This window comes from Choloepus didactylus, chromosome 1 (genome assembly GCF_015220235.1).
Source record: "Choloepus didactylus isolate mChoDid1 chromosome 1, mChoDid1.pri, whole genome shotgun sequence".
NCBI lineage: Eukaryota > Metazoa > Chordata > Mammalia > Pilosa > Megalonychidae > Choloepus > Choloepus didactylus.
The window spans coordinates 22,938,503-23,082,385 of record NC_051307.1 but is presented as its reverse complement, the minus strand read 5'-3'; the positions used below and the strand labels follow the sequence as shown (position 1 = coordinate 23,082,385).

The 143,883-nt window shown below is 38.1% G+C and overlaps 1 protein-coding gene across 3 annotated transcripts; it reads right to left on the bottom strand.

The window, feature by feature from the left end:
- Positions 1–64,107: 64,107 nt before the first annotated feature.
- On the bottom strand, positions 64,108–112,536 carry ADAMTS5 (ADAM metallopeptidase with thrombospondin type 1 motif 5). 3 transcript variants are annotated; one of them, XM_037832942.1, is made up of 9 exons: positions 110,889–112,536; positions 99,752–99,884; positions 86,705–86,872; positions 78,329–78,612; positions 76,759–76,942; positions 75,882–76,057; positions 74,099–74,274; positions 73,825–73,913; positions 67,534–67,690 (listed from the first exon to the last, which is right to left on the bottom strand). In XM_037832942.1, exons 1-9 carry the CDS (start codon positions 111,990–111,992, stop codon positions 67,668–67,670), a joined length of 2,337 nt encoding a protein of 778 aa, XP_037688870.1. In that variant the 5' UTR covers positions 111,993–112,536; the 3' UTR covers positions 67,534–67,667. The 3 variants fall into 3 exon arrangements, with proteins under 3 accessions (XP_037688864.1, XP_037688870.1, XP_037688877.1); XM_037832949.1 differs by lacking the exon at positions 67,534–67,690 and adding an exon at positions 67,976–68,395; XM_037832936.1 differs by lacking the exon at positions 73,825–73,913 and having other exon boundaries at positions 64,108–67,690.
- Positions 112,537–143,883: the final 31,347 nt, after the last annotated feature.

The following is a 143,883-nucleotide window of genomic DNA, read 5'->3' as shown; positions in this document are numbered from 1 at the left end:
CTTGCCATAGGCAAAGAGAATTTTGTGGACTGAATTGAGGCCCCCAAAAGATATGCTGAATTCCTAATTACCCATACCTCAGAATGTGACTTTATTTGGGAACAGGATCATTACAGATCAAATTCGGCAAGTTAAAATGAGACCATGTTGAATTAGGGTGGGCCCTTAATTTGCTGTGACTGGTGCCCTTATAACAAGAGCATATGTGGAGCCAGAGGGGAGAATGCTAAGTGATAACTGGGAATGCCATGGTTTGCTGGCAAGCTATAAGTAGTTGGAGAGGCATGGCGAGGATTTTTCTGTAGGCTATGAAGAAAGCATGGCCTGGCTGACACCTTGATTTCAGACTTCTGGCCTCCAAAAATAAATTTCTGTTGTTTCAAGCCACTCTGTAGTATTTTGAAGTGGCAGCCTAGGAAACTAAGATAGAGATTCCTGTGGATGAAAGAGAATTAAGCAGAGTCTTTGATAGCTGCTTGGGATGGAGTAAAGTTTGGAGTTTGGAGGAACTCCAAACTTTTCCCACCAAATTTTTCTTATGTATTATTCCTGAATTCTGGGTCAGTGAAGGAGACTGGAGGACTGGGATGGAATTGCTTAAAAGCAACACTCTTTTTAGAGGAAGGAGCCTATAATAAATACATCACAGATTTTCCCTGAGAGACAAGTAAAGCCAGAGGTGAATTGGCTATAAATAAAGCTGCAACCCTGTCCTCATCTACATCAATTTTTGTGAGATTGAAGTGATCAGCTTGCTACTTAATCTGCCTTATGGAAAAAGGGATATACCCTGAATCAAGGAAATTAAATTGACTTCATTCTTTACTTTCTTTTAAACACAAAGTCTGGCATATTGAAAAAAAAATCAGAGTGTGTGAAGAAACCACAAATGCTCTTTAATCAAGAAAAAAAACAACCAATGGAATCAGACTCACAGATGATCTAGATATTGGGGTTGCTAGACATCACTTTTAAAACCACAATTTTAATAAATATATTAAAGTAGCTAGAGGAATATATATATATATATATATATATATATATATATATATATGCAAAATGAATGAAGAAAGAGAAGTTTCTTCAAAGGAAATGGGATCCAATAAAAGAACCAAATGGATATTGCAGAGCTAATCAATAATATATCTGAAGTTAGAAACTCAGTAGATAGAATTAACAGAAGCCTAGTCACGTACAAAGAGAGAACTAGAAAAGTATAAGCTCGGAGAATATAAATTATCATAACTTACACACCAAAAGGAGAAAGAATGATAAAAAAGGAAAACAGAATACAGTGTAAGTATCACGTGAGACATACTCAAACAGTGTAACATATGAGTAATTAGAACTCAGAAGGAGAAGAAAAAGAGAATAGGTGAGAAGCAATATTTGAAGAGATAATGTTTAAGAATGTCCTAATAACAAATGTAAGATATCAACCCATATATTCATGAAAAACAGGAGACACAAACAAGAAAAATACAAGGAAAACCAGACTTCCACTCATCATAAAACCAAAATTAAAAAGAAAAATCTTAAGTGCCAGAGAAAAAAGACATGCTACTTTCAGGATTTGTATCTCTCTTCTTCTGACAGCAATTGAAGATGGGACAAATAAGAAACAAATAGCAAAAAGGCACAAATAGAAAAAAAAAAAACAATTAACTTTATGAGTAGTTACATTAGTGCAAATATACTAAATATTCCAGTTAAAAGACAAATATAGTCAGATTAAAATAACAGTAAAAAAGAACCACCTATATACTGTTTACCTGAGTCACAGCTTAAATGAAGAAGCCTGGAATATAGATAGGTTGAAAATAAAAAAAAAAAAAGAAAAGATTTGGAAAAGATACACAAACTCTAACCATATGTATGTATCATGAATTTCTTATTCCAATTTACGGCAGTTTGAAGATCCATGTACATCAGAAAAATGTTTTCTTAAATCTAGTCCATTCATTGGGTGTAAAGCCATTTAAGTAGGATCTTTTGATCAGACTGCTTTAGTTAAGGTGTGACCCACCTCATTCAGGTTGGGTCTTAAACCTATTACTGGAGTCTTTTATAAACAGAGTGAATACAGAGAGAAAAAAGAAAAACACAGAAGCAGGAAGCCGAAGGCAGTGAAACCCAGATGACAACTGAGAGACCAGCGGAAACCACCATGTGCCTTTCCAGGTTGCAGAGGAGCCAATGGATCACTGGCAGCCAGTGTTCAAGAAAAATGCATCACCTTGATGATGCCTTGATTTGGACATTGTCTCAGTCCCAAACTGTAAGCAAAAAAATTCCCGCTGTTTAAGCCAACCCACTTCATTTTATCTGCTTTAAGCAGCCTAGGAAAATAAAACAGGTTTTTGTACTGGGAGTGGGGTGCTGCTATTACAAATACCAAAAATGTGGAAATGGCTTTGGAATTAATGGGTAGAGACTGGTAGAATTGTGAAGTGCTTGATGGAAAAGGTAGAAATACAGAAGCTAAAGGTACTTTTGATGAAGACTTAGATAGAAATGATGAATGTGTGGATGGAGACTAGAATAAAGAAGATCTTTGTTTTAAAGTGGCAGAGAACTTGGCAAAATTGAGTCCTGATGTCAGATGGAAGGCAGCATTTGAAAGTAATGAGCTTGGATTTTTAGCTGAGATTTTCAAGCTGAGTGTTAAAATGCAGCCTGGTTTCTCCTTGTAGCTTAAAGTAAAATATAAGAGGAAAGGGATAAGCAGAGAATCAGCTCCTTCCTAGGCACAAAGAAACCAGAAATTGATAGTTTGGAAAAGTCTGAGCTTCTAGAATGCAAGTCCCCAGAGAACAGTGCTCCATGTGTCCCCAGAGAACAGTGCTCCATGTGAGAGCTTGACTGAACATGGACCCAGGTAGTCATTTCAGTGGAAGTCAGAATTGGAAATGCAGTTATCCAGGAACCACTGCCGGCCTGGACTAAAAGGGACAAGTTGAGGGAAAAATCACTTTGAGAGCAGGATCATGGAAGCTGAAGTCTGGACTGAAGATGTCTTCTTGGGCCAAGACAGCGGACCCACCCAGGTGTGTGGAAAGGGTGAGTATAAGCCTTGGCCCTTGTTCAGGGCTGGCTTTCTGCCACATTGTTCAGGAAGAGTGCTACCATCCCAGTTTCCTCAGGTGCCTGGGGGATTACAGAAAGTCTGGCCACCACCCTATGCCTGATGAGGGTGGAACCTAGAGCTTGACCTCCAAACTTATTGCTTGAAGAGGATGGAGCCTTTGCCCTAATGTTAGGAGAGAGCGTGGCCACTTCTAAGCACTTGGAAGGGGTGGGGCTGCCACTTCATCTGGCCCGGAGGACAAAACATCATTCCATAGAAGACTCTCAGGCCCTGAAATCTAATGGAGTATGCTCTGCGGGGTTTCAGAAATGTTTGGGACCTGTGATTCCTGTTTTCCTTCTAATTTCTCTCTATGTGAATGGAAATGCTTACCCTATGCCTTTCCCTCCTTTGATATTGGAAGCAGATAACTTACTCTCTAGGTTTCATAGGTCCCCAGACAGAGGGGAATTGTGCCCCAGGACAAACTACACCTAAAACTGATTTTGATGAGACTTTGTAGTTAGCATTGCTACTAAAATGACTTAAGGCTTTTGGGATGTTGTGATGGAATGAATGTATTTTACATATAGAAAGGACATATCTTTTGGGGGTCCAGAGGGTGGAGCATGGTGGTTTGAAAGTATATGTACCCCAGAAAAACATGTTCTTAAATCTAATCCATTCCTCTGGATGTGTAACCCTTGTAAGTAGGATCTTTTGATGAGATACTTCAGTTAAGGTCCAACCCACTTCATTCAGGTTGGGTCTTAATACTATTCCTGGAGTCCTTTATAAATGGAATGAATACAGAAAGAAAAAAAGGAAAGCCATGAAACTAAGAAGTTGAAGGCAATGAAACCTGAAAGAGAAATGAGAGACAGAAGACATCACTATATCACTATATTCTTTGCCGTGTGATAGAAGAGCCAAGGATCACCGGCAGCTGGTCTTCAGGAAAAAGTCATAGCCTTGATGATGCCCTGAATTGGACATTTTCTTACCCTCAGAATACAAGCTAATAAATTCCCATTGTTTAAGCCAATCCATTTAATGGTATCTCCTTTAAGCAGCCTAGGAAAATAAACAATGGCATACCATCTGAAATTCTCAATGGTGTCTTTAGAAAGCAGAAGTTTTAATTTATCAACATTTTGTTTCATGTTTAGTACTTTTCTGAGTCTCATTTAAGAAATCTTGCTGAATCCTTAGATTATAAAGATTTTGTCCTGGTTTTTCTAGATGTTTTATAATTTTAGATTTTACATTTAGAGTCACAATGTGTTCTAGTTTGCTAATGCTGTTGGAATGCAAAACACCAGAAATGGATTGGCTTTTATAAAAAGGGGTTTATTTGGTTACAAAGTGACAGTCTTAAGGCCATAAAGTGTCCATCAACAATCAGGTACCTTCACTGGAAGATGGCCAATGGTGTCTGGAAAACCTCTGTTAGCTGGGAAGGCACGTGGCTGGTGTCTTCTCCAAGTTCTGGTTTCAAAATGGCTTTTTCCCAGGATATTCCTCTCTAGGCTTCAGTTCCTCAAAAATGTCACTCTTAGTTGCTCTTGGGGCATTTGTCCTCTCTTAGCTTCTCTGAAGCGAAAGTCTGCTTTCAACAGCCAACTTCAAACTGTCTCTCATCTGCAGCTACTCTCTCATCTTCTGTGCATTCTTCAAAGTGTCCCTCTTGGCTGTAGCTCCTCTTCAAAATGTCACTCTCAGCTGCACTGAGTTCCTTCTGGTTGCCAGCTTATTTATATAGCTCCAGTGATTTAATTTAGACCCACCTGGAATGGGTGGGCTAACACCTCCATGGAAATTATCCAATCAGAGTCATCACCCACAGTTGGGTGGGGTGCATATCCACAGAAACACTCAAAGAATTACAATCTAATAAACACTGATACATCTGCCCACATAAAATTACATCAAAGATAATGGTGTTTTGGGAGACATAATACGTTCAACCTGGCACAAAACGCATTTCAAATTAACATTTGTTTGTATGAAGTAAAGAGGCTTCAAATTTTATTTTTTTCTCATATGGATTCACAATTTATCTGGCACTGTTCCAGTTGTCAACTTTTCCATTAAACAAGCACCACAAAACTTAGTGGCTTAAGCACACATTTTATTTTGCTCATGAATATTTGGGTCAGGAATTTTGGAAGAGCTTTGCAAGTTTGTTGACCTATGATCTATGTGTTGGGGGCATGTGGGCTAGAAGATCTATTTTCAAGATGGCTTCTTCATGCATATGTCTGGTTCTCAGGCTCTCTGGCCAATCTGTCTCCATATGGTGTCTCATCATCTAAGACTTCTCTGTGTCTCTTGGGATTCTCATAGAATGGTAATGCCAGGTTAGATGAATTTATTATATAGCACCTAATTGCTTCAAGAGACCAACTTAGGAGACACCAGCCCACTTAAAAGTCAGGTCCAGATCTGCCATAATGTCTCTTTCCACATAATCTATTGGTAAAACCAGTCACAGGAAAACCCAGATTCAAGGAAAGGGGAAACTGACCACATTTCAGTAGAAAGCATGACAAATAATTTGTGGTCATTTTTAATCCACCAACAGCATAATATTGAAAAGTTAATTGTTTCTTCCATTGAACTGCACATTTATTATAATTTAAACAAACATTTACATGTGAATTTCTGTACTCTGTATTGTGTTCTTCTAAAGCTGAAATATACACTTACTAGATGTCCCAGTTAATCTGCTCCTCAGTATTTACACAAGATAAATGAAAAAATGAACACAAAAGCCTTTCCATGAATGTTAATAGCAGCTTTATTCATAATTATCCAAAACTGGAAATCATCCAGATGTTCTTTAACCAGTGAATGGATAAAGAAACTGTGGCGTACACATGAAATGGAATACTATTTAGCAATTTAAATGAATGAGCATGGATAAATGTTTGCGCATGGATAAATCTTAAATGCATTTTGTTAAGTGAAAGAAGCCAAATCCAAATGGCTACATATTGCTTAATTCCATTTATGAGGTATTATAGAAAAGGTAAGATTATAGATGTGCGAAGCAGATCTGTGGTTGCTAGGGTAAGGAGTAAAGGGAGATGTTGACAACAAAGAAGCAGCATAAGGGAATTTTTAGGGTGATGGAACTGTTCTGTATCAATAATATAGAGATGTATATACTTTTCAAAATGCATGGAATTGTACACCGCAATGAGTGAGTGGATAATTTAAAGCTAAATACAGAAAGAATATCACATAGTAGTGCATTGTAGTAAGTTTGTATCTCATAAAGGTTTAGGTAAGTAATTCTGAAACTACTGTATGTTTAGCTATGGCAGAAAAAAATGTGTAAATTTTTATATAAAATGAGAGCCAGGTTTCTTTTTTATTCTAAAAAAAGAAACAAATAAGTAAAAGGGGAGGAAGGCTGCAGTGAATGCTGTGGTTTTGGATTGGAATTGGAGATATTTGTATGAAGTGGTGTTTTTAACATATAAAGAGAGACATAAATACAGAAATAAATATAATGTATGTATGCATGGGTTAGTAGAGATACAGAAATAAATATAATGTATGTATGCATGGGTTGGTATAGATACACATATCTTCATGCTCTGCATGCTGATCAGGTCCAAAAGCAATGACAACTCAGTACAATAACACTCAGAGCCCCGAACTTGATTTCTAAATACTATTCTCCAAAAAAAGAAAGCAGGGCTCCTCGGTGAAGTGGTTGCTTCTTGAGCTGTAGCAGGGAAAATACAAGATGTGTTTGTAATATCTTATGGTTCCAGAAATTAAGGTAGTTATCAATACAACAGCATGGATTAATTAGAGAAACATAATTTTGAGCAAAGGAAAGTATATTGTAGAATATATGCAGTATCATTCCATTTGTAAAAATTTTAGAAACATTTAGAAGTAAACATATTGTTAAAGGATGCAAACATTTGTGGTGATAAAAGAAAATCAAGGACATGATAAACATGCAATTCAGAATGGTAATTTCCTTGTTTGCTAGAAACAAAACATTGTTGAACTTTCAGCAGCTTGATAATTTCCACAATGAGGAAGACTTTTCCTTTCTTTACGTCACATATGTCTTTCTACTGTTATAATTATTTCCATCTGTTTAGGGTTCAGTAGATATAGTGATTGCATCCTCTGGTTAGCAGCCAAGCTTAAAATTAAAGATTGATTTCAGCTTTCTTTCTCCAGGGTAAATGACCCATGTCTTGAAGATCATATTCTCTAATTATATAACCATATTTGCACTGTTCTTCTGTATTTTGTTTTGTTTTGTTTTGAGTTTTCCTTATTGTTTGGATTGAAGAATTTGTTCAGTATAATGTGGAGTTGGCTACTCCTGAGTGTAATGAGTTGGCCTCTTAATTCCTACAGTCTATATCCTCCCTTAATGACATGCTAGCAAACACACACACATACACACACACACACACAATCCAAATACAGTTAAAATAAACCCTTTAGTAAGGAAGCTCTCTATTCTGTAATTCCTCAGAAATATCCAAGCCTTTTATGTTTGAGGTTTCTCTCCTCTCTCTCTCAATCTCACTCTTTCTCTCTCTCTCCCCTCTCTCTCTAACTCTCTTCTCTCTTCAGCTCCTCAAATATTTCAGAGTAGTATTTCTATGTAGATAGTTCTTTTTCCATTCCAGATAGCTTTTAGTCATAGAAACATTTTTCTATAAAATAATGCAAAAGAATACTATAAAAAGAGTATGGAAATATAATTACACTTTTTCAGAGCATGTGTGAAATCATTTCAATATTTTCATGTAATTCTATACAATAAACAGAATGTAAATTAATACACACTGAGAGCAAAATGAAAATAATTACTACACTAGAAAGTACTAAAACAAGCAAATATTTTTTTATTTTTCTCTAGGTTACATAAAACATCTTGGCAAATGGTATTAGATCCTGGTATCTTGGTTTTAGATTTCTACTTATATCACCTATTTGAATAAGTATTCAAATAATATTTATTACAAAACCAATATTTATTTATCCAAAGTAAATGTAAACATGTTTTTATTAAAAAAAATATATTGTAACTAAATGCAATTTGGTATCCTAGAACAGAAAAAGGATTAGAAGCAAAACTGGTGAAATCTGAATAAGTCAAATCTGTAGTTTAAATAACCAATGTGTAAATGTTAATTTATTAGTTCTGATAATTGTATCATGGTTTATAAGGTGTTAACATTAGAGGAATCTGGGTGAAGAGTATATGGAAAGTCTGTATTGTCTTTGCAACTTTCCTGTAAAGCTAAAATCAATCCAATGTAAAAACTGTACTTACAAATAATGTATGTTATTTTTAAGCAAAATTTTTATTCCATCTAATGTGTGTGTGTGTGTATATATACACACATTGCATGAGAGCCTTCAAATCTTATTTCTAGGTGAAATATTTTAAATTATAGGTTTATATTAAGGGTGGGATTCATATAGAGATTTTTCTATCATAAACTTATTTGACATAGTATAAGACAAGAATATACACTTTTAGTTTTGAACTAAAGCTTTAAAACTGTATTTCCTGAAAATTGGGTAATATTTAATTTTTGTAATTTTCATGATTTGAAATCATATAACACAAATATTTCTTAGTTAAGCAATGTGGAGCATACACTTGCCTAAGTTTGATGGAAAACATTTATTTAGATGAGTTCAGCTAAATATTTAGGATAAAAATCCTTAAATATAAACTTAAATGTAAACAATGAACAGTGCAGATAACTGTTTACATTCTTAAGGATTTTAACATTTAAATTACAAAAGCAGCATCAAATTTCAGTGTGATTTGTTGAAGTTCAATGAGTAAGTCAGACTTCAATGAATTTGAGTAAAAACAAACTAATTTCTGAGGCTGCGTCTCCCAATTGGTGAAAGAGAATCAAACAAATACATAATTCTTAAATATGCTATGAAGTTAAGTCAGTATGTTGTTTAAGCACAAAATGAAGATTCTGTTTATGTATAAACAACAAATTAAACTGTTTTGAACCATTTTGTAAACCAGAACAGAAATAGTACTTCATCACTGATGCAGTATACCTTTTCTATTGTTGGAAGTAATGGTAGACTAACAAAGTAAAGAAAGGGCAATCAGATTTGCCTAGTTTGAATGTGTGTGTGTGTTTAATTTATAGTACAGTGAATTTAAAGCCAGTAGGGCTGTTTTAGTTCGCCAGAGCTGTTTAGAAAAATACCACAAAATGAGTTGGCTTCAACAGCAGGAATTTATTGGTTTACAGTTTTGAGGCTAGAAGAAGTAAAAAAAATCAAGATTTCAGCAAAGCTTGCTTTCTCTCAGAGCCTTGAATGCTCTGGCACTGCCTGCTGGCAATCCTTGGGGTTCCTTGGCTTGTATATCTGCTTCCCATCCGTGGCAATGTTTTCAGATAACAAAATTTTTCAGATAAAAAATATCCTCAAAAAGTCCTATTCACAGTGGGTTCACACACCCATAGGGGTGCAAATTAAGTTTATGTGTTTGTTGGATACATAATTCAACCCACCACAAGGACACTGAAAAGTTGCAGAGTAAAGTTTTCCCTATGTTGGGGAACATCTACATTGAATCCCAAACAAAACTCACCTGGAGTCTATTTGAGTGAAATGTGTAGCAATTTATTGACTGGCTTTCATTTCTGTCAATGTACAAACTGCCTGAAGTGGGCAACACAAAATTTCCAGAGGACGAGGCTGTTAAAATGAATTTGTGATTCCTCACACCTGTCATATATGGGAAATAATCCCAAAGGTTGGAGAAACACAGTGCGCAGTTTGGATTTTTGTACTCTTGGACGGAAGGCATTAATTTATGTAATTGATTGATTAGAGATTTGTATTGCTCTTTTATGCCCATTACTCCTTTTTCACAGAGAAGCAGTTTCCCTCGGCGTTCGTGGGTCCATGTGTGAAGCACTGGGCTCTTTTCTCAGATGGTAATATTGTGAACTCCAAAGTGCATGACCACAGTGACTTTGTTTCCAGCCAGACACCCTGACCTTCCTTGGTAAGGTCCTGCTAAATTAGCTTTTAAATTGAACCCAGGGGGTTTCGTAGACCCAAGAAATTTTTGACTCTGGTCCTGCTTGGTTGCAAATCTTCTTGCCTGTTATCTCAGCATGTTTGGCACAGTTCTTTTCTCTACTGATCCTGCCTTTGCTATCATTTTCTTCTGCATATTTAACCACCTCTCCATCATGATTGCCGATGACTTAGCTAACACCCGTGGAATCTTGGAAGGCTCAAGAACAGCCAATTCTTCCACGCGGCTCCCATCAGATAGCAGGTGCAGCAACCATAGCCTCCTTGTTTGATACATCCAGCAAGATTTAAGATAATTTGTAAAAGTCAACATAACATAATGTAGAGAGATTTGGAATGAAATCAAAGCCAAAAACAGGTTAGTAGCAAACAGCCGAAAGAATAAACACAACTAAGTATCTGAGATGATCTAATTGCCATACTAGGGCACAGAGTTTGACTTCTTGGGAGCAAAGATATTTAAGGCTAATTTTGGTTTTGTAGTCATATTAATTTTAGTGATACAAATTCACTTGCAACAACTTGTTCTTCAGTAGTCAAATGTAAAGTAGATATTTGGATAAGGAGCATTCAATTTCAAGTGGACAACTACTATGGTTTAGAACACACTCTAATATTATGTTTGAAGAGATGATATTTTTACTGACTCGGTTTAAAATTACATTGTCAATTCATAACATATTTCTATGTCAACTGAATTAGTATTTTTAAGTTTCTTATTTTCCAGTGATCTAATTAATTACAGGAATTGGACATTGGTCATCTAGATGGATGGGTAGGTAATGTGCCAGACAGATTCTTTAATAAAGATATGTATCAGTCTATTTCCGGTGCTGGAGTCACAGTCAGTGATGATTTTGATTCCAACCTTAAAGCAGAGATGAGCTTTGTTGTCAGTCAATTTCAGAAATAGAATTTTTAAAATACCAGGTGTGTGTGTGGGGGGGGGCGTACAATTCTGTTATTTTGTAGTGAAGTTTTAAAAGCAGATTTCTCATCTCACCTGGAGTTCAACTGACCTTATCAAGATATGAGTAGCAGAGGACTTTTATAAGAGCCAATATGTTCCTTAGATTGGGAGAAATTGTGAGAACTGAGTTTGATTTGGGTCCCATCACTTTCAAATTGTGAGGCACTAGAAAAGGAATTCACTATTATCTACAATATTTTGTATCAAAGGCAATGACATAATTCCTCTACGTGTCCACAGTTGTCCACTGGTTTTTCAATTTTACTAAAAGGGAAAAAGTGGGCATAATTCATAGGCAAAATTTGCATGAACATGAGTGCTGAGGTGTGTGCTGGGGAAAGAGGATAAAAGAAGTTGGGTTAACAGAGCCCTTTGATTCAAAAATCTTCACAGCACTTATGGTATAACAGAACATAAGTAGACAGAGTCCCCATTCAATACATAAATTAATTATGTATTAATTAATGTGAAAATTAATGTGAAAAATTAAGGGCTCAAATTTAATAAGCTAGAGTTCAATTAAAACACACACATACACATACGTGCATGTTCAAGCACACACAAACACACACACTGAATTTCCAGTTTTTCAATTCTGATGTTATGTAATAACCAGACCACCCAAAAGATGGCACCATAAAACAGATAGCCAGTGTGTGATTCTTCAGTGATTTAATGAGAGAAAAAAGAAGAGATGGAAGATAAGCTTCTTTTATGTCTAAATGCTTAAATTGTCTTCTTGACACCCAGAATAACATACCTGCATGTTTTAAGCAATATAGATGCTAAACAATGGCATCTATTTTCAGTTCAAAATAAAACATTTGTTAAGATTTGGGGTAAATTGAGAAAGTCATGAGGGCATATTGGGCAGATGGCTCTGAGCAAAGATATGGCAATGGCAATATTTGTGGTATAGTAAAAACCGGTGTGGTTTGAGCAAGGGGTTTAAGTAAAGGAGTTACACAGGATGAAATTTTATAGGTGTGATGAATCCAGAGTAAGAAGCCAGTCTCAGAACTGATATGATGACTTAGAGAAAAATGGCGAGACAAGGTGACAGGATGAAGGCTGTGGGTCAGGAGGATGGTGTTAGCGGTGATGCCCACAGCACCTAGATAAGATGGTACTCCCCGTAATTAGCTGGTATCAGGAAAATCTGGCCTGTATGGGATACTGTGTAAATATAGCAATTGATTACCTGAAGCATTCAATGATGGGACAGAGTCAGAGACTAGATAAATGGAGAGAAAAGGAAATGATGATGTGGTACTGGAAGAACTTCAGGGCCTCTACAGAAATAGGTGATGGAAATAATTTTAGGGTGAAAATAATTGAATCACTCAAATTTTGCTTAAGGTAAGGGCACAGTCACTGGACGTTTATATATAAAGAACTGAAATTGGATTAGAAGTGAGGACAGTAGTTATAGATTAGAGGAGAATAATAAGTGGTGATAATTAGTGCCCTAAAACAGTAATCTTAGAGAGCAAGAGAGAATCATCTTGCTGAGGAAAATATAGAGAGAGGGATGGGCAAAGGGCAGGTGACTGAGATCTGTTCAAGTTAGAAGTCCTCAAAGAACAGTGTCAAGTCTCTTTTGTGACCAGCATACCAAGTTCTTTACAGTATGCTTGTGGCATTTTGTTGTTGTTGTTGTTGTTTTTGTTACAAATGCCTATAAACCATGTTTATGTGTTTAAGACTTTCATCCCATTTGACTTCCTCCTAAAAAAATATTTGCTGTAATAGCCCAATCATGCCCTGATTTCTCATATAGCTTTCTATTATTTTTGTCTGAATTCATTTACTCAGGGGAGGTTGTAAAAAATGCTGAATTTATCTACTTGGCCATAATGATATGGCTTAATTCATGCTTACTTTTTTTAATAAAGCTAATTCTGTCAGATTGGCTTAACTTACAGGAATTAATATGTCAACATGTTATATATTAATAAAGATAATCAATGTATTAAGTGTTTTCCAACATATCCAATACTTTATATTCAGTTTTTTTTTTTCAATGTTTCATGAGAATTTATAGGTCAACAGAGTCAATAGAAACTTTGCACGACTCTAGAAATTTGTTTGCTGTGTTGTAATAAATTTGCTTTAATCCAGGGTTGGCATCTCTCGGAACGTCCTGAAACTCTACAATGTCTGGGTTTTAAAATGTTTCCTGTGTTTATAAAGAGAATGCCTATCCAGACCTTCTCTGTTATTTGGGTTTGTACCAAAGATATTGAATGGATAATTTCTGAAAGCATTTTGTTTTCACTGAGTCAATAAACATTTCTTGAAGTTTCCACATAGGTGTTCTATTAAGCATGGAGGAATACAAAGATGAACCAGATGCAGTTTCCATACTCAAAGAACAACACTTGCCTTCTAGAAAGAAAGACATACGAAGGAGTGATGGATAAATCCTGTCTTGAAGATATGAAGAGTGTTTACCTTGGTAATGCAAAGGAAGAGCAACTCTTCTAGGCCTGGAGGGTGGGGCTTGGGAGTTGATCAGGTGAAATCAGAGCAGGGCAGGGCATTCCAGGCTGAGAAGCAGCTCGTGCCAAGTCCAGGGGATGAGGCAATGGTGCTGGGGGGCACTGTAAGTAGCTCAATATGCTTGTTGCACAAAGTGGTGAAAGATGGAGCTGGAGAGATAAGCAGGAGCCAGATCATGAAAGACCTTGCCTCTCTGATTGTTTGTTTTGTTACAGTTCATTTTGTTCCAGAGGAGATTTCAAGTGCCTTGAATACCATACTAAGATGTTTGGAGCTCTTCCTAAAATGTTGGCAAGCCTGAGGAGCAGAGTGACATGAGCAGATTTGCAGTTTACAAAGATTAAGCTGTCTTCTTAAGGAGAATGGATTGTAAGGAACAAAGACTGAGACACAGAGGCCAGTTAGTAAGCTGCTGCAGTTAGTCCAGTGGAGAAATGTATCCTGCAGAATCAAATTAAGGTAGAGGTTTTGGGGATGGGAAGAAGTAAAAGGATCCAAGAGGTGTGAAATAAGCACAATCAACATGGTTTGCCAATAAATATTTTCTCAATGAATGAATTGTGACTAATTAGGTGTGTGGGGTGAAGAAGAGGGAGAAATCAAGGACGAAGTACAAGTTCAGACTTGGGAAACTAGGTGGGTGACCAAAAAGCCTCATTGTTAGATAGTGAGTACATTCTTTCTGTGTTCTTGGTGTGTATGGGAGCTCCAACTGTTATATGTGGATTAATTTTAGCTGTACTGTAAACCCCTTGAGAACAAGCTAATGTCTTCCTTTTTTTCTGATAATTTTCACCAGCACCCAAGAACTGTACTGACCACACAAAGTGTGACCAGTTACCTCCATTTAATTGGTTACAATTCAATAAATCCAGTATATGGTATTATCCATCACTGAGAATGATTGACAGGTCTTAATTGAACATCAGTTGGGGTTCTTCAGTTGCACACAACAGAGACTGATTCTGACTCATGTAAGCCAAAGAGAATTGTAGGAAGTCATTGGGAGTTCTTGAACTTGTCCTAAAGTCTGGAGGATTAGGCTTGGAAATAGGCAGGGAGCAAAGCAGAAGCAGCAACCCAGCAAAAACCACAGGACATGTCCTGTAAGGACATGAAGGATCTAGACAAGAAGGCACTGCGGAAATGGATAAACCACAACTTTCAGTCTCTTTGTCCCTCAGCAAAAGATTCAAATTCCAGGGAGCTCTGAATTACTGCCTGTCTTGGCTATCATCCCCACTGGTTGGCTAGGAGAGGATTGGGTCCCTAATTATAATTCTACCAGAAGGGAAAGGGTAATTCCTCCAAAATTTGGAAATCATGTTACTCTTAGTAAGTGGAAAGGGCTGCTCACCAGCCAAATAATTACAAATGGCCACTACAAGCTGAGTTTAACTTTTACTGTTTTCTGTTAAAAAGATTCTTAAGAAGTGAAATGAGGCTTTATGAAGTGCAGGCATAAGAAATTCATTTTCTGGCTAAAAGGAAACTGGATGTTTTTCAGTTTAGTTCCTATCATTGACAAAAATATAATCTATACTTTTGGATCTAGAAAGTAAAATGGACTTTTTTTTTTAATAGCAGTGCCCAGGCACTGAACTGATGAGACACAATAGGAAATTCTAGACTTGGAAGGAAATATATACATTCTGCAGGAGAAAATTGAATAGGTGGGAGTGGAACGGGAAAGAAAACATGTGAGAAAAGGAAGGCACACACAAGAAAAATGTAGCATTATTTGGATAAGCTTCAGAACAACATTCAAAGCAAACCTCTAACTCTTGAGTGTCCAGAGGGAACACCCGCCTCTAATTACAGGACTAAGTTATGCAAGAAGCCACTTCAGGGCTGTGGGGACTGATTCAGTCGTCCTGATGGTGGCTTTTAAGATGTGGCTGTGGTTGTTTGTTTGGTGGTAGAAGAGAGTTTAAATTTACTTCCACTAGCCTTGGCAGATGTTGATATTTCTTCCATCTCTAATCTCGCTCCAGAGTTGGGGGTATACCTGTGCCCACTATGGCTTTGTTTGGGATGCCAGAGGGTCCTGGTGCTATGAAGTCAAATCACTATGAAGGGTGCTTGTGTGAATGTGGGAAACAGACTCTAATCCTGTCTGAAGTTTTGCATGGAGTTCACCGTGGAGGTTTCCCACCTATCTCTTTTAAGACTTTAAAGGAAGCACTTTTATGATTGATTCTGAAAACTGTGGAAGGATTTTAAGATGTTCTCTATTTGAAACCACAGTTTTTTGATGATATTTCTGTTTTCTTTCACGTGAAATCCATTTTTTTCTTATGTAGCAACAGATTCTCTGTTTCTGTCAATGAAGATCTCAACCTTGAGGAGGCTTATGGTCTTTGGTAGGGTAAAAGAGAAATGAAACTAACCAACTCTCATTTTCTTTGAGAAAAGTGTTTGTATTATTGTGAGTATTAGACATATTATAGGCTGATTTAAAATCTATACAGTTAATGTTTATAACGTAAACTAGAACTTCTCAGTCTGTCTTTTCCCAGGCTAGAGAGATGCCCTAGAAAATAAAATAATGAAGTATGGTTCATTTATTTACATTTCAGATTTTTTCTTTTCTCTATTTAGAAAAGATGATTACAGATAAGGAAAGAGTAATTCCTCAAAATGTGGAAATTGCATAGTGGAGCTGCTTAAAGAGTAATTGTTAACTGTTTTAATTTGTCACACTGAAAAAGACCCCGCATATTCTTTCTGCTTCAGAGACATTTTCCTGTTTTTACTGCTATGGGAATTAAGACTCTGTCAGGGATAATACTGAGCACATTAAATATTGGTTTGTTAGTTGAACTAGATGATCTCTTAAATTCCTTCCAAAAATGAGTTTCTATTTTACTACTGTGGTTAAGGATGTGACCTGAACTGTCTGGGTTTGAATCCTAGCTCTGAATCATAGAATCAATTGCCATCCATAAGTGGCTAACAAATGACCTTTTGCAGAACTATATCTATCTATACTACTTGTGCTGGTTTGAATCTATTATGTCACCCACAAAAGTCGTGTTCTTTAATGCAATCCTGTGGAAGCAGACTTTTTAGTCTTTTGATTAGTGTGGGATCTTTTTTTTTTTTTTTATTAAATTCAGTTTTATTGAAATACATTCACACATCAAACAATCATCCATGATATACAATCCACTGTCCACAGTATAACATAGTTATGCGTTCATCACCACAGTCTATCTCTGAACATTTTCCTTACATCAGAAAGAACCAGAACAAGAATAAAAAATAAAAGTGAAAAAAAACACCCAAATCATCCCCCATCCCACCCCATTTGTCCTTTAGTTTTTATCCCCATTCCTCCATTCATCCATACACTAGATAAAGGGGGTGTGATCCACAAGGTCTTCACAATCACACTGTCACCTAGTGTGGGATCTTTTGATCAGTTTGTTTCCATGGAGATGTGACCCACCCAACTGTAGGTGAGACCTTTTGATTACCTCATTTCCAGGAGGTGTGACCCTGCCCATTCTGGGTGGGTCTTAATTAGATCACTAGGGTCTTTTAAGAGAGCTCATGGACAGAAGGAGCTCAGAGAACCTGAGAGATCTTTTGGAGAGAAGCCAAGAGCCAACACAGACAGAGACACTTGGAGATGCTGGGAGATGCAGACAGAAGGACGTTTGGAGAGGCTAAGCTAAGAGATGAAGCCCAGAGTTTGCCTCCAGAGAAGCTAAGAGAGGACTCCCAGATGCTAAGAGAGAAACATCCCAGGAGAACAAGCAGAGATCTGAGAAAAGTTGAGACAGAAGCATAGAGACATTTCGGAGAAAGCCATTTTGAAACCAGAACCAGGGAGCAAAGGACCAGCAGATGTCATCCATGTGCCTTCCCAGCTGATAGAGGTGCTCTGGATGCCATCAGCCTTTCTTCAGTGAAGGTATCCTCTTGTTGATGCCTTAGTTTGGACACCTTTATGGCCTTAGAACTGTAGATTTTTAACCTAATAAATCCCCTTTATAAAAGCCAATCCCCTTTATAAAAGCCAGTTATTTCTGATATTTTGCATAACAGCAGCTTTAGCAAACCAAAACACTGCTTAATGCAGAAAAACCTCAAAGTTTCATTTTTTGCAGTTACTTTTTTTCTTCATAGTTCTGGAAAGTGTTACAAGAGTGTATGTGTGCATACATGCATGTATATGTGTGCAGATATAAATATATGTGTATATATAAATATGTAGACATGCCTATATGTATATATTTAACGTGTATTATGTATGTTTCACTAACAAAGAGCTGATAGCTCTAATGAAGATACTTTATTGATGATGACACTATCAAGTCATCCTAGGAGGAAAACCTTCTCAGTCGATATTCATAATGCTGTCATCCCAACCCATTTCACATGTAATCCAGTTATAGCAAGTAAACCATTTTGCTCTTTTGTCTAACACTTTTGACAAATTTGTCTACATTTTGTGGTACATATGAAATTAGTAAGCAAGTGCAGACTGAACAGAATTCAAGATTGATCCTTCTTTGTTTCATATAAGCTTTCATTTATATTTGGGAGGGTATGAGAGAGGTGAGTGTTGAGATATTATCTTTTAAATGGAAACCAAGACTAAATTCTGATTTGGAGACTATGGGATGACATGTTGGTGATGAAAGATTGGTCATTCTTCTCAGTGACACTTTTCTAATAAACTATGTTAAAATATCCTTAGTCATCTATGTCTCCCTTTCAGTCTGTTATTTGCTGAGGCTGATGACAAAGGTGTGTGATAACTTGGAGATATTCCTTGAACGGAATTGAATTAATTCAGCCTCACTATTGGCAATAATAATGTGTTGCTCTCTGTATTTGGGGGATTATTTTAGGAGAGTTTTGAAATGGAAGTTAGTGAGCCTGAGGCCATTTTGAGCTGTCTACCAAAAGCAAAAATTTTATTTTCTGAGAAATGCCTATAAAATTATACTGTCTTCTTGATTATTATTCTTGATAACTTTTCCTGGAAATTAAGTGTCCATGATTTTATAATAGAAGAAAAAATTCCCAGTTAAGAAAAATAGTCTAATCCAATTTTATCCCTGTATGCAATAGATGGTATTTGCATTATTTCTTTTTTTTTCCAGGGTGGTGTGGGGGAGGTGAAAGAAGGAATTATAATAATTAACCATAAGAAAGTTTTAAAATCTAGTCCCATTTTTAGAATTTATAGTTCATATGTTGCTGTATCTTGATTTGTGTGGCATAGAACCTATGGCATTGATTTGGAATCTGAGAATTTTACACCAGCGTTTTTACTCAGATGCAATATACAAAACTATTTAAAACTCTCTAAATTCTTCTCATGGGTTCAACATCTATTCATGCCACACTGAGAACATCATTAATATGTGGCAGCACACATCTGTAAAGTGGGTGGCAAGGTCAGGTTGAAGTCATGGAACATTCCATGGAGGCCAAAATTCTAAATAGAAGCTGCTCAACTGAGAATGCTCTTCAAAATGTGATGATTATTTTGGCTTCTGAAGTAGTCTCATTGACAATCCACCATTAAGAACCTTTCAACAAGTAAAATGTTTAAAAAACTTCTATCAGTCAAAGTTTGCCAGAGAAAGGAGCTAATAGGATATGTGCATACATGTGTGTTTGTGTCTGTGTATATGTGCATGTATATTAACAAATTTGTGGGGACTGGCAAGTCCAAATTCTATAGGGCAGGCTAGAGGCTGGAAGTTCCATGGAGGGTGATGCTGAAGTCTGGAATTCAATTTTTTTAGGCTGAAAACAGCCTTCTGATCCCTGGAACCCTCAGTTCTTGCTGTTAAGCCCTTCAATTGAATGGATGAGGTCCATTCACATTAGGGAGGGTAATCTCCTTTACTTAAGGTCAATTGATTGTAGATGCTAATCCCATCTACAAAATACCTCTACAATAACTACTAGGCCATTGTTTGATCACATAACTAGACACCATAACGCAGCCAGGTTGACACATAAAATTAATCATTGTACTTGTTTTCTAGAAGAAGAGTAAGAATTTAATTAACTGTAAGCATTAGATAAAGGTATTCATTAAATTCTGAGTGTTTTTCAGAAAGTGTCATCATTCTTTGTTTCTAGCTGTTGAGCACATGAAATGTCACTGGTGAGACGGAAGAACTGAAATTTAAGTTTTATTTCATTTTAATTAATTTAAAATTTAAAACTGAATATACTGAATATAAAATATCTTATTGATATTTTCATACTGATGATATGTTAAAATGGTCATATTTTGGATACTTTGGATTAAATATATTAATAATAATTTTGCCTGCTATATACTGTGACTACCAGAATTTTAAAATTGCATATGTGACTTGCATTATATTTCTATTACACAGCCCACTTCTGCCTCAAGCTTGTTAGTGGCTTAAAGATAACTAATTTAATTAGATATTCAATCCCTCCTCATGTTTTTCCCTTAGAATAATGTTAAATAATCTGTCTTCATTAATTGATTTATTAGCTGGTTTCAGAAGAAAGGGCTTGGATTCTTCCATGTTATTTTTCAGTTCCTCAGAAAACATCTTGGCTTTTCTGAGAAAAAATTCACCATTATCACAGTCAGGGTCACCTAATGTCTCACAGTGTCTTTCTCTCCTTCTTTTTTCTTTCTTTCTTTCTTTTTTCTTTTTTTTTTTTGACATTCCATGAAGAGTGGTGTTGAAGTCTAGAATCCAAATTTTTTAGGCTGGATCTGATCTTTGGAGCCCTCAGTTCTTGCTGATTTCCCCGTCTAATTTCCCAGGCCGACCCATGCCTAAAGTCATGGGCATGAAATTAAAAATTATTTTTCTGCTTGTCTGTTTGATTCAATAATACCATTGGGATCTCTTAGTTCTGTCTACTTCAGAACAGTATGTTGGCTTCTCTAGATTTCAGAACACTGTAGCCTCAGACCTCTGTTCTCTCTCCTTGTCATTTCCCAGATGATTTGTTGATTCTGATCTAAATTACTTCCCACAACTTTCCTCAGGATGCTGCTTCCTAAGTAATATCTTCCCAATTCTACATTCTGAATCTTAGACACCAGTACAAGGCATGCTCATGTTTTACACATTTCTATAAGGAAATGCTATAAGGAAGACATGGTTTCTTACCTCATATGGCCCACAGATGGGGGACACAAAAAATAAACAGTAAGAACATAAATGTATAAATTAGATAATTACAAATTTTAAGATAAGGATGAGTATTTTGGATGGGGTAGTTGGAGAAAACCACTCTAATGAGATCTTAAGACAAGAAGCCAGTCTTATTCAGAAGTAGGTGCTCCAGAGAGAGGAAACTTCAAGTGCAAAAGCTCTGAGGTAAGAGTTGTGATGTTCTACGGGCTATGTAATAAATGCTAACCATTCTCCGACTATGTCCCCTTGGATTCTTCTGTCTTGTTCATTAATGCCACCCCCCAGTGTGCTGTCTCTTTCAACAGCCAGCACCTGTATTTGTCAGACTGCTGGATCCTGTCCTGCCTGAAAGCACTGAGGGAAATTGCCTTGGAGTTCACTTCTCCCCAGGATTAGCTTAGCCAGTGTTGAATGAAATAAAAATACTCCAGTCCCTAATCAGGGCAATCCTCAAGTGAAACCTACATGGATTGCATTATCTCTGAATTATTGAGTCAAAGTTACCTTCTGTAGGACTTGGCTTGCTATCATGCCCTTGGCTTGTTCTTCTTCCATTCCATTCCCACCTCCTCATTCCTTAACTTATTATTTCCTAGGACCACTTCACTGTTATGCTGTGGTTGGCTGATTACCAACCACAAGAGTTCCATTTTATAGATGTTTAGTTTTCATCCAAGAGTGATTTCAAGGGGAGTTTATGCATGAAAGGAAGGGTCAAAGCTAAAAATATAAACCTTCATATAACAGGATATACATGGTGATTAATGCAATTTGTATTAGTCAGAGTTCCTAGGAGAAAGCAATAAACACCAAAAGGGGTCATTTTAAGAAGAAGAGAGTATAGAAATGATTTTAGGTACCTCACAGAACTGCCAGGAAGGCTGGGATCTAGGCCCAAGCAATCTTTTGCAATCTCTATTTTAAATTCAAATTTGTGTCAAACAATAATTTGTGATAGCATACTTTCCAAATTCCACCTGTTCATCAAATATGATGCTTTAAAGTGGAACTAGTAATAGAAGTTTTAATTTTGGAATCATTAGATACCCCCTGATAGTCAGAATCATCATATGGCTTCAATGTGGATGGTGGCATTAAAGAATAAAATCTTTTTGCAAACAAATCCTAAAAACAGAGTAATAGAATTCAAACTTTTCCATATTCCTCAAATCAAACAAGTGTGTTTTGTTTGTTTCAGTTTTTAGGTTATATTCTTTAGAATGAATTTTTACTTCTGGATATTTGGGATTTATCTTATTTTATGTGCTAGGATTCACATCTTTGCATTGAATTCAAAAGGAAATACACAGAAAAGACAAGAAATCATTAGACCATCAACACAAAGATCAGATATTGAATTTAAACTACTTAGCTCTCTTTTCTGAATTATTTTGCCATGGAAGTAAACTTGCAAAATTTAAACAATAGAGTCCCTGGCATATAATATAAAAAGGTAAATTTTTGATGTTCCTCTTTGGAAACGTCAAACAGTGCCTTGTCTTCAAATGGGAATTTAAAAGGGTCCCTTTCCATTCACTGTTATGTATAATCAGTGCCTCAAATCTCACTTTGATCCCTTTATCTGCTGTCATTCTTCAGATCTCTTCTACTTTTACCCTAAATTAGAGGGGCACAGCACAGAGACAGATTTGTGGGCAGGACAATTCCACGTTCTCTCCTGAGGTCTAGAAACCCTATGTACTTTCTGAGTCCTTGAAGCTGAAAGAAGTGTTGGCTTTTGTCAGTGTTTGTGGTGGAAGGGGAAGCAAGGCGAGAGGTTGGGCATGGAACCATGCTTGCCATAGAAGGGCAAACTGAAATGACATGGAAATATGAAGTATTGTAAGGACATGAATGTGGACTTGGCCCCTTTGAATCAAGAGATGAAAGAATGCCTTTAACAGCCCTGGCAGATAATTTGCCTTCTAGTCATGAATTATTGATCTCTTCCCATAAATATGCAACAGGGCAGGTGACCACAGATTTTCTAATTAGTTTTGGCATCATCTGCTTCTGGTCATCTCTCAGTGCATGTATTCTTTCTCATAGGTAAATAAACTAACTCCAGCTGATCTGGAATGTCAACTCTTCCAGTAAACTTGCCCTTTAATTCTGATTTGGTTGCATACAAACCAAGCACTGTCTCCAACATAACAGTCTAAATTCTCGTTTTGTAGCTTCATAATAGACATGAGAGCTTCTCACATTATTTCAGTGCTTGTTTTTTTAATCATTTAAACAAGCAGTTAGTCAGCACCTATCTTGAATCAGATAAGACTCAGTATTTGAAAACATTTATTAAAACATACACGCTACTATTTGATATAGAAATTATCATTTGCACAGTGACTTGAAGTTTTATAAGTGTGTATCTTGAGACATTTAGAACATACTGGATATTAGTGTTATCTGGGGTCATGATCTGTACCTGATCATCTCACAGATCTTTGGCACCGAATTCAGAACAGTAAATGGTTATAGGTTTAGTCAAGTTGAGAAACTGATTTAGAGGATGAAGATATGACCATTTTCAAAATGTTTCCACTTTGAAGACTTTATTTTTGGTTTGGTTGCTTCTTTTTCTCTCATTTTCTGATTGTTATTAAGTTATTGATCTTAGTTCAAAACTACTACTTCAGCATTTTTGAAATAGTAGTAGGAAAGAGAAATAGACATTAAGTGAAAAAAAGATTTTTAAAAAATGAAAGAACAGAGTGTGGAACCAAAACAAACAAACAAACAAAACAAACAAACCAAAAACAAACCAAAACACAAAACTAAGGAGTGAAAATAGCTGACCTGGGGACTTTTTAGGTGTAAGGAGGACTAGAGCCATTTGGTTTGATGTTTTGGGTAGGACTTTAGGGTTGTGAACTTCTGGACTCACCTGGATAGATCTAGCTAATGCTTGAATTTAGGTCATTGTGATTTCATGATTACTTTATGACTTTTGGCACTTACCTTCGGCAATAGATTTTTCAACATTTTGACCCCAGTCCAGAGGACCAATAGTCATGGAATAAATTTACATGGATAGAACAAAGGGTTAAATTCTTCAATAAATTCTCACAGATATTCAGGTATCATATTCAGTTTAGGGAAAATATATATGTTATTTGTTGCAGGAAACAGGAATAAACATTCACTCTCACAACTTCCCCCATTCTTTCTGTTTTTCTCTTGTCTCTCTGTTTCTCAATATTTTTATTCATGACTTGATTTTGTTGGTATATTCCATTTTTCATTCATTCATTAAATGTGACTGGAAGTGAAATTCTATTAGAGGTTTAGCGCAAACATGACTGGTTTGCCTCAGTGTAAGGTCATCCACCAAAGGTGGAAAAAATTTCAAAAAATTCTATTTGCTGGAAAATTTGCTAACAAGTTTTGGGTTTCTCAAAGGTTTGCTCATGGGATTTGAGAGTGGGGGATTGGGTAGAGAGAAGACAGAATATAAAAAACATAACACTGGCAACACACTTATTGGAGTGCATTAGGAAAACAAATTATGACAGAACTATGAGAACAGGCTTTGTACTTTGTAAAGGGGAACATTTTAGATATGCTGATTATAAAGATTGGAACTAATAGCAATGCCCCAAAGCAAAGTTTCTGTTTCAGGTCTGCATATGCAATTTTTATTCTCCATTCATAAAGAAATCTTAGTTTGCAAACAGGATGTATACCAGACCCCTCAAGGATCTAAGAATTTCATCCACATAGAGGATTAATGTAAACACATTCCTTCTTTTAGTGTAAGAAAAGGTTATGCTAAAATGAAACAAATGACATTTATCATAGCTTGTTTTTTAAAATTAAAAAAATGTATGAATGAAGAATTAGATTTTAAATTAAAAACATATTTTACAGTGTTTTTCCTTTTTTCAGGCATATTTATGTTTTTCTTCCATTTGTCCATGCCATCATGAATTTAAGTAAGTTCTTGATTTGTTCTTGGTTTATTTTACTTTTGATTTTAAAAGGCAGGGGATGGATTTCAGTCTCTAAATCTGGAAGAATGTCTTTGGAGTGATGCCTTCCCACCTTCCTGGAGGAAGTGGCAATTAAATCATCCCTTACAGAAAGGGCACAATTTCAGTAATGAAAGGATAGGTGGATACTTCCATAGCAAGGTCTGGGATCCTTGAATGCCAGGAAATGGGTTAGGATCAGTCATTTTACATGTGTAAAGAGAGAGAGAGCCAGTGGTGCAGGACATAGGCTAAGTGAGAGATAAGGAAGGACAGAGGCTTGTTGAAGTCCCGCAATGCCAGGATTTGGAGTTTTGTTTTAACAACTAGCACTTGGTAGACACTGACAGTTTTAAGTAGAGCTCCATGAAGAGAGAACTGGTAAGCTAGAAAGGAGGAATGAAAAAAGGGCCAAACAATTATGGAACTCTTACTCTGTGCTCAATTCTGTATAGACTTTCCTTTATTATGCAAATAGAAAAACTAAAGTCAGAAATATTGGAAACTTACTAAGATCTATACAGCAAACATTAGGACTCAGGTTTGTTTAATGAGCAAAGCCTAACCTTCAAAAGCTACAAGATAAAGATGATTCCAGAAGGGAGATCTGGAATAAGGCAGAGGAACTGGGGGTAGGGAGACTGGATGGGAGCCTCTCACCTGTATCCCGGTGGAACTTAGAGACTACATCTAATGTTACAGAATTTGAGCAAAAAACAGAAATTTAGTTTTATTTATTTTTTTCTGGGTTAGAATACTAGGCACGTTTAATAGTATGCCTCACCTTGTCTTTCTATCAAACCATGCATATTGATACAAAGATGGGATGTATAAAGAGAAATAAAACAAAATAGAATTACCATGGCTAAGATATTTAAAACGGAGTTGAGGATTATTTTGGAGGTTATTCTTCAGCAGATCTCAGCCAGATATCACAAACTGCCTGTGCCGGTTTGAATGTATTGTGTCCCCCAAATGCCATTATCTTTGTGGTCTTGTGGGACAGACGTTTTGGTACTGATTAGATTTGCTTGGAATGTGCTCCACCCAGCTGTGGGTGGTGACTTCGGTGGGATACTCCTATGGAGGTGTGACCCCACCCATTCAGGGTGGGCCTTGATCAGTGGAGCCATATAAAACATGCTGACTCAAAGAGACCGGATGGAGTGCAGCTGGGAGTGATGTTTTGAAGAGGCGCAAGCTTGCTAGAGAGGAATGTCCTGGGAGAAAGCCGTTTTGAGGCCGGAGCTTTGGAGCAGACGCCAGCTGCCTTCCCAGCTAACAACGGTTTTCCGGACGCCATTGGCCATTCTCCGGTGAAGGTACCCGATTGCTGAGGTGTTACCTTGGACGCTTTGTGGCCTTAAGACTGTAACTGTGTAGTGAAATAAACCCCCGTTTTATAAAAGCCTATCCATCTCTGGTGTTTTGTATTCTGCAGCATTAGCAAACTAAAACACTGCCAAAGAATGGAAAGCCTCAGACAACAATGCTCCTCAAAACCCTAAGGGCATCTGGATGCCACCAACAAACCACGAGATAAAGAACTCAGGGAACTATTAATCTAAAGGACATTTGGAATATCCCAAATACCTACCAACCCCAAATGACTTCTTTTTTTTAAAAAAAAACACTTGCCTGGAAATGCCAGATGGGAAAAGATGCAATTGCTACTTGACCCTGTGTTCCTCAAATAGCAATTCTAAGACCCCAAATAATTGCCTTTGTTGCCTTGCAGCTTAGTTTATTATTTCTTGATTGACAGATGCAAGAGCATTATAAATTAAATTCAAGAGAAGAACAAAGGCAGGGTTTTCTCTAATTGCATCTCTCTTGTGACAAATTTGAAAAGCACATTCTTGGGCTACATAACTGTAGGTACCAACCTCTGAATGCAGGCAAGAAAGAAGATACTGAAGCAAAGAGGCACACGTGTTTACCTGCTCATTACAGGTACCAAATTTTAGGTGGCAGGAACCACCCTCATCTGAAAATAGCTATCCACTTCTGAGATGTTAGTGTACTAAAACCTGAACTAATTAAACCTAGAGTACATTTCTTTCCTTCATTTCTTCTACATGCATCCATTTCTCTTTTGACATTAGTTCAGAGATAAATTCAGTATGCAAAAGTCAGTAAATAGAGGGCGATAGAGGGAGCTAGAGATGAGAAAATATTTCTAGAAGCACACTGAAGAACTGAAGAACTACAAACTGTATCTGATTCTAGTACTGTAAAGGCAACCTACTGTTAGAGTTAAACACCTAACTTTAGTTCAACAGGTGCCCTTTAGATAAATCTCTGCCATGTTCCATAAGAAGAGCTAGAGATTATTTCCCGCCATTCTGCTTTGAGCTTCAGAGAGGAAATCTCCTCAATTCAAAGGGACCATGAGGAAGCCTGTTGCCCTGTTTATTGCAAACATTATGTCTGGATAGATATTTTTCTCTTATCAAAGATAAGTTACTAAAAACCAAGCAAAACCAAAGCACATGGCCTATAAGAAGAAAATGTAGAATAAAGGAAGAGAACATTGCCACAAATATGCATGGAAATGTAACCAAGAGTTAAGAAATAAGAAATCATTATGATTACTGAATCATTATATAGATGCTTTTCTTACTTTCTCATATCCTGTAAGATAGCCAGAGGGAAATACCTGAAATTACTGAACTGTAATCCAGCCTTCTCGATCTTTGATAACGATTGCATGATTATATAATCTGTATCTTGTGACTGTAAAAACTTTGCAACTGGTCCCACTTGTCCTCCCTTATTCTGTTTTTCCACTTTAGAGTCTTATGATCACAAAAGCCAGACCCTAATGTTTATTAATGAAGGAACTTCAGTCAGCCCAGAATTAACCCACCCCAATTCCTAAACTAACTTGCTAGATGAAGCTAGATCTAACCAAAATTGGCCTGTCTGACATAAGCAATAGCTTAAACTTTAAGTGACCTGTAACTCATTATAATACTAAAAATCATCATATTAAGGCCACCATTTTTTACAGACTTTCCATGACTAAGAGCTTGTCAATCTGCACATGCTCAATAATTAGATCATCTCAAGCCTTGTTATATTGAGCCATTGTATACATTATCTAAAAGCCTACTCATATTTCAATACTATAAATCTAGCAGAGTTACTGCAGTTCAGAGACAGATTTTTAGGCAGATAGGCCATCTGCTCTCCTGCTTTATGCTTAGCAACAAACTTTCTCTCTTTGGAACAGCACTATCACAGGAATTGGTAATTTGAGAGCATCAGGCAGGGAAACCCCCCACTTTTGATCAGTATCAATTTGATGACTCTAGTGGGACAAGGTCCCTAAAAAGTAAGGATCCCAATGACCTGAAGTTCTGGAGCCTTGGGACAGGTAAACAAAGTAACTGGGCCTTTTGTGGCCACTAGGCTTAATCTAGAGGATTGGCAACTGTGTTTCTTCTGCTCTGTCAGCATTTCAGTCCCTCAGTGCCTTAAAGCTTCAAAGAGAGAGGCAGTTTCCAGTTCCAGGTCCAGACCTCTGACCAGGTGAGTGGGTCACCAAGGTAAAATTGGATCAGGAAGTTAGTACAGAGGTTCAAGTTCCCTGGACCTGAGTTTTGAGGGCCTGGGTCCTGCTTTCAGAATGATCTCCCTTTGCTCAGACCTCTAGACCTTTCTCTTTTCTCAGTACCATTCTGTGTAGGGTTGAAAGCACTGACCTGAGTTTGTTGAGTATGCTCCTGTAAAAAAAGTAGTCCAAGAATTTTATCTAATGAAATACTATACAGGGTTCAAGGCCCCGACCTGAGTTTGTCCATTGAGTATACTCCTGAATAATAAGTCCTCCAACAATTGTTTGGTATTTATTGAAATTAAGTGTTTGATTCTTGTTTAATTGTTAATTGGTATTTTACTTAAATAAAATATTGTTAAGTGTCTTTTTAAATTGTTAGTTGGTGTGCTACTGCATTTATACTGTTCACATGTTCTTAATTAGTTACTGACTACTGAAATTCTTTAAAATTGGAAATCAATAGCATTTCTGAATGTAGCCCTTTGGGCTGAATTTTGAAAAATTGGAAAGATTTTAGTTATGAATTTATGAAAAAACAAAAGCAATAGTTTATTTCTGTAACACAATCTAGCTTCAATATGAGTTAGAATCAGGAGAGGAGTCAGGGCAAGATGGCAGAGTGGTGAGGTATAGGTTTTAGTTACTCCTCCAGGACAGTAAGTAGAAAGCTAGGAGCTACAAGGACCAGACACTGCAGAGCAATTTGACTTTGGGCACACTTCACTCAACACTCACAAACCCATGGAACAGCTGAGATCAGTAAAATCTGTAAGTTTTCATGGCCAGGGGACCCATGCCCCTCCCTGCCAGGCTCAGTCCCATGGGAGGAGGGGCAGTCTGTGCTGGGAATGAGGAAAGAGAACTGCAGTTGCAGCTGTGATTGATCTCAGACTGCTGATCAAAACTCCAAACATAGATAGGCTGAGACCAGACACCAGAGAATCCAGGAACAGTCAACCCAGTGGGGACGAGATAGGGCTAGTAAAAACAGCAAAAACAAAACAAAACAAAAAACACAAAAATAAAAACAGAGACTTTTTGGAGTTCTGGTGAACATAAAATAGAGATGGGCAGGGCTCAAACAGAATCAGGCTCATATGCAAATCCAAAGGGCAAGGTCCCTTGTCTGAAGAGTTGGTTTCTCTGCTTTCTTGATTGGTCCTTAATGGTCCTGCTCTTCTTGTCTCTTAGCATTTCAATAGCCCATTGGATCTGCAAGGAGGGCTGTTGTCTTTTTTTTTTTTTTCTCTTTTTCTAAAACAATTACTTTAAGAAGCCCATTACAGAAAACTTCAAAGACTTGCAATTTGGGCCCAGGCAAGAGCAGAGCTAAGATAGCTCTGATAGAAAAAGCAATAAGTCTAGTGACTGAGAAAATTCACTAAACATCACAACTCCCCAAGAAAAGGGGTGTGTTGCCTTACAGCCATCTTCCTGGAGGGCTGGGAGTGCTCCTGCCCTGTGCCAGTGCCACATCCCAGAGCTGCCCCAAACAACCCAGTGTGATGAGAAGTGTTTCCAACAACACATGCACATACCACATCGGGTGTGGACAATAGCCTTTCCCACACCCTCAGCTAACTGTCCTGGAGCTGGAAAGGTGGAGCTGTGTGAAAAGGGGGAGATTTACATGACCCATTCAGCCATCCTTTCAGCAGACTAGGAATGCACCTACAGAGCCCTGCAGCCCAGAACTTCCCTTGGGGGATGGTGCTCACCTGTGATGTAGCACAGTCTTCCCTCAGCAGAGAACCTAGGTGGGCATGGCTTGGAAGGGGGACCCACTTGCAAGTCCCAGGGACCATATACCAATACCAAGGACTTGTAGGTCAGCAGCAGAGATAAACTGTGGTGAGACTGAACTGAAGGATTAGACTATTGCAACAGGTTTAAGTCTCCAGGAATACTTGGGAGATTTGATTATTAAAGGTGCCCTCCCTCCCTAATTGCTCAGACACCCACCCCACATTCAGGGTGGGCAGCACCAACTACATAAGCAAACTTGGTGCACCAGTTGGACCCCACAAGACTCATATCCCCACTCAACACAAAGACAAAGTTGGGGAGAACTGGCTTGAGGAGAATAGGTGGCTCACAGATACCACCTACTGGTTAAAGTGTACTTCATCAAGCTGTAGATCTGACAAATTGGAGGTAAGTGTTTGAATCAGCCTACGTATCCTAAAAGAACCCTATCAAGTTAAGCAAATGCCAAGAGGCCAAAAACAACAGAAAATTTTAAAGCATATGAAAAAAAACAGATGATATGGATAACACAAACCCAAACACCCAATCAATAGATCAGAGGAGACACAGTACTTGGAGCAATTAAAGAACTAAAGACAAACAATGAGAGCATGGCACAGGATATAAAGGACATGAAGAAGACCCTAGAAGAGCATAAAGAAGAAATTGCAAGAGTAAATAAAAAAACTAGACCATCTTATGGAAATAAAAGAAACTGTTGACCACATTAGAAAGTTTCTGGATACTCATAGTACAAGACTAGAGGAAGCTGAACAGCAAATCAGTGACCTCAAGGATGACAGAATGGAAAAATGAAAGAATAAAAGAATGGGGAAAAAAATTTAAAAAATTGAAACGGACCTCAGGGATATGATAGATAATATAAAACATCCAAATATAAGACTCATTGGTGTCCCAGAAGGGGAAGAGAAGGGTAAAGGTCTAGGAAGAGGATTCAAAGAAACTGTAGGGGAAAACTTCCCAAATCTTCTAAATACCATAAATACACAAATCATAAATGCCCAGAGAACTCCAAATAGAATAAATCCAAATAAACCCACTCCAAGACATATTCTGATCAGATTGTCAAATGCTGAATAGAAGGAGCAAGTTCTGAAAGCAGCAAGAGAAAAGCAATTCACCACTTACAAAGGAAACAGCATAAGACTAAGTAGTGACTACTCAGCAGCCACCATAGAGGAAAGAAGGCTGTGACATGACATATTTAAAATTCTGAGAGAGAAAAATTGCCAACCAAGAATTCTTTTTTTTTTTTTAAATTCAATTTTATTGAGATGTATTCACATACCAAATAAATGCCCAGGGCCGGATGTCTTCACAGGGGAATTCTATCAAACTTTCCAAAAAGAACTGACACCAATCTTACTCAAACTCTTTCAAAACATTGAAGAAAATGGAACACTACCTAACACATTTTATGAAGCTAACATCAATCTAATACCAAAACCAGGCAAAGATGCTGCAAAAAAGGAAAACTACAGGCCAGTCTCCCTAATGAATATAGATGCAACAATTCTCAACAAAATGCTTGCATACTGAATCCAAACACACATTAAAGACATCATACACCATGACAAAGTGGGGTTAATTCAAGGCATGCAAGGATGGTTCAATATAAGAAAATCAATCAGTGTATTACAGCACATTAATAAATCAAAAGAGAGCAATCAAATGATCATCTCAATAGATGCTGAAAAAGCATTTGACAAAATCCAACATCCCTTTTTGATAAAAACACTTCAAAAGGTATGAATTGAAGGAAACTCCCTCAATATGATAAAGAGCATATATGAAAAACCCACAGCCAGCATAGTACTCAATGGTGAGAGACTGAAAGCCTTCCCTCTAAGATCAGGAATGAGACAAGGATGCCCACTATCACCACTGTTCTTCAACATTGTGCTGGAAGTGCTATCCAGGGCAATCCGGCAAGACAAAGAAATAAAAGGCATCCAAATTGGAAAGGAAGAAGTAAAACTGTCATAATTTGCATATGATATGATCTTATATCTGGAAAACCCTGGGAATCCACAAAGACTTTTCCAATTGTCTGGGCTACATCTTTAAGCTAAATAAATCTAGTAATTGTAAGGAATTAAAAGAAGAGCATAGGAACTGTCAATAATACTAAGGCCACCTTATGGGTCTTAAATCCCACCATCCTCATTTAGAACTGTTAAAACCAGTTTCAACAGACCAAGTCTAATTCTTTCTGTCTCAGCTATCCTTGCCCTCAGGGCTGCTTAATCCTTAGCCATATATGAATGAAGAGGCTAAGACAGCCATGGAGGAGGAGTTAGACACAGAAAGATGGGGAGATGTGGACTTGGTTTAGAATTCTTTCTACTCAGCCTGGACATTAGAAATGGTAGGTACAGGGGAAATGTTGCAGAAGAGGCCATGTTCTATGAGACTTCTCCAATTTAAAATTATTTTTTCTAAAGATTCCCTTGCAATGGTAACCACAATAAATAATTATTAAAACATAAATAGCCTTGGGATAGGGATACTTGAATAAGATGAATAAGATATAATTGCCAAATTTCAATAAGTAAAGGAAAATGTTCTTGAGAGCTATGTTCTTGAGAGTTTTCCTGGATTTCTGCTTGGGACAAATTAAACAACTGTATACTGTATGCTTTTAAAGTTGTTCATAATTTTAGGATATTTTGAAAAGAGATTTTTTTAACCTCCCAAAGGAAAAAAAAGAGAGTCAAATATATCCATAAAAAATGCAGTGACAAAGTCTAATCCAATTCCTGTTTTTATGATGACTTTTTGAATGAAACAAATACAATTTATTCTACTTAGGTATGTTCTCACTAAATTTATGCAAGTCTACTGATTAAAGAAGCTAGCAATATATCTATTAGACCTTTAAAATGGTAAAAAAAATAATTTTGTGTTTAATGAAATTGTTATTATTTTGAGAAACTTTATTTTTAAAATAATTATATTTTGTATGATGTATATAGACAGTATCAAAGATCTTTTTGTTAGGTTAAAGTTTGTGGGTATGTTAAGTATAAAGGATGTGCTTTGTTAAAGAAAGGGGTGTAGGTTTGTCCTTGAGAATGTGTAGGGCAAAGCCTGGGTGAATATGGAAAGTTGTGGAAGTTGTAACCAAGAGTTAAGAATTAACCAATAATTATGATTACCATATCATTATATAGATGATTTTCCTACTTTCTTGAATATCTTGTAAAATAGCCAGTGGGAAATACCTGATATTTCTGAACTATAACTCAGCTGCCTCGATCTTTGGTAATGCCCATATAATTATATAACCTTAATCTTGTGATTGTAAAATCCTTGTGACCAGCCCCATCTGTACCCCCATAATCCTGTTTTTCAACTTTAGAGTCTTATGATCACAAAGACAGCTCCTAATGTTTATTAATGAAGGAACTAGTGTCAGCCCAGAACTAACCCATCCCAATTCCTGAACTATCTTTCTAGATGAAGCTGGATCTAACCAAAATTGGACCACCTGACATGTGCAGTAGCTTAAACTTCAACCTATAAATGACCTATACTCATTATAATACTCAAAATCACAACCATCATCATATTAAGGCTACCATTTTCTTACACACATTCTATAACTGAGCATGTAATCAGTCTGTGCATGATCAGTAATTAGATCATCTCTAACTTTATCGCAAGTCACTGTACCCATTATCTTAGCCTGCTCATCTTTTGATACTATAAAACTGTATCTGTGTTACTGCAGGTCAGAGAGATTTTTAGGTTGATAGGCCATCTGATCTCCTGTTCATGCTTAGCAATAAATTCTTTCTCTCTTTGAAACCTTACTGTCTCAGAAATTGGTCATTTGAGTGCATCAGGCAGAGAATCTCCTGCTTTTGATTACTATCAGAAATTCTTGGCTTCTCTGGTTGCACATAGGAATCTCCTGAGGAGATTTAATGAAATACCAATGCCTGAGTCTCAACCTCCATAACTTCTGGTTTCATTGGTCAGGGGTAGGCCTGGGTACTGATATTTTTTTAAAGTGTCCCAGGTGACTCTAATTACAGCCAAGCTTGATAACTGCTGACTTAAAACTTTAACAAATATTTTCTCCTTAGTCTCATTTCCTTATCTGGTAGGATAGAGACATTTAATAAAGCAACACACAATTGTTTTTTCTCATACCTTCTTGAAAAAAAATTTATAAGAATTTTATATTATAAAATCCTCCAAAAAATCAGACACCCATGTAAAAAGTGAGTTCAAAATAGGAAACAAGAAATGTCAAAAATGCAAAATGATCTAAGATTCTTTGGGCCTTCTTTTCTTGGAATATATTATTATTTCAAATGGGCTGAATTCAGACTTTTAGAGAGTGGTACTAATAAAGCCAAGGACCTTGAGCTGGTGCCTATATATAGGAAAAACTCTTGGGTTATATTCATAATCATAGACTCCAAACAGCCACTTGACTAAGGCCTAGAATTACCAATTAAAGAAAAAGGGAAAAGTGTTTTGCTGGACTTCCTTCTAAACTCTGGGGCCATCAGGTGCTTCAGCTATAAAATAAGAAGGATAGATGATAAGATTTGTAAATTTCCTCAATTCTCTAAAGTATACATTATATGATTCTTCATGAACAGAATTTCATTACCATTGAGGACAATAAATTAAACAAAAAACATGATGTACTACTGTATCAGTTAGGGTTCTCTAGGGAAACAAAACCAACAAGAGATATCTGTAAATATAAGATTTTATAAAAATGTCTCATGCAACTGTGGGGGTGCACAAGCCCAAGATCCATAGAACAGGATGCATGAGTCCAAATTCCATAGGGCAGGCAGCAAAATAGCAACTCCAATGAAGGTGTTTGATGAACTCATCAGGAAATGCTTCACTGGCTAGCTGAAGAAGAAGTGAAGGTTCTCTTTCTTTCTTCCTTAACAGTCTTCAACTAATTGGATTATATCCAGCTATTGAATTCACTAATTGAGGAAGACACACCCTTTATTGATGTAATTAGTCATAGGTGCAGTCAATTGACTAATGATTCAATATACAAGCCTTCTGATTTATTAACCAGCTACAAATGTTCTTGCTGTAATTGTTAGGCCAGTGCTTGCTTGACCAGACACCTAGACACCATCACCTGGCCAAGCTGACACTAAGCCTAACCATCAGAGTCCACCCCTTGTCAACTTTGTGGTAGTACACATCACCTTGAACCATACTTAATCTCTAAATAAAGCACAATTGCAGACATATATTTCACCTAACAATACTCAACTGTCCTGTGCACAACTGGAAATGCACTAAATCTCTCCAGAGTAGGGTGCAAGTCCTTGGGTAATATTGACTCTTAAACTTGATTTCCAGAACTTAAATTCTGTGAAAAGAACAATACAGCTTATGTCATATGATAAGGGGATAAGGTAGAGAAGAAAACAAAGATATTTGCTTAATGGACAAAATCTGTTCCAGTTTGCTAATCCTGCCATTATGCTAAATACCAGAAATGGATTGGCTTTTATAAAGGGGGTTTCTTTGGTTACAAGTTTACAGTTTGAAGGCCATGAAAATGTCCAAATGAAGGCATCAACATAAGTATACCTTCACCAAAGGAAGAGCAATGGCATCTGGAAAACCTCTGTTAGCTGGGGGCAATGGCAACCAGAAAACCTCTGTTAGCTCAGAAGGCACGTGGCTGGAGCCTACTGATCTCGGGGTTGTATTCCAGCTCCTCTTTCAGCTCCTGTGCATTCTTGGTTCTTTCTCCCAGAAAGTTTCTCTGTAAGCACCTGGGGGTCCTGTCTTAGCATATTCCAGGGCAAACTCTAGGATTCATCTCTTAGCTAAACATCCTTCTTTCTGCATTTTCAAGCATGTCTATCCATCAATATCTGCAAACTTCTGTGCCTGTTTGGCTCTTTTTAAAGTACTTCAGTAAACTAATCAACACCCATGCTGAATGGGTGGGGCCACATCTCCATGGAAATAATCTAATCAAAATTATCACCTACAGTTGGGTGAGTCACATCTCCATGGAAACAACCTAATCCGAATATCCCACAAGATTGGATTAAAGAATATGGCTTTTTCTGGGGGACATAATATATGCAAACCATCACAAGTACTTTTTGGTTAGTTAATTTATAGGTAATTGATATTCCAGCTCCAGAGTAAAGTAAGTGAGGAAATTGCCTTGGGGGCCAAATTTAAGTGGGCACCATAGACTCAGCAATCAATATATATTAATGAATGTAATTAATAGTATGTTAATGCCATCAATTTAAAAGCCAAAATCAATGCAAAAACTCTTGAATGAGCAAAACATCAATATTTTAAATAAAAATTTTCATTTTTAAATATAGGTTTGGTGTTATAAATTAATGTCTATGCCAAAACTTTATTCATATGCATATTCATGCAATTATTCATACAATAAACTGATAGAGATTGTAAATACAATGTAAACATTGTCCTTGTCTTTAAAGGATGTGTAACCCAATATGGTGCTGAGGGGGGTAAAGTTGGTGAGGTAGGGAAAGAAGCAAACCTATGCAATTCATTTTAAGGCAAGGCAAAAATAGATGGGTATAATAATATAGGTAACCATAATGTGGGCATTTAGAAGACAGGATAATTGATTTTGATTGGGGATGTGTGTATGTGTGTGTGTGTGAGAGAAAGAGAAACAGAGAATGTAAAGTAGATCAGAGAAGTCTTTATGGAAAAATGCATGACTTTTTAACCAGGCCTTCGAGGCTGCATAGGATTTTGTTTGGAGAGATGATGGAATGGCAATCCAGGTTGAAGGAACAACATGACAAAGTCACAGAGAAATGAGCAAATAGAGCAAAGTTCAGGAAAGAAGGCAGCCATTGTGGCAGAATTATACATTTGCATGATTGGGTAGAATTGTGGGACTAATGTGGCTAGAATTCAAATGTTGTGAATATCCGTCTTCTGTTGGATTCCAGAGTCAGGTATGTTGGGGTGAAGAATTGAGCTGTAAATTTTCTTCAAAATGTGGAATACCCACACATGAGAACCCACAACATTTCTAAATACAACAGTGTTTGGAAGCTTGCGACTCTCGTCTAATAAAGTCAGCCAAGGAGATTTAGAAGGAAAATATACTGCCTCCAAAATATAGCTTTGAACTGACAAAGAAATTATTCACTCCCCCATGAACAGCACATGCACAGTGAATCAGAACCAAGGTAACATATTTTTAGAGCTCACCCTCAGTCTTGATGGCTCATGTGCATTGATTACTAGTCACCATGTATTAGGTTTTGAATGGATCCAAGACTGACTGGTAAAATTGAAGATAATTTCTGTGAGAGGAAAACAAAGCACATCAAAGTGCATTTTTCAAATGGTGCACCCTGTTCTATGGATGTAGCATCTTTGGCCTTGACTTGAAAGTTGTGGTGTTAAGTCTTTTAGGAGGTGGAAGGAAATGGCTTTAGACAGCAGAAATAAATGAGAACCTCAGAAATCTTTCTGGTTTGGGCATGGGAGAATCCAGTGGCAAGTACTGTATATATCTAAAAGTGAACAATAACCTCATGCAAAGGTAAGCAGAATTTCAGAGTGTGCCCTTTTTCCAGTTTGCTAGAGCTGCTGTTATGCAAAATACCAGAAATGGATTGGCTTTTATAAAAGGGATTTATTAGGTTACAAACAACCTACATTCTAATGCAATAAAAGTGTCCAAACTAAGGCAACAAGAGTGTACCTTCACTGAAGAAAGGCTGATGGCATCCAGAGCACTTCTATCAGCTGGGAAGGCAAGCAGCTGGTGTCTGCTGGCCCTTTGCTCCTGGGTTGCATTTCAAAATGACTTTCCTCAAAGCCTGTGGAGAATGCAGGGGTATTCGCCTACCCCACCTCCATGGTTGCTAACATGACCACAGACATAGGGGACTGGTGATTTGATGGGTTGAGCCCTCTACCATAAGTTTTACCCTTGGGAAGACGGTTGCTGCAAAGGAGAGGCTAGGCCTCCCTATATTTGTGCCTAAGAGTCTCCTCCTGAGTGCCTCTTTGTTGCTCAGATGTGGCCCTCTCTCTCTGGCTAAGCCAACTTGAAAGGTGAAATCACTGCCCTCCCCCCTACGTGGGACCAGACACCCAGGGGAGTGAATCTCCCTGGCAACGTGGAATATGACTCCCGGAGAGGAATGTAGACCCGGCATCGTGGGATGGAGAACATCTTCTTGACCAAAAGGGGGATGTGAAAGGAAATGAAATAAGCTTCAGTGGCAGAGAGATTCCAAAACGAGCCGAGAGATCACTCTGGTGGGCACTCTTACGCACACTTTAGACAACCTTTTTTAGGTTCTAAAGAATTGGGGTAGCTGGTGGTGGATACCTGAAACTATTAAACTACAACCCAGAACCCATGAATCTCGAAGACAGTTGTATAAAAATGTAGCTTATGAGGGGTGACAATGGGATTGGGAATGCCATAAGGACCAAACTCCACTTTGTCTAGTTTATGGATGGATGTGTAGAAAAGTAGGGGAAGGAAACAAACAGACAAAGGTACCCAGTGTTCTTTTTTACTTCAATTGCTCTTTTTCACTCTAATTATTATTCTTGTTATTTTTGTGTGTGTGCTAATGAAGGTGTCAGGGATTGATTTAGGTGATGAATGTACAACTATGTAATGGTACTGTAAACAATCGAAAGTACAATTTGTTTTGTATGACTGCGTGGTATGTGAATATATCTCAATAAAATGACGATTAAAAAAAAAAATGACTTTCCTCAAAATGTCTCTGGGCCTTCTGTCTCTCTTAGCTTCTCTCTTCTTGGTTCTCCTGGGGCATTTCTCTCTAAGCATCTGGGAATCCTCTCTTAGCTTCTCTGGAGGCAAACTCTGGGCTTCATCTCTTAGCTTAACATCTCCAAACATCCTTCTGTCTGCATCTCCCAGCATCTCCAAGTATCTGGGTCTGGGTAGGCTCTTAGCTTCTCCTGGGGGAAAACTCTGGATTACATATCTTAGCTTCTATCCAAAATGACTCTCTCAGCTTCTCTGAACTCCTTCTCTCCAAGTTCCAGTAAACTAATCAAGACCCATCCTGAATGGATGGGTTCACACCTCCATGGAGATAATTTAATCAAAAGGTCTCACTCACAGCTGGGTGAGTCACATCTCTATGGAAACCTTCAATCAAAAGGTCCCACCCCACAAGATTGTATTAAAGAACCATGACTCTTCTGGGGTCCATAACAGCTTCAAACCAACACAGTCCTCCACTGATCTTACCTGCTTTTAACCACAGTTTTTTCAACCTCTCTTTCCAGCTTCATCACTTGTTCCAAATCTGTAAGATTTTGTTTATAGTAGTTCCATGTTGGTTTTGACCTAATTTCCAGTGATTGAATTATTGGTGATTTCCTGTATAAATTAAGATGTGATCAGAAAAAAAAAAAGAAAGAAAAAACCTGGTAATTTTTTTTTCTCTTTAGTCAATTAGAATAGCATTAGGGTTTTTCAAAATGACAAAGTTAAAGGATGTTTGTTTTGGCATATATCTTCATATACAAGTCATAAGGCTTTTTCACAACTCAAAATATGAAACAAAAGAACCAGATTCTCATGCTGGAAACTGAATGGGATTGTGTGTTGTAGCACCATGTTTTTGAATTTGCTAGAATACCCCAGAAACTAGAACACACTAGAACACTCACTGTTTAAAAATACATGCTATTTGCACCTATAATAAATTATTGTCTCATAATCCCCTTGAAGGAACAAAATGTTTATTTTTCTCAATTCCTTTTCACTTGGCTATATAGAAAACACTCCACTTAGCTCGTTTAGAAAATGTACAAATGTGTCTTTGGGCACAACACTAATTTTCTAAAATGGACTGGCCAAGGTTGGTTTCCATAGATTTCTTGCAATCAGTTTCCTGTGGTTGGAAGTAGGACTAATGGTGATTTATAGTAATTGCCTGCCATAGGTCTATGCCATGTTCACCTGCATAATCCATCTATTGCCCCAACAATTCCCAAGACTCATAACTTACCTGAGGTTTTTGGTTCTTGGAAAATATGCACCAAGTGCCAATATTCCAAGCACTAAGCAATGGCTCCTGGCTCCTGCTGCTCCAGCTTTTGTGATAACAAGGAGGAAAACATCATGTGAATTAACCCAGATTAGAAGGTAAGGAGTGTTTCCTGAGAATGTTCATCACATGAGCAGAGTAGGGCAAGAGTGGTCTACTAAGGCTGGATTTCTCAACCTCAGTGCTATTGACATTTCAGTCTGGAAAATTCTTTGTTGTGAGGGGTGCCCTGTGCATTGAAGGATAATTTGCAGCATCCCTGGACTGTACCCACTAGATGCTAGAAGCATCTCCTACCTCCCACTTATGATAATCAAAAATGTCTCCAGAATTTGCCAAAGGTCCCCTGTGGAGCAAAATTGCTCCTGGCTGAGAACCACTGTACTAGGAGAAAACTGAAACTAGGAGTTTGTAATTGGTCAAAATTGCATACTGGGCCCTCATAAAGTATGTAGCAGTCTATGGGAGGAAAGAGACTAATACAGCAAATACTTATTAAGCATACTTAAAAAGTAATGTAGTTGCACTTTGACACTTTTGGAAAACATTTTGTTGGGGGAGAGGAGTGGTAAATACAAACCTCCACAGTTATGGTACTTCTGAAGCAGCCTGTGTTTGGGAGAAATGTTAGAATATGAAAATGGTAGAAATGTTCCTTATATTGGTCCTTACTCTGACCAGCTCATTGTTTCTAATTTTACCCTTCTTGTTATATAAAATAATTATGACTTTGCTTTCCCATGATAGCCCTTCACTAGTTGAAAATATTTGCTGTATTATTTTGAAGCTCCTCTCCCAACCCTTTTTGTTCAGGCAAAATAGGGCATAATTTTAAGTCCTTCCATTTTTCCAATCTCTTTCCCCTAATGGAGCTTCAATTTGTTTAAATCTTTCTTAAATTGGGATTCCTGGGATTGTAATAAGAACACAGATCAGTTAGAAATGCATTTCTCTGCAAGAAAGATAAAATCCAGCAGTGATTTATACCTCTTAAGAAAATGTTCTTATAGAATAAGAATTCCAAAGGTTGTCAGTGTTTGTTGTTGGCTCAGTTGCTCAAGGACCTAGTTGCTAGCTGAGCACCTACTGTCTTCAGTATGGGGCAATGCAGGAGGGTGGAATGGATGTTGGTAGTTCAATATTTCCACATCTTCCCCCAGTCCTTCCCAGTCCCTCAAGCGGGCTTTGCAAATACTTTTTATTCTCTGCCCAGATTACTCTGGGATGTACTGCGGCATCACACTAACCTGTACAAACCAACAAGAACTCACCCCCTATTCAAGATTCCATGTAATTAAGTTGTTTGAATAAACTGATCACGCAAGTTAAATTAGATAGTGTGCTATAGAAAATATAAGTTTTTCACCCAATGAACATCTCTTCCTTTGATCTCACACAGAAGTTGAGGTTGGTAGCTTTGCAATATTCTTTAAAGTCAGATAGTGTGAGACCTCCCACTTCATTCCCCTTTCTCGAGATATTTCCAAGACCAGACAGGTCCAGAACTCAGGAGAAGGGTGTGTTCAGTATCAAGTTTCCCTGAGGATGAGACCTACAAAGTTATCAGACTTTCCTGCGAGGCCTCTAGACCCTGTGCATTTCCTATCCTGCCCAGCAGGTGGTGCACGTCAGCCTGCAGCTCCCCACAGGTGTAAAGAGGTGTCGTGCCTTTAATTTTCAGCAGACCCTTTTTCTGCCAGGGGCATGGTTGAGACGGAGGCAGGAGGTAGAAGGCATGTTCAAGCACCTTCTGTTTTTTTTTTTTTTTTCTCTCCAACTTCTGGTGTATGAATCTTTGAAGGAGAGCTGCCACTGCCACTTGAACTGTTCCCTCTCCCCATTTTAATTGGGAAGATGCACCTTTAGGGAATTATCGTCTTCACTTGACTCCTTATTTTGTCTCTCAGACCTATCTTAACTCCATCCTTGCCTGGGTCAATACTGATAACTGAAAATGACTGCGGCTTTCTCTAATGGGCTACTTAGAATTGTTTAAAAAAAAAAAAGAAATCCCCTTTTCTGAGTTAGTCCCTGGCCCTCAAGGCTTGCCAGTTAAGAGCCACAGTTGGTTCCTGGCTCTATGTGCCCCTTTCCTTGAGGCAAGCCCTTTTCCAGTAATCTAAGCTTAGTCAACTCCAAAAGCCTTTGTATTTTTTTTCATTTTAGTTATTTATTTTCTATCAGCTCCATCTCCTCTCTGCCAGGAGAGGACTCAGGGTACTTTTCTACTTGCTCTGGGTTTATCTATGCTCCTAGCTTGTAATATGTATTCCAGATTTTTAAATCAAAACCACAATTAGAGTTGGGTTGAGCTACCTTCCCTTGCTCCTATTACAGACCACTTCTTTTCCCACAGGGAAGTATTTCAATGGAGCATACAATGCCAGTGTGAGAGTGGCACCAGACTCTATGGTTTGTGGTTTACTTAGAGTTCTATGCTGTGATCTAGGCCCTTCCACCCATTCCAGATTGGTGTATGGTGCATTTCTAGTCACTGATATTCCCCAAACAGTTGTTCCAGACAATTCCTGGATATTTACTAGCTGCTGTAGAAAACTAACTAAATTCTACAGCTCCCTACACTGCCATCTTGCCCCACTCACCAATATTTCTATTTTTAACTTACTTTGTGCATGTCTAAACAACTAGATAGATGAAGTGTTTCAAATAAGGACTTAAATTTCTCCCCTATATACACAGTAGTGTTGAATAAACTACACATATGTAAAAATATTTATATCTAAAAGTGTCTTCTAAATAGAAACATTCTGGTCTAGCACTGTTGATTTTTCCTGATTTCTTCTCTCCATCACAAATCCAGTGGATGAGTTACAGGCAGATATGTCACTTAGATGTGATTTTACAATTTCATTTCCAACAGTCATTTTCAGAAAAGACCTCTACACTATATACTGGGGACTCTACAATATATTGTCGGGATTTGGATGAAAGAGTGGGAATATTATGTCTGAAAAGATGGGGTGAGTTTTATTCAACTGGGATGTCCACTGGGGCTGGCAACTGTGAGCCAGCCTGTCAAGTAAGGAGGGAGGAGTCTCCATTCCTGTATACCCATCTCAGCAATTAACTGGGGATATAACCCTTCTCAGCCCCATGGCCATGAGATCTCTGAGAGAAATCAGGAACAAGCATTCATGTGTTGACCTCATACAGAAAACTTGGTTCATTTACTCTTCCTCCAAAGAGGCCTGTGGTGTTCATAGGTGAGGGATGGGGATAAGTGAGGGTGCCACAAAGAAGCACTGGGAGCCCCTCCCAAACCCCAGAGGCTTGCAGACACATGGTGTGTGCAGGGACCTTGTGGGCTGATTAGGAGACAAGGCACTTTTAAGCTGGCTGAGGGCTGGTAAGGGTGAGACTCACAGTCCCACAGCCTGAGGGTGGTCCACTCAGAGGCCTGGTAATCACCAGTTCCACTGTGCCCTTAAGCAGACTCTGCAGAACTGCACAGGGCCCACCCTACACCCCCAGGGCTGCCATTCCCCAGTGTATAGGGAACTGCTGTGCTGATCAGGTTTCCACCTGGTTGGAACCCTACCAGTGCACAGCCATAGTCAGAGAAAAGCAGGCTTGAGGGGAAGAGGTGGCTGAAGAGTGCCATTTGCTGAGAAGAAAGAGAAAGTGCACTCCAGTAAGCTGTGGTTCTGCTAAATTTTATATAAATGTCCAAATAATCCTGCATTTCCCAAAATAACCTTATCAAGATAAGCAAATGCCCTGAAATCAACAGAGAATGACAAAGCATATGAGAATCTAAGAAGATATGGAGAAGGCAAACAACCAAATTAAAAAGCTGGAAGTGACACAGAACTTGGAGCAATTAACAGAAGTACACACAAATCCCCAAAACAATGTCAGTGGGTTGGCTAAAGACATAAAAGACATAAAGAAGATTCTAGAAGAGCATAAAGAAAAATTTGAAAGAGTAAAAAGAAATAGAAGAGCTTATGGAAATAAAAGATACTACTGATCAAATTCAAAGTAAACTAGAGACACACAACAGCATATTTGAAGAGACAGAATAAAGAATAAGTGAACTAGAGTACAAGGCAACTGAATGCAAACACACAAAAGGACAAGTGGTGAAAAAAATTTAAAAAAATTGAAATGGGTCTCAGGGAAGTGGTGGAAATATAAAGTGCACAAATACAAGAATCATTGATTTCCCAGAAGGAGAAAATAAGAGTAAAGGGCTAGGAAGAGTATTTGAAGACATAGTTGGGGAAAAGTTCCCAACCTTCTAAATGATATAAATATGCAAATCAAAGAAGCCCAATGAACTCCAAATAGAATAAATCCAAATATCTGCACTCTGAGACATACACTAATCATATTGCCAAATGCTGAAAAGAAGTCCTGAAAGCAGCAAGAGAATTGATTTACCACATGCAAGGGAAACCACATAAGATTAAATACTGACTATTCAATGGGCACCATGGAGGTAAGAAGGCAGTGGTATGACATATTTAAAATCCTGAAAAAGAAAAAATTGCCAGCCAAGAATTCTTTACCCAGCAAAGCTCTCATTCAAAAATGAGTGAGAGTTTAAAAGTTTCATAGACAAACAAATGCTGAGATAATTTTTTAACAAGAGACCTGCCCTACAAGAAATACTAAAGGGAGTTCTACTGGATGAAAAAAAAAAAAAAAGAAATGATAGGGAGGCCTGGAGAAGGGCACAGAACTGAAGAGTTTTAGTAAGGGTAACTAAGGGAAAAAGAGAGAGGGAAAATAGATATGACAAAGACAAAAGAAAAAGGATAAGATGGTTAATTCAAGAACTGCATTTAGAGTAATAACTTTGAATGGGAATGGATTAAACTCCCCAATTAAATGATACAGACTGGCAGAATGGATTAAAAAGTATGATCCATTGATACGCTGTTTAAAAGAGACTCGTCTTAGACCCAGTGACACAAAGAGTTTGAAAATGAAAAGATGGGGAAAAAAACATATTCCATGCAAGATGCAGCCAAAAGTAAGCAGGGGTATCTATACTAACATCAAATAAAATAGACTTTAAATTCAAAGATGTCATAAGGGCAGAGAAGGACACTATATGTTAATAAAAAGGACAAATCCACTGAGAAGAAATAACAATCATAAATGTTTATGCCCCCAATCAAGGTACTCCAAAGTACATGAGACAGAGATTGGGAAAACTGAAGGGAGTAAATAGACATTTCTGCAATAATAGTGGGAAAATTCAACACTCCATTCTCTTCTATAGATAGAACAGCTAGACAGGGGACCAATAAGGAAATTGAGAACCTGAACAATGTGATAAATGAACTAGACTTAACAAACAAATATAGGTCACTGCACCACAAATTACCAGGATACACATTCTTCTCTAATGCTCATGGAACATTCTCCAGGATAGATCACATGCTGGGACACAACATAAGTATCAAAAAGTTTTAAAAGATTGAAATTATTCAAAGTATATTCTCTGATCACAATGGAATGAGCTGGAAATCAATAATCATCAAAGAACCAGAACATTCACAAATTTGTGGAGGTTAAACAACACATTCCTAAATGATCAGTGGGTCAAAGAAGAAATTGCAAGAGAAATCAGTAAATATCTAGAGATGAATGAAAATAAGAAGACATCATATCAAAACCTATGGAATGCAGTGAAAGCAGTGCTGAGAGGGAAATTTATAGCTCTAAATGCATGCATTAGAAGGGAAGAAAGAGCTAAAACCAAAGACCTAACTGAACAACTGAAGAAGCTAAAGAATGAACAGCAAACTAACCCTAAAGCAAGGGTAGAAGAAAAGAAATAACAAAGATTAATCAGAGATAAATGATCTGGAGAACAACAACAACAATAACAAATAGAGAGAATATATAAAACCAAAAGTTAGTTATTTGAGATGATCAACAAGATTGGCAAGCCCTTAGCTAGACTGACAAAGTCAAAAAGACAGAAGACCCAAATAAAATCAGAAATGGGGGGGGGTCATTATTAAAGATCCTGAAGAAATTTAAAAAATCATCAGAGGATACTATGAACAAGTGTATGCCAACAAATTAGACAATTTAGAGGAAATGGACCATTTCCTGGAAACACATGAACAACCTAGACTGACCCCAGGGAAAATAGAAGACCTCAACAAACCAATCAAAAGTAAAGAGATCCAATCAGTCATCAAAAATCTTCCTGAAAAGAAAAGCCCAGGGCCAGATGGCTTTCCAGGGGAATTTTACCAAACATTCCAAAATGAAGTGGCACCATTCCTGTTAAAACCCTTCAAAAAATTGAAGAAAAAGGAACACTGCCAAACTCATTTTATGAAACTAACATCACTCTAATGCCAAAGCCAGATAAAGATACTACAAGGAAGGAAAACTACAGGCCAATCTCCCTAATGAATATAAATGCAAAAATTCTCAACAAAATACTTGCAAATTGAATCCAAATGCACATGAAAAAAATTATACACCACATCCAAATGGGGTTAATTCAAAGCATGCAAGGGTGGTTCAAAATAAGAAAATCAATCAACGTAATACAACACATTAACAAATTGAAAGGGAAAAATCAAATGGTCATCTTGATAGATGCTGAAAAAGCATTCCAGAAAATTCTGCACCCCCCCCCCTTTTTGATAAAAAACCTTCAAAAGGTAGGAATTGTAGAAAACTTCCTCAGTATGATAAAGGGCATTGTTCTGGTTTGCTAATGCTGCCATTATGCAAAACACCAGAAATGGATATGCTTTTATAAAGGGGATTTATTAGGTTACAAATTCACAGTTCTAAAGCCACAGAAGTGTTCAGACTAAGGCATCAAGAGGATACCTTCACTGAAGAGCAGCCAATGGCTTCTGGAACACCTCTGTCAGCTGGGAAGTCATGTGGCTGGCATCTGCTGCTCCTTTGCTCCAAGGTTGTGTTTCAAAATGGTGTTCTCCAATGTGTCTCTGGGTCTCTCTTAGCTTCTCTGGGGCAAACTCTGGGTTTCATCTCTTAGCATCTCCAAAAGTCCTTGTGTCCACATTTTCAACCATCTCTAAGCATCAGCAAGCATCTGGGTTTGTGTCAGCTCTTACCTCCTCTCTTAAATACTCCAGTGAACTAATTAAGACCCACCCTGAATGGATGGGGCCACACTTCCATGGAAATAATCTAATGAAAAGTATCACCTACAGTTGATTGAGTCACATCTCCAGTCAAAAGGCTCCACTCTAATCAAAAGACTAATAAATCTGCCCTACCCCAAATTGCATTAAAGAACATTGTTTTTTGGGAAACATAATATATCCAAACTGACATATTCCACCCCATGGACCCCCAAAATACATGTTCTTTCCAAATGTAAAAATACATTCATTCCATCACAATATAGATAAGTACAAAGTCCTAACATTCTCCTCTGGCTATGGATCTGTGAAACTCAGAACAAATTATCTGCTTCCAATATACAAAGGAGGGACAGTCATAGGATAAATTATCCCATTGCCTTAGGGAGAAACTGAAAGGAAAACAAGATTCAAAGATCCAAAACAGTTCTGAAAATCTGCAGGGCATACTTCATTAGATCTCAAAATCTGAGAGTCACTTATAGAATGATGTTTTATCCTTTGGGCTTGAGAGAACAGGAGTCTAACCCTTTCCAAGGGCCTTCATGGCAGCCTTTTTCTCTCCAAATGCTTGGGTGAGTGCTCCAACATATCTACAAACTGGGGAGACCACCTTCTTCTCAGCCCCACCCCCTCTAGCATCAGGGCACTACCTGGACCCTGCCTCTCTGAACAGTGGGGTGGTAGACAGGCTCTCTCCAATCCCCGGGGAATACATGCTCCACCCTCTTTGGGGCCTGAGGTGGCAGCACTCTTCTTGAGCATCAAGGTGGAAGGCCTGCCCTCTGCCTCCAGGGCAAACTCACCCTTTCCACATGCATGGATTCCTTTGCTCTCCTTGCTTGAGATTTCTTGGCTTCAGACCTTGGCTTCCATGGTTCTGTCTTCTCTGAAGAAATTTTGTCTTCAATCTGTCCCCTTTTTGTCCCTTTTGGTCCAGACTGGCAGTGATTCCACTTATACAGAGTGAATCTCCCTGGCAACGTGGAATATGACTCCCAGGGAGGAATGCAGACCCGGCATCGTGGGATGGAGAACATCTTCTTGACCAAAAGGGGGATGTGAAAGGAAATGAAATAAGCTTCAGTGGCAGAGAGATTCCAAAAGGAGCCAAGGGGTCACTCTGGTGGACACTCTTACACACAATTTAGACAACCCTTTTTAAGTTCTAATGAATTGGGGTAGCTGGTGGTAGATACCTGAAACTATCAAACTACAACCCAGAACCCATGGATCTCAAAGACAATTGTATAAAAATGTAGCTTATGAGGGGTGACAATGGGATTGGGAAAGCCATAAGAACCACACTCCCCTGTGTCTAGTTTATGGATGGATGAGTAGAAAAATAGGGGAAGGAAACAAACAGACAGACAAAGGTACCCAGTGTTCTTTTTTACTTCAATTGCTCTTTTTCACTTTAATTATTATTCTTGTTATTTTTGTATGTGTGCTAATGAAGGTGTCAGGGATTGATTTAGGTGATTAATGTACAACTATGTAATGGTACTGTGAACAATCAAATGTATGATTTATTTCGTATGACTGTGTGGTATGTGAATATATCTCAATAAAATGAAGAAAAAAAATGAATATTATCTCCAAAAAAAAGCATTCCAACATGTTTGGTACTTGCAAACTCAGCAGAAGCACCCCACTCTCAGTACCAAAATCTGTGCTGGTTTGCTAAGGCTGCCATTATGCAAAATACCAGAAATGGATTGGCTTTTATAAAGGGGATTTACAAGTATACAAAGTCATAGTTCTACAGCCATAGAAGAGTCCAGACTAAGGCATCAACAAGAAGAATACTTTTACTGAAGAATGGCTGATGGCATTCCCTTTATCAGCTGGGAAGTCATGTGGCTGGTGACTGCTGTTCCTTTGCTCCCAGGTTGTGTTTCAAAATGGTATTTTCCAAAATGTCTCTGGGTCTCTCTTAGCTTCTCTGAGGCAAACTTTGGGCTTTATCCCTTAGCTTAGCATCTCCAAATGTCCTTCTGTCCACATTTCCAAGTATCATCAAGCATCAGCAAGCATCTGGGTCCATGTTGGCTCTTACCTTCTCTCTTAAATACTCCAGTGAACTAATCAAGACCCACCGTGAATGGGTGGGGCCACATCTGCATGGAAATAATCTAATCAAAAATATCACCTACAGTGGGTTAGTCACATCTCCAGGGATTTACTCAATCAAAAGGCTCCACCCTAATCAAAAGTCTAATAAATTTGCCCCCACAAGATTGCATTAAAGAGCATGGCTTTTTGCGGGACATATTCTATCCAAACTGGCACAGGCATATATGAAAAACCCACAGCCAGCATAATATTCCATGCTGAAAGACTGAAAACCTTCCCCCTGTGGTCAAGAATGAGACAAGGATGCCCACTGTCACAACTATTATTCAAAATTGTGCTAGAAGTTCTAGCCAGAGCAATTAGGCAAGAAAAAAATAAAAGGCATTCAAATTGGAAAGGAAGAAGTAAAGCTGTCATTATTCACAGGTGATATGATCCTGTATTTGGAAAACCTTGAGAAATTGATGACAAGCAACTTGAGCTAATAAACAAATTCAGCAAAGTGGTGGGATACAAGATTAATGCACAAAAGTCAGTAATGTTCCTATGCACTAGTAATGACCTAACTGAAAAGGCAATCAAAAAATTCCATTCACAGTAGCAACTAAAGTATCCAGTATCTGGGAATAAACTTAACCAGGGATGTAAAAGACCTCTACATGGAAAATTAGAAAACTTTACTAAAAGAAACCAAAGAGAACCTAAATAGGTGGAAAGATATTCCATGTTCATGGATAGGAAGGCTAAACATCATTAAGATGTCAATTCTACCCAAACAGACCTTCAGATTCAATGCAATTTGAATCAAAATTCCAACAGCTTACTCTGCAGACTTGGAAAAGATAGTTATCAAATTTATTTGGAAGGGAAAATAATTTGAATTGTCAAAAATATTCTAAAAGTAAGAATTAAGTGGGAGCACTTAAATTTCCTGATTTTAAGCCTATTATAAAGTCACAGTGGTCAAAACAGCATAGTACTGGCACAAAAGTAGACAGATGATTAATGGAATCAAATTGAGTTTGGAAATAGACCCCCACATGTATGGTCAACTGATTTCTGACAAGGCCCCCCAAATCCACTGAACTGTACATAGTATCTTCAAAAAATGGGGCTGGTAGAACTGGATATCCATATCCAAAAGAAAGAAAGAGAATCCCTACCTCACTCCCTATACAAAAATTAATGCAAAGTGGATCAAAGACCTAAATGTAAGAGCTAGTACCATAAAACTCCTAGAAAATAATACAGGGAAACGTCTTCAAGACCTTCTTAGACATTACACCCAAAGCACAAGCAGTGAAGGAAACAAAATAGATGAATGGGAACTCCTCAGAGTCAAAAGCTTCTGTGTCTCAAAGGACTTTGTCAAAAAGGTGAAGAGGCAGCCAACTCAATGGGAGAATATATTTGGAAATCATGTATCTGATAATAGACTGATACCCAGTATATATAAAGAAATCCTACAACTCAACAACAATAATACAAACAGCCCAATTATTAAATGTGCAAAAGATATGAAAAGACATTTTTTCCAAAAAGGAAATGCAATTGGCTTAAAAACACATGAAAAAATGTTCCTTCTCACTAGTAGCTAGGGAGATGGAAATCAAAGCCACAACGAGATATCATCTTACACTAATAAGAATGGCTGCCATTAAACAAGCAAGAAGCTACAATTGCTGGAGAGGATGTGGAGAAATTGGTGGGAATATATAATGGTACAGCTGCTGTGGAAGATAGTTTGGCATTTCCTCAGAAAATCAAGTACTGAATTACCCCATGATCCAGAAATTCCACTATTCAGGATATACCCAGAGGATCTGAAAGCAGTGATACAAACAGATATTTGCACACTGATACTCAGAGTGGCATTACTCACAATTGCCAAAAGATGGAAACAATCCAAGTGTCCTTCAACAGACAAGTGGATAAACAAAATGTGGTATATGCATCTGATGGAATACTATCAGCAGTAAGAAGGAATGAGGTCCTGAAATGTGATAACATGGATGAAATTTGAGGACATAAGGCTGAGTGAAATTAGTCAGACAGAAAAGGAGAGGCACTGTATGTTATCACTAATATGAACTCCATGAATAATATAAAATCAGTTTCTTAAAATGTAGAATATAGGGGACCTAGAGATAGGCAGAAGCTAGAGAAGAGGGAATGATTACCTAATATGTACAGATCTGTTAATGAGGTTGAGCTTAAGGGTAAGGGAATGGAAAGGGTTGATTATGGCTTGTTAATGGGATTATAAGTATCAGTGTTGTATTGGAGGTGAACATGATTGAAAGGGATTTTTTAAAGGCATGTATCCCACAGATTAGCACTACAAATATAAATAAGTGCTTGCATGACCTACTTCTAAGGTATGACACTGGTACAAAGAGTTAACAACAGACCGGTATATGGGAAAAACTACCTATTGCATACTATGGACTATGTTTAATAGGAATATCTTACTAATACTACCTTATTACTAGGAATAAATAATTATGGTGTGATAAAAAGCTTTGGGGTTATGATTACTATTTAAAATTGAGAGTGATGATGATTATACAACTAAGTAAGATGGAGAAAGATACTGATTTTTTATCTTGGACAGAATATATGCTATGTGAAATTAGGAACCACTACTAAATAAGTCAGGCCCTTGATCTTGAGGCTTGCTCTTGTGAAACTTATGGCTGTAAAGGGGAGACTAAGCCTACCTGTAACTATGCCTAGGAGTCACCTCCAGAGAACCTCTTTTGTTGCTCAGATGTGGCATTTCTCTCTGTAAGTCCAACTCTACAAATAAATTCGTTACCCTCCCCCATATGTGGGACATGACTCCCAGGGGAGTGAGTCTCCCTGGTAACATGGGACATGAATCCCAGGAATAACCCGGCCTGGGCATCAATGGATTGTGAGTGCCTTCTTGACCAAAAGGGGGAAAAGAAAGGTAACAAAAAAAGGTTTCAGTGGCTAAAAGGTTTCAAATAGAGTCGAGAAGCTATCCTGGAGGTTACTCTTATGCGAGCTTCAGCTAGGTATTGCAAATGGTCACAGTAAGCCAAGCTCAAATCAACAGTAGTCCTGAAAATCCTAAAGAATATCCAGATCCCTATTGGAGACTCTATAAAAGTTTCACTCATTGTTTATTTCTCAGAAACTTAAGTCCTCCAGATTGTTCCTATGCCAGATAAGACCCAAAACCCAGGGGCGACAGCCTTTTCAAGAACATCAACTAGATGTATCTCCATTCACCATAATGTTGATACCCCTTTTAATATGAAGAAGTTAGGGTAGTCATTACCCAGATAACCCTGAAGACTGAGACACTGATCAAGCAACAAGGAGGAGTTGCAATAGACAAGGTAGAATTTAACAAAGGATAGAGAACATTGAATCTTTATATATAATATATATATATTTAGTATCTAGGGTATTAGAACAGATAGAAGGAAATAATTGAAATGGCAGAACTGTAACCCGTAGCATTCCTTGAAATGTGCTCTATTATCTACTTGTTAAATCATACTTAGAATGTTTTCACTTTTCTGTACATATTTTATATTTTACAATAGGGAAATACCTGAAATTGTGAAATTGTAACCCAGAACACTCTTTGAAATTTTTGAAATTTTTTCTAGAACTACTTGTTAAATTATTCTTTGAAAGTTAGTACTTTTCTATACATATGTTATATTTTACAATAAAAAATGTTAAAAACAAACTTTGGGGGAAAGTTAACAGGAGCTGTTCCATATTTTATACACAGGCCTTCCATATAAGGCCAGTATATCCTCCCAAAGGGTAGTGGGCACCTCTTATTGGACCTATGTGGCATGTTAGTCTATTTCTCTCTTCCAACATCAAGCAGGGTCTGGTAAAACGAATGAATACTAACCATCTGATGGCCTGCTAACAATTCCACCCATTATGGAGGGCTCTGCTCACCTTCCAGGCCCGTTAAGGCCTCTGTGCCTCGATGTTGGGACTAGATGGCATCTCTCCCAACTGAACGGGGCAGTCACCCCAGGTCTGGGATTTGCACTGCTTCATGGACTGAAGAGGGCTGAGCCTGAGTCCACTCAGACCTGCCTTCCCTGCTTCCGTGGCCCATTATTCTCTCCCCACCACATCCCACCGGACAGGTTTAGGCAGGGAAACCTGGCGGCCGCCGCCGCTATCAGGACATCATGGGGGAAAGGGAGGTCAGGGTTCCGCAGCTGCCTCAGGGCCTGGACCAGGCAGGTGGGCAGCCGCAGCGAGGACTCTGGGTCTCTATAGACCAGGCACCACAGGCTACCCTGAGCCCCCAGCTCGCACTCCGGCCCGGGGCCCGAGGATCCGGAGAATGCAGGCCGCGCTCTGCTTTTCGCCCAGCTCTCTGCGGGAGCTCCTGGAACTGGGTCTTATATGCCATTATCGATGTATTCCAAATATGTTCTAATCTTTAGAGCAGCATTTTCACTTGCAAAAAGCTGTTGACTAGAAAATTTCCCTTACAACACATTTTCTTGTGTTTTTCTATCACATTGTTTAGCTTCTGGAGAGCCATAAATTCTGTAGAAATTGTATGTAGTATTTTGGGTGCATGTGCATTTATTAGATTAATCACCACTTTAATCAGGTTCTTAAAGTGGCATTTGGCCAAGAAATGTTAAGTTCCCATGCAGTATAAATTTTCCATAAAAGGACACATGGAAGATCAAAGGCAAAATACTCAGAGAAGAATTATTTTCAGGTAAATAAGACAGCCAGCAAGGGCCTATTTTGGAGAGATTTCTCATCTTCCAATGACTTCAAAGTAAAAAGTATTTGCAATGACTAGTTCTCTCACTGTATCTGCAGTGACTAGTTTTCTCACTGTATCTGCAATGACTAGTTCTCTCACTGAGTTCAAATGATGGGGACTAGTCAATGTCAAAATTCCAAAAAGCTTTAGAATTCTATCTCCAGCGGATTATAGCACTAAAAATAATGGATTTCAGAAACTCTCTACCAATATTAAAATACTTTGGTTCTCTCAACAGAGAAAGGATGCAACATATTAGCTGTCTTTTCTATGAACTCCTCACTCATTAACAGCAGTTCATGCTGTTTAAAGCCCATTTTGATAGATTTATATGGATTCATCCATCTCTTCCCAACACCCTGTAGATCAATGGCAGAGAAACTGGGAGGGATTAGGAATGAAGTCTTGTGACAGAGGCTAGAACTTGAACATGGATTCATTTAATAAAGGCAAATAAAAGTGCTATAAACATTTCCGAAATATCACATTTCTTAAAACTTCATCCTCCTAATAGAGGATACAACCCAGTAGGTGATTGAACATCCTACTATTTGATTGTACACATCTGGTTTAAGATATTAAGGCAAATGTAAATGTCCAATTCCATAAGAGCAACTGCTCCCCAAAACTCTCTGCAGTCTTAAATTTGGGGCCTCCTCTAGTCAGACACTCCTAGTCCACAGAAGGACAACTACTTTCCAACATGTTGAGACGTTTTCTTTTATTTTTCAGGGAAGGTCATGAAGAGTTGGGAAACAAAACAAAACAAAACAAAACACACACACACACACAAAACCAGTAAAAGTAAATCTATCTTGACTAATCAAGCAGCAAGTTCCCTAGAGCCAGGGTTGGTAGAGCACCTAATGATAAAACTGTGTAATTTACTGTCTTCAAGTTGCTTGCTTTATCTTCAAATATATGCAGTAAAGGTAACGATTTTCTCATAATTGTTCAATATTCCACTCTTACAATTCTAAACAGTGTGTTCTGAAAAGAAAATCCCTTACTATTTTGTGTAGATGTGTGACATTAGCAAAGAAAATCAATTTCAGAATATTGATAAAGTATAAAGAGCAGCATATTTTATAATCTTTCAACTTCTGAAAGGAGCAAGGAAGAATCTTTGAGTGCTGATATGCACAGTATGAAAATGTCAGTTAGTTGTGTGAAAAGGAATGTTCTGGGGCTTCCAAGGCTGGGGCATAAGAACCCTTGTAGATTCCACTTGGTTCTCTGGAAACACTGGATGCTGGAACCATGAGGTACCTTGCAAGAAGCCTGATTGCACTGTTTTGGAGAGACAACCTGGAGAGGTCCTGAGCTATGTGAAGAGAGAGGGAGTGGGCCCAGCTGAGAGTGGCCTTGTGGCTGTCTCTGTGAAGGGACCAGGCATGTGAGTAAACCTGTCTTGGACCTTCCGGTACAGTCCAGCCACCAGATATATTCCACCAAATGATCCCAGTAGACATATATGGAGCTTCTGAGCCCTGACTCACAGTACCATGAGGTTCAGTATACTATGGTTTTAAACCATTAGATTTTGAAATGGTTTGTTAACAGCAATAGATAACCAGAACAACCCTGTTAGATTTTAAACTTAGTTGACCAAAATATTTATTCACTTATTTATTGAAAGTCAAAGGATCCCTTAGCTGTATTTTGGAAAACATTTTCCAGGCAATAGATTCCTTGTCCCATCAATTCCTATCCCTCCTGCCCCTGTTTTCAGCCTCATTTTAGCTTGTGTGCCTCCAGATTCTTGCTCCACACCAGGTTTTTGTCCAATCCTGTCCTTGAGTTTGAGTGTATATATAGACCCTTTTTTGAGCAGCTCAAGTGATCCCATGTTCCAGTTTGCTAAAGCTGCCATTATGCAAAATGCCATAAATGGATTGGCTTTTCTAAAGGGGATTTATGAGTATACAAAGTCACAATTCTATAGCCATAAAGAGTCCAGACTAAGGCATCAACAAGAAGAATACTTTTACTGAAGAATGGCTGATGGCATCTGGAACATCTCTATCAGCTGGGAAGGCACATGGCTGGCATCTGCTGGTCATTTGTTCCTGGGTTCTGGTTTCAAAATGACTTTCTCCAGAATGTCTCTGGACTTTTGTCTCCTTTAGCTTCTGTTTCTCAGGTCCTGTGCATCCTTGCTTGTTCTCCCAGGGTATTTCTCTCTAAGCACCTGGAGTCCTCCCTTAGCTTCTCCAGGGAAAACTCTTGGCATCATCCCTTAGCTTAGCATCTCCAAATGTCTTTCTGTCAGCATCTCCAAGTGTCTGGGTCTGTGTCAGCTCTTAGCTCTCTTAAGGACTCTAGTGATCTAATTAAGACCTACCCTGAATGGGGAGGATCACACCTCCATGGAAACAACCTAATCAAAAGGTCCCACCTAATCAATAAGTCCTCACCCACAAGACTGGATTAAAAGAACATGGCCTTTCCTGGGGACATAACAGTTTCAAACCAGCACACTCCATATCAGATTAACTTGGATGATGTTCCCATTCCAAGCCTTTGTGGAAGTTCTAATTACTCTGATTCTGTTTTTTTTTGTTGTTGTTGCTGTTGTTTCTGTTTTTTTTTTTTTTTTTTTTTTTTTTTTTCATATGCTTTCCCCTTGTTCTGTAGTGGCAGTAACTGAGTCTTAACCTTGTTCACTCTGTTTAAGGGTCTAACATGAAAGCCCGTCTAATTCTCTACCTTATATTGGAACCATTCCTTGCTTTCACCTTTGTATTTATTTTTTTATTACTGCCATAACAAATTGCCGCACACTAAGCAATGTTAAATAGAACCAACTCATTATCTCACAGTCTGGAAGCCAGAAGTCTGGGCCCAGCATGGCTCAACTGGATCTCTGGTCTGGGTTTACAATGCTGAAATCAAGGTATCAGCAGGGCTGTGTTCCTTTCTGGAGACTCTCGGGATGAATCTGATTTCAAGCTCATTCAGCTTGTTGGCAGAATCAAGTTTTTTGTGGTTGTAGAACTGAGGTCTCTGTTTCCTTGCTGGCTTTCAGCCTGAGCTGGCTTATCAGCTTTTAGAAACTGCCTGTATTTGTTGGCTTGTGGCCCCTTTTCTTATCTTCAAAGCCAGTGAAAAGGTATGGAATTCATCTCACATTTGGAATGTCTCTGACTTTGCCTTCAACTGCAGCTCTTCTGCCTTCCTATTCCCTAGCATCTCTCTGATTTCCCCCTTTGCGTTTCTCTTTTTCTTTCAAGGGTTAATATGATTACATTGGTTCCACCCAATTAATCCAATATAGGGATAATATCCTTATATTAAGGTCTGCTGATAAATATCTTTAATACCATCTACGAAATCTAGATTAGTATTTGATTGACTAACCAGAAGACAGGAAGTTGGGGAGGTTATCTTTAGAATTCTGCCTTCTACACCCTGTTATCCCAGGAAGACAAGATCTCATTAGAATCATAGGGTCGGGTTCTTGCTTCAACCCATCTACTCTGGCTCCCTTGCTTCTGGCCAAATCCTGGTTTGCCTCTCTTCCAAAACGTCACTGTTACCTGTTTAAATATTTCCAATATTCCATCTGCTAAGACACCAACTGGCCTTTTCATTGACCTCCTTAATGGTGGTTATCTGCCTGGATTGCCATCTGTTTATTTGTTCACTTATTCATTCAGTAAGTATTTATTGAACACTTATTATATGTCAGGGGCTTTCCTATCACTGCTGGTCACACAGCAGTGGTAATGGGGTTCAACAAGTAATAGACAGACACAAATAAGCATGTAAAGAAATTTCAAGTGGTAAGTGCCATGAGGAAAAGTGAAGGAGGGATGGTTTTATTTGATTCAGGGTGGCCATGGAAGGCTGCTTTGAAGGATTACATTTGAGAAGACTTGAAGGAAGAGAGGAAGCAAGCATATGTCTAGGAAAGGGCATTCCAGATAGAGTTCTGGATGGGGGTTGTGCTTGGTCCATGTGAGGAAGAGGAGAAACATAAGGGAACCAGAGTAGAGTAATCCAGGGGAAGAGAAGTGGGAGGGGAAGTTGGAGTGGTAAATGGGGACCAGATCCTTTGGGGCCTTGTAGGCCATGTAATAGACATTGTTTTAACTTCGAGTGAGACAAGAAGGCATTAGAGAACTTTTAGTGGAGGAGCTACACAATCTTACTTATTATGGTTTTCCATGATTAGTCTGGGTGCTGAAGGAAGAAAGAAGCCTCATTAGGTAGCATTTGATGTTGTTAAAGATAAAAGAGGTTGGTGGCTTGCACTAGGGTGCCAGCAATGGAGGAGATAAGAAGTGGCTGGTCTTAGGCTATACCTTGAAAAAAGGGACATCCATTGCTTGTTCTTTTATACTAATACTTTGTCCAATATACCCACAGTTAGTCACAACTACAGGCAAATCTCCAGGGCTCTTGCTGTAGTATCTTCTGCCTGGTCCTATCTAGCTGTACAACTGTGAACCTCCATCTTGAAACTGCCTAATAAAAATGCAAAAGAGATTTCAGGAGCAAGAGAAAATACCCCTGAATAGTTGAAGGGATAGTTAATGGGCTTGAGAGGGAAAAAATAATCTAGGTAAATTCTTTACAACATCCAGTAGGCCCCAGACATTATGTTTAGTAAATAAATAGGTTAATGGCTCCCAACATTTTTGTAGATGAAGAACCCCTTTTTAATCCAAAACTACTTCAAGGATCATAGCCACTGTATTTGGAATGAGTCTATTCTAAGCCATTAAGAAATTTTCTTTCCTGCTTTTCAAGTTTTTGATGCTTTTAATAATAACAAAATTCTGTCATCTGATTAAAGGCAAACCCTGATCAAGGCTGAACTAGGAGGACAAAGTGCTACAGGTACTAGAATTGGAAAGAGAAGGCTGCTTCTTATCTCCCCCCATCCCTGTGAACTGACAAGACGGTTAAATCATTCAGGGGTTTAGATTCTCTTTATTCATGTAATGGACATGAAGACTGTGGTGGTTTGGAGCTATGTACCCTTGAAAAACATGTGCTTAAACTTAACCCATTCCTGTGAGTGTGAACCCATTTTAAGTAGGATTTTTTGATGAGGTTACTTCAGTTAAGATATAGCCCAATTCAATCAGGATGGGTCTTAATCCAATTACTGGAGTCCTTTATAAACAGTATAAAACCCAGGCAGAGAGAAAGCCTTGAGAAGCAAGAGCTGAAGATGAACAGAACCCAGGCGAGAAGGGGGAGGCCAGGAGAGGCCGCCATGTGCATTGCCATGTGACAGAAGGTCCCAGGATCAAGGATCACCTGCTCACTTGCAGCCAGCCCCAGAGCACCAACCAGTCTTTGGGAAGAAAGCATTGCCTTGATTTGTATTTATTTCCTAGCCTCAAAAATGTGACCTAATGAGTTCCCATTGTTTAAGCCACTCCACTGCATGGTATTTGCTTGAGCAGTGAAGGAGACTGAAGCAGAGGGAAACTAAGAAAAACGGGGCTCTTCCACCTTACACGCTCACCTGTGTCTTCATGAAGAAATATAATTATTTACTCTTTGGGAAGAATGAGTTTAGATAATATATCAGGAAAGACCCACATAATCAAGAAACTGAAGGTGATTTGGACTTTTGAAACATTTATAGTTCCATTTCTAATTATCTCCTTTGTTCATTCTATTCCTGTTCTAAAAGCTATGCCTGGAGCCATTTCCATGCCTTTGACATTGTCTGAATTCAGTTCATTATTAGCTGTGAAGGTAATATACCACAATAACCCTTACCAACCACTGACTAGTTTTCCAAATCAAACTCTCTCTCCTTCAACAATTCTTTGTACCACTTTAAGTTCTTTACTCTATCCTTGCTGCTTTCCTGATTTTCTTTAGTTCCCCTTCTACTTTTATTGGAATTTTAGAACTTCTCTTGCATCACTTAGATGGCCCATGCATTAGGGCATTTTAACCCACTCTCTGACCCCATTTTTCCAATCGCATACAATCTCCCACCCACCCTACAATCCCTTCTTCAGACTCAATGTCTGATGAACCCCAGTTTATAAGGACTTAAAACCCCTATGCTTAAAGAAGCCAATAATTGATAATAAATATCCAAAATGCTTCTAACAGTGCCTGGCACTTGGTGATGGTTCAATATGCATTGATAGTTATTCTGATGTGACAGTCATCTGTAATATTGGAATCTTAAAACCAACCTCACATGGGTTATGGAGAGAAACATGTGAGAGAAAATTTGTGAGGTATTTACCATAGGGCCTGACTCAAAGTTCAACCAATCTTAGCCATATTATGACTAAATTTATATACCATATTACTATAATAAGTGTTTTCAATAATTTTTTTCTAAAGTATACACCCTACTAAGAAGGAAATTTAAAGTGCCACAACTCTAAACTCTTGTTGGATATGAGAGGGAAATTCACATTTGCAGTGCACAGTAAGCAGTAATCATCTCAGACTTCAAAGAATTAATGTTTTTACAAATGTTAAAGCCATAAATTTGTTAGAAAAAATATAGACATTTGCTAATGAATTCCATTCCTTTCTGAATTTCCATGCTTGTGTTAAGATCCTGACTCTTTAATTTCATATCTGGATGTGTCTGGATTAAAAAACAACAACAAAATGAAGCAGGTAAACCATGTGCTTGCTGTTTCTTCAATTGTACAATACTTGTTTATACCAGAATTTCTACACTAGGCAGATTTAGGGGATAAGAGTCTGGTTAGAAGGGGAGAAACCTTGAAGCAATAGTTCCATAGTACTTGAACTAAGACAGAGAAAATAGAAAATATTAATTGCCTATGCAAAGTGGATTAGGGATGATTGATAGAGATTATAGATCCCAAGCTTCGTTCAGACCTTGCTTGATGCTGCCACAGTTATGTAGAAAATTAAAATTAAATGGACAATAATTTCAAAACTCCAAAACATCTTATATGTAAGCAAATATTTAACCTAGTTTACAATTTATATTTATTGTGCCCACTGAAACCACAAAACCAATGTTTAATTTTACAGTTTAAAGTTACACATAGGGAAATGCTTTACAAAACAGGATATTGTTCCTCAATGAAAAATATTACAGTATAGATCCCGAACGGCTCAGTTCAAGTAGTTCACCTGAATAACAGAGCAGTTGTGGAATGCAGGCTACAAGACACAGTAATACTTTCTACAGTCGATTCAGGTTCGAAATTTGCCAAAGCTGAAAAGACATTTTCAACAAGACCCATCTTAGTTTTCCAAGGTTTTTGATTTTTTCAACTTCATCATGTCTGCTGATAAATGCTACCTTTTCTGGAAAACTGAAGATAATAAGCAGCTTACATTTTACTGCTTAGCATGTAAATTTTCAGTATTTGACTCCACATTGAAACCACACTTCAAAGTTTAAAAATCTCAGCTATACTTAGTTAAATTTGCTTGACTTTTCTCACAGACTTCAATATAGAAATCAAATACTTGTGCCACTGCTTACGTCAAATTGAACATGCTTCTGCAATTGTTTTAGTTAACTACAAAGTCTATTTACAAAGAATGTAAGTGATTTTTTTCCTCTCACTGTGTCACACTAATATGTAAGCAGTATTTGTCAAATCCTAACTGTAGTAAGGATTATGTCATGTTTATGTCATGCCTGAGTGTGTAACATCAAAACACCATCCAGAGAGAATATGTATTTCTCAATCGAAACGGCTAGACTCACAAAATGTCTAGTCACATGCAGACTCTTTGATTCTAAATATAATCTCATTATAGGTAGAAATGTTTCTAGTGTATCGTGAACTGTTAAAACAAAGGCCGAGTTAGAGTAGCTAAGTGTTTACTATGGACACCAAGTATTTGCAAAGCTCCAAAAAGTCAGGCTAAATATACACAAAAGGTTTACAGGAATGCCAATGATAAGTGCTGAGACACAGCTCATTTGAAAGTCTGCTGTTCCAGCCTGATACTCTTCAAATTGCCTTAATTTGCCTTAAACATGCCCCGATGTACATATAATTTAATTCACTGACCGCTGACCACTGTTGATCACAATGACTATTGGCTGCACTTATTTTCCAAACTTTGAGAAACAAATTGTGCCTCAAAATGTTTAGATTTCTTTCTTGCCAACTATAAAACCCTGAAGAAAAAATTAGTGATTTGAAAATACATTTGAGAGTTGATGTTAGCACCTCTATAAAAATTATAATTTTTCCTTGGATGTGCCAAAGGAAAATTGAAAGAAAAAGTGCCCTGTTATATTTACAAATCAGTTTTCTTCCCAGTGGTAGACTCTGGGTCACTCTGATGTGGCAGTGCCTTAGAAAACAATGGGCCATTATTTGTTTTTTCATTTGATGTATGACAGAACAGTTGGACAGTTAGTGGAGCCAGGAGTTAAGGGCCACAAACACAAACATGTTGCTGAAGTACTAGGATATTAGCAGAGTGCAGTTACTGGATTAATTAGTGTGTATATTTCAATCCTATTCCTTTAACCAACATCTTTATGATAACATGTTCCTTTATCTTTTCCATAAAACCAGCACTGATAATTACAGTATCATGGCACCATAAAGACATTTGCCATATTGAATACTGAGCAGCTATGAACACCGTCTGCACTTGTGTTTCTTTGCTGACTTAGACGCAATTTTATATTTCAATATGTTCTTACGCATTAATCAAATAGAACACAACTATGTTTTATAGCCTGGTATGTTTCATGATGATATAACTTGATAAAAGTCATTTCTGTAACTGATGCAATCAGAAGGCTGTTGGAGATTTTTTTTTAGTGGAGTAGTCAGCTATGTTGAACTTCCTGTTGCACAATCTAAGGCTACAAATTGTTGGTAAATGAGAATAATAATGAAGAAAACATACAAGCTCCTTTTCAGTGTGTCTAAGTGGTAAATCACCTTGAACTTGATTCTATTGTAGCTTTACATTTCTGTACTGATGGTTATTTTATTTTGTAACTTCAAAATGTTTCATAAACAAAAGGTGTTTTTATAGCCTCAAGTTTAATGAGAAATGGGTTATTAATATGCACTAATCATACCAATGAACTTGCACACTCAACCATAAAGTGGTAGCAAAGCTTGGCCATTATCAAATTCAATCATATTTCACAGACAGTGAGCTGTGAGTCACGGCACAAGTCCTGGACTACTGAATGTGGCTGCTGTCCTCACCTAACCATCGCAATGACCCTGTTAACAAGGAGGAAGTCGCTAGGGAACCACCAGGACCACAGACTGATCTGGTTAATTGTGCTGTGATTCCAAGGGTGCTGTGGCTTATTGCTATCAGCCAACCATGAAGTAACAGTCAGAGGCAAGCTGATGTTATCAGAGGTGTCCCTGATGGTCCCACGTCCTCATAACACTTTAGGAGATTCATTAGTAATAGTAAAAAGTCACACTCCACCAGTGGACACCCAATATTTGAAGAAATAGCTATGACTGCTTTTAGCATCTGAGTCAGAAAAATCTAAATGGTTTGAGCTCATCTACAGAGTTCTACAGACACTAGAGTAAATGATATTAAGGAGTGTTTCCAAAGGAGCAAGAGAAAATATTTGCTTTTGTTATAATTTATATCACTCAGCGGATATGTGTATAAAAATTTCATGTCATACATCAACAAGTTCCTTGTCTAAGTTTATCAGTGAAGCAGAAAAGACCTGATTGTGGTCCTAATTGTGTTTTAGCGTCTCTGAGAAGCTTTCAGGCTATTTATGTATCCAAGTTTAAAACTTGGCCCTTATTTGATTGAAAAAGCATTTTTCTTATCTGTGACTTGAAAAAATTAACATTAATGGGACTTGAAAGACCTATTAACATAACAACAAGTACTGAACACTACTTCTCATGAAAGATTAAATTTAACATTTCCTCAGAAAGGAAAATGGTAGTATCAGAATAAGGATACACGTGGAGTATATACATATACACTTGTTTCACGCAGAAAGTTTTCTGTAAAAAAATACAAAAGCAACCAGTGCTGTATATAATGTAAACTCACAAAGTGTACTTTATACACAAACATGAAGCATAAATTAAAAAGTAGTACAACAGCAAAACACTTTAAATATAGAAGAATTTGCACATATTTTTGTTAAATAAGAATAAATAATTTTTCACACAAATTCACATACCAGTTGCAAAAACAATAAATTACTTTTTTTCAGTGTTGCAACTTTTTTTTTCTGTTTGTGATTAATCCCTTCTTAGTTTAATGTATAAAACTGTTTCCACAGGAAGGCAAAGGAAGTTGGATTTCCTGACTAAAGTAATTCAACATTTTCTACTCTAGAAGAAGTAAATGCTATTTTATTCTGGGCTCCCATTTCACTTAATGAAAATTTATTCTGGAGTCTCCTTTTTGTAAGTGAGGCTACATTTTTACCAACTTGAGCCTTTTCAGATAACCTATTATTTTTTTCTTTTGGGTAAGTAGCCTCTAGCATCTTGAATTCAAGTTATTTTTTATTCAAGATGCAATTGTGGGAAGGTAAAAGGCACAGTCCAAAGCTGAACTGGACTGAATTAGATTAAGTTACAGGGGATTCTCCCTTTGCTTATCATTCTTTTTTAGCCACTGACCACTCCATTTGTTGAATTTCAGTTTCTTGTCTATTTCATTTTTCTCAGGAGTTTTAGTCATACATTCCTGAGTCAATCTACTGATACCTGTAATGGGAAAAAATACTGGAGAAAACTCCTTAACAGAATGGAATAGTGGTTTATTTGTTCTAAGCTCTCTAGGATTTTTTCAATGAGAAGTGCTAAGACCTCATTTTCTTTTGAAGCAAAAATAATACCAATCATTGATAAATCATACTAGATAGCTATGCATACAGTATTGAGAAGCAGTGTGAAATACAACTATTTTTACTGTTCAGTTGGTTTTTTTTTAAGGTTGCTGTGAATATAACCATAAAAAAAAAACAAATAAATAAATTTTGTCATATTTGGATTATTTGATTAGCATTATTTTGAAAATAGTGAAAAGTAATGTTAGCCTCTCTATTAATTCTTTCGGCACAGGCCAAACAGCTGGTGTGATGGATTTTTTGGATGAAGTTATTCTCACTGATTTGATATGTTTTGCTCCCTGCTCTTAGTGTCTGCTGACCTCCATCAAATGTCAGTTATCAGTCTCAGCTAGGCCTCATTTCTTTAACTGGCAATTTATTAAGAAAATAGTTACCATGTTTAAAACAAAGCCAGTCTATGAAAAGTCAAAGCATGGTTATGAACCTTGTAAAACAATTACTTTTTTTACAAAATGATTTCTTAAGAAATTATTTGAACATCGAGCCACCAATCTCTTAGCCCACTGAAATGAATGTGATATCGAAACATCAATTACATAATTCTTTTTATATTAAAAATATTTTATGATAAAAATAAAATACTATGAGCTTAAGGTAACTCAGACAATGGTTCCCTGACATTCTTACATGCAAATCTTTAACAACAGGCACATTTGGTATGATTGCTGTAAAATTTTACAAAAACAATTGGCTCTGTGATGTTTCCAAAGATAAAGAAATCCCAACAAAATGAAACACTTTTAGATTTTCTGAGATATGGGGTGGGGAGATGCAGTTTAGCTGTCTAAAAAGAGAATTTTACGTGTATGATTATAAAAATATTTCACTGTCTAACTATTCAAACTAATAACACAGCTAGGCAGGCTATGGAAATAAAAGTAAGAAACTTCCCCCAAATCATCACATGTCATCACTCAAACACTTACTAGTGACAACTCCATGCTTTCCAATTGGGAAAAATCTTTAGTACAAGATGATCTACTTGCATCTTTTTTTTCCTTTTAAGTGAATTATTGCCCGTGGCGTGGAAACAGTCTTATTCGTTAATGATAACCACTTCTAGAGATGGCTAACTAGCAAGTGTTCTTTAATATTCCTATTAAACTAAGTTAACAAGAAGTACAAAACACTGTAGTTCTTACAGAGCCCTCGAACCAAACAAACAAGCGGAAACAAATACATTTTAAAGGCTTCTTGGTAAGAGGTACACCAGTGTTAAAGGTAATGAACATGAGAGAAAAGTTTTTGCTGTGCGTTTTGTTTATATATTACACATTGTGAAAGAGAAAGCAGTTGTGAAAATATATATTGAAAAGATCATGAAATTCGCTTTTTTTTCCTTTTAAATTCTGATGCAAGAAACGAATTTTTATAGTCTCAAATACTGCTAACCTACACACTGGCAAACATGATGTTTATATCCTAATTATGCATTAATTTGGCTGGCTGCCTGAAAAAGTACAGGCAGTCAAAGGACTTAAATAAATGGACCCATGTATATATTTAAACGACAAGAACACAGAGATCCTCTTTCTTTTGAGAATTCCTCAGAAGATACTTGCTGTCAAAATGGTTTTTGACTAAAATTTTATCTCCTGTTGTCAGAAAGTATACTAAATCTTATTAAAACAGCAGCAAGTTCTTAATTTCCAGTAAAATATCCACAGCTCTTTCTGGAAACTGGAAGGAGTTGAAATAGCTGCAGACCTACTTTGGTCAAACACTTTTTTATAGAAATATAATTTTCTTTAATAGAACCAAGTGATATAAAGTGACATACCAAGGGAGAATATATTTACAAACAGTAAAAATAAGCTACTGTGCATCAGGGTGAAAATGATTACTATGTCTTAAAAGACATTCTGTAAGAGGTAGGTGACAAGGGGGAGACTTCTGCCATATTCAAATGTCCCTTGATTCTACATTCATCAGTGTTATTTTCATTCTTGTAGGTCCAGGGGATGCTGAATAACTCCCAAGTCTTTTTTACAGTCCAGGGTCACCATTGTCACATGAAGCAGTGCACATTTTCATTTGGTCGCAGAGAGCAGATTCTGCCCATAATTTGACTCCTGTTGACAATGACACTGAAGCAGGACTTTCTGTGCTTTCGGTAGACCTCCCACTCACCACGACTGTATCAGTGATGAATTATCCAGTTATCTTTTTGCCCAAGGTCATATAACGACAGGCTAGCATTTCTTTAGCAAACACTGCTTAAATGCAGAAGGCCTCTGAGAGAGAAGACATCCTTTTGCTAACTTCCGGTTTTCATCCTGGCACTGCACCGTCCTGGTGTGCCAGCCCATGTCACAGGTCCGAGAGCAGGCCAGCCATGGGCCTGTCACCCACTGCAGCTGGGAAGTGTGCGATCCCACTTTATTGCTGCCATGGCTAGTGACAGAGTTTAGTTTCGGAGTGGACTTCTTAGGAACGAAGAAACTGTAACGGACATCTAAGGCTTTAGTTGGGTCTGTTGCAAGAATCTGCACGATGAGAATCTCCTTTGTGGCTGAGTAGCCCATCCCATGTAAGAAGTCATCCCTATGGCTCCAGCCGCTGTAGTTCATGACCGTTCCATTGATGTCAATGATCGTTTCTGAAGTGGAGATCATGTACTTTCCATTGATAAGGTACTCACCGTTTTTCTTTTTTAGGGCTAAGTAGGCAGAGAATCGGTTCTGGTCTTTGGCTTTGAACTGTCGGACTTTTATGTGGGTTGCCCCTTCGGGTATCCTCACAACGTCTGTGTAACCCTTACTGGGAGCAGGGAGGTCCACAGAGAAGAGAAGGAGAGAGCAGTGCAGAAGAAGAGAGAGAAGGAGAGAAGAAGAGGGGTGTGGGAGAGAATGAATGAAAATAAGTAAACACAAGAAATGGGTAATCAAATTGAAATACCCTAAAAGTCTTATCTTCATGCAAAGTTTTAACATAGTTGAGATTACTTTAAAATTGGCTGTAAAATTAATTTTATGACAAAATAAAATTGCAATTGGACTATCACACTGTATATATTTTTAGTGAGATGTTCAAATTTAGGATAATGTTAGCAACCAGCCTTTATTTTAAAGATTTACACAAACTTCATTGAAAGATGTGTACAAATATTGCCATCCTTATCAAATGCTATCATCTTTTCAGAGCTATTTTGTCTTCTTTCTGGCACACGATGGAATATATGTAAGCACAACCTAACAAAAATCTGTCCTCACATAATCTCACAGAAATCTTTAAAGTAGTGGGTTCTCAAACTTGGGTGAACATTAGAATTACCTGGGGATTGTTTAAAAATTCCAAAGCTCAGGCCACACCCCACACCAATTCTGTCCCCACCTTCCAGTATTTTTGGAACTTCCCACAATGCCCCAATGCAAAGGCTAGCTTGGGAACCATGAATACAATTATCTATTTGATTGTAGAAAAAGTAAAGGCTGTGTTTCCATTTCTACTGGAACTCAAGATTTCCTGGGGCAAGACACAAAATGGAACATAAAATTATGTAACTTGGTAATGACAGTTTAATACTGTCATTAAAACAAAAACATAATCTTTAATTCCTTAACAAACTTTCTTAAATGCTTTGTGCCCATGGTTCATGAAGCATTATGGTAGATTGAGGGAGGTTTACAAGTGGGTCTCAAATAAGACAAGATGTTTTACAATCTATTATATACTCAGGAAAAGGGACAAAGGCAGAAATAAATATTAGAGATGAATACCCAGAAGCCTGTGGAAAATGGCAGCATAGAAATGCTAATTAAGCACCAAGGGTCTATACCTGTGAGACAGTCACTTACACTTTCTTATATACCTTTATAAGTAGTTTCATAACAAGATCCCTATATGTTTCATTTTGCTTGTTATTTAAATAGATTCTGTGAAACTGAATTATCTAATTTCAAACTCTTACTCAAGGGAAGAGGTTATGGGTAACTAACTGAGTTATATGCTAAAAATCCAAGTGTGTTGTCCTGCTTGGAGCTTTTCCTCTGAAGTGGAGAGGGGGCTCATCCACAGAGAAGCCCCCTGCCTACTCAGCATTTAACCTATGGTGATTGGCAAACAGGTGTCAGCACCTCCTATAGTGGTAACAGAGAAGATGCAGTGCTGTGTATGTTGCTTATTTGGTCCAACATGATTTTGTTATATTTATTTTTGTAATACATTATGGATTAACTTTCTAATGGGAATTTTTTAAAGTATCTAACATAAACAGATGATATACAGCCCTAAAATGGTTTTGTACCAAGGCAGGAAAGATGTTGGAGGCAGTCCCTCATCTTATACAAAAAGAATATAATGTGGAGATATATTAAAATATTTAGATAAGTTCACTCAGGAACTCATTAGTGGCAGTGCTAGGCTTAGAAGCCAAGTGTCTTGATCCCCAATGTGTTCCTTCCACCATGTCACCGTGACCAAAAAATCCTTACCCCTGCTATTCATACTTTATAAGGTTAAATGAAAATAAATGCTGGATGATGTCCAGAGTCTAAATTATACCAAACTGCATGTAAAGAAAATAAACAATAATGGGTAGAGGAATCAGGCAAGAGATCTTTTTTTAAATTATTACTTCCTCTTTCTTTAGAGTCTGTCTCATATTCCTGAGAATCTGTGGGGCTCATCAGCACTGCAACAGGTTTTCAAAATGCACTTCATAAGACACTGGTAAGTATGAGGAGTAAGGTCCTGATTTCTTCAATGTCATAGTGAAATAGTACCCTCTTAGTATTCCTTCTTTATCTTCTTTGTACCCAGCTTGGTATCATTTATATTCTGGGCATTAATCAACTTGCCTGGCTACCATAAATGAATGCAACTGTTTTCATGTAACTGTTATAATTTATGCCTGGCAGGGCAAGAGAATCTTGTTTTGTTCATGGCTATCTCCATAGTCCTAAGAACAGTTCCTGATGTGTCATGGAAGCAACATTTTTGTGGGGGCAGTGAGACCCCTGTCACTTCCTCCCCCACCAAACAAAATCTGTGACATAAAATCTGTGAAGGAAAACAGAGTGGGGTAAGGAGATGGAGAGGCAGAGGTGGGAGAAAGGGCCTCCTATTCACTCAGGGTATACAGAGAAAGCCTCTCTGGGGAGGTGATATTTGCCAGACAAAAGAATTCTGGAGGAAGCTTTGTGACCAATTGGGGAAGAGGGTTCCACACAGAGGAAGAGCACATACGAAGCCCCTGGAAGAGGGCACACACTTATCAAGTTTGCAGAGCATCAAGAAGTCCAGTATGGTTGGAGCAGAGCTGGAGAGGGGAACAGTGGGAAAAGAGGCATCAAATCTTTCAGTATCTCCTAGGTTACAAAACAGTCTCGGACTTTGAATTTAAGTCAGATGGAAGCCTGTGGACTGTGTTCAACCAAGGAATGCCATGATCTATTTACATAACAAAGTGATGGTTCTCCTTGCTTTGTGGAGATGACACTGCGGGCCGGGGGTAAGGGTCCAGGGCAATAGCTAGAAGGCTACTGTAAAAGTCCAGGCAAGCCATGAAGATCATTTGTTTGGGAGTGGCAGTGATCGTGGTGGCAAGAGGCAACAAGGTTCTCGGTGTATATTGGAAATTAGACTGATAGGATTTGCTGATGGATAGACAGAGGTATAAGAGAAAATGAAGAGTCAAAGATGACTCCTAAACTCATCTTTTGGGCCCAAGGAGCAGAAGGAATAAGTTGCATTTACTGAGATGAGCATAATTGAGGGAGGAGATAGTCCAAGGTTAGTGTCATATTTGCAAATAGGTTTGAATGTGACAAAATATTTTAATATGCATTATCATATTTAATCCACATAAAAGTCATATCATGTGTCAATAATTAGTATTTTCATTCTACTGTTGAGAAATAGAATGGTAAAGAAATCTTTGAAAGGGACCCTTCAAAGATCACCTAGCTAGTGATTATATATAGCCAGAGTTGGAATGCAACTATTCCAGCTTCAAGTTCAATGTCCTTTATTCCAAATTATAGTAGGCCAAGATAATTTACTCAAGATGCACAAATTGGTCATTTGCACCACATAAATAACTTTGGTCAATTACTTTGCAGGACTTCGGTTGACCAAGATGGCAGTGTAAGTTCTCCAGAGTGCTCCACAGAATATTTGAACAACTAGCAAGAACTAGAAGAATCACTTCTTCCCCAAAAAACTCCAAAAAAAGAAAAAAAAAAAAAAAACAAACACAAAAAACTCACAAAGAGTCACAGTAACTGGGTAAGTGCTCAATCCAGAAAATGTAGCTTGTGGCACACTTAATGGCCCCTCCCCCAGACCCTCATGGGTGCAATGTGGAACCAGCCTGCGCTCCCATTGAGGGGTGCTGGCCCTGTCTGGAAAGAACAGGGTAACCCCTATGCACATACTGGGGTGCTGGGGTGCCTCTATGTCAGTGCCAATCTATCAGGTGGTGGTAGAACCAGGAAACTCATCTCTGGCTCTCCCTCCCAGAACCTGTCCTGCAGAGAGAAGTAGCTTGTGAACTAAAGCAGTGTAAGAAACAATTAAATCAAAGCCGTCTGGTGTAAAGGATTACTGGGATTAAGACAGACACAGGGAGCAGAAAGGGAGCAGTGAGGGAGCAGAAAGTCTATTTCACAGGGAGTAGAGAAGACATTCAGAATCCTGTAAATGGGGGATTTCCTAAGGCCATGAGTGAGCACAAACCCAGAACAAGACACAGGCTCAGAAAAGACAGAAAGGACCCTGAACTTCACCTGTACCTCAGGCTGGCTTTCTGGATAGGAAAGAGAACCAGCCAATTTGCAAAGACTGATTTTTTTTTTTTTTCTTTTTTTTTGCTTTGGTTTGTTTCTTTTAGTAGCTCCTGGCACTCAAGGAAATCTTTGGAAGAGAATGTGGAGAAATAGGAACAACTCGTTTATTGTTGGTGGAAATGTAAAATGGTGCAGCCACCGTGGAAAACAGTTCAGCAGTTTCCTAGAAGGTTAAGTGTAGAACTATCATACAACCTAGCAATCCCTCTTCTAGGTTAAACACCACAAAGAACTGAAAGCAGAGACTCAAACAGATATTTTCACACTGATTTTCATAGCAGAATTAGTCACAATTGCCAAAAGATGGAAGTAATCCTAATGCCATCAGTAGATGAATGGATAAAGAAAATGTGGTATATAGATATACAGTGAGGTATCATTAGGCTATATAAAGGAATGAAATTGTGATAAGGTGACGACATTCATGAACAGTGAAGACATCATGGTTAGTGAAATAAGCCAGACAAATGGATAAATACTATATAATCTCCCTAATACAAAATAGCTAGATAAACAAATTCAGAGTGTCCGAGACTATAATACAGGTTATCAGGGGCTGGGGTGGGGATAGGGAATGGAGAGTTAATGCTTAATCAGTGCAGAGTTTCTGTTTGAGGTGATAGAATGTTTTGGTATGAGATGGTGGTAATGGTATACCACAGCATTGTGAATGCAATTAATACACAGAATTATATATTTGAATGTGGTTAAAAAGGGAAATTTTAGGTTGTATATGTTATTAGAATAAAAATTTAAAAAAAAAAAAAAACTTAGGATTGTACAAAACAGTGAACCCTAACGTAAACTATGGATTGTAGTTAGTTGTACAGTTCTAAAAATATTGTATCAACTGTAACAAAGGTACCACATTAACGCTAAGTGGAAATAATAGGGAAAACTGTGTGAGGGGGTTTATATGTGCTCTGTATTTCTGCATGATTTTCTGTAAATCGATACCTTTTTTAATAATAAATAAATAAGTAAACATCACTTTGCAAGTGGTTATGCTGCAAAGTAGTTGTTGCTATCTTCTATTTCTTCATTTTTAAATGTAATGTTCAATATATAGATAATGGTAATCAATTCAAACAAGTTAAAATTATAAATTTATCATTTAAATGGTGGTTTATAACTTTATATAGGAACAATTCAATGCATATGGTACAAAAGTTATTGTTATGATTATTTTAGAACAGCTTTATTTGTGGTTTGGTTCCTGAATTCCATTCCCTTCCCTGTCCTCCCCACCTCCCCATTTTTTTAAACAAAATGACCTGTGTATCTTATTACCTGAGTTTTAACCTCTGCTCCAGCATTAATCACCTGCGTAAAATTGGGTAAGTCCTAAATTTTCAGTCTTAGTGCCCTCCTTTTGTAAAATGAAGTTTGGACGTGACTATCTCTAAGGTGTATGCACCTTTGAAATGTATGAAAATGCAGGATATAAGATGACTTGACATAGATGGTCTAAGATAATTAGGTGAATAATTATTTCATTAGCAAAAAGGACTACTGATGCCTACTTTAAACTTTAACTCAGAATAAATTCTTCAGCCATGCAATTTTTTAATCATACCAAAGAAAATTTTCCATTTTTTTAATTAACATGGTACTCTCTCATTTTAATAAATCCTTATTGTAAGCTTGGTTTGCATATTACCCTCAAGTTAAAGATAACACAGTGCATACATCAAGAACACACTTATGCAGTATCATCAGTATTAGTGGTTAGACTTTTTAGCTGACTCACTCATCCTATCTGATAGCATAATATTTTATGCCAGAAATCAGTATTTTATAAACTTACATATTTAAAGCATAAGTGTAATATAGAGTCAGAGGAGGAAGAAGGGGCAGATATTACTGTATATTTCTTCATAGGGTAGATATAAACCAGGACAGTTTGCTATAAAATGAGACTGGTGCCCACACCACTGCAATTCTCTTACATTTCGCAACAGAAAATGTTTCCTTCAAGAAAAATACAGCCTAATTAGAATTCGTTTGTAAAGAAAATAGTGGAGGTAGAAATCAGGAATCCTTTCCCAAATTACGTTTCAGGAAATATTGATCTGCAAGAAATTACTAAAGTGGAATGCCACTCACATTTTCTTTTCCGTTTTAGCACCACACAAGACCTTGACCTCCATGGCCAGTCAAGTTTATCTGCTTTCAGAGGCACCAGAGTTTCCAACCTGCAAGCAGAGCATTATTCACATCCTCTCCTTCCCTTCTCATATTCATAATGTGCTACTTGAACCATGTTAGACCTCTCTCCTCAGATAGCTTATGAAGTAATATGAGTCTCCCTCTTTATCAAATTTGCAAGCATCTAAAGCTTTGTTCAATTCATAGAAGGGCAACTGTTGTATCGTATTACCTTTTTTTATTGAAAGTTCCAACAATCTTTGTACAACTGGAGTTGTCTCCTCCACATACGCCACACTTGTCATACTGCAGCTTTGAACCAATCATGCCGTCACAGCCGGTTCGCACACACTTCCCTCGGACACAGACGGAGTTACTGTAAGGCCGACACTCAGTTCCATCCGTCACCTGAATAGTGAGAAACACACCGTCAGGGCGAAATATCTGAGCATTGGTCTGTGGTTCTTTTGGTAAACTAGCAAGTACTAATTTGTGAGCTTTGTGTCTGACTGGGATAGTTGACTGATCAGTAAACAAACAACCGAAGACACAGTTTACAGGAGTATCTGATAAATAAATCTTTGACATCTCGGGGTGATCTGGGGTAAATGTAGGTTGTGCACTTTCCCTTTTTTCTATTTGAGCTTAATTCCGAAAATATTAGTAGATCTGAGATACTCATCTCCATGTCTGAATGCATGTTACTTCCCACGGTATAATCTTTCCTTTTTATGCTGATAGAAACAATCTTTTTACTTTGTGTTTGGAGCTATCACTGGTATAGAGAGCTGAATACGAGCAGGCTCAAGAATGCAGAGATCCTTTCTTGTTGTTGTTGCATAATTGTTATTACAGTGATAAATTTGAAAATCTAAACCTGACATTCAAAACCATGTCGCGGTGGAAAGCATTCCCTATTGTGTGTTGAATTGGCATATACCAAAATAGAGATGAACAGATTAGTGTAGGAAAAGGATGCTGGGACAGCCAGAGGAAAGTACTTATGGAACAGACCAAATATATTCTGAATAAAGGAATTATATGTATATAAAGTTAAAAAGCTGGTTATAAAATACTATGTATGGTGCATGTAACTATATATAAATAATCAACGATATTTTGTATTTATGTATATACCAAACTCTCTCTTTTCAGATATATGTGTGTGTATGTGAGTGTGTGTGTGTATGTGTGTGTCACAACCAAAGTAGGTTATACTTCAAAGGTTAACAGTACTTATGTCTAGATGGTGGTATGTCCAGGTGATGCATTCTGTAATTGCGCTGTAATATTTTAAAAATGGAAATGTACTCTTTCTTTGTAATGATATATATATTTAAAAATTACATAAGTTGAGCATTAGCTTATTTTTCAATAGCATGTCATAAATATCAAACACCAGTTTCAGAGTTTGTTTTACATGTAGCATCTGTGTACAAATTAGATAAATAGTATTTTCAAATTACAAAATACTGGTTTTAAGAAATGAAACTGCTATATATTTTGAAAATGCTCTTCTGTGAAAAACAAGGTATAATTATATACATGTGTTACAATGTGTATAACTAGAAGGACATTGACTCCTGTTAAGGATGGGAGACATTTACAAGTCTGGATCAGAGAACATCTTAAAATCTATCTCCATGAATCATCAAAGTAATCCTTAATTAAATGATAGAAAAATAAGAATGCTTTGTTGCTTTATAATCCCCTGTATAAATGTACTAACTCATTTCGTTTTTTAACAGATAGAAAACACTGGTGCTTTTATGGTTATTTTGAAGTTAAGGTCACACCTCACTTTCCATGACACAGTTACATTTTTAAAATGTTATGTGTTCTGTTTATAAAATAATTTTTATTCATTGTGTAAAGTTTGAAAATATAGGAATTATAGAGATGAAAATAAAAACCCTGCATAATCTTGCCACTCAGAAAATAATGGTTGTTTATATTTGGTATCTGTGATGCCCCCAAGGACGTACACTGTTTCTGGATAGTGAATGTGCAGTTACCTTTGGAGAAAATACCACGTAGTAGCCTGTCCCCTTAGCTCTGCAGGTCAGTTTGCACACGTCCCCTGGCAGGACACCTGCATATTTGGGAACCCATTCCACGAATGTTTTGACTCCTTTTGCATCAGACTGGTATCCATTCTTAGCTTCACACTGCTCATGACGAAAAGATTTACCTAAAAAACAAACATGTTACTATTTTTATTTTATCTGACCTAGAAAACAGACATGTTACCATTATTATTTTATCTGTTTTGAAATGCAGATATATTCCAGTGCATTTGAATAATTAACTTATGATGATGATTATTAAAGAAGCTGTGAGTTTACAGAAAAATCATGCATAAAATACAGGGTTCCAATATACCACCTATTATTAACACCTTGCATTGGTGTGGTACATTTGTTACAACTGATGAAAGCACATTTTTATAATTGTACTATTAACTATAGTCCATAGCTTAATTTAGGGTTCATTGTATTGTCCAGTTTCATTGATTTTTTTAAAATTATTCTAATAACATATGTACTACCTAAAATTTCCCCTTTTAACCATACTTAAATGAACAATTAATTTTAAGGAGAAGATGGGAGCATTTTTTGTGGGACCTCTTTATGCACCACTGTTGAAAACACTATTGAAAGATTTTATCTGTGTATACCCACAGTGATTATTTTCTCCCAATCCCTTGAATACTGCAATTATTTTTCATGAAAAAAATAATTAAATTCCTCCTATATTTGTTATTATTTGCATAGTGGTGAAATCATGCAGTCAAGATTAATATGCCATTTCTCCAGCCTCTCCAATTTATTCCTGCTTGAATACAAACTACACGTGGCACAGGGTGATTGCCGACGCTTGGGAGCAGCGTACCATTGGGGGGACAGGGCATGACATTGCAGGAGCGGTAAATGGCCCTCTTCCCTGTGCAGTAGCGGCCACTATTTCTGGGTGCGGGGTTATTGCAGTGGCGATGGGCAAACTGAACTCCTCCCCCACATGAGCGAGAACACTGGCCCCAGGATCCCCAGGAACCCCAGTTGCCATGGCTAGATGTCTGAAATAAAAAAACAGAAGACAATTCAACTCAGAAGAGAGGAAAATGTTCAAAATGTACATACAGAAATCACTTACATTTGACTACAGAATGGAAATTTCATAATATATACAGTTAAATTTTCAGTGAATTTAACATAGTTATAAGTATTGGGTACCCTGGGAATGAAAAGCCTTTCTAATTCTAAGCAATTAATCTTTCCAGCCTCTCCTGGCACTGGATGATCTTAAAGCTTCACCTTTAGTCCCCAGCGCACTGCAAAAGATTACTTCCTGTTTTCTCTGGGCCATTTTATTCTTATGCCTGCTAATATTGTACATTTCTGTTAAGAACAAGTGAACCATGGTTAACTTTTATCCACTCACCTTGAACCATTAAAGAACTGTATGATGCTAAAGATTCTGCACGATGCTGGGTGTTATTTGATTGCTTTGGCATTAAAGTTTTGTGGTGCTTTTGTTGCCATCACACATGCTGTCCATGCAGACCATCTGCTACATACCTAAAGGGATTTGACCTGGGCTTGTCTTGATACCTAATTAAGATCTCACCCCTTAGAGAAGAAACATGACAGACATTGTTGTGCATTCATTGCATACAGGCATACACGCTCCACAGGAAATGAAGAGTCCTCTTATAAGAGTCTTGGGTCTGTTAGTCTGAAAATATTGCAGAAGGAAGCTGAGCAACTCCAAAAGGAAGAATGCTGCAAGCTCCTTTGCCAAGGGAATGCGGAAAGAACATCCTCTGGCTAACTGCAAGACGGTATCTATGCACATGGTTGTGTGACAGCCTTGAAAAACAGAAGCAATGCTAATATGGCAATGTCCTTTCTGGGATTTTGAAAAACCTGTGCGTGAAAATGAACAAACATTTTGCTCAGGCCTTGAAAATTAAGGTGACCTGAAATTGGCTGGTGTGTGAGGTGGGGGCAGGATCTCTCTGGTGCTGGTGTAGGTTACCTTAGCTCCTAAAGTTAGATTAACTTGCTACAAGGAAAAAGACATGAATCTTTTGGACCTTACCCAGTATGTATAAACACACTGAATATCAGCTCTTCTACAATTCAAATAATTCAGATAAATGTATTTTGATAACTTTAAGAGAAGTCTGAAAGTGATTTCTGGGCCTCAGCTAGACCAAATCTGGGCTATTTACTTGTTAAAGGAGATAGTTGGTAATAAATCCTCTTACCTGCATTTTCCCCCCCAGTATCTGAGTATGTAAAGGCTACTGTGGGTTAAAGATGAAGCTAAAAATAGATCTCTAAAGGAAAGCCATTTCAACTAGGAAATAAAGCCTTCTGATGACAGTACCCACACATGGCAAAGGAATGCACTTCAGATCTTGGGTCCCCAGGCGCTGCGTGACAAGAGAAGCACTTACTGAATAGTATTTTTTCTTGGTTTTGTCCACACATTTGCCCTGCAGGCAAATCCTGCCTTTCCCACAGGGCGTCCCTTCCACGGCCGGCAGCTTCTTGGTCAGACACACCATCTGGCCCTGGCGCACCACCGCGCACCACAGGCGGGCGCAGACATCCATGCCCGGACACACGGAGTACTCGGGCCCGAACGTCAGGTTGCACTGCTGGGTGGCATCATACGTCTGTCCTGGAAGCTCTTCGGGGCCCAGGATCTGCTTTCGCGGCAGGTCCAACAAACAGTTACCTACAAGAATAACCGAGATTGACCCCTCACTGCTCCGTGCTTAGGTTTCAGAACCACTAATATCCTGGATCTAAACGTGAGATTCCCCACCCAGCGGGGGTTGAAGCATGAGGAACAAGTCCATGGTGAGATGCTCTGGTGAAGGGGTTTGGGCAGGGACACGCGCCTATTTGAGTTCCTCAACCTAACTCCCGGATTCCAAGTAGGGGATGTGATTTGGGCTACAACGGTGGAGATGGTTCTAACAGTGGTGTGATTAAATAAAATTACTTTATAATCGTTAGTGATGAAAACTGATATTGTGCCAAAGCACTCAAAGAAATTAGGATGGACCTAAAGGAAATCCAACAGTGGAGTTAATACTTTTGGAAAAAGTAAGTATTTACTATACAAATTTGAGAAACACAGTTCACCCTTGGCCATTTATTTATATACTATCCACCATTTCCGGTTTTCCTCTTTCTCATGTGTCCTTACATGTCCCCTTTCCAATAATCCCAGAAATAATAACCAAGGTGAGACCTCATTCATTCTTTTACTCACAAGCATTTGCTTAGCACCTACGATGCTCAAGGAAACATACCAGGTATCAGGGATACAGGGAGAAAAAAACCCAGTTCTTCCCTCAAAGTCTCCCATTAAAGTGAAAGAGATAGACAAAATAAATTATTTCACCAGACTGATAAGAATTTCAATAAAAAGCCTTCAAAATTAACTGAATGAATGAGTAATGGAAAAGAGAAACTATCTGGTAATGTTGGACCAGGCCAATCTTTTTAATTTTTTTCTCTGTTCTCTTTCCTTTGTGCCTGCTATTTATTGGAATTTGTATTTTTGGAGTATTTGAAGTTTGTCTGCCAAAAAGGCAGAGGAATGATACCAGGGATCAATGAAAGCTGGGACACAAATTGCAAATTCAGAAGCTGAACTCTGCATCACCTTTCCCCAAAAGCTTCCCTAAAAACTCCTGCTCAAAGAGAGTTAACATTGCCAATCTTATTTTGTCAAACACTAGCATGCACATTGCAAATCAGCTTTTGTGTTTTTGTTTCCCTGATTCTAGGATTTATGCACTGATTGTAATTGTACTAAAAAAAAAAAACTAATATGTGTATCCACTTATACTGTTCTTATTACTTTACCTATATTCACTCATTTAGTCCTCATGGAAACCCTATGAGGCTGATTCTATGATTTCCTTTATTTTACAGAGGAAAAAACCAAGGAATTAAAAGATAGGTCACTTACCGAAGGGTCATATAGCTATTAGAGTTTAATGTTCAGAGCCTGTCCTCCCCGTCACATATTATTACACTGGCTCTACTTAGTATATGGCTCGCTTTCTTGTTTTTTGTTTTTTTGTTTTTTTGTTTTTTTTACTAGAGAACAGACTTGTGTAGGGATCCCTTAAATGGTGAATTTTGTGCCTAATAGCAGAAACATACAGTCTAAAGTCTAATCCTGTCTAAACATTAAATGGCTGAATACTCTTGGCTGAGTTAGTTAATCTTTCCCTAATTTATTTTCAAGATCTAGGAAATATTTCTCTCCTCACTGTGATCCTGCAAGGGTAAAATAAGCTAACAGTGATATAAAGGGAAGCAGAAAAATCCAAAACAGATGATTGGCGGTACTATGCCTGACATATTTAACAACCTTTTAAACATATTAGAATCATTCTTTTATTCAATGGAAGAAAATCATATTCAAGTCCTACTTTCCACTGCAAAATAGAATATTCAGCACATTTTAAGAATACTGCAATGTTTTAAAACTACATTCAAGTTTCTTCAAAGAGCATACCTTAGCATTTGTCCATCTGTGATGGAGGCATTATATGAAAATGACCAAAGAGCAAAGTTCCTATTTAACTTTTGAGCCAGAACGTTTGAAGAGGTAAAGCTTCTTAACGCAAGCCAGGAAAAGCATTAAAAAGAAATGTGCAGTCAAAGAGAACTTTGGAAGAAAAACATCGAGTTAAAAGAATAACATCAACATCAAGTCAATTGGAAAGAATGATAGTAAAACTCCACTAAGCTTTGTTTAGAAGACAGAGTAAGATTAGGCTCTTCAGAACTCCATGAAAAGTGCTATCTTCATTGCCACATTAAAAAACGAGCATTCTGGAAACGAGAGAACGTTTAGCAGATTGGTGATGTTTGGTTGACTGTCAACAAATCTCTGAGACAGCAGGAATGCTTTCCAATTCTTCAAAAGTTCTGTTTTAAGAATCCTTCTGAGTTTACTAAAAAGCACAGACCATAAGGCTTGGTAACTAAATATTAGCCGCGAAGTCTTTAACATGTGTGGGTTCATGTGGCATGTTGCTATCCCACTCATCTCCAGCCAAAATAACTCACTGCCTCTTTATGGGTCTGCAGTCACTGACATGCATTCTACCTCACCAGTAGATGATGAGCAAAGAGAAATGTAAAAGGCAAACAATTTGAAAGCAGCTTACACACAAGGAGATGCAACATTTCTTTTTGAGGTTGAATATGGAAGAGTAAGTTTTAAAAATGAATACCACATTTGCTTTGTTATTAAAACTACAGTATATCAAGTTCTATAGGTTTTTCCTAGAGGTCGTCTGGAGGAGGTCATCTAGATGATGTAAAAGGCCACCACCTAAACAAATACAGCTCAAGTATACCAACAACACAGGCTGCTCCAGAAAATCTAGAGAGTGTCAAAAAATTTACATGTAGCCTATGAAAAGATCTAAGTTTATAGTCACTTACTATACACAGAACTCTGGAGATAAAACAGTATTAGAAATCCAGTTTTCTGAATCTTTGGTTTGAAATAAAATGATTTATTTCAGTTTATTACTCCATGTTCTCAATATTAAGATCCCTTGTTGCATCCATTTCTGTAGTTTAATAATTTCATCCTTATGTTGAAATATGTCCTTTTGCAATAAAATAGGTGCAGGCATCTCTACCAAATGGTAGACTTGTGCCAGGGAACAAACAACAACATATCAATGCAGGGCCTGATTCTGAATCTCAGGGTCTAAAATACTGAAAATCTAAGTAATAATGGATTGAATATACATTTTTCCATTTTTAAAAGTATGTAAAAGTTGGGGGAAGGGTGAAAGAAGAAAATGATCAAGCTTCTGGTGTCATTTCTATCAACCTCCAAAGGCATCCAATCAACTGTTGATTTTTTTCTTAATTCTTTTTACTTGTAATCTCATTCACATCTACTTCACAGGTTTTTTCATTTATCCTAGTCTGAAATTCTATCTGGACTTTGCTGCTAACGTTTTGTCTATTTGTCCTTTTACTCCAACTGCCAAGTTGCCCTTCCTTCCGTCCTTCCTTTCTTCCTTTTTTCTTAACATTTTGTGTATATAAATTCATGGTTTCTAAAATAAAGACAATAGGAATGTATGCATGCATATTGTATATATGTTTTTACCCTCCATGTTAAGTAAGGTGAAAAATAAGAAAATAAAATAAAGTAATTTGAAAAGTGGGGGGTGGTGGGGAGACCATGCTAGTCTCTCGGTGGTGATAAAATTCCACTAATAAGTGACAGAAAGTAGGCCATGCCTCCAGGAAAGGGACCTGAAAAATCTCTGGTTTTATATGTCTGACTTCTAGCACTATTTGTCTTTCATGTTAATGATTAATGGAAATTATCAATTAAGAATGGTTGTTTTTTAATGGAAATTATCAACTAAGAATGGTTGTTTTTTACTCTTTTCAATTTTTCTTCCTTATTTCTAGTATTGTAGTTATATCAGTCTTCTTTTTCAACAAAGGCCTGACATTAAGCCTTGGCCCACGTCTCCATGGCTTAGAGGCAATCAATGAAAAAAAAAATGTTTCTATTGAAACTCATCCAAAGCAGTCTAACAGCACAGCATACTCTCCACTTTTAATATTGTCAATCTCTTTGCCCTGCACTTCTTTTTGGTCTTTGTTTAAATGGTGCATTTGCCTGATCTTTGATGAATCAAGGGTACTGGCAAAGGAAAGCACAATTGTTGCTAACCAAAGTAATTCAAGGGTTCTGTTTGTGCACTGTTTAGCAGACATAATGCCAAAGAAATTAGATTAAAAAACTCCTCTTGCTAAAGGATAAAGCCTAACTTTTAAAAGATACAAGTCACCACTACCTTAAAATAAATGTCTTCTTGGCACCCTCTTTTAAAGAATATATCTTTTGTGAAAATCAAGATATTATCATAATGAGCTTTGATTATTAAAGGTACTACCTAAAAATACTGATGTTAAGATCATTTTGCTAGCTTTACAGTATATACTAACCAAAGATTCAGAAGACTGGGTTTCTAATACTGTTTTATCTCCAAAGTTCTGTGTATAGTAAGTGACTATAAACTTAGATCTTTTCATAGGCTACATGTAAATTTTTCGACACTACAGATTTTCCGGAGCACACGGTGTTGTTGGTATACTTGAGCTGTATCTGTTAAAGTGGTGGCCTTTTACAACATCTAAGCTTTGGGCTTAGGGATATAGCAGACAGAGATATCTTTTTTGGCTTCAAGGTTACGAAGCATTTAAGAAAGGAAATTTGATAACCTGCCTTCACTGCACAATTTCTCTGCCAGTACTTACCTTTATTTTCCAGGCCCATACTCCTAGCCAGCTTGCCTAGAATTAAGTTGTATAAAAACTACAGAATGTCTACAAGCATCTCGGCCAGGCTGGGGATCCCAGGAGACACGGCTTGTCCCTTTCTGAATCCCAAATCTGCAGGCTCAGTTACTTTAGAATGTGCATGTTGCCTTTTCAACTATATCCCCTAACTGCTGTCTATTTCTTATTGGAACTAGCTCAGGATACACTCAGTACTAATGAATTTAAATTCAGCAGTGGCCAAGTACTACAAATGACCAGCTTCTTAATGGCTAATAAGTCTAAAAATAAGTCAAATGCTCTGAATTTAATTTTACTCTTAGACTTCATTTCTCTAGCACTGCTGGGGGCAGGAAAGTGAGGGTTGAGATATTACACCCAAATGGATTTTCCAGATAATTGAGTCTTTTAGGAATCATCTAAAAGCTATAAAATTTTGAGAGAATAACTTAAAAATAGCCACTGCCTTGCTGTCTTTATATTAATATAAAGACAAAAAGTTAACTTTTCCTAAATGACCGAAAATTATTTTTCTGTGTATTACTTTGTGTATTAATTTTTGTATCATGCTGAGGTACCTTCAGGGATCGTGAAGGCAGGATAAGTTTTTGAACCATTTGATAATGAATGCCAGGCTACTGGTGCTTTTGATGTTGTTTTTGAGCCTCATTTTATAGCTTTTCTGGTTTCTCTCTTTTTGTCAAATGATACCACTTTGTACTCTGTAAACTGAGAGTACAAAGTGGTATCATTTGACAAAAAGAGCATCCTACTCTTCCCACCATTGTTTCATTGCTTAAAATTGTCAGTGGCCTACAAAAGCAGAACAGAAAATAGTAGAAACATCAAATATAAATAAATAGGCTCTGAATGAAAGTCTGAGTAACTCCCCATGAGTCAAGTGATACGGTTTTATGATATGGTTTTATATTAGCTTAGTCTTCTCACAAAGATGCATGTGTTTGTTTTTTCCTTGACTTGGACTTTGACTTTCTTCTTGGTTCTCTCCTGAACTCTGAAGTGGAAATGTCAAAACATCGACCATCTCAAAATCAGGTTTATTACTTCCTATGGCCACGCTTCCACTTAAACTGATTTAATCAGTGTTTTGGTCACAATTTAAAAGTTATTTAAGCTATATACATTCATATTTAAATAATAGTGTCACAAATAGCATTACTGCTCAACTCTGTATCTGGGAGTTATTTTGAGACAAGACCAAATTGAGTTTTGCCATTGTACAACTCTATCTTTCTTTGGTCTTTATTATTCTGAAATTACTTTATTCATGACAAGCTATTGATAAACCAGAATTATTTGGGGTTAAAAAAAAAAGACTGCCTAACCAACATATTAAAAACTTAGAGAGAGCTTAGATTTGGCAAAATAAATTGATAAATAAACTGTAAGAATTTTCTGTCTGAAGAATTTTAGTAATTAAATTTATGTATTTAATATACATGTGGGCAATTTGGATAAGATTTTATCAGTGCAAATGGATAAGATCCATTTCTACTAAAATTATGAAACAGAAGAGATGTATAATGTAAATTTGTTATAAACTTAAAATTCAGAGTATGGGCTTTTAAATATAGAAATATGCTAAAAAAGAGTGAGGATAATGTTGAAAGCACATTTATTGCACAGAAAGTAAGATCATAAATTCCACAAACATGAAATAAATGAATCATTCCAAAATTATGGCAAGAAGGAACAAAATTCTGCACTGCATTGTAATTAGCTGACCTAATACTTGTACAGGAAAAAAAAATATGGTCCCCTTTTAGCCATAAGTATTTGCTGTCTTAGCAACTAAATCTATTCATTTACTGATTCAAAGTTTAGCTCAACCACTTGGAATGTGTAATGCATGATTTTGAAATAAAATGTCAATGTTATTTCATTTACAGAAAACCTGTGGGGGGGAAGAAACAGCAAAAAAGTAAAATTAAGAATGGAGTCTAAGACTCTACCAAAGAGGGACTTTAATAGTTAGATATAGACTTGATCAATGCACACTAGCAGATCATTAGGTAAATGTTAATTTTAGGGCTTTATCAGCATTTAATCAGTATATGGCAAATTGAACTAAACAGAAAACTACCATTTATTATTAATCTAAATGAAAACCTTGGTATATTTATTTTTGGTATTGGAATAATACTAAATAACTAAAAAAGAACATTTATTTGTTATTGAGAGAAATTTTAAATCAAGCTGGACCTGAATTACTTTTAGGAATAAGAAATTTAGAAAGTGGCGTATTACTAGTTAACTGCTAAAGTAGCAAAAATGAGTTGAGCTGATTTTGGCTACATGATAGCAAATATATGTGTAGCTGAATTTTTATTTTGTCTGAAGCTGATTCATTTATCAATTGTTTTGGCATTATGTAGCCAGAGCACAAGATGGCTAAATCACTAAAAAATTATGAAAATATGAAGTCATAAATTTTGTGCAACTGGGAAAAACAGTTGTCACACATTCTTTTTTTTGACTTTGAACCATAATCATGAGATATGAGTACAAATATAATCAAGATTTTCTGTCATTTTCAATTTAACCACCAGCTAAAGAAAGACTAATTTTAAAAGAAAACGAAAGAAATGAGAAAATATCCATTTCTGTAAGATGAGAAGTTTGAACTCCTTCATCTCTGAAGATCTCTTCCAACTCCAACACATCTATCTACCCTCCTATGTTTCTATTATTTTAAAGAAAGAAAGAATGCTAGGAAATTTGCAACTGCTTGTTACAAAGATCATTTAGGGGTTGAGATTTATTATTTCTAAAAATTTTTTAATATAACTTACAGTACTAATCCTAGACTTATACAATTTAGTAATAAAGTATGCTACGCTCTTGAACTGTATGGAAAGGGAAAAGCCAGTGATTTTCTTTTGAAATCCTTAGTGTTTTCCCATCATTTAATCTGTTTTTATATTTCTGCTCTGCAGCTTTTATTCCATTTTCTAGGGAATCTCCTGTCACGATGAAACCAAATTTTCTCAGTCAATGCAAATTGAGAGAGGGCTTCCTTTCTTGGCTTTATGTTACTACGAAGAAAACAGAACAGAATCGTCACCTGTATCTTAGCCACATCCCTGCAATAGGTATGTAACAAATAATTCTGACAGTCATATTAATAGAAAGGAAACCAAAAACTGCCAAAGTTCTCACAGGAAGCTGGTGGTGAAAGAGGGAATAGAAGCCAGGCTTTCAGGGCACCAGCTAGACATTCTGTGTGGTCTCCCACATTGCTTCTCTTTTGAACTTTTCAGTTCAAAAGCAAAAATACCATAGTTATAATGCCACCAAGGACGCTGGTATTACCCACCCATAGACGGTCCCCTTGGCTCCTTTTCTGACACCACATAAACAACTATTGTCTCAGAGGGAAGTCGAACATTATGAGGATATAATGCAGTAAGACTCCCAAGCTTTGTTTCTGAGCCTGCGTTGTCCTTATTGATACATACCATGGCCGTCATCTAGGAATTCTGTGATGGTAGCCGAGGTGCATTTGGACCAGGGCTTGGAGGCATCAATGCTTGTTAGGATGGAAGACATTAAACGCTTATCCTCTGTGGAACCAAAGTTTTCTTCACAGAATTTGGAATCGTCATGGGAGAGGCCAAGTAGATGTCCTAAGGAAGAGAATATAGGAAGTGCAAATAATGGGTCATTTTGCCTTTCTATATTTCCATGACAATTATGCTAGTATTCAATTTTTTTTATTTTTTTACAGTTGTAGCTCAGTTGATTTTAGCTGCCTTCTCACCCAGACACTAGATCCTAGGGAAAATTAAAGCTGCACGAAGTTAGTAGAGCAGTCACTATTGGGGGATATTTAAATGAAAATTGAAAAATTAAACCAAGGATGTTCCCATAATTCATCTGGATTACATATGCTCAGTGATATGTAGAATCAAGTCTTTATTTAGAATCTAGAATTTGCAAGGCAACTCTGGGATTATGTCATAGTCCTCACTGCATATTATTGTGATTATTTGTCTAGTTTTCTTCTTTCTCTGATCAACATGAGGGAAGACAGCGTCTTCTTCTATCATCTACCATTGAAACCTCTGTACTTAATGCAATGTCCTGCGAGTTATAAACACTTAATAGGTGGTTTTTGAATGGCAGCAACTGCTATTTTCTTGACTAAGTAAATAGGTGGCTACTTAAAAGATGACTAGAGGCAGAAAAGAAACAGAAGCGAAACTAGCAACTTTCAGGTTCCATGCAAATGTATGGTTGCGTCACCCTTGTTTCTTTGAGTTATTTTGTAAGTTGTCAATGTTTACTAGTCTCACTAAAAAACGGCATTTGAAAATATATCTCTCTACATTTAAGAAATGTTTAAAATACCAAGCTGCCTATCATGAGGTTGAAGAAAAACCAAATCATGAGCTCGAAGAAAAACCAAATACAGGGAATGTAAGCAATTGTCCTCAACTACTCAGCCACATGGTCTTTGTGCTTAGACCTTCAAATCAGTTCTCCCAGAATCCCAGACCAGTGCCATTTCAATTCCATCAAGCTAGATATTATTTTATAGAGTACATAATCATATTCATATCATCCCATCAATTTATGTTTTTTACTACATAAAATTAATTCTCAGTCTAAGGATAAAATGCCACTCTGATAAATTTAAAATGCTGTTAAAAAATTTTGGACAGCAGTTTATAGAAACTCTAAAAGGTAAACAACAAATCACTCTAGTAGTGATTTTCTTTTTTCTTTTTTTTTTTCTTTTTTATTTTTTTTTCACAAAGTTTTAAAGAACCATTACAAGCCCCTAAAAATAATGTACAAAATATTATAGCAAAGTGATTACTACATTCTCCTTGGCTTCCTGATGCAAGTAGTTCAATATGCACCAGTGAAACTAGGCAGAGATGAAATTTTTCAGGCCTCACTCCAGCTGCTTTGGGCCAACTTGCTAAATCACCAACACTTTCTAAAAACACTGTCCACTGAGCAGCTGGCTGCTGCTGTGGTTGAAATTAAGTAGCTAGGGCTCTGTGACCTTCTGAGGCTCCACATTTTAATGCTATTTATGCAGTCATTTATATCATTATTATTTACTAGGCTAGCAAATTTTCTTTGGGAAACCCTCTTGCCATCACTCACTTCTTTTTTAACTTTTTATTTTAGTGACAGCTGCCCAACTCAACTCAAAATTTCCCATTTTAACCACTTTCAAGTACACAATTCAGTAGTATTAATTACAGTTACAGTGTTGTGCTATCATCACCAATATCCATTACCCCAACTTGTTATTACCTCAGACAGAAATTCTACACCCATTAAGTAATAACTCCCTCTTACCCCCACACCCCTGCCCCCTGGTAACCTGTAATCTTGGATGTGCATCAGTCCATAAAATAGACCACAAAGAACATGAACAGGAAGATCGGCAGAGGCTCATCCAATTTTTAAGTTGTCTGCTGAATTTTTTTCAGGGAACCCGCAGCTCACAAAACAGAATCTTTCACTGATGCCCTGTTCAAAATTGCTTAAAGTCACTTAGTACATCAAGCTTATATTGAGTATTCATTGTGTGCTGCTTGAACTTTTCCAAGGTAGAAGCTTTATTAGCTAACACTATGAGATTTGTACAGAAATTTCACATGTGAGTTTTTTCCTCCAATGTGGAAGAGAGACAGTTACAGTGGCTCAAAGTGACCTCTGAAACATATTCCTTTGAATTCAAGTTTTATATTTTAAAAAACATGCGAATTCATAAGCTATTCATGTTCATTTTCCTCTGAATTTATATAAATAAAGAACACTTTCCATATGCATTTTTATTACAGCACCAAGGGATATTCACTTCATTTGGAGGGTAGATTTTAGATTTTTGATTTAACATATAGGCCACTTGGCAAACAGCAAACTAACCTTGAGGGGCTTGGGTAGGGAACTTTTTTTCTTTCAGACAGAGGGGTGAAGCACATCATTTTAAAGGTTTCAATTACATAAGCAAAGTAATTTACTTCAAAATATTTTGGCATAATTTTATGAATATTTTGGCAGGCTATTTGGCATAATGGGAATTTTATGCTCCCCAATTTTACTAATTTATCAATATCACTTAATTGCTTTTGAAGATGTATAGATACATACACACACATATATATAAAGATATATGTATGTATATGGAATTATTCCAGAAAAGACTGTCATTCTGAGCATGAGCAAATCTGCATTCTACCTCAGCAAAAGCTAAAAGGAAATTGGATTCTGTAAGACCTCCAAAAACCAGTTAGAAACAGACTGCTAAAGAGTCAACTGAGAGACACTGACTCCTTTGAGGCCAAACGAAACTTCCGTCCTCCATGAAGAAAGTCTGTCAGCTGGTTGGGAGAGGCACGTTCTCTCCAGGGTGATGAGAATCATGGCAATGGCAAGAAGGCTTCAGCACCCAAAGAAACAGGCAGCCACAGTAAAACAAAGTAAGAGGCCCCTGTGACTTCTCTTCAGGAGCTGGACAGGCACTGACATGGATGATCAGTGTGAAAGACATTTGGATGCTCTTCAAGAGAGACGTGTCCCACATACTAAAGGCTGTGCACAGAAAAAAGAAGTGGCATTTTCAAATGTGAGGCACCAATGAATTATTCTAAGACATATAACGTCAGTCTGAAATTTGCCAATATGGTTGAGCCCTGAAATGGCAAGGTGCATATAAAAGCATATGCAATGCTTTAGTTTCCCAGCTGCAAAAAGCAAATACCATATAGGGGGTTAGCTTAAACAATGGGAATTTATTGGTTCATGATTTTGAGGCTAGGAGAAGTCCAAACTCAAGACATCAGTGTGGTGATGCTTTCTTCCTAAAGACTGTAGCATTCGTTCTGGAGCTGGCTGTCAATGATCCTTGGTCCTTGGATTTTCTGTCACTTGGCAATAAATATGGGGTGTCTTCTCTTTCCTCTTCTGAGTTCTGTCGACTTCCAGCTTCTGGCTTCTCCCCATGGCTTCTCTCTCTCTCTCTCTCTTTCTCTCTCTTTCTCTGTGTCTAAAATTCACTCTGCTTATAAAGGACTCCAGTAATCTGGATTAAAACCCAATCTGATTCAGTTAGGCCACACCTTAATGGAAGTAACATCTTCAAGAGATCCTATTTACAATGTGTTCACACCTACAAGCCCAGAGGTTGGGAACATAACATGCCTTTTGTGGGGGACACGATTCAACCCCCAACAGTCTGTCCTCAGGACCCCAAAAAACTTGTTTCTACATGCAAAATGCATTCATTCCATCACAATATCCCTGAAGCCTAAGTTATTTCAGTAAAAATGTTAAGTATAAAGTCTTGTCATAGTTAGTTAAGGGTATGGTCCATCCTTGGGCAAAATTCCTCTCCATGTGTGAACCTGTCAAACCTAGAAAACAAGTCATCTGCTCCTAGTATACAATGGTAGAACAGGCCTAGGATAGACATTCCTTTACAAGAAGGGAGACTGGAAAGAAAACAAGGGTCACAGGTCCCAAACCAAGTCTGAGATCAAGCAGGCAAAACTCCACAGATCTCAAGACTAAGAGCCATCTGTGACTTCATCTTTTGTCCTTTCCACCTAAAGGAAGCAATTGTGCGGTGTTTGTGCTCTCTCTGAACACTGGGGCACAGGCCCCCTCATTTCTGATTACTGAGGTGGCAGCACACTCCCTGAACAATGGGGGCACACCTTTTGCAAGCTCAGGGTCAGATAGTTTGGCCTTTCCAAGTGCAGGGATGGACCTGCTCCTTCCACACACATGGGTAGGCCTGCTCTCTTGTCCCGAGATCTTTTTAGTTCAGACTTTTGCTTCCATAGTTCTGCCACTGAAGTCACTCTTCCTCCAATTCCTCCTTTCTCTGTCCCTTTCAGTCCAGGCTGGCAGTGGTTCCACTCATACAAATTTTGCAAAATGCTTGTTAGCTTTGCAAGCAGTTCAAGCAGGTCCAAACTATCAGACAACAGAACTTTGCACAGATCTTTCCTGGATAACTGCAGTTCCAATCCACACTTCCACTGAAACAGCTGACAGGATCCAGCCACACTTTCTTTAGCAAAGGGTTGTTCAATCAAACTCTTACATGAAGCTCTGTCCTCTGGGGACTCCCTTCCCCCCAAGCTCAGGGATGTCACTGATAGATCTGCTTCCGGCGTTAATTAGTCTCAGAGAACACTATCTGAGTAGGTCGATAGGATTTTCAAAATCATCAATTGCATTCTTTATGCTTAAGAGTTTAATCCTCAGCTTGCGCTTTCCTCTTGCATTTGTCTCTCTCACTAGGAGATCCTGCACCGTGTTTTCCTGAGGGAGCTTAGGTGAGATTGCTCAAATCTCTTCTGGTGCCCTTTAAAATTGTCCGGATCTTCTCCACACTTCTGTTCCTACATTTCAACTTGGGAAAGAAATTTCTTTCTGTCTTTCCAAGGCTAAGGATTGTCTCTCTCTCTGGGTTTCTAGATTCCATTCCCCTACGTCCTACGGAGGTATAAGCTGCAAGGAGAAGCCAGGCTACACCTTCCACATTTAACTTGGAAATCTCCTCAGCTAAATATCCTAGTTCTGCACTTACAAGTTCCACTTTAAATCTGACATCAGAATACAATTTTGCCAAGTTCTCTTTATAACAAGAGTTGCCTTTCCTCCAGTTTCCAATACCATATTCATCATTTCCTTCTAAGTCCTCATCAGAAGTAGCTTTAATGTCCATATTTCTACCAACAATTTCTTCAAAGCGATCTAGGCTATTTCTATAAAGCACCTCACAATTCCACCAGCCTCTACCCATTATTTAATTGCAAAATTGTTTCCATATTTTTAGGTATTTGTCATGGCAGCACCCCACTTTTTGGTACCAAAAACTGAATTTCCCAGTTGCTTAAACAAATACCATACAATGGGTTGGTTTAAATAACAAGAATTTATTGGCTCACTGTTTTTAGGCTAGGAGAAGTCCAAAGTTGAGATAGTAGGCAATACTTTCTCCCTGAAGACTATGGCATTCTGGGGCTGGCTGTTTGTGATCCTCAGTGCTTGGCTTTTCCATCTCTTATGGGTTTTGTTGACTTCCAGCTTCTGGCTGCTCCCTGTGGCTTCTCTCTCCATCTGACTTTCAGTCTGCTTATAAAGGACTCCAGTCATCCAGATAAAAGCACAATCTGACTCAGTTGGGCCTCATTTTAACAGGAGTAACATCTTTAGAAGAAATTATCTATTTACAATGTGTTCACACCCTGAGGATCAGGGGTTGGGGACCTGAACATGCGTTTTTGTGGGGTACATGATTCAATGCCCAACATGCCATTCTAAAGGGAGACTTACATTATAGATGGGAACACTAAACTGCTAAAACTTTTATTAACAGAGAAAAATCTGGAATCTAGAAAATTTAACATATAGTGCCACAGCTGAGAACAGTGCATTTCAAATAGCTGCTATGAAGGGGGATTGGGATTTATCCTGATGTCACTGATTGCCTGGGACAGTCTTTAGCTTTCAGACATCTACCTTCCAGTACAGTTTGCTCATAAATCACCCATGGAGCTGCATTAAATTACAGGTGTGGATTAGAGGTGAAACATTTCCCAACAGGCAATTTCCAGGAGTAGTAGCAGCAGCTAAGATTTAGACTATGTGTCTCACAGAGAGCAAAACAGCAAGTGGAGAATATAAAGAAGTGCTGTAGAAAATATTTACAATTCCTTGATTAGTTTCTCAGTGTTTTCTTCAAAATGTATTTTATGAGTTTTTAGAGCTATGCAGAGCAATAGAGTTGGTTGATACGCAAAGGCTTAGAGGGGGCAGGGGAATGGAATCCAGACACCCAGAGAGAAAGACAATCTTTAACCTTGGAAAGACAGAAAGAAATTTCTTCCCCAATTTGAAGTGTAGGAACAGAAGGGTGGAGAAGATCCAAAGCAATTTTAAAGGGCGCCAGAAAGGATTTGAGCAATCTCACCTAAGCTCCCTCATTAAAACAGGATGTAGAATCTCCTAGTGAGAGACAAGGCAGATCACTGCCAGGGTTAAAGTAGATATTCTCTAAGTCTTGCTTTAGGGAAGAAATGGCATTTGTATTTAAAACATTTATAACCAGCAGACATGAATTGACAGTTTATTTGCTTTAACTATGCTGGGCAATGTTGTTTAAAAACTACCTTTCTTAGAAAATCCTAATCTTTGATTCATATAATTGGAAACTTCTTACCTAAAATATTGAGGCAGCTAAGGACCAAACACCCTTGTTTAGTGGATGCACTTGTTAACGATATCTGTATCTGCAGACCAAATCATAAAAAGAGAAACCAGAAACCAAAATGGAATTGATAGAATAATGCCAATGTATCAACCATGAGTAATTTCCCAAGTGATGCTGACCACAGTACTATATTTTGCTATTTGAAATCATTAGCAAAAGATGCAAATTGCAAGCGCTTTTGTAGCAAATACTCATTCATTCTTAATATATATTAAATAGTGTCACAACAGTCCTGCTAAGTGCCATCACACAATGTTAACAGCAGGAAGGAATTTGAATTATGCTAAGGGAATGACTTAATAAATTATGTCGAAGTTAAGTTTAGAAGATCAAGATTCTTGTAAATTATAGTTAGCTCAGAAATAGCGAACAGATAAACCACCTGATCATTTTTTCTAGTAAGACAATCCTCTTTTTTCATTTGGCAAATTGATAACATAATGTCATCTTTGCTATTCACAATGTAGATTTAAATAGCTTCCTTAAATCCACAAGTGAATCTGGTTTTAGGACATTTGTGTGTGTACCCCCAGGTGAAGAAACATGATTTTAAAGGAAAATGTTGGCTCAGGTTTTTATTCAACTCAGGTAATACCGTACATCCAAGGCTGATTTACAACATTAACCTCAGGAAGGAAATTGGATGTTAACTTTGGCCTGCAAATTAAACAGAATTTCAACCTCTTGCCTGCTGACCTCATACTGACCAGTGGTAAGAGGACAGAGCATCACATCCTAAAAAAATGTCACAAGAGGCTCTGTGATCTGTTTATTTGGGAAGGCACCACTCAGATGAAGCATCTGTTTCTTAGTGAGGTCATGTTTTATTTGATCTAATTTTCCACCAGGGATTACTGAGATTCAAGGAGGTCTTGCCAAGGGTTGAAAAGTGAGTCAACAGCTCACATGGGATCAGGATCTAGAATCCTCCAAGCAGGGAACCATCTCCAATAACTGGATTGTGCATGTCTATTTGAACATAATCCCTTACATACAGTGATAAAACTCTATAAGCTCCTGTTTCACAACACTAAACATTAAGTGGCAAATGTAGTATAAATGATGTGATTTAGAAGGGAGAAGAAAAACTTTTTTTTTCAGCTTGACCTTAGCTGTGAACAACTTTTTGTATCAAATTCAAGATTATTATCCTTCAACATGAACACTGCTTAACAAACCATTGCAAGATAGTCATCAAAATCTTGGGCTTACTAGTTGTTGACCTTGGACCAGTTTCCCAACTTCTTGGGTTGTCAATTTCCTCCTCTGTGGGGTCATCCACCAGCAGTACTAACTCATAGCATTTGTGAGGAATAAAAAAGATAAAAGACTCAAAGTGCTTAGAATATATGCTGGACATACAGCAAGTGCTCAGTAATTGATAGCTAACTTTATTGTTCTCACTGAGATCCTGAATTTGTTATATGTTTAATTACAGAATCCTAGACTTCAGTGGTTTTGAATAAATTTTGATATTCCTAGACACTCTTGATTTGGGAGGAAAAGGGATATTCTCTAATCATAAGAGGAAAACTCATGTAGTAAGTGGGTGATAGGTTTACTTTTTATACCAATATCAACTTGCTGGCTTTCTACACATGTGCCAAACTATAGGCCTAGAGACACATTCACTGAAATTTGATTTTTTTAAAAACTGGCTATAAACATTAAACCTCTCAATGCTGCTTGGCATAGAGCAAAGACCTATTCTCACCTTTCATCTAGGGGGCAAGAAAGACACAGTGTGGCCTTGTTCCAAACTGGATAGAGAAAAATGCTCAGTTTGTGCCGATTAAAGCGATGGTTTCAGGGGTAAAATACTAAGTTGAATTCTAGTTTCCTTCTTACTTCACATCTCATGGCTAGTCCTGACATCTGATTCTGTGCACTTGGCTTTGGTCTATGGGGTTTCAAGGGCCTCTGCAGCTTTTCAAAACATGGCCTTGTTTCATCTAAGCTTCTATGGGGGCACAGTCACACACACATCAGCATAACCAGAGAACACCCTCCAACCACAGCAAAACCCAGGCAGCAATGCTGTTATGTCTCAACCACTTCCTAAGTCTCCAGCTGAATACTTGGCTTGGAATTTTTTTTAAACATCTGACTTTAGCTTAGAAAGCATTTTAGAATCTCTCGTAATGGAGAGATTTACTTAGCACATTTTGTAATCAACTACTATAAAGGAAAGCTTAGGCATGTTTGCAAACTATGGATTTCATTCATCCAAATAAATTCAGATTGTTCCCCCTAGCAACTTAGAAACCGGCCCCACCTCAATGAAATTATTAAAGAACCATGTGTGTAGCAGGTGCAATCTTTATTATTACAAGTCAATAATAAAAATTCAACCCAAGAAAAATATAAGCACAAAATGTAAACGTGCATTCTCTAGAAAATGTTCTACTATTCATGTTTGGATTGTAAAATAGTTATCATCTGATTCTAGCCTCAACCAAGGTCCAGGGATGGAAACTGTGTTCTTGATGTTTAAAGCAACTTTTTTAAATGTCTTTTAACAATTTAGTCAATGTTGACATGCAGAGTCTCCAGTAATTCAAGCTTTGTTTTCCAGAAGCCTATATTGATATCATTTGGCTATATACTTCCAAAATCCAGCTCCTTTTTAGGAAGAATTTGCAGGAAAAGAGAAGTGTCTAATTATCATGTGGTACTTAAAAAAACAGTAGCTTTTCAGCATTGTTTATTTAACCCATGCCATTCTGATTTTAGGTAATTTAACTCCTTGGATTAAACAAAAAGATTCAAGGTAGGGACTTCAGGCTTGCCTCTATTTATCTTACATGTTAATTCTCAATTTAGGAAAATTTGATATGGCAGGGGTGTGGGGGATGGTAAAAGAACAAAGACTATTTTGATTCAATTTGCTTTGAGCATAAAATGGAGCTAAGTTTGTATTTTAAACCATATATAGAAAGAGAAAATGGTAGGGCACTCCCATAACAGCATGTAAGTCAGTTAAAGAAGGTGTTTTTGTTTTTGTTTTTGTTTTTAAATCAAATGTGCCCTTTCACTGTTTGTAGAAGAAATCCATAGAAAAAGTATGGGAGCAGCCTGGAAATTTTCTTCACAGCTTATGTTTTGAGCTCAATAACATATTTGCACTGTTTGTTTGCATGAAGCAAATTGCACATTTTGGAATGAGGCTCAAGCAGATTCAAAGCAATCTGGTAAAATGAGGTTTCATATTGACATTTTCATCACCATACCCAGCTTGTACACATATCCTCCAAATCTGAAAAGTAGTGAATGCCTAATAAAAGAGAAGAGGAGCAATTACATGAGATAAATGAAGTAGAATTAGAATACTGAGCATGGTTAGCCCAGGCTGATGGCTTCTTGCAACACTCCAAAAATAAAGCCCTGGAAACACCTTAGTGAGCTGCATCACATGAGATCACACAGGCTATAGTGGCAAGACTATCATACTAAACAAATGATTGGGTAATATTTTGTAAGGTAATTTTCCCTAAATCTTTTATGGCTCATTCTTTATAACTCATGTTCATAATTTTTAAGTGAAAAGTAAAATTAAAAAATAAAGCAATTAGAAAATGATGTGAATGAAAGCCAGATCCTTTTGTGAAGGGAAAATTAAGTCCATATTCCTTTATCACCAGACTAAATTTCTCAGATTAGGTCATATATAACATAGGTAGGGAAATTAGGTAGGCAGTGCTTTACTGGAGAATGATTTTTAAAGAATTCCAAAGAAGCAAAGAGAGATGATCCTACCAAGAAATTAAAGCAGACACAAGGGCATAGTCATTTATCAAAGATTCAGCCTTGGATTTGCATATAAGAGTCTACATTCTTCCTCCATTGTTTTCTTGCATAAATATGTATATATAGCATATATACATATCATAATTATATTAATCTATAAATATATGATATACAAATACATTTATATATTATAAACATATTACTATAACTTTCATTCTCACCAGCATCTGGTGTCCTACATCTCAGACTGCATCTGCCTGAGTTACCGAGACCCTTAGCTTAGGAACACAGGAGGGTAGGAAAGGTGGTTCTAGAAGGATCTTCCTCTAGCCAAGTTAAGTTGGCTTCAGCATTAAAGCAGCTCTGAAGAAGGTGCATTATTTACTTCCACACAGGTTCTCTTAATGGGAAGCTTCCAAGATACTGTCAGTGTGTGAAACAAGTCACTACAGGAGAGAAGTGAGAAATAGCCCTTCCTTCACAGAATTTGTAACCTCTCTCTTAGAAGACCCAGATTTAAGGCTCAGAATTATCGGAATAAATGATACCAACATCAACTCGGTTGCTCATTCCCCATCACTCTGCCACCCAGCCTGAGATGAACCTGCCTCTGCCTTCCCAGGGATGTAAAACCTCTCTTATGGAGCTTCTCTGATTCTGAACAACAGTGATGAATTATTGTTGTACTTTTAAAATCTCCTCTGTATAATTATGAATTTCTTGAATGCTTGGACTAATTTTTCTTAGTTTGCACTGCAGAATCAGAACATTACCTTGGACAGCTCTTGCTTTCTTCCGCTAATTCACTGATTTACATACATATATCTGTAATAAATACTGGCTAATGATCTGTGGTAGGCTGTATTTTTATCAGTTAGTTTAATAGGTTGAGTAAAAGATAGTTGAGGACACAAGTCTCTTGAACAGCATGAATACACAGCATTTTGGAGTTTTAAAAACATTTTTAAACACTCTAGCTTTTCTAATGGACCGCACAAGAGCCATGCCTCATTATTAGTGTTTTCTATAGGGGAAGGTACGGGGATCCAAATGCTTGATGAATTTCTTGAAATAAAACAACTAAAACAGAGGACCCAGAGGCAGAGCTGGGACTCCATCTCAGAGCTTTTGCTCCTGAAGCCAAAGACCATCACTTAATTAGAGTGTTGAAATGAATTATTATCAGTGATACTGATGGACAAGTATTTACAGTAAGGCTTGTGATATTTGTGTTTATTTTGCTTGGATGGTAAGAAGCATGTCAGGAAAATTAAAGTAATGACTAATACTTAAGAATTGAAATTTTACTACTAATTTGTTTTACTGTTGCAATATATTGAGTTATTCTGTTATATCTTTGATTAGAAGTTATTTTAACTCCCCAAAGAAAACATAGCAGTTAGAAATCAAGACCTTGTAAAAACGTTCACTGCCTATGAGGAAAGTGAAAAAGAGATTTTAATTTCCATGTAAAAATGATGGTTTTGTAAAAAAATAAAAGAGCTAAATATGTCTGATAAAAATACAGCAAAAAAATCAAGCACAATAATTATCAAACCATACTTTGCCCCATAAAAAAGTGACACATTCATTAAAAAAGCAAATGAACTATTTAACTAAAATGTGAAGTAGAAGTATACATGGATATAAATAATAGCTTGTTTCCGTACTCTCCCAAATTTGAACCCAAATAGGCAATATTATCCATGTATTTCAGATATGAAAACTGAGGCTCAGAGTTTAAATAATTAGACCAATGTGATACAGGTAAAAGGGATATTAGTAAGAATTGAGCCCAGATGTGTCCAATTCTAACTTCTAATTCTAAGTAGTAAGCAGACTTCTCATTCACTTAACAACCTTGGTCAATGATTAAGAAAGACATTCCTAATCATAGAGGTATTTTTCCTCTATTATTTCTAAATTTACAATTTTAGGATTTAGATGTGTTTTCTTAAAACAAATAAGGCAAGCAACATTTTAAAACAAATACTGTTGAGTGTTGGGCTTGGTTTCTTTTTCTTTGTTATTAAAAACCAGACAAGAATGTTTACCCTAAACAATTGATTACCTTTGTCAGGAGCTTACTGGTATCAGGCCCAGTGGAGTAAAACCTCTTAAATTTCTGTGCAAACTTATTAGCCCTGGATGAGCCAATACTACCTTCAGTCACTTCTAAAAAGACATCCCCGCATTCCAGAGTCAACTGTGACAAATTTCAACCAAGAGTCATTTAGGGATGCTTTAAAAGATAGTAAAGAAGACAGTAGCAGCAGTGAATTTCTCTTAACCTTTTAAATGACACTGTCAGAAAGGAAACATCTACGGGGTCCCTGCTTTTGCCTTCCCTCTCTTTATTAGTTCACCCTAAAGTGCAAATATAAACAAATTTCATCCCCGATGGTACATCTGAACCAGGAGAAATCTGGAATTAATTGCCAAGTATTTTGGTTCCTGCTGCAGCTGTTACAAGTGTTTGATTTGGCGGGGGAAGAAAAAAGGCGCTGCATACCAATTTCGTGAGCCACGGTGAAAGCTGCGTGGAGGCCATCGTCTTCAATCACAGCACAGCTGCGCTCCGGAGAACATATGGTCCCAACGTCTGCCATTCCCAGGGTGTCACATGAATGATGCCCACATAAATCCTGCCCAGGAGAAAGAAAGAAATCATTAAAATCAATTTACATCCAGAAGGAGCCACCATGTACAGCCACTTGCTCACCCCAAATGGCAAGACTGGGATATGTTTACAGTGTCACCTGTTCGTCTCTGGAAATGTTCCAAGGACAAACTCAAGGCAGCGACATTTCTAAACAATTCTTGGGCCCAAAGCAAGGAAGGATGATGGGGACACAATTATACTTAAAAAGACGCCTTAGGATTGTAGTTTGTCCTTCAGGGGCTGCCTCAGCCTTAACAAAGCTGTAATGCATATTTGCAAGCAAGTCTGTCACAGATCACTTTCACATATGGTCATGCTTAGGAAAGCCCTACTATTCTGACCTAAATCCATGTTAAATTTATCCGGATCCTGGCCTAAGAATTTATTTTCCATCACGTGGGCAAACTGCGACCACACATTTGTGGCAGAATTCAAATTTATCAGTAATTTGGATTGGAAATTAAATTTTAATGATAAACAATTCCTCGAAAGACCCTCTCTTCATTTCCAAACTGAGTTGTAATTTCACAGGACTCTTAAGATAAGCTGTGTAGATCCTATCTTCAGCAATTTGTGCACTCTTACAGCATTTAATATAGTATTCCTCAACCTGATCTTTGTGAGGTCTTTGAATTCTCAGAAATTATATGTAAGATATTATGAGTATGCATTTTTCTGGTGTAACATTCCATAGCTTTGAAGAGATTCTCAAAGGGGAATATTATCACATCTCATGAATGGTTAAAAATTATTGATTTAGATGAAAGGGACAGCAATAATATTAAGATATCAAGCATAAAGAGAAAATATAGGCCAAATTTTTTTTCATGACAGAGTTGCTAATGATGTACCTTACCTTAAATGCCATCTGAGCATCAATCAACATCAGAATTTCTTGTGTTTGACTAGGTTTCACTGGAAATAAATTAATGAACAGAGTGTACATCTATATGCCAAAAAGAAAAATAGTATTTCTAGTGAGCCATAGATTTTTTAAAATATTAATTACTGTGAAAGATGGCATTTGCTAGCTGAAATAATAAGCTATGCATATATTACAGCTATCATCTTTGTATCTCCAACAACTACTACCATGTCTGATTTACCGTAGGAACTTAACAATCATATAATTGAATTGAATGGTGACATACAGTCAGGTGTAATGCAGACCTCACATACTTTTAACATGCTGTATGCTGAACAGGACTTTGCCAGCCTCCAGGCAATTTTGCTGCAAAAAAATCCAACCAAGGTGAAGAATATTTGGAAGATATATCCTAAGCTCTTCTCTTTAGTGCATTTCAGGTCCTTATTGTGTTGTACGAGTTGTAAGCTGTGATGAATTAGTGAAGTCACCATGTTATTGTAGCTTCAGACAGTGGAAACCTAGGCCAAGTAGCCTTGGTGAATCAAGCCACCAAACCAACAGTACCCTTCTAAAGTTTCCTGTGTATCCTCATATGTCATCCCAGGGGATCCCAAATTACAGCTGTTGGGAACAAATTAGTAGTTTTTAAAATTGAAATTGGAACACACTTCTGCATAATAATCAGTCTTTGAGATAATAATATAGTCCAATACATTTTTAATTGTTTTCCTCCCAATCATTTTAGTAACTCCAAGACCAAAGACCCAGGTCCTGGTTTAAGTGAGATGCTGAACACTGTGGGGTCATTTCTGAACACATATACTTTTTGATGTTTATCTTCAAAATTTGCTGTTTATTGTCTTCAAATAATAAAAATCTAAGAATTAAATGTCTCCTTCTTACTCCATATTTCATTGATAAGCTTCAGATGAAGTGCCACAGCAAAGGAAAGTAGCCCACCTGTTCTGAATGGAGTTTAAATTGGATTCTTAATATCAATTCTTAATATCTCTTTGTTTTACTGTAGTCAATTACTCATTAGAGACTATCAACTCTCCTTATCATCCTTGAATTGCATTTATTGCATTTGACCCTTTGCCATAGAAATGTGTGCATGTGACAAAATTATGAACAGAAGCACTTGTTATTTTTTTAACCACACTGATAAACACCTTGACCACACAGTCACAATTTATTTATTTCTAAAACTGTAATTACATAAACTGGTAACATTTTCATCTCACTCATACAATTTTCTAAACTTTGCAGCAAAAGTATTATTTCATCCTCAAGATTTACAATGGAATCTGAATTTCTTTGTGTTTCAATGTGATCCCAATGGCTTAAAATACACCTCCTGTATGAAATCATTAAGAATACAGCATATCACACAAACATATATCTTCTGTTGGTGATTTTTAACCAACAGAATTCAGGTTCAAACCTTATATACAGTTTATAAGAATTACTGTTTTTAAAAATTCAGGAGTAAAGATACCATTGGAAGCAACTGATTATATATACATAATTGATTATAAACAGTATATTATATATGCAGGATAATCTAGAGGAAGTGGAATTCTGAAGAAATGTGAATCACATAAAATATCCACATAAGAGGTGAATGAATTAAAAGTGCTACAAGAGCTTTTCTGCTTGGTCAGTGTGATGTGAAGGTCACTTACATCTTTGTCATGTTAAAGATGGCTTTTTTCTTAGATGATCAATATCTTATCATTGTGGTGTGGAGAAGGCAATGCAATGGAATATTCAGTAAAAGCTGAGGGTTGCAAGAGTATGGAGAGATGTAATGTAGGTAGGTATTGGCCAGGGGACATGATTAGGACATCATGTCCAACTGAAAAATATTGCTGAGATGGTTTGTAAGACCAAAATGATTTGACAGGGAGGTCATGGGCATTATGACAATTTACCAGGTATGATCTTTCAGAGGACTATGAATATGGCAAAGTCTGTGATTTGCCATGGGATTTAGGTTTGATACTTGAGACCTATTCTTAGGGATGAGAGGCAGAGAGCCTGCCAAGAACACTGCCTTAATAAGCAGATGCCCAGAAGACCATCCCAGTGGTCAGTACCAGGCAGGGAAAATGAAACAGAGATGAATGTGCAAAGTGGAAAAAATAATGACAGTTATGGGATTTCTTGCCTGGACTGAAGACTTGAACTCCCATGGAGCATAAATGTTCTAAGGTAAGGGGCTAGAGACATGTAAAGGCTGATAAGGGCTGATATCTCAACTGTAGCAACAGCAGCCAAAATTAAGGACAAACACCTTGTACAGGAGAGTCTAGAATTAAATATCAGCAACTTCTGTTTCTATAGATACTACCACCGGGTAACGGCAACCATGGAGCTTTAGGAAAGGGCACAGAAGAGTATTAAACTCTGCCTACAATCCGTCAGACAGCGTACTAAGTGTTGACACTGTAGTAAGAAAGATCTGATCTGTCCTGACCCTTAGAAGACATCATGAACTGGTAGGCAAAACAGATATTTCAAGAGGGAAGAAAAGTCCAATGTGCTATCCTGAACAGACTGTTGAAAGAGTATGGAAGAGGAAGTGACCAACTTGCCTTGGGGGAATTAATAAAGGTGTCTCAAAGGAGGTGACTGGATCCTGAGGGTTGAATAGAAGTTTGACAATCTTGGATGAATTCTAACAAGAAAGACTAAATAAAAACAATAAATAAATAAATAATGGGGTGGTAAAGAGTATGGGATGTTTGGAGATGTTTTTATTTTTATTCTTATTTTTAGTTTTTTGTTTTTTTTGGGGGGGGGTAATGAAAATGTTCAAAAATCGGGGTGACAAATGTACAACTATATGATGATACCATGACCACTGATTGTACATCTTGGATGATTATCTGGTTTGTGAATATATCTCAGTAAAACTGCATTAAAAAAAGAAAGACTAATGGAAACATCATGGGATGGCAAAAAGCATGATCTGTTTAGGGGATGACAAGAAGTGTGTTGTGACTGGAGTACAAGTCTTGTTCAGTGAAAGGCTAGGAGATGAAACTGAGAAGACAGGCTGGGCCCAGAATTTCAAGATAAGAAATCTTCTCTGAGAAATGTTAAATAAGAAGAAGGGGATGGCAGCTGACTAGAGACAGTGCATGGAAGGCAGATGGTTTTTTATTTCCAACTCTATCAGTAAAAAGCATTAAGTAAACCATTCATAGGCTTTGAGAGGAAGTTCATTCATCATTAACATAAGGAATTTGGACCTGGTGATCTCCAGGCATGGTTTGTTTCACCTATGCATATATTAATATTTGCCTAAAACATTACAGATTTGTAGTATTCCCTGTAATTTATAGATAAAGAAATGAAGCTAAGGGGCTACTGAACAAAGTCTCAAAGCTTGAGACTGGTGAAGCTGAAATTCAAACCTAGATCTAAACACTCCAATTCCTGAATTTACTTCATTATGATATAGTTAAATTAACTATAATAGATGTGTTATTGTCAACATTTACTTTACTGATTACATTTCTAAGTTGAAATGAGAACCAGAAAATTTATAAGGCCAGGTTTCTTTATTTTCATACCTGCCAGTGCTTTTATTGCTTTTTCATACTGCCCTTGGATTGAGCTGGATTTCTAGCACAATTCATACATCTCAACTTATTTCAAAATTCTGTGGTCCACAATGATTTAGACTTGAGGATATAAAAAGAGAAAGATATTTAAAATTACCTCTAATAAAAATGCACTTTCAAGCTGTAGTTGCTGATTCTTGGATTTTTGATATACTGGGATGAAGGTGGGGTATGTCGCTGTAACCAGAAGTAAGCAAGGAGTTTGCCACTATCATCGCTGTCTTCTGATTTGGGTTAATAGATTTTCTTTTTATAATGTATCAATTAGCAATATTAAATGTAATGTGCAATATTAAATGTAATGTGAGGGACAATTTGGGATTTAAATGTAATGTGACGGAAAATTTGGGATTTAAAAGAGGTAAGGGAGACACGAAGAAAGAAAGGTAGGCAGGTAACAAAGAGGATATTTGCTTATTTAGGATTTTTCTTAGAATTCTGCATTCCTCTCTGGTATGTGTATCAAAAGTTTCCAGTCTGAGAATACATGGAAATTGGGTAAACATTCAAGTGTGAGCATTTAATGAGTGAAAAGGCTTTTCTTCACCCTGATTCCAAATGTGGATTTTTTGCTCACCTCAGAGATGATTTTATCTATTGCAAACCATGGAGGCTTCTGAGACAGAGGAAGGATTTGAAGCATGGACTATTACAAATATTAGAAGTTTTTACAGTGTGGGCGAATTAGATAGGACATTGCTATAGCTTAGAGTCAGTCTGACTTTCATCATAGTTTAAGAATTACTATTTTCATCACAGTTTAGGAATTACTATTTCTATCTTTTTGTTTTTTTTAATCAAATGCAGTTGCTTCATTTAAAAAGCTCCATTCTGCCTCCTTGAACTGGACATAGACAATCTGTTTCACTTCCACCTAAAAGTGACTTCCATTTTCTGAATGAAAACTTCCATAAATCTGGTTGAAGCAAACATTTTGTGGAAAGAAAAACATTTTGTGGTTTGCTTTGGTTTGGTATCAGTATGTGCTCAAGCAAGTTGCTTTTCTGCAACAAATAAAGAACAGCATGATCTTCTTCTCTATGGTAGGCTTAGTAAAACCCAATGATTTAGAGACATATTAAATATACAAAATGCACTGAGAAAGATATTCTATAAAACAAGAAAATGGAAGCGCTGGATAAGAAACCTGGTGACGTTGTTAACTTACATCTCTCCCTCACCTGCCACATCTGATCTGTCAGTGAAGTAACTGACTTCACGTACCAAATATCTCATGTAGTTGTCCTCCCTTTCTCATGCCTTCCATTATTCCTTCCTGCCTCTACTATCACCTGAAACTTCTCACTGGTTCCTTTGCTTTCCCAAGCCACTGGCATAGCCAGTTATCTGCTTAGAGCACAGATCTTCTAAGATTCCTCTGCTCCCGAAAAACTTGAAATTTTTGATGATTCCTCCTGAAGGCAGAGGACCCACTGACCCTAGCCTGTCATCCAGAATGATGCACAATGCAACCCCAGCCTTCCTGTCAGCCTTCACTGCATCCTCATACTTCCTCCTGTCTATTTGCTGCATATCTCATCAACTTTTTGGCAACCAAAGCTAAGCTCAAAATATTCACATTCACCTGTCTTTAACATTTCTTGATTGGAACACTGCCTTTCAATTCCTAGCGCCACTGCTTGAGTTCAGACCTCCTCCAGTGACCTCTTGAAGATTACTGAAACAGCCATGAAAGGATTCCCCAGGATCCGGTCCAACTCCTTTGGCTAGAAGGCTCATTCCAGAATACACATCTGGTCACTGCTGTTTGCCCATTAATGCTCTGTCCACAAAGTCCCAATGCATTTATAAATTACAACTTAAACCACTTAGAATGGCATACAATTTCTTTAATAATCTGGTCTTCATTATTCCCGCCAGGTTAATCTATTGCCATCCTGTCTACATATTGTTTGCCTTATCACATTTCAAGTACTTACATTTTGTAGAATCACCATATCACCCGTGAGCCACTGCATATGACAGTTTGCTGTGTCTGTGATGCCTACCACTTCCTTTGGGTCTGGCTAACTCCTGCTCTTTCTCTGAAATTGAATTCAGTTGTTAAGGAAGCCATCAGAGTCTCCATCCAACCCTCCACCCCCTTCGAGACACACTGGAGTATGGGTTAGGTGACCTTCCTATGTACAACCATGATATCTTATGCCCACATCTATCATAAAACTCATCACTTGGTACAGCAATTATCCACTTTCTTGTTTGTTTCCTGGAATAGATTCTTAGCAGAGGGGCTGCTTTTTAGTTAAAGCTCGGAATCCCTCCCTGACTGTTAGGAACATATTGAATGTTTGAATAAATAAGTCAAAATATTTTTAATTTAGAGAGCACTTGAAAGGACTATTTTCTCTCTCTGCATTTGCCAGCTCTGTTACTCTGAGATTATCTCCTTTTCTCCTTGCATGAATATTCTTACCGCCAAATTAAGATAATGATGCTATGGATGCATAAACATAAAATGGTTTATGGCCCTGGAAAATACCTAAGAAATATTCAGTAAGTGTTGGTTGAATCCAAATCAAATCTATCCATCCTTTGAGGATTAATTTGATTCTACATTGGCAATGAAACCTATAGAAAGATCCACTAGGAGAATTGATTGTCTCCTCCCCTTTCCTCTCACAGACTTTGTTTAGAATAGCATTGATCAGTTATCCTTACATTACAGTGGTTTATGTGTGTATCTGCTTTCTTGTCCCTAGTGTTAAGCTCCAGTGGGCAGGAATCAGGTATTTTCCATCTTGCTGCCTAAAACTAGTTAATGTCTCACATGTAAGAGGTGCTTACAAACATAAACTGAATGTGAAAATACAACAATGAAATAGGTCTTGTGTCTTGTGGTGTACTGTCTCTAACAGACTTTAATTTTTTTTCAGAATATTTGTCACAATTTATTTAAAAATTCCCAACTGTAGCCTGTTAATCCACTGCCAGTTTCCCATATCTGGGTTATTTAGTGTTTTATTGATTGGGATTAACCTATAGCCTATGATTACCTGATAAGGGTTCACTTTTGACTTTAAATGAGAATTGCACTCAAATATGTGACTGCATCAATCAGTCTAGGCAGTAAACAAATTTTGTAAAAAAGCAAATCCCTCTCCCTCTTCCGGGTTTCCAGTCTCCCTCTAGCGCCCTCTGTTGTCAGAACCTAACAAAGAGCCAGCTTTAATAAAGGAGAAATGCTGTTGGCTGAGTACCAGCCCAACATCAGAAGGCAAAATACAGAAAAGGGGTTTTAAAGTATTAACTGGAAAACAGATAATTAATGAAAGTCAATGAACCTTTTATACTGCATGGTCATAGAGATGGTTCAACTTCAAGCCAACGCCTGACAGACACAAAAGAGCAAGGCTTTCATTGGAGGTGTGTATGGGTAGAGGGATGGTAAACAATACTAAGGCTTGTTATCAAGCAGGTATGGCTTTTGTTTCTAAAAGGACGAATGGTCTATGAAATGCATTTAACAGTCTGTCCTTAGAGAAACTGTTTTAAAGTAAAAGAGGAAGCCAGGAACCAAGAAACGTTCTGGAAAAGCAAAATTAAATCCTGGAGAGATCAGATTTCTACTGTTTGATGGCAGAAGTAGTGTGATTTCCAGCATAAGTGCTGCTCCAAAATGAAAATGGCTCCTATGCCAGAAAATTGATGGGTGCTCAGTTTCTTTAATTAGAAGTGTGCCAGAGTGCTAGTATAGACAGGGAAATGTGCTAGTTTGATAAATGAATTACTAACACTATTCTGCTGACTCTCAAACACAATGTTCAAGGTGGCCTCGGGTAGCAAACAGGGGTGGAAAACATCCTCACACATTTGCTTCATGCCTGAAAAACAAGCAATTTAGGAGAAGACATCTGGACACAAAATTTGAACAGTGCTCAGAGCCCATCAAAACATAGTTTTGATGGCTTGGCGTCTGGCTGCTAAGCAACGTACTTCTTACATTCAAAACAGTGTTATAAAAGTAGAATCCTGGTGCCAACTCTGGGTATTTCTCATTGAAAAAGAAGTAGCCATGAAAGTTTTTCTTTAGGCCTTAAGATATTTGATTTCCATGTGATAGCTAGAAACTCAGACTATTTTTCTTCCAGCCTTCTTGTTTTTCACATTTTGAAGCATTAGGTGGAAATTAACTTTACATTTTGAAGTAATCTCAGATGAATGCTGCATAAGAGTTTTTGGAATATATTTCTCAACTCCCTAATTAATAACACTCTTTTAAATTAGGTATATACATTCATAATACACAGGCTTTTCAAATGTTTGGTTCTCATCAAGTTAGATGTATATACTAGACTTCTACACATCTCAAACTTAATGAGATTTGCTTTACTAAAAGTGTGCTTCTGCTTGGCAAAGAGGCAAGGGGGGACCAGTGTAAAAAATTTTCCAAGTGTACACTACTTTCAAAAATGTACATTATTACAATATTATTAAGAAAGACCATTAATTTATTTCTACTGCTTTTATCAATTTAAAATGTTTTGATACATTTCAGAGCTTAGAGAAAAGAAAATGTTAACTACTGAAAAAAAAATCCAGGAAAAGCAATAGATGGATCATTTAGAATCTCTGAATAGTTTCCTTTTTTTCTGGGAAGTGATTAGGAAAATAAGGGACAGGAGGGAAGGAGAATGGGGCTTTCTCTATCAATTTATATTTATTTTAAAATTATGCAATATGCCTTTGTAGTCAAATATGAAAGGTAACTCTAAAAAATCGCTATTTGGAGCAGTATGCCTATAAAAGTATGTTTTTCCTCTTCCTTTTAAAGAACCTCCTTCCATAAACTCTCCCAAGCATCCTTCTTGGCAGGCAGCCTCTTGTGATGTAGCAAAGCAAGGAAACCCAGGCATGGAAAGTCACTTAAAAAAAGAGAAAGACTTAGAAACCAATTATGAAAGGGATTGTTTTACAGGAGAATCTCATTTCACACGGAAGGCTACAAGATGAATGTTCTACCATTTCAAAGACTAATGTTGTGCAGCAAAATTAAAGGATTTTTTCCAGAAGATCACTTTTTTTCCATTGTGCACAGTGCTGTGCACTGCCAGGTTCTCCCTAAACTGCTGCCCTCTGCTGTCTTTGTTGACATGTGGTTTACATTTATGTCTATTCCATGAACCACAAATGTTTCTCCACTCCAAATTTATCAACACTTTCCCTTCCTACCAGGGGTGCCCTGGTAAAAATAGAAGAAACAGGTAGTAGAGCCCTGGGATTCTGAATTCTCCAGCAATGCATCATTCATTTCCTATCCTTGCTCTGTTTGCTCCATTTTGGACCATGATTTTGCATAATATTTCCAAGTTTTTTCATCTTTCCTGGATGGATCTCAAACACTTAAAGAATGAGCCTTAAAAGTCAACTCTTACCAGGCATTTGAGAGACCTGGCTTAAAACTATACTTCACAGTTGAGTTGTGAAGTCTGAGGCTCAGAATTATGATCGAGCTGGGCTTAAAACCAACCTAGACTTGGTGTCTGAAGGTCACACTTATGTGGTGGTAGTTGTCTAATGATTGTGTCAATAGATATTGTGTTCCTTCCAGGGCTTCTGGGCCTAGAAAGATGAATCACTCTCCCTGTTAACATTTTCTTAAGAAGGGGAAATCCTGGGAAAACATTCCTTCCTCATGTGTTGACTCTTTGCCTAGATTCATCCACACTGGGGCTTCAGAATCATACTAATCCAAACCCAAACATGCAAGCTGGACTTGACCCTTCAGTGGCGGCTGAGGAGAAGTGGGGCAGATGCCTGTGGTGCACTGGTGAACTACTCAAAGGAGGTGCTAAAAAAAAATCACAAGTTTTTCCCCTCAGCTGACTGGGTTTCTACATCTCTTTGCCCTCCCACATCCATTCCTTCACAGGAACTGAGATTCTGCCCAGGTAGACATGTAAGAACTTCATTAGGAAGCCAGATTTGAGAAACAAGTCCTACTGAAATTAATTCCTCCACTTGTGTCACAGAAAGGGTCCAAGTAAGAAGATATGGACATTTTACAAAGGAAGATCATGGGCTAAAAATGACCATGTTGGATGAACCATCAAGCTCTTTCCATTAGGTTGGATTAGATCATATTAGGTTATATTTTTGGGTACATTGGAAAGTAGCAGACCCATAATTCCCCAAACAGTCCTTTTTCCCTCTTCCCATTTAACTGTGTACACTTGCCAAAGCGTTCCAGTCCCTTCTTCTCATGTTCATGCACCTATGCTATTGTATTTCAGACTGGATGACATCCTGTCTGACTAACTGGTTGATGATTGAATGCCTAACTAGGTGGTCATTTAAGGTGGGAACCGTTGCTGGGGCTACCCTGAATTCAGGGGCAGAGTCGGAGGCAAGCTGGGTTTCCTGCAAGAAAATGCAAATCCATAGGAACAGGAGGTTTGCGGGATTTGTATGAGAAACCAAGACCTGCCTCCTTACCAGTGCTGAGCCCACCCACCCAGGCTGGACCTACCTCCCGAGTAAACAGGATGGCCGCATCGTAGTGCTCCTCATGGTCGTCCTCCAGCTGGTTGTGCTGGTGCTGCCACTTGCAGAAGTTCTTGAGAGTGGTGGCTGCGTTCTTGCTCACCTCCAAGCTCTTGTCCTTGTCGCCCAGCACCACCACCTTCACCACGGCCAGGCGGATATGATTCTCGATGCTGGCGTGGCTGTACAGCCGGTTGGCTATGGAGGCCAGGGTCAGCAGGTAATGCTGCAGACCCCGGCCGTACATCCGCGCCATGGACGCGTCGGCCACCAGGAGCAGCTCCACCTGGCGGGCCCGGGAGACGGAGCGCCGCCGCCGCCGCCACCACGTCTGTGGTCCAGGGACCCCAGCTGGCGAGGGCACAGAATGGTCCGGGAGCTGCGGGGGCAGCGCGCCACGCGATTCCGCGCTGCTGTGCGCTGAAGGACGCTGGCGCGGATCCGGCGGGGACGCTGGGGTCTCACAGCTGGCGCGCGGCGGCAGGGCCTGGAAGCTGAAGCCCTCGCGGGTGTAGACGTGCAGGATTCGCGAGGACTCGTCCCCGTACACGCGCCCGGCCTCTGCCTCCGCCCAGGGTCCGCGCAGGAGCGGCTTCAGGGTGTAGCGAGCGTGCTTGACCGCGAAGAAGCCGTCGAGACCCCCGCAGAGGTCAAAGACTGCCAGCGAGCGGGGACTGCCGTCCACAGTGCCCCGGTAGAAACAGTGGCCTCGGTGGCGCCGGGGAGCGCTCGTCCCGCCTCCTGCGGGCACGAGGCCAGAGGCGCCCACCGAACCATCCTCCTCCAGGTCCAGGAGGAACCTCCGGCCGCCCGCGTAGACGAGGTAGCCCACCTTGCCGCCGCCCGAGTAGAGTTGGTCAATGTTCTGCACCAGCCCGCTGCTCCTGCGCTGGGATACCAGGGGGTGCGGATGGCCTGGAGGCTCGGCCGTCTCCTGCGCCACCTCCCTCTGCCGCCAGTGGGGCTGGGCGGCCGCTTCAGAGGTCAGAGGCTGCTCGGCTTTATCCTGGGCAGGTGCCGCGGCGGGGCCGGTCGCAGCCGGGGGCAGGCGGAGCGCGCACAGCAGCAGGGACGCCCACCCGAGCAGCATAGTGCGCTGCCCGCGGGGAGGGGCTGCGGGATGGGGACTTTATGGGTATTTGTTATTCGCTAAGGAAGTTACCGGGGCGGGGGAGGGGGCACACACACACTTGCTAGCAAGGTTGAGTCAAGTGTCGGAGGGAGGGCTACTCGGCGGTAGCGCCAGCCTATCCCGACCGCGGTGCCAGCGTGCGAACTTTTCTTTGTTGGTTTGGAAAAATGTTTGGGTTCATGCCCGGGAAAGAGGTTAGAAAATAAAAGAAAAAAGCCGGTGGTAGAGATTCAGCAAATACGGGACAGGAGGAAAAAACTCCAACTCCGACCCCAATGCACCCACGATCGCTGCACCAAGAAAAGTACGAAAGGTGACGCGCACTGGCTGGACAACCGGTGCGCGCTGCCTCCCGCCCCAGGCTCCTCAGGACAAGCCGGCGGCGGGGGTTTCAAGCTCCAGGGCCCACTTCCTTTCTTATTTTGTGGCTTTCCTTGGCTCTGCTGGAACCAGTCGGAAGGGAAGAAAGACGAGGGGGAAAGTCATAAAAAATTAAAACAAAAATGCCGGGGGCGGCCTGCGGCGAGCCGGTGAAGCGGTGCGTCTGTGTCCCTTCGGATGCGGTGTCTTCTTGTTCGCCTTCATCCCCAGTCGGCCGCTGCGAGCGCGGAGAGCAGCGCGAGCGCTGTGAAGATGCGAGGAGGTGGAACAATGAATTTATAGCGGCATGCCATCCTGCAATGGCAATTTCAACAATTCGTCACTGCAAGCTGCCTCTTAAAGGGAGAGCTTCCCCCACCACTCCCACCCTAACCCTTCCGCGCCTAATCAGATGGGGGAGGAAGGGGGAGGGTGATCGAGGAAAGGGAGACCGGGAAGGAGGAAGGGACCCGGCGAGGTGGAAGGAGGGACGAGGGCGGGAGCAAGAGCGAGGGGAGGAAAAAAAAGTATTTTGGTAAGAAAAACAGAAGACTTCCTTGGCCTCATTTAAAGCCACAGCGGCCCCGGGTCGGTCTGATATTTCACAGCCAATCGGGGTTGGCCAATCTCGGCTTACCTCATCTCCTGAACGGGTGTTTTGGTGTGTTTTTAAAGTTATTGAGACATTTCAAGTCTCTCCCTTCCTTCTTCTCGCCTGCTTTTCGTTCTCTCGGTAGGAAGTTCCTGTCGCATGTTTTTCCCCTCGCATGCCCGTGCGCTCTGCCCCCGCAGACCTTGGCACTGCATCCACCAGGATGGGCTTTCAGCTTTCCGTGTGCCCTCGCGCCCCCGCGCTCCTTTGGCCTCCTCCTCGCCGTCCCGGTCCCGAGTTACCTCCCTTCCCATTCCCCGGCCTCTTCGAGCTTGGACGCTCGTCGGGTTCGGGCTCCGGGTGACTAACTTCTCCCGGCCACCAGCAGAGGGGCCGGGCAACCGGAGAGCCGCAGGCGCTTCCTGGCGTGTCCCTGCTCCCCGAGCGCTGCGGTGCCCCAGGCCAGGGCCGCTGGAGGTCTGGGAACTCCGCGCCTTTGTGTGCCAACGGCGGACTCCCCCTTTAGTCCGAGCACCTTTCACCAGTGCCCACATTCCGTCACTTAATCCCGGCTGCCTAGGACTTCCTTTGCTTCGGAGGGGCAACCTTGAAAGAGTTAACTCTTGAAGGAACTTGCGCTTATTTTTTTTTCCCAAAAGATTTTAAAAACCTGTGTCCCCATAGTCTCTACTTCTTCCTGCTTAAGTGGTCTATATATGCATTTCTGTCTCCTGTAACAACCACTTATTGCCCTAGGCCCTAAAGTAGTATAATCAAAAATTCCTTTTAAGGGGAAAAAAAATACATTGGGGGAGGGGCTGCTTATTTGTACTGAGTGGCATTGTCACTGCTACTCATTTTCTCCCTCTTCTCTGAGTTTCCTCAAATTATCAACATCAAGAAGGAAAAAGGAAAACATCCCAACTTTCTAATCACTAGTGGCAAAAGGTCCACTCTAGGGGCAAGAGCATCCCCCTCCCCCATCGCACTAGTTTAATTAGCCCATATCTGAATGCAGTCGAAATAGCCCATATCTGTCCTTTCACAGTTGTTTCATTTATACTGAGGCTGAGATTAGCTGGGGGTGCAGGTGGGGCTCACTGGTCACCAAGTTATTGGGAGGTTTCCCAGACCAGTTTTAAAAGAACTGATCTCTTTTTCAGGGAGGGAATCAAGAGGGTCCTGGACTGTTTTGAGGTCTTCCTGTGAAGCTAAATCTCTGGAAGGAATCCCAGAATTGCCCAGCAAGGGTGCCCATTGCCCTGTGTCGGAAGCCTTCTGGAGTCATCTGGGAGGCAGGCTGAATGCATGCCTTAAGGTTCAGTTCTCACTTACAAATTAAGTGATCATTGGGGTCCACAGAACACTCCTGGTGGCTTCTGAAATACTTCACATCTTGGGAGGAAGTTGCCATTTAATTCCACAACTTCTCAGTCTGTCAGTGGTCTCATGCCCAAGGCCAATACCATCAGTAGAATATTATTTCAAGGAACCAGGGAGGTTAAAGTTCAACATATAGAGGAGGAGATCCTGGGTTCCAGATGTCAACTCTATCTCTTCCCCCAACCCCCAACAGCCTACAAGCCTCATGGGGGCCATTGTCCCTCCACTGGTCTTTGCCTTGAGCCTATAGATACATCTGACTTTGTTTTGTGCTAGTTCCAGTGAGAAATAGTCCAATAATTTTCATTAGACACCATCTTGAAAACAACCCTGATTGAGTAAATTTAACCATTTCATCATTGTTAATCTCAAAGGATCATTTTGATAAACAGGTATGTGGGGTTACTGTGGTTTACATTTTTAAGTGCAGTTTCTTACATTCATGGAGATTCTGATTTAGAATTTAAGGAAATTCTAACTAGATTTTTTCCTAATGAAATCTTTTCTCCTCTTTCCAAAATGCTGTGCTTAACACATGCCATTGAATTTTATACCTTTAAGTTTAATTACATAATGACTTTTGCACTGAGATTATGCAAATGTTTAAAAGTATGTTGAAGAATAGAAAAGAAACAGATACAGCCCCAAGCATGACTGTCAAGTAGTAAATAATTCTTAGAAACACATGTCCCCAAGGAAAGTAACTGATAAACCTTATAAATATAATGAGAGCAAATTCTTAGATATTCAGAATGTTTCTACTTGGATATAACTTTTTTTCTTTGAAAGTAACTTGGACACATTAGAAAGTTAATTTGGTAAAAATTTTTAAATATTACCCTAGTGGATTAGGCTGAACTGCTGTGTTCCAAAAAAATTAATATTAGTCAGTCCAAGGAAGTAATTTGCACTGATGAAAGTAGCCAAAGTTTAAATTTTATTTCATGTTTACAGTAGAAAGAAAAAATACATTACCACTCATATTTAGGTAGAACAATTGCTACTTCATTCTTTCCTTATTCTAAATAACAATTTTATTTGTTCATATTTAATGATAAATATCCATGGCATTTATAGAATGATACAAATACAACTGATATGCAATTTTACATTTCCCCAGATTAAGAGAGCCTCTTTACTCTTAGATGTTGCGGTTTAAAGTTACCTGGGAAATCATCTAAGTTGAGTTCCTCTATCAACAGATGAGAAACTGAGCTCCAAAATCCAAAGTCAGTTGCTTGAAATTTTATAGTCAACTGGTGGCCAGATCTCCTGAAACCTCAATTTCCTGACTCCTAGTTTGGTGCTCAATCTACAACTCATACAATTTATGCAATTTAACAAAGCTCCTTCGAGGGACTGCCACAGAGTACAATGTGAGGCTCTGTGGGGCATATGAAGATGAATAAATCATGATTAATGTTCTCAAAGGGCTCAAAGTTCTCAAAGCATCCTTCAGTAGAGCCAGTAGTGCCAATAGATTCTTGGAATACAAGCTGGAAAATACAAAAGATGGAGGGGGGAAAGAGTAAGGGAATAAGTCCTGCAGGTGCTCTGAGCTGTGTCTTTCCAGTACTGCTTCACTTTATAGTTTTTGACCTTGTAAATAATATTTTCTTAAATTTCCATTTGCTAAAGTGTCATTTCCCTTTTCCCTCCAAATCTATGATTTTAATCATAAAGAGTTGGGAAAGATCCGACAGTAAAATATTTTCCACCAGCCAAACACCTGCTCCTTACCTCCCACATAGGAGAATTACAGTCTTCCAACTCTGTGTAAAAGCTTCCCGTCTTCACATCAAGTTCTATACCCGGGGCTTCGCTATTTTTTGAGCTCTCTGAATGTTTTCTCCCTTACACAGATACTGGGGGTAGGTGGCCTAAACAATGGGAACCTGTGGTCTCACAGTTTTGGAGGCTAGAAATCCAAAATCAAGGTACTGGCCTGATCATGCTTTCTCTGAAGTCTATAACATTCTGGTGGTGGCTTGCTGGCCATCCATAACTCAATCTCTACCTCCATCACATGGTCATCCGTCTCTTTTTCTCCTACTCCTACTGTGTGCGAATTTCTTCCGCGTCTAAGGACTTTAGCCATATTGGATTAAGATCCACCAAGATTCAGTTTGGCCTCACCTTAGCTAAAAACACCTGCTAGGATTCAATTTTCAAATGGTTCCCATCAAGGGGCTTTAGAACTTGAAAGTGTCTTGTGAGGGACATGATTAAATCCATAACACTATCCATCTTCTCCTATATCCCTTGTGGAAGATGCATCTTATCAGTGTATACACACGAGCTCACACACACACAGTAGCATACGCACAACACACATTCAGCATGCATGTGCACACTCACACACTTGCTCTTAACTCATGGTGCCATCTAGGATTCACTGATGGGTGGATAGAAAGTCCTGATCAGAGTTAGGCTAATAGGAGAGGGGCTTACACCAACTCCCTCTTTCCCCCCTCTTCTTTCAAAGAAAAATTTCTTGAGATCTGCATTATAAAGAATTATTTTTTTCAGGGAAGTTAGCTGCCTGCCTGATACAGCAGCCCCAAACCATTTTCTCTGTACCTCTGTAATATGACTAGGGCATATTACAGAACAGTTTCTGTTGTGATGGATAACATAAACTTGAGAATGAGTTTTCCTAATATTTTAAAAATAAACTTGTAGAAAAGCTATATTTTCATTTTTCTTCTAAACAGAAATGCTATGCTGTATAAAAGTCTCGTATGAATAATGCACATATATATTATTTAAGACATACAGGTGTTATCTGTAAACTAAACCTGACAAGTCAGTTTTTATGCTTACCAGCTGTGAAATGTTGTTTTCACTTTTCTCACATGATTATGCACATATTACTTGCTTTTATGACTTACCCGAGTTCCTTTTTCTTCCTTTTTCTTTTTTTTTTTTAATTTTCCGGAAATCATCTCAAAAGCAAACCTTACTGAAAACACATGGAAAATCAGGAATTTCCAGCCAAAAGTAATTTGAAACATTTGAGGTATTTTTTCCCCTTTGTGATGGCAAATTTCAAGCAAAGATTCCAAATTATTGAGTAAGTAGTAGTTGCAGTAACACTTGTTATTGTAGCCATCTTTTTTTTTTTTTTTTTTTTAGCCCAGCAATTACTATGTTTCTGTTTGTTTTGTTTTACAGTTAGTTTTAGCATCAACTTACTCAGGCTCCAGGATATCACAGTCTTCCTTGAAACTATTCAATCTCTCCATATGAAATGTATTTGCCTTATTCTGCTCAGTAAAGTAAGAAGCTTGAAGTTAGTTCAAACAAGAACAGTAAATGTCAGTTGGGTACAGCTTCACTCACTCCTAGTAGGTAAGGGAATGGAGACAGTGGGTGCCTAATAAATGAGCTTACTTCCCACCCACGCAGCTGGGGTCACTGCAAGCTCTTAGATGGTCTGTGGAAGAGACATACAGTCCCATTCTTTCATGGCCATCCCTGTTCTAGCAATCACTTCTGTAACACATAACTTTCCCAGTCATTTCCTGATAGGTGGAAGAATAGTTATTCTGGTTATAATCATAGATGAAGATGGGAGTTCAGATAAAAGCACTGCAGTTTTTTTACTCACTTTCTCTTAGAAGGCATCATTCTTTTTGATTCCCCTGCTCCCACCCCCCAAAATCATGTCGGAAACTGGATGTGATGATGCCACCATGACTTATGGACTGAATGAAGATTTGATTCAAGAAGGAATCCCCCTATTTGACAATCACCATCAACTCTCCGCCTTTTCTCCTTCCAGCTGGCCAGGCTTACACCTATTGTAAACTGACTTTCACTACTAGCTAAAGAGCCTCAGGGTCCCAATAAAGTTGCCCCTCTGGTCTTCCAAAATATGAGCAGATGTGCGGAAGGCAGTAGAGAAGAAAAGGAAGTGGGCTTCATCTGAGTGAGATTTTGGGGAACTCTCCTAGTGCTCACCTTTTCCTGGGGTTCTTCTCAAGAGCAGTCTCTTGCTGCTGTTCCTATCTTTCCCTCCCTTCAGGATCCTCTTCCAATTCATGTACCCCCTCCAGTTTCCCACACAGTTTGGCTTCAATGCTAGTGAGGAAACAAGATCCTCCTTTTCTTTCAGGGATGTCAAGTATTTTTGAGAACAGAAGTGGGTAGAAAAGGATGAGGTTGTGGTGCTATCACTCATAAGATTGGAGCCAATGTTCAAAATCATCCCCCAAGGGGAAGTCTCACCTGATCTGTCCTCAAAGGTAGAGTCAGACACTTGATAATATATGTCATTTGGGTCCAAATGGTTCCAGCGAATCTATTGAATGATACCTGGAGGGGCTCTTTTGACTCATGACTTTATAAAATTAATTACCCATAGTTGGTTATGAATTGCTAAAAACATGTTTACAATTAACTGTTTAATCTTTAGCTGGTATTTTTCTGCATCTCAGTCTCTCATTTGTTTCTGCCCCAAACATTAACTAAATAGGTAATCATTTATCAGTTTAATAGAGATCTTTCTTTCTTTTAGAAAATTCTAATAAGGAAAATGGTTCTGATCAAACCCAAGTAAGGATACTGGGAGGTATAACAGAGAAAAAGACTTTCACATATATTTCCCAGCTAAAATTTACAGAATTTTCAGAGAATCCATAAACAACTATTTTTTTTTAAATAATGGTGGTAATCAGCCAATTAAAGAACTGACTATTATGACTGGGCTCACTGTTAGCTTCCAGATAATCAGTTTAACCTCCAAAAAATGCAAAACAATTTTCTTGAGGCTATGAGGTTTTTTTTTTTTTTCCTCTCCCTTCTCTCTTACAAATCTCATTTTGCCTTTGATTGTTGACAAGAGACTAAAGGTTGGCCCCTCCTACGTGACTAAACTATTTGTATGCTGAAGATGACTCAACGTCTAAGAGTTATTCTCAGACTCCCTCTTTCCCTTTCTTACTCTCTCTCAGTCTCTTTGTTTCTTTCTTGTTGGTCTTCCCTCTAGTTTACCCTCCATGAAAACAGGAACCATGCCTGTCATTGTCACCACTGTATCTCCACTTTGTAGGTCAGCAGCTGACAAATAGGCATGAATAGATACATGTTACATACACTCAACGTGTATGTTAACTACTTTTTTAAGTATATGTGTGTGTTTATTATATGGCATCTGATGACATTTGCCTGCTACCTTCTTTATCATCCTTTTTCTAATAGTGGAACCACACCTTTTCAGGGAAACGCAGGCCATGTGTTGAATAAGACTGACCCCATGCCTGTCCCAGGCCCACAGATTTGGCACTTGAGAGCAAACGTGGCCACTCAGTGCTCCATAAAGCTGGCCATTGCACTTGGTTCCAGAAAGAGTTTTGCCCACTGGATTCCCACTCAGGACATCTGCCTGAGTCATTAGGTAAAATGCACATTTTCTCTGGGATCAGAGGGTCTAAGGATCATGTATTAAAGAGGGAAGTCTAATTGCTGTAACAGACATTCTCGCACCCTCAGTGGCTTTACACAATCAAAATTTATTCTTTGCTCATGTCATAGCTCATTGTGAGTTGATGGCAGGCAGTTGATGCTGCCCCCTGCAGTCAATCAGGAACAATCAAGCTCGTTCCGTTCTGTTCGCCCGCCTCATCGTCAACCTGTTGCCTCCAGGACTGCCATGGAAAGGGAAGAGAGAGCGGAGGAGGCACCCCCTACTTCATCTCTGTTTACAATCCATTAGCAAAACTAAACATAGGGCCCCTCCCAGATGTAAGGGCAGAGATAGGAACTAGGGGAGTATACAGCAGATCTGAGCCTACAAACAAAAATCAGAGAGGAAGAACATCTAATCAGTCTCTGCTGATTACCATTTTATGTTAGAGATGCCACCAAATGGAAAAAGACCAAGAATGAAGCCAAGGGAGCAAGAGGGAGTAAGTAAGAAAGAAAGGAAGTGGAACTGGTAAGGTGATAGCATTAGAACCTTTGATTCCAGCAGTGCCAGTATATGCCTTAGTTTTGTTTAAGTTAGTTTAGTTAGGGTTTCTGTCATGTAAAACAGAAAAAGTCTGGATTACTGCACCTCGATTTTACTTACCATGTTAAATATAGTCTTTAACTCAATATCTTGCATATAGTAGACAATCTGAATTTTTTTTAACCCAAGATCACAAGAATGAATGAATGTATATTCAATACTAACATATTAATGTATATTAATGTATATTAAAACTAATACTAATACAACAACCACACCAACAAGACAAATGCCTGCATTTATGTCTGGCCCAGGCATTCTCCTGGGGAAATTATTTATTTAGATTCTTTGTGCACCAGGTACCTAATCTGCAAAAAGTGACAATTTTAAGACATGCCTTACAGGGGGTTTATGAAGATTAAGGTTTAAATATTCATGAAGTGCTTGGGATAGTGCCTGTTACATATAAAATGAATAGCAGATTTATTATTATCTTATTATTATTATTCCACTACAATAGTTGAAAGTTTGGCTTTTATTCCTTCATGTCCATTTAAAATTTGGCTCAATGAATGTGTCTCTTGACTTTGTCCAGATAGGAGATTTTGAAAGGGAATCACTAATACTGTGAAAAATAACTTGGCATTCTGGGTGCCAAGATTGGAGAGAATTCTGCTGGGAAGAAGTAGCAACTGCAAAAGGGTTTAAAGAGAATGCATCTTTGAATGGTCATTATCTCTCTTATCTATATGAACCATAAAGCAGAATTTTGAAAAACAATCTTCCCCATTCATGTCATCTTGTGTTTACAGTTCCCAACAGCATTAAAATCATTCAGGTACTGTCTTTTCATCTCTCCTGCCACGTGCTAGATGCCACTGCACAGAGAACAAGGACTGTCATCCTTGCCTACGCACGTCTCTACCACCTAGCATAGCACTGGGCCTTGTGGTGTCTCCACAAATATTTGCTTGATTTCACTTAACTCAGTCTCATATAATCCCATACAGTTTAAATGAGGAAAGGGAAAGCAAAAAATATTTTAGTTATTTTTTTTATGATCTTGATGTCAGTTGAAGAAAAATAGAAAGAATTATAGTCTATGAATGTATCAAACTTAGTTTAATAGAAACTCCTATATTCTAGAGCCTGAAGTCCAGAAACAAATTCAGCTGGTGACAGAATGGCATTGACTGTTGGGAATTAAGGAAAGACTCAATGACTTTTATCTTTCCTACCTTGTAATGTAGTGAAGTGGATATAGCATTCACATTTTCAGTTTTTGGGTAGTTCCCCAAAGAATTCAGATACGTAGTATATATCAATTCATATTTTGAGCTGTGGTCAGCCTAAGTAACTGCCTGTCCTTTCTGGTTCAGGGTTTTTTTGTTTGTTTTTTTTGTTATTTTTTTTTGTTTGTTTGTTTCTTTTTGTTTGTTTGTTTTTTAATTTTATTTTGAAATAAATTCAAAGTTATAGGAACAGTTGCAAAAACAATACTGACCCCATACAAAGAATTCCATCATACCCTGACCCTCCTCCCCCAATAGCTCAATCCACCAACCTTAACATGCAGTCACATCGCTATTTCTTTCCCTCCCTCCCTATCTATCATCCATCATCTATTGCTCTGTCTTCTGAACATATGAGAGCAAGCTGCACACATCCTTGAATGTACACTATAATTCACGTAAACGCTTCCCATGAACAAGAACATTCTTTTATGCAATCCCATTAAGCGCAGCTAAGAAGTACAACAGGTTCAACAATGATACAAAGCTTACATTCTGTATTTCCTTTACCTTATGTCTCAACTGTGTCCCTTTGAGCCACCTGTCCTCTATCCTCTAATTCCATCCAAGTTCATCCTTGGCATTCAATCATCTATTTAGACTGTCTTTTTTTTTTTTTTTTAGTTGTGGGAACATATATACAGCCTAAATCTTCCCATTTCACCCCCTCCCTAGCCTTCCATTAGTGGGATTAATCACCTTTAGAATGTTGTATTGCTCTTTCCCACCATCCATTACTAGAAATTTCCCTTCACCTCAAACAGCAACTCCACCCTTATTTCTTAACTCCCCATTGCACCGTCCCCCATTTCTCTTAACCCGAACTCTCAATTCATCTCTATGGTTACGTTCTCTGATAGTTTCTTTGTATTTGCTGTGGGGGTTAAAATTAACCTCTTATAACCATAACCATCTTGTTTTTCTTTGATACCACCTCCACTTCAATAGGACACATAAACTATGTTCCTATACTCCTTCATTCCCCCACCTTTATATAGTTGTCTAAAATTACATATTTTACATTGAGCTCAAAACCACTGATTTGTCATTAGGGTTTGTGTAATTTATATCATGTAGGAAGTAAATACTGGAGTTACAGTTCAAAAATTATTGACTTCTATTTGTATTCCATTGTGGTTGGAGAATGTGCTTTGAGTATATTCAATTTTTTTTTTTTTTTTTTTTTTTTTAATTTCTTGAGGCTTGTTTTATGTCCCAGCTTATGGTCCCTTCTGGAGAAAGATCCATGATCACTAGAGAAAAATGAGTGTCCTGGTGCTTTGGGATGTAAGGTACTATATATTTCTGTTAAAATTCTCTATATCTCTTTCTTCTTTCTGTTGTTTCTCTGTTGGTAGGGTTCTCTTTAGAATCTGAAGTAGGTCAGGTCTCTTATTGGCAAAGTCTCTCAGGATTTGTTTGTCTGTGAAAAATTTAAGCTCTCCCTCGAATATGAAGGAGAGTTTTGCTGGATAAAGTATTCTTGGTTGGAAATTTTTCTCTCTCAGTATTTTAAATATGTCATGCCACTGCCTTCTCGCCTCCATGGTGGCCACTGTGTAGTCACAACTTAGTCTTACGTTGTTCCCTTTGTATGTGGTGAATTGCTTTTCTCTTGCTGCTTTCAGAACTTGCTCCTTGTCTTCAGTATTTGAGAGTCTGATCAGAATATGTCTTGGAGTGGGTTTATTTGGATTTATTCTATTTGGAGTTCGCTGGGCATTTATGCTTTGTGTATTTACATTGTGTAGAAGGTTGGGGAAGTTTTCCCCAACAATTTCTTTGAACACTCTTTCTAGACCTTTACCTTTCTCTTCCCCTTCTGGGACACCAATGAGTCGTAAGTTTGGACGTTTTATTTTATCTATCATTTCCCTGAGATCCATTTCGATTTTTTTTATTTTTTTCTCCATTCTTTCTTTTGTTCTTTCATTTTCTGTTCTGTGGACTTCTAGGACACTGAGATGTTGTTCAGCTTCCTCTAGTCTTGTATTATGAATATCTAGAGTCTTTTTAATTTGGCCTACAGTTTCTTTTATTTCCATAAGATCTTCTATTATTTTTATTTAGCCTTGCAATGTCTTCTTTATGCTCTTCTAGGGTCCTCTTTATGTAGCTTATATCCTGGGCCATAGTCTTCTTGATGACCTTTAAATCCTTTGCCATGCTTTCATTCCTCAATTGTGTTTCTTTGATTAATTCTGCGAGGAACTTCGTTTCTTCTGATAACTTGATTTGTGTGTTTGGAGTTGGATTCTCCATATTGTCTGGTTTTATCATATGCATTGAGATTTTCTGTTGTTTTTGGCCTCTTGGCATTTGCTCTGCTTGACAGGGTTCTTTTAATTTGTAAAAAAAAAAACCTATCTAATTTTTCAGAAACACTATTTGGTGACATACACTTTCTCTAACTAACCAGCAGATGGCGTCTGTGAGTCACCTACACCTCTCAAGTCAGTTCTCCACCTTGTCCCCGCATTATATGGGGAAACGATTCTTGTGGGGTCCAGCTGGAGAACTCAGCCTGGGTGTGTTGCTGGAGCTGTCCGCCCTGAATGCAGGGCACTTGTACGGGTGGTCAGGGAGGAAGGACAGCCTCAATATTCAGATCCCCCCAGTTCCCGGAGATTCAAGGCCGCCGCAAGAGTCCAAGCCTTCATTTCATTTCAGCCCCAGCCCCTCTCTCTCGATGTCCCACACACCACTGGACTTGGTGTAGTGTCTCTGGGATCTCCGAGCAGGTTCCCCAGCTCAGCCACGATCCTCCAGGACCTCTGCTGAGGTAATGCTGTGCTACATCATCAGTGCGCGCCGTCCCTCAAGGGAAGCCCCAGGCCGCCGGGCCAAGCCAGCTCGCTTTCAGTCTTATGCAAAAATGGCCGAACGGGGCATCTCCACACCCCCCTCCTTGCACAGTTCCTCCTTCTCAACTCCGGGACAACTGGCGGGGCTCTGGGCTGTGGGCATGGCCCCAGGCAGGAGTTTATCCAGCCCTCCCGGGAGTGAGCTGCTAGCCGCGGGGATTCTTTCGGCTTCTGGCTCTCCACTCCATTCCCCCGGCCCCAGGGATATCTGCAGTGGGCTATCTTCCAGGCCAGACACCGAGAGGCCGGCCCAGCCCCTTCTTGCTGTGTTTTACTGTGTGTTTCCCACGATCGCACCTGCAGCCGATCGCACCTGCAGCCGCTCCTGGCTTTTCCCCTTTTTTCTTTTTTTTTTTAATTAAAAGAGCCCGTTGGTCTCCAGACGCCAAACCCTGACTTCCCCGGATCGCTGCGTGGCTGCAGGACTTCCAGCCAGCTCACTCACTCGTTTCAGAATGCAGACTCTCAGTTTCACCAAGTATACAGCCCCCGGGAACTAGCAGATCTCATCCAGCTGGCACATCGCTGTAACCGGTATTCTGGGTCACTCTCTGGTCCTTATCTAGTGTTTTCCACGGAGGTGTTCCTTAGCCCTGTCTCACCTAGCTGCCATCTTGGTTTCTCCCTGTTTTGTTATGTTTTATGTTTAATACTCATTACCACACAAGTAGCTAAAGTACTGAGATTAAAGCAAAAACTAAAACCATAACTTGTTTCTTTAAAAGAAATGTTTCTCTAAAGAGGGAACATCCTGTTACTGTTGGTGGTGGAAGTGAAGAGAACATGAAGGAGTATGAGACCGTAGAGTTTTAAGGCAGAAAATATCAAGGTCACATTTTTAAAGTCATCCAGCATTGACTCAGGTCTTCCATGTTAATTTCTCTTTTGCTTCATGTAGGAATAAGAAAAGGTGGTAGGTGGGACTAGACCTCCGGGTGGTTTACCCAGTGAAGAGTCTGCTCTCAATGAGATAAACCTTTAGGAAAAAAAAAAGCACAGTGGTGAAGCTAGTGTTGTTATGCACAAAACATGATTCTGAGTTTCCACTGAAATGAGATTGAACGTCAAGAGTACAAAAGTTTCTGCATTTCTGTAAAGCTAAAGGCGGTTGTGCCAGTTTGAATGTATTGTGTCCCCCAAATGCCATTATCTTTGTGGTCTTGTGTGGGGCAGACGTTTTGGTGCTGGTTGGATTTGCTTGGAATGTGCCCCACCCAGCTGTGGGAGATGATTCTGATGAGATGTTCTCATGGAGGCATGGCCCCGCCCATACAGGGTGGGCCCTTATCGGTGGAGCTATATAAATGAGCTAACTTGGGGGGAGTGCAGCTGTGAGTGATGTTTTGAAGAAGAGCAAGCTTGCAAGAGAGGAATGTCCTAGGAGGAAGCCATTTTGAAACCAGAACTTTGGAGCAGACGCCAGCCACGTGCCTTCCCAGCTAACAGAGGTTTTCCGGACGCCATTTGCCATCCTCCAGTGAAGGTACCTGATTACTGATGTGTTACCTTGGACACTTTATGGCCTTAAGACTGTAATTGTGTAGCCAAATAAACCCCTGTTTTATAAAAGCCTATCCATCTCTGGTGTTTTGCATTCTGCAGCATTAGCAAACTAGAACAGCGGTGAAGGCACAAAGTAAGCAATTTAACTATGCATACCTGGAGTAAATGTTTAAGACCTCAAGAAAATTTTGTTTTGCCACATATGAAGTCAACAAATGCATTATTTGACTCATTGCCCCACAAATATTTTCTCATAAAGAGAAGCAGCTCATAGAGTGAAAATTTGTTGGAGATAGCATGCAACATAAAGAAAAACACCAGCTTATATTGGAAGAAAATGCCTTTCCAAATATTCATCCATGAAGTGGATAAGCAAACATGAGGACTTAAGGAGGCCAAGGCTAAACTGACTCATCTACTTTTGTGGCAATGCAGCATATTTTGGGATTAAGACTGGCTTGTTTTCCTGTTCTGTCATTTCCCAACATTAAGGAACTTGAATAAGAACTTCCTGAATGTTATTGACATTCCATTAAAATGCGCATAAGGCATGGTCACACTCTTTTTTTTTTCCACCTTCAAAAATGTTCACAAGTACTTTGTGCTAAGGTGGTATTTCAAATTGCGTGGGTTTCAAAGTTTTCTTGAAATATCTATAGAGTAGGGGAGCATATTTTCTTTCTCAATGTTTCTACCGACCAAGGAAAAATAAACCTCCATCTTCCAGAAAGCAGTGAATCTCAAACATTTTGGGATTCCTTTATTCCTTTAAAAATTATTGAAGGCCCCTGTTCCAGTTTGCATTAATGCTGCCATTATGCAAAATACCAGAAATGGATTGGCTTCTATGAAGGGGTTTAATTAGGTTACAAATTTACAGTTCCAAGGCCATAAAAGTATCCAAACTAAGGCATGAACAAGAGGATACCTTCACTGAAGGAAGGCTGATGGTGTCTGGAACACCTCTGTCAGCTGGAAAGGCACGTGGTTGGTGTCTCCTGGTCCTTTGCTCCCAGGTTGCATTTCAAAATGGCTTTCTCCAAAATGTCTCTGGGCTTCTGTCTCTCTTAGCTTCTCTTGGCTCTCTGCTCAGTTCTCCTGGGGTGTTTCTCTGTGTGTGTGTGTGTATGTGTGTGTGGGGGTTCTCTCTTAGCTTCTCCAGGGCAAACTCTAGACTTCATCTCTTAGCTTAGCATCTCCAAACATCTTTCTGTCTGCATCTCCAAGCATCTCCAAGCATCTGGGTCTATGTCAGCTCTTAGCTTCTCTCTTAAGTATTCTGGTGAACTAGTCAAGACCCACCCTGAATGGGAGGGTCCACACCTTCATGGAAATAATTTAATCGAAGTTCTCACCCACAGTTGCATGGGTCACATCTCCATGGAAACATTCAGTCAAGAGGTACCACCCTAATCAAAAGATTAATAAGTCTGCCCCCACAAGATTGCATTAAATAATGTGGCTTTTATGGGGGACATAATAGATTCAAACCAGCACAGCCCCCAAAAGATTTGGATTATGTGGATTGTATGTAATGATATTTACCAAATTAGAAATTAATGCTGAAAAAGTAAATATTTGCTTGTTTCCTCATTTAGTAGTAACAATTATGAACTATTACATGCTAATATATGCACATTTTTAAATGAAAAATAATTATAACTTCTAAAATGAAAAAAAAATTGTGAAAGGAGTGGTATTGTTTCATGCTTTTGTAAAACTTTTATAGAAGGCAATTGGATTCTCATATCTGCTTCTGCATTCAATTACTATAGCATCGTTAAGTCACGTATCTTCTGGAAAAGTTCACTGGAATATCTTTGTATTATTATATAAATAATTTTGACTGCTAGGATCTCCTGAAAGCATTTAAAAACTGCTGCTTTAGAAACTTGCCACTTCAAACCAGCATCTGCATGATTTGAATGCTTGTTAGAAATGCAGAATCTCAGGCCAGATTTATTGTATCAGGATCTGCATTTTAACAATCTCCCCAGATAATTTGCACACACATAATTTGAGAAATTCTGTTTTAGGATGTAAATGGAAGGACATTACTGCTTTCTTTCCATCACTTAGTGACTTCTTGGGGAGAGAGGATCAGCTGATTTTGTCCAATAAAAGATGGACAAACATTGGTCCAGTTAGGTGTAATTAATATGGTAAAGATCTCTGGACATACATGGTCTCTCTTTTTTGGAGTTTTCTGTGCTTAAAGGTGCATGGACAAGCTTGGTATGTTTCATCTGTTGCTCTAATATGCAGGTCTCCAGGAATAAACAGGGAAGCCAGAAGGATAGTCAAGTTCAAGCCATTCTCCACTCAAGCTTTATCAGTTATGTTTCGATCCTAATCTGACTCTAAAGTCTATTTCTCAGTTAGTTCATAGGAGAGAGGGTAGCAGTGTATCTTATTTTCACATATTTCTAAACCTAGCACAGTAGCCATTATATGTTGTTGGAGCTTCTGAAGGTAAAGTGATAATTGAGCACTTAATATTGGTTCAATTATTCTTTTTCTTTGAAACAATCAAAATATTTTTACAAGGTTACAGGTGTTAAGCACACTAAATTTATATGTGTTTACCTCCCTCTTCTCAAACATGTGACAGAGATAAGATAATATATAAAATGAGGAAACTAAAGAGTAATAGGCTTTCTGAAGAATAAGAATATCTCTTTTGGATCAGAAACAGAAACTCAAGTCCATAAAGCCACAAGGCTTTCTAGATACTTGTATAACAAGGGCTCCTGCAGTGTAATAAGGGCAAAACCGTAATAAATGGAGTTCTGGAGTTCGGGAGTTCGGCTCACTATTTGAAGCCTAACTTAAATCCTTTCACACACTATCCCTAGATTATGATAGTGGGTGTTCTAGTTTGCTAATGCTGCCGGAATGCAAAACACCAGAATTGGATTGGCTTTTATAAAGGGGGTTTATTTGGTTACACAGTTACAGTCTTAAGCGCATAAAGCATCCAAGGTAACACATCAGCAGTCGGGTACCTTCACTGGAGGATGGCCAATGGTGTCTGGAAAACCTCCGTTAGCTGGGAAGGCATGTGCTGGCATCTGCTCTGGTTCTGGTTTCAAAATGGCTTTCTCCCAGGATGTTCCTCTCTAGGCTGCAGTTCTTCAAAAATGTCACTGTTAGTTGCACTTGGGATATTTGTCCTCCCTCAGCTTCTCCGGAGCAAGAGTCTGCTTTGAACAGCTGTCTTCAAACTGTCTCTCATCTGCAGCTCCTGTGCTTTCTTCAAAGTGTCCCTCTTGGCTGTAGCTCCTCTTCAAAATGTCACTCACAGCTGCACTGAGTTCCTTCTGTTACGTCAGCTCATTTATGTGGCTCCACTGATCAACTTAGACCCACCCTGAATGGGTGGAGCAACACCTCCATGGAAATTATCCAATCAGAGTCATCACCCACAGCTGGGTAGGGCACATTCCAAAGAAACACTCAAAGATTTACAGTCTAATCAACATTGATAATGTCTGCCCATACAAGATTACATCAAAGATAATGGCATTTGGGGAACATACAAACTGGCACACTGGGTTTAAGAAAACAGCACTGACTGCTATGTGCAGCAATGGTCTGTGTTAAGCTGTGGCCTGGTTTGGTAGTGGCAGCAAGCCTAGGAACCATGAACTGAAGAAAGGAACATACAGGTATAGTGAAGTGTCCCCTTTGGAAGGTGCATTTAAATGATGTTACAGAGGTGTTACAACAAGAGATCACTAAACAGGGATGGGTAAGCACAGAGGAAGAAAAAAGGGAAAAACAAACAAACAAAAACTTCCCACTCAAAGTAAGCAAGTGACATATACATAGAAACCAAATTCTAAAATATACAGCCAACAAAATAATCAAAATATGAATATCACTCCAGGGGAAATTAATTTCATGGAAAAGGTTGATAAAACTAAAATAAAGTTGTTGAGAATATTCCAAGAGATAAATGAAGAAAGGACTTCCATTAAAAGAGCAGGATATTATGGAACAATTTTAAGGAAAAAAAAAAAAAAGAACAGGAAAATAATAAAAAGTAATAAAAATTTTGAAAATAAAAAAAATCTTTAAAACACAAAAATATTTGAATGGATTCAGTAAATTTTGCATACGGTTAAAGAGAGTTAGTGATTTGAAAGAAGGTATTGAGGAAATAATCCAGTGTATCATTGAACTATGAAATAAAAGAGCAAGTAAAAGACTTGGAGATTAATCAGGAGGAATTAAATAGAATTAGGGAATAGAGAGAAAGGTAGAAAAGCAGAATATGCAGAGAAAATGTTTGATTAGTTTCTAGAATTCATTAGATCTATAGTCTACTCTGGGTACTAAAATGAATTAATAAAAATAATTTCAATTTAGACTCATTGCCCTGAATCTTTCTAACATGAAGGATTACTAGTTTATCTTACAGGCTACCAGAGTGTAGAAGGGGCACAGATTGCAAAAGTATTAAGAAAACTCTTGTCAACAAAAACATGTAACAGAAAACAGTGGATTAATGTCTTTAAAGGACTGAGGGAAAAGAATTTTAAGCCTAGAATTTTATATCTAGGTAAATTCTTTTCCAAGTTTGAGGACAAGATAAAGATTTTTTTCTTTTTTTAATTTTCCAAGACAAAGAAATTGTTACATTAATCAACGGGCTCAGAGACAGAGGCTCAAAGAATAAAAATTAGCAAGATGGAAGGACAACCCAGAGAGAAGACATTGAATATAAGAAAAAAAAATGATGAATATAAATAAAATTGATCAACTATGTTTAAAAATGTATTGAAATTTGACATGAAAGTAAAAACACCAAACATCAAATTTTTGCATGCTTTTCCTTAAAGATATCTAAAACTTATCTAAAAATAACCCCTGTCTAACCATGAAAAAAAATCAGACAACCTTCTAAACATCATTCCTCAAAATTGTCAAGGTCCTCAAGATTTGAGAAACTGTCACAGACTGGAGGAGCCTATGGAGACATGATGACCATATGGTTCCTGATTGGGATTCTGGAACATAGGAAAGGAGACTAAGAAAAATCTAATGAAATCTGGATAAAATGAGGGGTTTAGTTAATACTACTGTACCAATGTTTGCTTCTTAGTTGTGACAAAAGTATCACAGTCAAGTAAGATGCTGACCATTAGAGAAATTGGGAGTGGTGTATATGGGAACTTTGTACAATCTTTCCAACTTTTCTGCAAATTTGAAACTATTTTAAAATTTTAAAAAATAGTGCATGTAGATGAGATAAAATGTATATACAGGATGTTGAGATTCACTGCGATTTTATGAATCTCAACATCCTTGGGTGTACTTCCATAGTTTGTAGAAAATTAAAACTCACCTTAAGTACTATGTTGACAGGAGAAGAGAACCAGCTCTGGAGCCCTCCTATGCTTGAATCAGAGCTTCGCCATTTACTTTTTGAGTGAATTTACATACATGACAACTTTTCAATGCATCAGTTTCCCCAACTATAAAATGAGCACCATAAAGCAATTTATGTGAAGATTAAATTTTTATATTCAAAATGTAACATACTTTGAACAAGATCTGGAACATCAAAATTACTTAGAAAATGTACATCAGATCCTTCTGATGCCTGTTGTCCTGTTGTTTCTAGGGTAACGAATCTTTCCTCTGTTAAATGTGCTGCACAGTGTGATCGGCACAAAGAGATTAGAACCTAAAGGATCATCAGGATCATCAGTTTAAGGAACACTGAATACAATTATGTACCATTTTGTATTATGGAAAATAAGATAACTTTGATTCTTTTCGTGAACTGGAGAGTGAGTGGGTAGTCTGAAGCCAAGGGAGCTAAATAAACTTGAGTTTACTACAATTAGTATCACTTAGACCTCTGTTCTCCATCAGGTTGGGGGGAACTGAGCAGACTGGAAAGCTCATTAAGGGGTGACAGATGTTTTCAAGATTTCAGGGAAATTTTCCTTGATGATAACTTCATTAAAAAGAATCTATGTGAATATCTAGTTCTATCTTCTCTAAGTGAATCTAGATGTAATTGCTCCTCAGGAGAGAAAAGGAATAATCAGATTGAAAAAAACAGGGTGTAGGGAGGGGACTAATACTTATGAGAGTTCAGGGAGGGGAAGGAAGAAAAGGAGTTATAGACTCTAGAGAGCTTTTTGGTGAAACCAAAATGTACGTAGAGAAAAGAGTGAGGGGCAATGAAAGAGGATTCAGGCCCATTTGGAGAGTCAGAGAGTCTGAATCCTTTACTGGAGTCCTTTATGAAAGGATAAAAGGCAGAGGCATTTAGAGAGAGCAGAGAGGGAGAAACATCCCAGAGATGCTGTGAGAACCCACAGATGCTCAGAGAGAAACCCACTGGAATCAGAAGCTAAAAGCAGCAGTACCTGGGAGTGAAGGACCAGCAGATGCCAGCCATGTGCCTTCCCATGTGACAAAGGTACCAGATGCCGGCGGCCTTTCTTCAAAGAAAGTATCCTCTTGTTAATGCCTTAATTTGGACATTTTCATGGCCTTACAATTGTGAAGTTGTAAGCTAGTAAATTCCCATTGTTAAAAGTCAGTCCATTTCTGGTACATTGCATTTTGGCAGCTTTAGCAAACTATGTTTTTTTGGTTTAGGAAACAATTAAAATTTTATTGTCTATATGTGGGATCAAACTTAGATTAAGGGGGTAGGACAGGTAATTTCTGGTCTACAGTTCATACCTGAAACTAGTGCAATATAACTGCCCCCCTCCCCTTTTATTTTTCAGAGTAATCAAAAAGGTGTAAGGAAAGCAGAGCCTGGGTATGGGATGGCCATAGGGAGCCCCAGAACCCAAATCTCAGTTTCCTATAAAGAGATGGGCTTTGACCAGATGTTGGTGTGGCAAGAGGGATTTCCTGGAAAGTATTGCAAGCCAGAGCTGAGGACTATGGGATTTGTATCAAAGAGGTCACTCTTTCCCCAAGCTTTCTCATACTGTACTACATTCAATGAAGCACTTGTTTTAACTAAAGGTGGTTCCCCATTTACAAAAATTCAACTTACAAAGAGTCACACACTCAGTTCTCTGCCAATTACTCAGAGCCCTGGCAGCAGGCCACACACAGCTACATCATTGGCACTGCCAGTTTCTGACACACAGCAATACTTAAGACCCTGGGGCCCGGCTTCTACACTTCAGACACCCTTCCAGTAGCCTATATTGCTCCCTCTTTCTAGGTTCTCTTTGGGGCTTGGCCTCAAACATTACTTGTCAATAATCAATAATAATGATAGTAGGGTACATTTTGTAGGATTTTGCTATTTACCTTTCTACACATGTTCTTTCATTCTGTGCTAATACCAATAACCAAAATATTTATTGGGCACTTACTAGGTGACTCACTATAGTAAGCATTTGGATAAATGAGTACATTTAATTCCTTAAGAACCCTATAAGGAGGACAGTATTTTACTTATAAGCACATTAAGGTTTGAAAATGATGTGTGACTTGGCAAGTCTGAAGAGCTGGTATCTGGCAGATCTGGAAGTAAATCCAAGTTTCTGGACTTCAAATCTTGTCTCCTTTTCATTACACAATACTTTTCCTCTTCAGAAAGTCCTTCGTTCACTTTTATCCACAAAGCATTTCTACCTGGTTTAGCTTCAATAAAATAAGTAAACCAAGAACTTTCTATGTTTTTAATCATTATGTTGCTCAAATACACTAACCTCTATACCATGTGAAAACCATTATACTATATGGTGTATACATTTATGATTTAATGACAAATAACTTTAATAGAGGAGCTGTGATTACTGGAAAAGAAAAAAGTGGCATCAGGATGTTGATTAAAAATAATCCTTTATTATAACATTGTGTCTATGGGAAAATCAATGTCAGCTGGAATCATTTAATTTATAACCCAAGTGACTAGCTATAAATTCAAGGACTGCCCTACAGTGGACAAAGAGGTAACATCCATGAAAAAAAGTTGAGTGGAGGGCAAAGTCTTTGAAAGAGAAATTCTTTTTCATTTTTCAGTCATGGGCATTGAGAGCATGAAATTAACCTCAAATGTAACCATTTGCTTATGTCTGGAGATGGTCAGTATAAGGGACACCTCTTCATGATGATTCTAGTGGGTTATCATTTGGATGTGTGAATGGACATATGTCAGCTTGCTGTTCACCAAAAACCTCAGAGATTCATATTACCTTGGTGAATTTTCATGGTCTTAGATCCGGTCATTAGCTTTGCAGGTAAGGTACTTGGCTTTCTATCTCCCAAGCTCACCCACTTTCCAGGTTGACATCTCTCCTTGATATGTACTTTCTTTGGCTATATTAAATTTACTGATAAAAAGTCCACTCCTTTAGTCCTGGTGAACATTTTTGTCCTCTCTCATCATGTACTGAGTCAAATATTGGGGCCAGTATAGGGTGAACTCTTTTTCTGGGTATTTTTATAAGATTTAAATATATACAAATATAGGAATTTATGTACCCTTCCCTCTCCCTATTATTGAATTAACACTTAAAATATATCTAAAATAATATAAGATACAAAAAGAAATTATTCCTCTTGAAGATTTATCAGCAAATTATGTGAGTTAGGTAACATTGAACAAATTTGATAAAAGAACACTAAAATAATCATAAAGCAATTGTAATTTTTGCATATTTCCTTCCAGCCTTTAAAGAAATACTTGATAATTTTAAAGTTTCATTTTTAATCAAAGTATCACATGCACATAGATGTTAAAGAAAAAAACAAAAAACCAATACTAAAAGGCTCAGTGTGAAAAAACTGTTTTCCCATTTCCTGCACCTCCCAACCCACCAGTCCCATGCTTCAGAAGCAACTATTTCAAGGTGTTTTAGCTGTTTCTTTTGATATCTACATCCATATTTGTTGTTTACATCTATATTTGTTGTTTACATCCATATTTTTCTATTTGTTGCTTGTATTTTGTGTATAAAGTCTAGGAAACCATTGCCTAACACAAGATCCAGAAGATACTTCCCTATATTTTCTTCTAGGTGTGTTAATAATGATATTTCTTCATGTATTGATTATAATCATCATCTAGTGACTACTAATGTTAGCTAAAGATTGACTCTTAACTACTCCTCCCAACCATTTCTTCTCCCCATATATACCTGGTAGAGTTAAACTAAGTAGATAAAATCAGTAATTTATAGAAGTCCCATATTTCCAGTATGTAGGAAGCAAGGTTGTCAGTTGAGAGTGAAGAAGGGGGAGGAGATTTAGAGGTTTGAGAGAGAGGAGACTATGAGGAAGAGTTGTCTAGGAGAATAAAAGCATAAAATAGCTAATCATTTCATTTCAGTGTATCCCTGAGAAGAGAGAGGACACAAATACATGTGGTCTAATTCTCATGTTTAAAGAACAACAAAATTTATTTGGACAAGAAAATAAATTATCTGTAAAAATGCTTATAACTCATTAGGCTATGGGTTTTTATTTAGTGCAAATATTATGGTATTTATAGCCTGGTTAAAAATAAGATAAAATCATTTTGAACTTAAAAGATGTGGCATCTTTAGTTGAAACAATCATGTTCTCTTTAAATTATCTCCTGTAAAACACCTAAAGGCAGCACCCCTTAATATGCTAAAGTTTGATTATAGTTGAAAATTTATATTTTGTCCCAAAGGAGTAAATTTGGGCAAAATTCACTATAAAACTATAATCTAATAGGAATACATAATTATCTATATAATATAATAGAAAATATAATAGGCAGACTTTGGGGTTGAAGAGTTAAATGCTTTTTTAAAAAAATTATTAGAGAAGTTGTGGGTTTATAGAGCAATCATTCATGCATAGCATACAGGATTCCCTTACACCACCCCACCACCAACACATTGGTGTGGAACATTTGTTACAATTGATGACAGCACTTTTTTATAATTGGAACAATTTTTTTAACAGTAGTTACTTTTGTTACAATTGATAAAAGATTATTAATATAGTACTATTAACTATCATCCATAGTTTACAGAAGGTGCATTTTTTTCCCCATATACCATCCTATTATTAACATCTGGTATTAGGGTCATACATTTGCTATAATTCATAAAAGAACATTCTTATACTTGTACGATTAACTATAGACCATTGCCCACAATAGGGTTCAACTGTGTTATATAGTCTTATGATTTATCTATTAATTTTTGTTCTAGTAATATATAGTAACCTAAGGTTTCCCCTTTTAAGCACATTCACCTATATAATTCAGTGCTGTCAATCACAGTCACAATAACGTGCTACCATCATCACCATCCATTTCCAAAGCTTTACAATCAACGTAAATAGAAATTCTGTACAAATTAAGCATCAACTCTCCATTCTCTAACTCCAGTCTATTCTCTGGTATCCCATATTCTGGATTCTAACTCTATGTGTTTGCTTATTGTACTTAGTTCATATCGGTGAAATCATACAATATTTTTCCTTTTTGTTTGGCTTATTTCACTCAGCATAATGTTCTCAAGGTTCATCTGTGTTGTCGCATGCATCAAGATTTCATTCCTTTTTATGGCTGAATAATATTCCATTGTATGTATATACCACGTTTTGCTTATCCATTCGTTGGTAAATGGACATTTGGGTTGCTTCTGTCTTTGTCAATTATGAATGATGCTGCTATGAACATCAGTGAGTTAGTTTGAAGCTATGTCCCCAGGAAAAATTCTTTGCTTTTAATCCATTCCTGTGGGTGTAGATCTATTGTAGGTGGGACCTTTTGATTAAGTTATTTCAACTGAGATATGATCCACCTCATTCAAGGTGGGCCTTAATCTTCTTATTGGAGTCCTTCATAAAAGGATAAAGGACACACAGAAAACACAGAGAAGCTCACAGAAAAAGTCCCAGAGAAACTGAGAGACAAGGACATACCCACAGAAGCTGGGAGAGGAAGCCACTGAAGCCAGAAGCTGGAAGCAACAAAATCCAGGAGAGAAGGACCAACAAATGTCACCATGTGACTTGCTATCTGACAGAGGACCCCAAACTCACCAGTAACTGGTCTTAAGCGAAGGTATGATCCTGTTGATGCCTTAATTAGAAAATTTTTATGGACTTAGAATTATAAACATGTAAGCTAATAGATCCCCATTGTTAAAAACCAGTCCATTTCTGATATATTGTACTTCTTCAGCTTTAGCAAACCAAAACAATTGGTGTGCACATATCTGTTTGTGTCCTTGCTTTCAATTCCTCTGGTATATACCTAGTAGCAGGATTGCCAAGTCATATGGTAATTCTATACTTAGCTTCCTGAGGAACTGCCAAACTGTCTTCCCCAGAGCCTACACCATTTTACATTCCATCAGCAATAAATGAATGTTCCTATTTTTCCACATCCTCACCAACAATTGTAGTTTTCTTTTTTGTAAATAGTAACCATTCTAGTGGGTATGAAATGATAGCTCATTGTGGTGTTGGTTTGCACTTCCCTAATGGCTAGTGATGTCGAGCATCTTTTCATGTGCTTTTTAGCCATTTGTATATTCTCTTTGGAGAAATGTCTATTCAAGTCTTTTCCCCATTTCTTAATTGGATTATTTGTCATTTTACTGCTGAATTGTAGGATTTCTTTATATATTCTGGATATAAACCTTTACTGGATATGTGGTTTCCAAATATTTTCTCTCACTGAGTAGATTGTCTTTTTACTTTTGTGACAAAGCCCTTTGAGGCACAAAAGTTTTTAATTTTGAGGAAGTCCCATTTATTTATTTTTACATTTGTTGCTCGTGCTTTGTGTATAAGTCTAGGAAACCATTGCCTAACACAAGATCCAGAAGATGCTTCCCTATATTTTCTTCTAGGAATTTTATAGTCCTGGTTCTTATATTAGGTTTTTGATCTGTTTTGAGCTAATTGTTTTATATGGTGTGAGACAGGGGTCCTCTTTCATTATTTTGCTTATGGATATCCTATTTCCCGGCAACATTTCTTGAAGAGACTATTCTTTCTCAATTGAGTGAACTTGGCAGCCTTGTGATATATCAATCAATCATAAATGTGAGGGTCTATTTCTGAACTCTCAATTCAATTCCATTGGTCAGTATATCTATCTTTGTGTCAGTACCATGCTGTTTTGACCACTGTAGCTTTGTGATATATTTTAATATTAGGAAGTGTGAGCCTTCCAACATCGTTCTTTTTTTCAATATATTTTTGACTATTTGGGCCCCCTTATCCTTCCAAATAAATTTCATAAATTAGTTTTCCATTTCTGGAAATTAGGCTGTTGAAATTTTTATTGGGATTGTGTTGCATCTGTAAATCATTTTGGGTAGAATTGACACATTAATGATATGTAGACTTCTAATCCATGAACATGGAATGTCCTTCCATTTATTTAGGTCTTCTTTGATTTATTTTTCTTGTTTTCTGTGTACAAGTCCTTTACATCCTTGGTTAAATTTATTCCTAAACATTTGATTTGTTTGGATACTATTGTAAATTACAATTTTTTTCTCAATTTCCTCTTCAGCTTGCTTGTTACTATAGTATAGAAACACCACTGATATTTGTGTGTTCTTAATGTAGAGTGTCCTTCTTTGTCTCTTATAGCAGTTTTTGACTTAAAGTCTATTTTGTCTGATACTAGCATAGATAACCCAGCTCTTTTTTGGTTACCATATGCATGGAATATCTTTTTACAACTTTCACTTTCAACTTATTTGTGGCTTTGGTCTAAGGTGAGTCTTTGTAAACAACATATAGTTGGATCATGCTTTCTTATTCATTCCGCCAGTCTTTGTGTTTTGGTTGGGGAATTTAATCCAGTAACATTTAGTGTTATTACTATAAAGGCAGTACTTACTTCAGTCATTTTGTCATTTGGTTTTTATATGTCATAACTTTTTTAAAACCTGCTTTCCTTATTATAACTTTCTCTTATGCATGGTTGACCTTCTGTGATGTATCTGACTTATTTTTCTTATTTGTGTTTCTATATGTTTTTAAAACACCTTCTTTGTGGCTACCCTATGGTTTATATTACACAAATAGATCTATAATCTACTCATTTGAAAAGTTATCAACTTAACTTCAATAGCATATATGCCTCTGCTCCCATTTCTCTGTCTCCCCTCTTTATTTTATTTTTGTCCCACTTTACCACGTGCTTGTTTTAAACTGTTACAGATTCAAGAAGAGCCATGATCTTTTAATCCAATCTTGTTGGGTGCAACATTTGATTGTTTCCATGGAGATGTGACTCACTCAACTGTGGGTGAGAACTTGATTAAATTATTTCCATGGAGGTGTGACCCTGCCCATTCCATGTGGGTCTTAATTAGATCACTGTAGTCCTTTAAAAGAGCTCACAGAGAGGAGAAGCTCAGAGAAGCTGAGAGAGGCATTTTGGAGAGAAGCTAACATATGTAACCCAGAGTTTGTCCCTGAAAGAAGCTAAGAGCTGACACAGACCCAGATGCTTGGAGATGCAGACAGAAAGACATTTTTAATACTAAGATAAGAGATGAAGTCCAGAATTTGCCCCAGAACAGCTAGGAGAGGACCCCAGATGCTTAGAGGTAAATGTCCCAGGAGAACCATGCAGAGAACTGAAAGAAGTTAAGAGAGACAGAAGCCAGAGACATTTTGGAGAAAGCCACTTTGGAAATGCAGCCTGAGATCAAGGGACCAGAAGATGCCAGCCACGTCTTCCCAAATGTCAGAGGTGTTTCAGATGCCATCGGCCTTTCTTCAGTGAAGGTATCCTCTTGTGATGCCTTACTTAGGACACTTTTATGGCCTTAGAACTGTAAATTTGTGACCAAATACATCCCCTTTATAAAAGCCAATCCATTTCTGGTATTTTGCATAAAGGTAGCTTTAGCAAACTGGAACACCACTGTATATTTTATCTGGAAATATGCCTTTTTCTTGTTCAACTGTATTCTGATTCTTATATGAATTGAAAAGAAGAGTTGGAAATTGAGGATACAGTACTATTGGGTTTTGCATTTACCCTTTTAGATATCCTTACATATAATCTTCATTTCTTCACACTATTCCAAGCCACTCTCTCCTGTCTTTTCTTTTTATCCTGCAGAAATCCCTTTAGTAGTTCTTGTAGGCCAGGTGTTTTATTGGCAAACTCTTTCAATTTCTGTTTATCTGTGGATATTTCTGTGGATATTTTAAACTCTCCCTCATTTTAAATGAATATTTTGCAGGACAAAGTATTTTTGGCTAGCAGTTTTTTCTCTTTCAGTCCCTTATATATATCATATCACTGCCTTCTTGCCTCCATGGTTTCTGATGAGAAATCAGAATTTAGTCTTACTGAGGCTCCCTTGTATGTGACAAATCACTTTTTTCTTCTTGCTTTCAATATTCTTTATCTTTGGTATTTGACATTCTGATTAGTATGTGTCTCTGAGTAGGTCTATTAGGATTTATATGCTTGGACTGTATTGTGCTTCTTGAACATGTATACATATGTCTTTCATAAGAGTTTGGAAATTTGGGGCCATTATTTCTTCAAATATTCTTTCTGCCCCTTTTCACTTCTCTTCTCCTTCTGGGATGATGCATATATTTGTGTACTTTTGCTGTCACTCAAATCCATAAGATACTGCTCAAATTTTTTCTATTCTTTTCTCTATCTGTTCTTCTGACTGTATGATTTTGAATGTCTTGTCTTCTAGTTAGCTGACTCTTTTTTCTGCCTATTCAAATATACTGTTGTATGCAACTAGTGTATTTTTAACCTCTACTATTGTGCCTTTCATCCCCATAACTTCTGTTATGATACTTTGTATACAACAAATTCTTCTTTATCCTCACACATTGTCTTCTTAATATCCTTTACCTCTTTATGCGTATTTTCCTTCATCTCCTTGAGTTGACTTAGGAGATTTGTTTGAACTTATTTGGTTAGTTGTTCCAAATTCTGTGTCTCCCCTGAAGTTTTAATTTGTTCCCTTGACTGAGCCTTATCTTCCTTCTTCTAAGTATGGCTAGTAATTTTTTGCAGAAGTGTGGGCATCTGACTGTCTTGATGAGTAAACTCTAAAGGTCAGCTTCTTCCTCTTGTCTAGGGTTTTACTGTTTATTGGCTTTGTGCTAAGGCACTTCTTTGATGTTTGGTCCAAATTATTCTAGACTTTAGAATAGCCTGTGTTTAACTGATCATATTTTCTCAGCTCATCTTCATCTAGTTCTTGCCCTGGATATGCAGTTCAATTTTTAAGATTGCACTTTTTGTGCAATTGTTTCATCTCCAGGAAAAAGCCTACTTTCCTCTGATCCTTCTCTGGGATTCTTGCTCTGTTCTCTTTGTTTTTGTGCAGACTTTTCTCCTCAGCTCCTGTGATTTGTTTAAATTCCCTCCCTCACTCAGTGTCCTGTTTTCCTTACACTTTTATTTCTGGAACTGTCTTGTCTTAAAGCAGTTCAGCTTAACCTCTCCCCTTTGTTTTTAATCTGTGAGGCTTCTCTGCCTCCAGTTTCTCCCTCATTAGGACACTCTGCCTCAGGGACCAGAGGGGATCAACCCAGAAAGGTGGGTCACTCCAGAAAAATCCATTTGTGTTTAGATATTCCAGACAACAGAAACTGGATTGAGTGAACACAGCACTTGCTAGGCTTTCTACCATGGTCTCTCTTTTCCCACATTAGAGCCCTTTTTTATGCAGCCTTCCTCAGTGCTTTGCATTCCATCCTACGTCTCTGCAGACTTGTGTCCCTGAGCCTGGGTAAGCATGGTCTTCTAACTTGCTTCTTGGAGTGTCTCTACACTTTGTCCACAGAGGCCAGGACCTGAGCTGCTACTTCTGAGCAGATTCCAAGCTGTGCAGGCCTGAATGAGGGGGAGGGAAGAGGACCAGTGGGTCCAGAATGAAAATTTCCTACCTGATACTTTTCTCTTGTTTCAATTCAGTGTTTGTGGAGTCTTTCTCCATCTCTACCATCCTCCAGAGTTATAAGCAAGTGGGATTTATCTATTTCTTCACTGAAGCTCTGGGGAAGTTTTTTCAGGGGATGTCTTACATTGCCATGTTGATGCCATTGTCAAGAGTTATATTTTTGAAATCTCATATCTACCAGTTAAATGTCCTCATCTATTAAAATGACCCAAACAATATTATCATTTTGTATTGAAACAAAATTACCAGTTTTCATTTTTTATATATAGTAACATTCCCTTGCAGCAATTTTGTGTGGAGTAGAACTCAGTTTTATATACTACCAGGTACTCTGTAGGCCTGAAATAATTAGGCATTGTTGTGTTGCAGAATTGCAAATGTCGATGCTGTAGTCATTGAATGGAGTATTCATTGGAGAAGATGCATATATATTATGTAATTTATATTTAAATCAACTATCATTAAAAACGTATCACGTTTCATTTGTGTTCCATGTGATACTAAATTCTTATTGACAACTGATTTACTCCTAGTTCCTAGTTTCAGCAACTCTTTACATTCCTCAATTCCATATTTACCACCTCCTCCCTTTAGCACAACTTTCTCACCTACTATCTCTCTTTTCCAGACTTCCCACCCACTCATAAAACAAAACAAAACAAACATTCAAAAAGTTCAACATGCCCAGAGTGACTTGTTCTCCCCCCCACCCCTTCTTGTGCTGCTTGAACTTTTTAAAACCCTGGAATCACCCCAAATTGAACAGGCTTACCCCAGAACCCAGACAAAGTAGGTGGATAGCAAATATTTATTAAGTGAATGAATGAATTGTATAAACAGCTCACAAATATCCCCTTTTATTCTTTTTGCAATTAATGACATTGGCAACCATTCATCTGCTGCAGTAAAAAGCCTTGGATTCTACCTCATTTCTCATATTCATTTGGTCAGCAAGTCCTGGTAGTTGTACCTCAAAAATAACTCTAAATCAATCTCCTTTCTGTCACATTATCTTACCTGGAGTAGTGCCATTGTTTTTAACTAATCTCCTGGTCTCCGTATGACTCCACCCTATTTTCCTTACTACATAGCTTCTAGTGTAAACATTTAAAAATATAAACACAGTTATATCTCTCACACCCCTATTGCCTTACTGCCTTAAAAATATCAAGGGTTTCCCATTTCTTATAGGAATACATCCAAAATCTTTAGTACTACATTAAAGACCATTAGCAAGAAGGCCCCAGGCTAACTCCTAAGCTAACCTTTAATTCATCCCATAGTCTGGTCAAACAGTATCCCTTTCCATTTTTTAAACAACCCTCATTCTTTCGTTGCCTGTATACCTTCACATATCTGTTACTGACAGTTCAATCACCTTCTCTTTCTTATTTCCTTGAAAAGATGCAGTTAACCAGAAAGTACAGCTGAAAATTTTTATGATATATTCCCTAACTAAATGGGAAATCAATTTTTCCTCTTTTGTCTGGTGACTGTTATACTAAGGGTTGGAATTACTGTCAACATGCCTCCAGACCCCACAAAAGTGTGATAATATCTGAGGAAGGATCTTCTTCCCATGCTCCTTTGTGCCTCTGTTAACTTCCTGTGGCTTCCCTAAGAAATGATCACAAATTTGGGGGCTTAACAAAGCATAAATTTGTTCTCTCATAATTCTGAGCTGAAACTCTAGTGTCATTAGGGCTGCACTCCCATTGGAGGTTCCAGGGGAGAATCCATTCCTAGTTTCTTCCAGCTTTTAGTGGCTGCCAGTGTTTCTTGGCTCATGGCCACATCACTGAATTCCTGCCTCCAGGTAGTCACATTGCCTTCTCTTCTCTGCCAAATCTCTCGCTGCCTCCCTATCACAAAGATACATGCGATGGCATTTAGGACCCACTGGATAATCCAGGAAAATCTCCCTATCTCAAAATCCTTAACTAAATCACATCTGCAGCATCTCTTTTTCCAGAGAAGGTAATATTCACAGGTCCCAGGGATGAGGATGTGAT

What these genes read in the sequence shown, in the direction of transcription:
- ADAMTS5 (XM_037832936.1), bottom strand. Translation starts at nt 111,992, where the DNA reads ATGCTGCTCGGGTGGGCGTCCCTGCTGCTGTGCGCGCTCCGCCTGCCC. An exon ending in CATGCCCTGTCCCCCCAATG is followed by an intron (nt 76,058 to 76,758) that starts GTACGCTGCTCC and finishes TTTGTTTTTTAG; the next exon opens with GTAAATCTTTTCGTCATGAG. An exon ending in GGAACTTTCAATAAAAAAAG is followed by an intron (nt 67,691 to 74,098) that starts GTAATACGATAC and finishes CCCTGCTCCCAG; the next exon opens with TAAGGGTTACACAGACGTTG.